The 105,743-nt window shown below is 34.9% G+C and overlaps 3 protein-coding genes and 2 non-coding genes across 8 annotated transcripts; 3 read left to right on the top strand and 2 right to left on the bottom strand.

The window, feature by feature from the left end:
* Window positions 1-1,427: 1,427 nt before the first annotated feature.
* On the bottom strand, window positions 1,428-30,612 carry NDUFS1 (NADH:ubiquinone oxidoreductase core subunit S1). 2 transcript variants are annotated; one of them, XM_051983706.1, is made up of 20 exons: window positions 30,433-30,612; window positions 27,972-28,103; window positions 26,725-26,789; window positions 25,978-26,069; window positions 24,828-24,935; window positions 20,342-20,418; window positions 19,290-19,371; window positions 19,064-19,194; window positions 13,902-14,087; window positions 13,080-13,214; window positions 12,163-12,277; window positions 11,726-11,871; window positions 11,221-11,349; window positions 10,495-10,624; window positions 9,999-10,159; window positions 6,208-6,362; window positions 3,920-4,095; window positions 2,752-2,886; window positions 2,584-2,656; window positions 1,428-1,855 (listed from the first exon to the last, which is right to left on the bottom strand). In XM_051983706.1, exons 3-20 carry the CDS (start codon window positions 26,783-26,785, stop codon window positions 1,764-1,766), a joined length of 2,184 nt encoding a protein of 727 aa, XP_051839666.1. In that variant the 5' UTR covers window positions 26,786-26,789; window positions 27,972-28,103; window positions 30,433-30,612; the 3' UTR covers window positions 1,428-1,763. The 2 variants fall into 2 exon arrangements, with proteins under 2 accessions (XP_051839666.1, XP_051839665.1); XM_051983705.1 differs by lacking the exon at window positions 27,972-28,103.
* A 378-nt stretch (window positions 30,613-30,990) lies between these two features.
* EEF1B2 (eukaryotic translation elongation factor 1 beta 2) lies at window positions 30,991-34,756 on the top strand. 3 transcript variants are annotated; one of them, XM_051983708.1, is made up of 6 exons: window positions 30,991-31,209; window positions 31,669-31,791; window positions 32,685-32,814; window positions 33,197-33,263; window positions 34,339-34,464; window positions 34,550-34,756. In XM_051983708.1, the coding sequence occupies exons 1-6, from the start codon at window positions 31,130-31,132 to the stop codon at window positions 34,702-34,704; spliced, it is 681 nt and encodes a 226-aa protein (XP_051839668.1). In that variant the 5' UTR covers window positions 30,991-31,129; the 3' UTR covers window positions 34,705-34,756. The 3 variants fall into 3 exon arrangements, with proteins under 3 accessions (XP_051839668.1, XP_051839669.1, XP_051839670.1); XM_051983709.1 differs by lacking the exon at window positions 30,991-31,209 and adding an exon at window positions 31,968-32,054 and having other exon boundaries at window positions 31,693-31,791; XM_051983710.1 differs by lacking the exon at window positions 30,991-31,209 and adding an exon at window positions 31,963-32,054 and having other exon boundaries at window positions 31,694-31,791.
* LOC127558501 (small nucleolar RNA SNORD51) lies at window positions 33,041-33,119 on the top strand. Its single transcript, XR_007952880.1, has one exon. It is a non-coding gene; the product is annotated as a small nucleolar RNA SNORD51 (small nucleolar RNA).
* On the top strand, window positions 33,457-33,590 carry LOC127558509 (small nucleolar RNA SNORA41). The gene has a single exon (XR_007952888.1). It is a non-coding gene; the product is annotated as a small nucleolar RNA SNORA41 (small nucleolar RNA).
* A 15,623-nt stretch (window positions 34,757-50,379) lies between the features above and the next one.
* On the bottom strand, window positions 50,380-96,859 carry CMKLR2 (chemerin chemokine-like receptor 2). Its single transcript, XM_051983704.1, is given in 4 exon segments — window positions 50,380-52,408; window positions 52,411-52,931; window positions 79,740-79,851; window positions 96,195-96,859. Coding segments are annotated over 2 exon segments (1,062 nt in total). The 5' UTR covers window positions 52,919-52,931; window positions 79,740-79,851; window positions 96,195-96,859; the 3' UTR covers window positions 50,380-51,854.
* Between the last annotated feature and the right edge of the window lie 8,884 nt (window positions 96,860-105,743).

Here is a 105,743-nt window from a genome sequence, read left to right as displayed (position 1 = left end):
TCACCCAGGGCTATGAAGTTTCTTTATTTAAAGGCCCACAAAACAAAATTTTGTTTTTACTATAGTCCAGCCCTCCAACAGTTTGAGAGAGTGAACTGGCCTCCTATTTAAAAAGTTTGAGAACCCCTGCACTAGATGTTCCAATCCTGGGGTCAAGAACTTGTTTTACAAAAACAATATAGTAATTTTAAAATATAAAAACCATTCTTAATGGTGTGTCTATGTATGTTAGTGGAGTGGGAATGGGGCACTCAAAAGCAGCCTAAAGGCCTTGCTGTTGGTTTGCTCTAGCCCAGTCCTCTTACTTTTACATATGAACATAAGCCTCAGAGGTAAGATGATTTTCCCAGGGTTTCAGTGAATTAAGGAAAAAGCTAGGACTCAAGCCTCTTCATTCCTCCAGATTTCCATTCTACCAGACCAACGTTCATTTGGGGACAGCCCTTTCCTTTCTTATATTCTTTTATAAAATTGACTTCCTTCTTCATCTCACTCCATTTTCTGGTGAAGTTTAGAAAAGATTTTTGAATAAAATTTAAATTTCATGTACATAATTTATAGCAATTTTGAGTTTATATTGGGTCAATTTGAAGTGATATTTAATATCAAGAAATTCCAGAATTGCTAATATAGAGAGCAAGCAGAGCTTCCTCTGCCCAAAGATGTTTTTCGTTTTCTATAATAGGGCTGATAATTCACAATTCAAAGGGTATGTTAGGAAATCAATGGCCTCTCAAATCTAGGTGTCATGGCCTATATCACTATAGGCAATAAGGAACAAACTTTTAAAATACAAGTGTTTTTTCCCTCTCAAATATACACTAACTATTCATGGCATTTCTGAAGTTGGAGTATGATTAGTTCTCAAATCAACTGTTTTGTTGTGACAATGAAAGGTTATGAAAACTTATGGCTTTGTTTTCCAATGGCACACTTGACTTAGGACTTTAAAAAAGTGTTAAAAAAAATGAGACATGATCACAACTGGAGTTTAATTTGTATTTCCTAAACTATGCCTTATTCCAAGCCTATTTTTCTATTTGTACCAACTTATCTCTTGTAACTTCCTTTACTTCTCTCACACTAGCAAAAATTTATTATAGAAAAATAAAATGCCGCACAAGAAGAAGACAAATAAGATCAAACCAATGTAGAAAGAACAATGTGGGTGTCAAGAAAGCTTGTAAATGTAAATTCTTAGAAATAACCAATTAAAACTGCCTAAAATAAACACATCTGGTATACTAACACTTCTAATACATGAAAAGGCTTGATATATATATATAAATATATATTGCTTAAATGTTATGATGTAAAGTTCTTGGCCCTAGAAAGAGAAAATTTTAAACCTTTGCCCCCACATTTTATCTCTGTATTAAATTTAACTGAGATGATGATATGACATGAAGATATAACAAAAACTTCAGTTCTCATTTTCAGGATTTTCTTTGTATTTGTTTTTACAAACACTTCTTATTGAATCTTTGCTCTCACACAAAAGAATATCCATATTTGTATTTAATAAACTATGCAATTAACAACATTTGTACACAACCAAACATTTCAAATGCATAAATGTTTCTCGATACAGTAAATTCTTTGTTGAATATAATTTCCAAGTACTGGTGTATACAACCTTAAATATTACATTATTCAGACTGTTTTTATAGAGTGATGAACCTCTATGGGATCATCACAACATAATTTTGTCTTTGTTAGCTATTTGCAGCAAAACTGGGTTTCCATTCATTGTGTGTGATGTTTCAGCATATGGATGGCTCCTCTACTGCATGAGCACCCTCAGTTACAGCTTTCACACACTTGGCCATTGTCTGTGATGCTCTGCTGATAGAATCTGTGAAAAAATACAGAAAAGACTTTATTTATTTATTTTTAAATAAAACACATAAGGTACAGTCAGTCTTAGATAAAGTCAAAGAAGGGTCAATGTCATATGATGACACTCAGAGGTTATAATATTAGCCAATATATTTTAAAGATATGGAGTTTATTTTATTTAAAATAAATTATAAAATAAAATATATTATTTTACTTTAAAAAAAATGTCTATAAATAGCTTGCACTACACCGTGAGTTCTTATAAATACTTTCATATGTTGCCAGGTAGATGATCAATCACAATGACCCAATACTACTATCTTTATTCTAGTTATCTAATCTACCACTCTAATGTTTTGACCTTTAATATATTTAGGACATCTTACTCAATACAGAGCATGACAAATTTAGTTTTCAGTTTACAAATATGGGAAGACAGAAAGAAAAAAGGATATGTTACCACAGGGCATTTATACCAACTTTAAAGACCTAAATAAGGGTCATCATCATGGGGACAGAGCAGGATCTTGAAATATCCTCTGGAAATGCTTAAAGTAAAAACTACATAGATTTGGCCAGGATATTTACTTCTGTAATGTAGTAAATATATATGAATCATTTATGAAATAGGCAGAAATTCTGGTGGGTTTTTCTAGAACCACTTTAAAAGTAACAACTACCAACAGCTCTACTGATCAATCAAAAGGTAGAAAAAGGAAAGTGAAAGTCTCTGCAAGGACATACCTGTCATATAGAAGTCTTTTATTGTAAGCTGAGGTGGAACAAGAGGATGAGCAAGTAGCTTTTCATTCACTAGCTGCAAAAAGAAATAAGAATAGTAGAAAAATATAGTATCAATACTATACAATCTGATGTGCCTTAAAACAAAAAAACAAACCAAGCATTTCTCACCTTTGCTAGTTCACTTGCTTCTTGGAAATAATTAGCCCCCTCTACATTATCATAACGAACCAGGTTGGGGGACACTTCCTCCAATCTATTCCTCACTTGATCCAGTGTATCATAAGGAAGGGTCATACCTGCTATCTAGAAACCATCCAAACAGAAATAAAAATGCAATTATAATGTTGGAAAAAGTGAAATGATTTTTAATTACAGTTATCATGAAATAGTAATACTATGACAAGTTAGTATTTATTCCCAATAGTGGATACTTTTTAACCATTAGTTTGGAACACAAGAATTATCAGAACCATAACCTCCACTGATACTGCTTAAATTTTTATAGAATTTGTGATAACTTTCCCAAAAATAACACTGGAAGACAGGTATTAAAGTTATCAGACTCATTTTCTGATGAGGAAACTTAAGTTCAGAAAAGTTGAATGACTTGCCCACTAAAACATGGTTATTCAATGGCAGAGAAGAGCTCTGAAGCCAAATGTTTTGACTCCAGGATCAGGCTCTCTTCACTTTATTTCTGCTGTTTTTTTCAGCTGATTGTTTTGCCTTAAGATGTAATGAACACGGATCACATACCCTTAAGGGTGAACTCATTTAGAAAGGAAGTGATAATTGGAGAGGCAGGAAAGGCAATAGGTATGGAATGTTGTGCATGCTTTCTGATACAGTTGACATATAAGTTGATTTTGTTCAACATTTTTGGGAGAAAGGGGGAATTCTTTCTAGAAAGCTCACAGATTGGATAGGAAGGGTTCATATTAAAAAATGACTGATACCGAAAACAAATGGCACAAAACTTTTAAAAAGGAAATTAAAGTTAAATTTGAACAAACATCTGCTCACCTGGTAATTAATCAAAACCTATAATAATCATGTAGAAATTAAAATTTTCTGTTTCCGCTATAGGTATATTTTCATAATAAAAGTGCAGACACACTAACATTTTGCTGTCTTTGGAAAATCTCAATAGTGTTATGTATATCTTTTAACAAAAGGTAAAGAAAAACGAATAACAATAACACCAATTCATGTGGGGGTGGAGGTGCTTCATGGTGAATCTGGACTTTCATGTTTGACTTCTTTAAAAACCCTTTCACAGTGATGCACAATAATGACCAGAGCTCTGCGCAGCAGGCTCCTTTGAAATGTCTCCTACCTCAGAGAGTGCTCGGATGATCTTCCAGTCTTCTCTGGCCATGCCGGGGGGTGTTACTGCTACTTTAGTCTGCTGAGCTCGGCCCTCCGTGTTGACATAAGTAGCAGATTTCTCTGTATAAGCTGCTCCTGGGAGGATAACATCAGCTATGGGAGCTCCCACATCACCATGATGTCCTGACAAAAAAGATTAAAACAGAAAACAAGTTTAAATACAAAATTACTTTGATACAATGGATTAGGGTTTTTCAAGTAGGAAAAAAAAAATTGAGTACTGCCTACTAAATTTCATTCTAAATAATTTTCATTCTAAAAAGATCACTCCTTGTCAGAACTTAAAAAATCTACTCACTTATAGAGGTTTCAATTGCACAAGGGTAACTCTTCTGAGATAGAGGGAATTCAGATTTCAATGAGAACTAAGAGAGCCTCTAATCCAATCCTCTTCTTTTTCAGATGAGGAAAGTAAAGCCCAAAGAAGTGATGTTACAAAGGTAAAATGACAGTGGGATGGGATTCAAACCTAGAAGTCCAGAAAAGTTAAATGACATAACAGTCACCCAAGAGCAGAGAATGGATTTGATCCCTGGTTTCCCTCTAGTACATAAAACAGACAGAGACCACACCAGTCTCCAGTCTGAAGAAGGACTTCAGGGCACTCCAGACCCCTCATGCCCCCTGGTCCCCTCTATACCAGGGGCCAGCTCCTGGTTATCTGCCTCCCTGTGGGTCTATGGGCTCAGGCAACTAGCCAAGTGGTTTTTAACACCACAAAAACTACACAAATGGCAGGCCCCTAAGACACTGGCCTCTTTTCCTTGCTAACACAAGTTTAAATAACACCATCTTATTTAAACCTTGTATTTCCCTCAGCAGTGTTCTGCACACAGTAGGTAGTTTATATTTTTTGAATGAACAAATGGAAATGGGATATAGCTTAAAGCGTGCTGTAGAAAAAAAGCCAGATTCATCTGCAATCCAAGTATGGTGATTCTCTGGTTCAGAATCTTCTGGATGAGAGAATCTTGGGATTGAAGGGGCTTTAGAAAGGATCAAGCCTCACCCCTAGCCAACGTATGAATTCTTTTCATAAGAGTCTGTCTTGAACACAATTTTGTATAAACTTACTAAACTACAGTTTAACAGAAACATGCTAAACAGATTGAGTATAATTAAAGTTTAAGGAATAGGTGGAATGAAATGAAAAAGTCCCCCTTTTCTCTTCTTGCTTAGAACATAAAATGGGATAGAAAATATCTAAAAAATGATCAAGTTGGATAAAAGTAGCTGGTGGACTACAAAGGGACAAACTTGTAAATGTCCCTCCAAGAATCCAGGCAACCTAAAAATTATCCCAACTCTCCCTCTCCTTCAACTCACAGGCAACAGGATTCTATTAGTTTACTGAGACAGAGAATGATGTGGTAAAAACTGTTTTTCAGGAAAATCACTTTAGCATCTGTGGTACTGAGAGAAGTTTAGGCAACAAGATGGTCACGGGAGGAGAAAAGTGAGTGGACAGAAAAGAGGTATAAGATCTGACAGTTGATTGGATTGGAAGGGTTGAGGGAGAGTTGCATGGGAATGAAATTAAAAACAGATTAACTAAAGCCATTTTTAGTAAAAAAAAAAAAAAAAAAAAAAAAAAAAAAAAAAAAAAAAAAAAAAAAAGAAGAAGAAGAAGAAGAAGAAGAAGAAGAAGAAGAAGAAAAAAGAAAGTAAGTATGGGGATGGGAGACAGAGAAGGCTTCAAAAAAAAAAGAAGAAGAAGAAAAAGAAGAAGAAAGCCTTAAAAAATTCATTAATACTCTGGAGCATCACAGTGAAGTTATGAATATTTCAAGACTCATAACATTAAGATATCATATAGAAGAGTCCCCAAATAGCTCTTGATACTAAAACTGACAGTTTAAGGAGAAAGGCCAGATTAACATAATTTTCTTTTAGCATTTTTTGCCAAGATGATATTGTCTATACTTTATTCTTACACTATGTATTTCTCTGGTATTTGCACACAGTAACTTTATATATAAATATCACAATTTTCCTTGGTGATTTGAAGTGATTACTCTTATTTTAACTACTAATAGTAAATTTCATAAAATTAAAATTTATATAAGGTCTAACTTCCCAATATTCAAGTAGACTATATTTAATTCACTATCACAGAACAAGCAATTTTAAGCTCAATAGAATAAAAGGTGATAAATTTTAAGAGGAACTTAAACTGATTGAATTGTTCCCTCCCATTCCTATTCAGTTTCAATATATATGACTAATGCTACTTACCCTGGTAGACAATGAAGCAATCCTTTGGCAAATCTTGACGGGTAATGCAACCTCCATCTGCTCCCAGAAGAAACAACATTTTGGGAGGGTTCTTCCGAATTGCCTCCACTCCAGGTTTAAAACCAAGGTCCAAAGCAGCTACCTGGCTTGCCACCCTGTGGTGTATCAATAAACCTTGATATTAAAATGATGTTTTGCAGAAAATGCCTAATTCCATTTCCATTGACTCCTCTTTTGCAATCCTGTCAAGAATCTGGTGGTGATCTGATGCCCTCAGGTCACAATTTTTTCCACAGCACAATATTTGTCAAAGGAAAACATTAGCTAAAGATCTTAAACTACAATATTCTCTTTGGGTGTTCTCATTTACCACAGCAAGAAGTTGTGCATTCCAAATATGCTTTCATGCTATTGAAATTAGACAACATTTTAGAGAAGAGGCATAATTTCATTGCAGTTTACAATGGAGGAAACTGAACCTCTAAGAAATGAAGGGAATTTTCCTAGGAGATAACACTATCAGTGTCAGAGCCACAACTCGAGCCTGGACCTCCAGAAATCGAGAGATCAGTTTCTTTCTACTAATACACAATTCTGTCAACTTTTTACTAAGGGTACAACATAGCAGCTCCACTGCTCCTACCAAGATGATCATATGTATCTATTGGTGGGGTGTGGGAGGTAAAAAGAGAAGAGCGGAAAACCAGACCTGTGATTTCATTGCTATTTTATGACGTGCCCAAGGTTGCACAGCCAGTAAAGGTCAAAGGCAGGACTTGAACCCAGGTTTTTCTGACTCCAAGATAGGCTCTCTAACTACTATGTCACAATATCTCTACTTTATACTCTCTTTAAAGAAGTTATCCTTTTGTGCTAAAATTAAAGGCTAGACTTTAGAAAAACTCACAAATGTAAGTCAGTGACAAGATGTTGAAGAGAGAATTCACACTGCTAACAATAATGTGGAAAATTTTTTTTAAATAGAAAATACTGCTATCCTATCTTGTTGCTTCTCTGATACCTATAAGTCTCTGCTAAAATGCCCTCCCCAAACATTACAATGCTTCAATTTCTACTCCTTTAAATTCTTTGCAACCCAGTTTCCAACTCCATCATTCAATTGAGACTACTCTCTCCAAAGAGCTCTCCTCTGTCTAGGTCCACAGGCCTGTTCTCTCCATTCATGTCACACTCCACCCTGAGTGTACCTGGTGATCTCCCCTGTTCCTCGGGGCTCAGTGATCTCTGGGTGGTCCAGTATCACTGATTCTGGACTTCCTGGATGCATTTCAAACTCATCATGCTCAAACTCTCTCCAGAATCTAGACCACATCACTGTTCACTTCCTTCCCTCCTCACCAAGCTAACCCATTGACAAATCTTAGATCTCCCTCGACAATACCCCTGCTCTCTCTCCTTTCCTTCATTTCCAGTCATGACCCTACTTCAGGCCCTTATCTGCTCTTACTTGATCTGTTCTTAACTGTGTTCTCTGCCACATGTTTCTCTCAGGTCTAATCCACCCTTCATTCAAATGCTGGGGATTTTCCTAGGGCAAGTATGACCAGGTCATTCACTTTCTACCACTCCTGGCTCCCTGTTACCTCTGGGATTATATATGAATTCCTTTGGAACGAAAAACTCTCTACAATCAGCCTCTTTCTACCGTTTTTCTCAGCTTATTGACTTGCCGTTCCTTATCCATAATACTACATCTCTCACCTCCATTTCTTTGCTCTGGCTTTCCCCACTGGAATGCTCTTTTCCCCCCAAAACTCTGACTCTCAGAATCTTTGGCTTCTTTCAAAACTCAGTTCAAGCAGACCACTCTCTGGGAATCCTTTCTTGGTCGCCTAATACTAGTGCAGCCTCCTCTGAAGATAAAGTACTCTTAATCTGTGTGTTCTAATTACTATTTGCTGTCTCTACTATTAAAACACATCTCCTAAAGGGCAGGGAAATGTTTTAATTTTTTTGTTTCTCCAGTGTTTAGTACAGTGTTTGCTGACTAATAAAAAGCTTGATAAATGCCTTACTAATTGCTTCCACATTTCAGAAACGATTAAGTTTTTGATATAGCAAATGTAGCACTAATTCTACAAAACAGCAGTACTTTCTAAGTTTGAAGTAATCTATAGTTCCTTGTGTATTTCTGAAGTCCTCTATAAGACTAAGTTCCTAGAAGGCATAGAATATATTTACCTTTATTCCCTCACAGCACCTAGTACAGTATACTTTATATAGGTATCTAGGAAATGTTTGCTGCTTAAGTTAAAATCAATCTTCTAATCTAGTGAATAGAAAAGTGAGTAGCCTTAGTTGCCTGCAAACTTTAATGTAGTAGTAAGAATTAGTTTGTAGGGGCAACTAGGTGACAAAGTGGATAGAGCACTAGCTTTCAAGTCAGGAGGACCCAAGTTCAAATCAGATCTCAGACACTTAACACTTCCTAGCTGTGTGACCCTGGGCAAGTCACTTAACCCCAAATGCCTCAGCACAACAACAAAAAGAATTAGTAAGTAGCAATTATTTTTTCTCATCTTTGATTGATATACAGTCCTATATGGGGTTTCATAACTGAATGTGGGAGTCATGAAATTATGACTCACCATCAGCAAACATTTGATTTGTATACCTAATTTATATACCTATCCCTAGGATCATGCAAAAATTTCTTGGATGAAAAGATCATGAGTGGAACAAAATTTAAGAAGTCCTCAAAGAATGGTGTTAATGAAAAGAAACAGATTTTAAATGATCATGATAAATTTCTGTTAACCTAAGGTACATTATTATTTTTTTTTTTTTGAAATAAATGATACTTGATTACAAAACAAATCCAAAAGGGAAATAAAAGCACTTATATAATCTGTTTTGTTAACCCTGATCTGTATATAATTAAGTCTTCTTACATCCAGGACCACCTACACTATGTAATGTGTTATGGATTGAATTACTGTGTTCTAATGCCTAATAAAGGGAAACTAAGGACAGAAATTTTAGTTCTGAATTCCCACTGTCGATGAAGCTAGCTGTTTTTCTGAACTCTGACTCTTCTTGTCTTCAATAAATGTTTTGCTCCATAACGACCTCTCCTCCTTTTTTCTTGAGCAAAAATAAGGAATACTGACATCAAATCAAACAAATAATCAAAGCTTTGTGCCCTTTTTCTGGATCCACTTCTTTCAAAACTTATACAGATCAACACATATTTCTTTTGCCTTTCACTGCTCCAAGATTTAGTTAATAGCTTATGATCTCAGGACTGAAGTATAAGGAAGAGAGAAGACAGACAAAAACAATAAAAAAAAGTACAATATTGGCAGAGTTCTAAAAATGTGAAGACAGGGAAATCAGCAAAGATAAAAAATTTTCTTCACTTTACATAGAATACTCCACACTGAAAGGAGGATCAGTGCAAATGCCAAGGCATTTTTTCATGACTATTTTAAGGAATGCAAGAATTGGCCCACAACATTTCACAATTTAATTCAAACCACTATCTTACAAAGAAACAAATGTATTCTGATTCTTTTCATCAATTCAGGAAATGCCCATTATACAAATGCACAGAGTTAAGCTGACTTAATTATTTAAAAAAACTTTCCTCCTAAATACTGCCAATTAAAATACTTTTTTTTTTTTCCCAACATCCACTAGAATAACTATTATTTCATTAAAATGCTGAGCTAATATGCAAACTCTACCCAAACGTAAGAACTGGATACTACACACAGTGCATAAAACCAAAGGTATTAAAATCAGAACATGGGTAAAAGTTTTCAACAAACCTATGAAGGATATTCATAATTTTCCAATCATCACCAACATTTCTCTCTATCCTGATGTTCTGTGCAAGGGTAGAAACAGCTGCCAAAATTGCAGCTCCATCACTTCGTTGGAGTGCTGAGCTGCCTAATACTATAATTGGTTTTTTGGCCTCTTTCAAGACCTGTGCAAAAGAAACATAATGAAAATATTGATTTCAAAGGTAAGAAACACCTTTAACATGTGCAGGTACACATATTCATACATGCACGTGTGCAAAGATACCTTCTGTCCCCCAAAGATAAGAAATGTTAAGAAATCACCTATTTAAAAAAACTAAACAAAATTTGTATTTGCAACAAGATGCTCTAATAGTTTAGATGTAAATAAAAAACATACTACTTACTAGCTAATGCAGTGCTATAGAGATGTCTTGCTTTATGGTCTTAACCAATATAGTATGACAGCTTGCTAAGGCTATTGTGTAAAGTCTGAATAAATGTATTACTGTAAGAGAACCTGGCTGAATGGATGGCTTCTTGAAGCAATTTCTTGAAGGACATTTGGAGAATCTCCCAGATGATCATAGCTGTATGTCAGATCAACCTTTGTGCCTATAAGGGCCACCTTTAAGTCATTATGAAGCCAGCTAGAATAACAAAAGACAATAAATCACAATAAAGTTTCAATTCTGAGTTAAGTACTTAAAACTTTTTGTTATTGCTAGTCCAATACAAAAAAAAAAAATCACATTTATTTAGAAAAACAAAATACCTGAATTTGTAATTAAACCCAAACTATTTAATATATTAACCAAATGGAAGCATAAATACTGTTCAAGAGAGAACCAGGAATAAGTTAAAAAAAAAAAAACCCAACACTCATGTTTTACTCTAATTTTCCCTGTCTACACCCTCTTATCCCTTTTCCACTATTCATAGAGATGATCTAGTTTAAGCTTGTAAACTTCTACCAAATAAGCTGCTGCTCTTTCCAAATGCAGGAAGGAGAAGACTGAAGAAGCATTCAAAATATATAAGAAATGGTAGAAAAACCTTCTAATATATGATTATCTTTACAAATCTAAATATGTAATTTGTTTTACCTTTTATATTTCTATTTCATATTACATTCTTTTAAACACGAGGAATAAGATATAGATGATTTAAGCAAATCATAAAAACAGGTCCATGTAGAAATATGAATAATTATCTTATAGAAACTTACATCTCTGGAAATACCAACCTCTTCCGAAGTCTGGCATTAAACAACGGTGCCTCAAAACGTGGATTTGTACCAACCAAAAGGACAACATCTGCCTCCTCTACACCAGCAATTGTTGTATTAAGTAGGTAGTTAGAGCGTAAATCTGTGCTAGAAACACAATATACATATAATGTTACAGAAACTAAAGTGGTAAAACGACAGGAAGGGAATTTGTGACTGATTAAAACCATCAATTAAAAAAAAATCATCTAATCAATTGCACTGCTTGTGAAGAAGCTATGAAGTATTCACCCAATTACATTAGTCTTGAACAAGTATTGCATCCACACTTCTATACTTTGGTCTTTGTCAACGATGGCATGGCATAGGATAACATATGAGCATATATTTTTGAGTATTTTTCTTGGACTTTCAAATTTAAATGTTTTGGGAGTTATGTTATATACTATTCACACCTAAAATAGAGAAAAGATTCTACATGAGACCTTTAAAAAAAAAAAATCTAGTTTATAAGTTGACTCACCCAGCTCCTGCAGTGGGGAAGACTTCTTCTGTACACAAGGAGTCAGAGTCTACTCTATTAAGTAAGTCTTTAATAGATATGAGAGCTTCTGCATCCACCAAACCTCCTGCAATTGCTGCCACATCCTTGCCCTGAACTGTCTGTAACTAAAAATAGAAGTGAATAATATCAATGAATCAGCACTGTGTCTATAACACATTACAAAAAACAGAGAAACCAACTATCACCCAAAATAGAAAAAAAGTTGAGTAAAGTTCTGCTTTTTAGGGCTAATAAATTACAAATTCAACACATGGCATGGCAGAAAGTCTTTAGTGCTACTCTGTAAAATTGCATAGTCTTGTCTATCAGAAACTAATATAGGGAGAAGCAGAGAAACAGTTCTAGTGTGGATCCTTTTTGAAAATTTAGTTACCAGAGTTTTTTAAGCTCCTTACCCTTCCAGCTACACGAGAGAGTGCATCCTCCCATGAAGTGTACGTTAAAAGCCCATCTGAATTTCTGACCATTGGCTCAGTAAGTCGTTGCCGTTTTAATCCATCATAGGAAAACCTGGACAACAGACATGATACTATTTGTAGGATCTTCCTAAAAGATCAACTAAACTTTCAAATTTAACAACTTCATAGAAGAAAAGCAACAAAAATACTATATTGGTTAAAGTGTCCAAAGCAACTGCAATGTAGTCCATTTTGGGAAATGATGGACTAACAAAGAGCAGAAGATCTGTTACTGAAACATTACCTTAAAATTCAAAAAAAATTTAGTATTTTCTAAAAAGTTCAATCAGTTCTGAAAATACACACTTAAGAAATCAGTTGCTAAATTGCAGACAAATTTTGTGAGTGTGAACATAGATCATTTTTGCTTTAGAAGAATTTTCCTCTTTTATCATTAATTTGACAAATGTCTGCATGCATGAACATTTTCATTTACAAAGAAGATAAAAAGGAGATTATACATAAAATCAACAATTGTTACTATGTTAACATGGCAGTTTCAACACTGTCCTATTTTTCTGTAATTATTTTTACTTACAAATACTTAAGTTTGGTACCTCTGTTTAATCAACATTACATAGTATGAAATATAATCACATATATTCCCAATATAGAAAAACTTCAGATTAATTCTCCCTAACTACTTAAAAAAAAAAAAAACCCCAACACCTAGAAATAGTATTTTTTGGTCTGCTAACCATCTAGTTCCTATTCAGTAGCTTACATAGGAAATGATATAGCAAACAGAGAACAGCAATCAAAAGCCCACCCTTTAGCTGTTTTGCTTAAAGGCATATGTTTAAAGCATGCCTCAATAGCAGAGTTAAGGAAAATTGGTGCATTTGTATATCTACCTGGTTTTATCAGAGATCCATTCTTCATTGATGTCTTCATGCATCTTTGGCAAAATCCTCATCACCTCTCCTGTCCTTGTGCTGACTACAATGTTACTTCCAACAGCATCCATAACATCAATAGATTCTGTCTTTCTGAGAAAGGAGAAAAACGGTCATATAAATTTGTGCTGACTCCAATTAAGAAAAGTGAGTTTGAAATTCAAAAATTAGCTTCAAACCTTAAGAAAACTGATGTTTCTATTCAATTTCTGACTTTCTAATAATTGAATAAAGATTTAAAAGGGGTAATTTTTCAAAATTTACCTAAAAATTGAGACTTCAATGAAAATCAGCTTTGTAAATGACTACTTGCCACTGGAAAACAATGAATATCAAAAAAAGAGAAACTAAAATCCTTTCATTTAAATTCATTATCTGTGCTTAAGCTTTCTGGTCTTCATTTCCAAGCTCCTTATATGAATATAATATTCATAGGCTAAATATTATCACAGAATGAAATGTAGTCATTGTCTTGGATTTTTTAAAGATACTACTAAAATCACCAAACCAACATAATTGATTTTAAATAGCTTTTAAAAGTACTTATAAATTGTTATATTGGGACAGGAAATGGACTCTAACTTCACAGGTATAGAGAACTTGGGCACCTCTCTGATATTTAGCTTCAGAGAGTCCCATGACCTGCCCAGAGTGACAGAGACAGTAGAGATAGGATTTGAATGCAAGTCTTTCTGCTTTTGAAGCCAGCTCTGTAAACACAATTCCATTTTCATTTTTTTTTAAGTAATAGATAAATGACAAAAACAAATACATACAAACCTTGTTTCCCAAGGGCGTGCAGTAAAAGCATAGGGCTTAGATGTAAGAGCCCCTACTGGGCAGATATCAATGATATTTCCAGACAATTCAGACATGAACATTTTTTCAATATATGTTCCAACTTGCATTTCATTTCCTCTTCCTGTTGTACCCAAATCATCCACTCCTGCAATCTCACTAGCAAACCTAGTGGATAAAACCACACTGTCAAATCCTTAAACACAATATTATATCTTTCCCCATTCATTAACTTAAAAGGAAAAACCCAACATTTTATTTTCAAGAAGAACCTTCTAAGTTTAAAAAAAGAAAAAAAGAAAAGAAAAAGAAACACTGCAAAGTGGTTATTAACTCTCTATCCTACAAAGAACCCATATAGAGAAAACAAAATTAGAAATCAAAAATATAAAAAAGCAAACAAACATTTGGCTCTAAAACTTTTTTTTAATAATAAAAAATTATCTCCACACAATTCTTTCTTTTTTTGTGGAGTTTTTATCCAAGCAACTCATTTGGCAATCGATACCTTCTCAAAACCCTGAAACAATAACAGCAACAACTCTGATCTACAGGTAATTACTTTAGAATTTATGAAGCACTTTTCTTACAACCCTATGAAATAAGTATGGCCAGTATTTACAGAGGAGTCAACCAGGTTTCAGAGAGCTTCTTTCTAGTCACCAAGTGTCAAAGCAGAAAATCAAACCTTTTCCCACTATAGGGCTTGTCCTTAGATTGTCCATATATTTAAGTCTCACATCTCCAGCTAAATTGTGAGGTCCTTTGCACACACCACTACGTAGATGTAGGTACATGCTGTCTAACCAAGTGAATGCCTTCTTAAAGGCAGAGACTATTTTCACTTTTTCTTTGTAGTTCAGAGCAATGCCTGACACACAGTAAACACTTAACAAATGTGTGAATGACTCCACTACTGAGCAGTCTTTGCATATAAAAGGCACTGAAAAAATGCTTATTAATATCTGAATTTGATTGAAAATCCAATGTAAGTCGAGCAAGTCATTTAGTAACACCTGACATTTTTATACCACTTCAAGAGTTGTAAAGCACTTTAAAAATTTTTTAGGGTAATTTAATCTTAACAAAAATTCCACAGAGAATGTATTACAAGTATTATTTTTTAAAAAAGAAAAATTTAGGCCTGAGGTACCCACAAAAACACAAATAAGTTCTAAGTAGACAGGGGATGCAGAGGTGATTGAACACTTGTTTCCCCTGGTCTGGTGCTTTTTCTAGCATGTTTTTTTTTTTTTTTTTTGGATTTCATCTTCTCCATCTATATAATGGGAATATTTGTAACTACTCTGCCTAGCTCACAAAAAAATGCTATATGAATATTTAATTAGATCAAGAGACACTTAAGTACTTCAAAGATTTATAATTTCAGAGATGAGGTTTACTCATAAATCCTTAAACTTAGAATATGGTTTTCAACAGTTGCCATGACCAAAGAAAGTTAGTCCACAGACAACCTGGTGATATATGTGAAAAGTTTAAAAAAAAAAAAACACTCTGTGTGTGTGGGAGTGTAGAAATAAATTATCGTTGTTTTATTTATGTGGCTTTGGACTATTTTGGAGTCAACAGATAAAAGCCAAAGAAAGCAAATACATAACCAAGTTGTTCTAATAGCCACATTATATGCACTATTGCTTCTCTTTATCATCTTAAACCATTTTCTCTCCCTGAAATGCCACTTTGTATCACTTACCTAAATCACTCAGCTTAAAAATCTTACTTCCACTTAAGCTTTCACTTGGCCAATTCTGACTTTATGACCTAGAACTTTTAATATTTGAATGATTTATGCATTACACAGAAAAGTGTCTAGATGTTTACAAAGTGAGCCTATTTTCCCCCTTGGATCTTGAGATATATATATATAATTTTTTTTTTTTAATGCACAAGATATTTCCAAATGAGTCATGTTGTGAAAGAAAAATTAGAAGAAAAAAGTGAAAATATATGTTTTGATCTACATTTAGTCTCCATAGTTCTCTCTGGATGCAGATAGCATTTTCTATCCCAAGTTGATTGGAATAACCTTGGATCACTCTTACTGCTGAGAAGAGTTCTGTCTGTCATAGCTGATTACCACACAACATTAATCTTATTATGTAAAATGTTTTCCTGGTTCTGCTCACTTCACTTGGCATCAGTTCATGGATGTCTTTCCAGGCTTTTATGAAATAAGCCTGCTCATCATTTCACTAATTTTGATATTTTTAAGGAATTATTTTCTTCACTATTTTTTGCATCTCTTTGGCCAATTCTCTTTTCACAATTTTTTTGCACACTTTTCACTCTCCTCCCAGTTTTTTCCTATGCCACTCTTATTTCATTTTAAAAACATCTTTAAAAGTCTCTTTTTAATGACAGGAAGATAATGAAAAATGTTGGAAGGGATGTGGTAAAACTGGAACGCTAACACATTACTGGTACAACTGTGAACAGATCCAACATTTCTGGAGAACCATTTGGAACTATGCCCTTTGGTTATAAAACTGGGCATACCCTTTAATCCAGCTGTCTCACTAGATATCATAAAAAAGGGAAAAGGACCCACATGTGCAAAAATGTTTGTAGAAAGTGAGTGGATGTCCATCAGTTGGGAAATGGCTGAATAAATTATGGTATTTGAATATTGTAAAATATTACTGTTCTATAAGAAATGATTTCAGAAAATATTTACATGAAGTATGCAGAACTAAGAGAACACTTTACACAGTAACAAGATGATCATGTGATGATGAACTGTGATGGACTTGGCTCTTTTCAACAATGCGTAATTCAAGTTAATTCCAATAGACTTGGGGGATGCCACTGGCATCTAGAGAGAGAACTATGGAGACTGAATGTGGATCAAAGCATATATTTTCACCTTTTTTGTTTTGCCTTTTTTCCCCCCATGACTTTTTCCCTTTGTTCTGATTTTTTCTTATACAACATGACAAATACGGAAATGTTAAAAGGATTGCACAAATTTATATCAGAGTGCATGCTGTCTTGGGGGACTAGGAGAAGGGAAAGAGGGAGAAAAAGATGCAACTCAAGATTTTGCAAAGGTGAATGTGGAAAAATATCTTTATATGGATTTGGAAAAATAAAATATTACTGAAAATTAAAAAAAAAAACCAAGAAAAAGCAAAAACAAAAAACCTTTTTTGCTCTTTTGCTAGGAATAGACATGTCCAATCTGCATTTTTTCTTAGAGCTTTGCTCATGGTCACTGTCTTCTTTTGAGTCTGTTCCTTAATATTCCATCACCAGAGTCGCATTCTATGATCAGATTCTTTGGTTGTTTGCCCATTCTTCTAGCCTATTATTTGATTTTGGACTTTATATTATTTGTAGGGATTTTCTCACTTGGGGAGGGGAAAGAGGAAGGAAGAAGGAAGAAGTCTGGCTTGAGCTTCTGTCTTCTATGTCCTTCTGATACTTCAACAGCTTAGTCTGAGAGCTTTCACTCTCAGTGCTTTTAAAGTGAGAGGATCTGAAGTCTATTCATTGTTCTCTTGGTCTGAATTCTAAAAGTTCCTGACGCGATCTACTCCAGCTAGGTTATATCATCACTGTTAGCCTGCTGGAAGGTTCTGCAGGTTCAATGACTAACCTATTGATTTCACCATGCTTTTGGTTCCTACCCTGCTTTATTCCCCCACAGGTTTATGTGAAGGACTAAAAGTTACCAGAGTTCTCCCCCTCTGTCCAGCTCTCAGAATCAGAGCCATATGGCTTTCTTTTGGGAACTTGGTCCATGTTCCACATACAGGTAGGTTCTCTGCCACAAGTAACCTCTACATCCTGAAGCTGTGAAGCTGACTAGGACAGTGAGCGACACAGCTGCCAGATGGCACATTTCTTGCTCCTCATGCTAGCACAGGGATCCCTTGGCATCTCTTTCCACTCGGCTGTTTCATCCCCTTGCCATTCCTGGATGCTACACTTCTTCTCTCCGCTAATACTGTAAAATATATTGCTGGTCAGCTTCCTCTCTAGTGCCTAAAGACCTTTCTATCTTACTAAGCTGCTTCTGGAGGAAAAATGACTCACTATGATGCCTCATTGGTTTTCTGAATTAGAATTTAATTTGATGCATTTTCTAGGTCATTGCAAAGGAAGTTGTGGTAAAGCTAAGGCAGAATTGCTACTTCTCATTCAGTTATCTTGACTCTGCTCCTTCCCATTCCCTACTTTCACTCTAAAGCCTTCCTTAATGACCCTAACCCAGGGGTCCTAGGAATTCTTGAAGACCAGTCTGTACTACTCATTTGGCCTTGGGTACATATATGCCTTTCATTTTTCATATGTCCTATACCTTATACCTTGAAAGGACCCTAAAGCCTATTTCTATTCTAAATAAAATATCATAATAACTAGTAGCATTAGAAAGAAATACAAGTATATATCAAAGTTATCTTCACATCCTGGTGTGCATAATAATAGTGCTTTGTCAATATGGTTATCAACACATTTTCTAAATTGAATGTATACTCTGGCTCTCATATGTCATGGCTAATTCTCTTAGGCAAAATTCTTGATTTATGCTGACTATATTATAGGTAGACAACAGTGAAATGTTATTAAGTTTTTTATGATTATTTTTTCCTATTTTCTTCTCATTTTTAAATAACTCCCAACAATGGAATTTCATCCAAAAAAAAAAAAAGAAAAAAGAAAAAAATCCACCTAAACTCTCATGCCATCCACTAAAATAAACTAGTATCACTCACTCAAGAAGACAGAGGAGATGAAAGTGGTTTTAATTAAAGCACAACATCTCTCTTCCTTTCCTGGGTCTAAAGCAATTCTTTTCATATATGCTAATTCATTCATTTCAGAGAACTTTGTTGTAGCAACACTATTTCATATTCAGGTCCTCCAAGTTGTAGAATGACTTCTTGAAATAATTAATACTTTTTTTTTTAAAAACCAACACAGCCAAAATTAGGAGAGAAATACAATCACTATTTTAAAAATTATTCTACTGCTAAACAATCCAGAAACCTTATAGAATTTATCAGGGGACTTTTACCTATAGAAAATTTTATTTTCCACTATTATTATTCCAAACACATTTTATAAACACTAAATGAACAAGGAAATTAATGGATGAGCCATAAAAAATGGAAAAAAATTACCTGATACACCGAGTGCACTGTATACATCTAGTCATAATGGTCTTTACGAGTGGACCAATATTCTTGTCTTCTACAGCACGTTTTCCCTCTAAAAATCTGCTTCTATCACTTCCAAACATCATTGACTGGTCCTAGATTAAGTCACAGGAGACAGCTAAACAAATGCACCTAATAAAAATCCAATCTGAGAAAAGCTCAATAATTTTTATAGCATTAGATTACATACCTGCAGATCACATTCACCTCCCTGATCACATATAGGACAGTCTAGTGGGTGATTTGCTAATAAAAACTCCATTACACCTTCTCTGTAAAAGAAAAATAACATGTACAATTAAGCAAATAATTATCATCATCCTGCACTTACATGTTACTTTTCTCCCAAGGACATTAAAACATTTCACGTATACTTATTCCTCAACATTTAAGGGACAGACACTGAACCTGTGATTTCAACAGCACATAGAATTCCCAATTGAAGGAACTCCCTCTACTGAAGTAGATTTATACTTTCCTTGGAACTTACAGTCTAAGAGAATTGCCCAGAGCAAAGTTTCTTAAACTGTGGATTATGATCCCATTCACGGTCATATACCGAACGTGGGGGCTGCAAAATTGTCAATGTTTGATTTGTATATTTATTTTATAGATCTATCTATGTATCTGAGGTCACGTAAAAATTTCTAGGGTGAAAAGAAGTTGCAAATGGAAAAAGTTTAAGAAGACCTGGCCTTGAGCACCAAGATGTTAAGTAACTTGCCCAATGTCACAAACCAGGATGTATCAAAGTTGGGCCTTCATATTCCTGGCTTTGGCTCTGCCTCTCCAGCCATTACGCCATGCTGCCTTTTCTTGACCCAGAAAATAGGAAATTCTTTTTAAAATTTTATGTCTGTTATTAAACATGAGTCAATACAACTATTTATTTTAAAAAATTATACAATGTAAAAATAGTGAAGGCACAGAACCTAAAACTTCATTGAAAAACACAGAAAACTATGACCTGTAACAACAAAAATGAGCATTCATGTCTCACTTTCCCCTCACAATTACCAGTCGAGCAAACTACTTCTATTGCCAGCTCTAGCTTACTACATCAATAACTTCCCATGGTTCAATATCAACACAATTTGTTTCCCAGCACTTGCCTTTTTTCTCAATGCCCCATTCTTTCATTAACCATAAAGGTCAATTTCTAACAAATTTGAAGCTGAATTCTGGACTCATGGATCAAAAAAAAAAGAGATTAACATTCAAAATAAAGTAATAGTAAAGTACCTTGCTTTTCTGGATTTCTCTGAGTTTGTAAGGATGTTCCAACCCTTCATTACAGGCATAGCACAAGCAGCTACAGGCTGGAATTTCAATGGGAAAACCCATTAACACTTGGACCTCTCTGACAGTAAAAATGATAAATTCTCTTTAGATACATCAATGAAATATTTTACAGGGGAAAAACTGAGGCATTTGCAATCAGAAAACAAAGTAATTACACAAATTAAGTTAAATTTTCCCATCTTATTTTTTTCATTTTCTTTGGGTAATGGTAGGAAACCATTGTTTTAGTTTATTCTGCTTGATAAACAATTCAGTTCTTTGTAAAAGATATCAAAAGAGTTTCTCGGTTAGATAGCTTGAAACAAAATGCCACTGAATAAAAAGCAATACTCCCTCCCCTGCAACTCAAAAGTTTCCATATAAAATTAACCCATTAAACTCCTCTCCCTTCAACTTGTAATAGATTTCTATGAAATGCTTCACATATTAAGGCTTTTCTTGATCCTATTTCATAGGATTTGGATTTATATACAAGATCCTCTTTTAATGATGATAACTCAAATAGGTCTCTCATTTAATAATTGGTGTTTTTATAGTCATTATATGACCTGTTTCCTAAATTGAGGATGCTAGACTAAAACAGCAGACCAGCCAAAGTTCCTCCTAGGTCTAAATCTTATGTTCACTTTTATAAAAGAGTATTGAAGGAGCTGAGGGGATTAGAACATCAAGTGTCTAATTATGGAAACTGAATGAACCACACTTACTATCTTGTCTCTCAAGTCTGTAGCTAGCTCAGTTCCCTTTCTACTCAATTATAGGTCTAGTCCAAATTGTATTATTCAACTATGAGAAAACCTTATTGTACCATTTGAATCTACCCCCGTGGCTGGCAAGATGGACCATCTCTGACCTGAGGCTAAGAGATGCTAAGAATTTAGGTCTTGCTGACCAGAAACCCAGTGAGATCCAAAGATTGATGCAAGGAATTTTCTCACAATTATACATTTTAAATAACCCATGTGTCTTATTTGAAAACTGGCCTTGTACCAATTAATTATTATTTCCATGTTCTTTTGATTTTCACAAATACTTGGGGGAAAGTGTGACACCACTTTTTCTGATTTCAAGGACTTGCACCTATTTGTTCTCTCTACCCCAAATTGTAAAGTCCCTCATCTTTCCTCTAATTAGAAATCACATTACTTAATATCATATTTTAGTTGTTAAGTGTTTAATTAATTGGCATTATTTGATCATTTTTAAGGTATAAAAGTCTATCTCCCCCTATAGCGTTCAATGACAAAGCTGAGGAAGACTACTAGTCCCAATTTGTTGAGCAATTGGTATATACTGCTTAATAAGCTGATATGTAATGGAAGCTCAAACTCTTATTTCCTCAGTCATTTTATCTCTTACCCTTCACAGTATGACGCCTTTTGCAGCTACTTTTTATATGTGAAATCTGAAAAGTATTGCTAGATCACTAAAAAAAAAATTTTTTTTGAAAGGAAAAAAATCCTAACAAATAAGCTGTCAAGCAAAATAAGTCCACTCAGTAAATATGCACAAAATAATATATATGACTTCATCCATCTTGTATGTATCACTTCTGTCTGGAAGGGAGTAACATTCTTAAGAACAGATTCTCTGGAAATACAATTAAGAGTCAAGTCTTTCAGAGATATTTTAACAATGTTCTTGCACAAACTGTTCTATTCACTGTTTCACTGTTACTTAGTACAACCCAGCATTCTCTGAAATTATCACTTTCATCACAGTAATATTCCATTACATCACATAGTACAATTTGTCCACTAATCAGTTGTCTAAAAGGCATTCTAAGGCACCCTATTGTACTCTGGTTCTATTTTTCTCCCTCCCCAGGCCACCTACTAATTTCTCTTTTAGAATAAGGAAGTTTGTTTATTTTAACTATTCTACCTTTTCAACTCTTCTCTTCCATCCCCACTGTATTTCCTGTTGAGTTGATATATCTCTAGACTAAACTCTTATATGGTTGTTCAACCTTCCTTTGTCCATTTCAGGCAAAGGATTCATCAGGTTCCAGCTCCTACTTTCTCCAGATTTGCATACTTTTCATTTCATCTTCCACAATTATAAGAAATTTCAAGTTTCAAACTCTTCTTATTGTCCCTCCTTTAATCCCACTTCAAACTCTCTGAACAGAACCAGTGTACCAAGTTCTGCTTCTCTTCTGTTAGTGGTCCTTGAAAATATTAAAGTTAAAGGAACACATATGTTTTCTCTTGTTAGGAAGTTATTAAGATATCTTCACAGAGTAGCTCTAATTCCTTAAATAAATCAAGCTTATGTTTATGTTTATAACTCTTCCCCCCTCCCCATAATCAATGCTGTAGATTAAGTCATTTTTGAGTCGTAAGCCTTTTCCCTTTGCCTTCTGGCTTTTAACAGATGATGTCAGGTCTTGAGTAATCCCGCCTCTAGTTTGTTAGTTCTTGAACTGCTTCATTCTGGATGCTTATACTTTTTTTGATGGGTGAGTTCTCAACTTTTTTCAAGAAGTCCAAATATCCATTTTTTTTTTTTTTTGGTAGAAAGAGGGGAGGAAAAGAGGAGGGGTTAAGGCTACCTATCTCACCCAGGCTTAAAGTGCAGCCCTCTGATAGGCTCAGGCCCAACTCTTTTCCTTTTCCAAGCTCTGACCGCTTACCTCTTCTTAAGTAAAAGGGCCTCTCTCTTCCCTCATACTCCAGGCCTCACTACCTCGATGCCAGACTTGGTGCAGACAACTGATTATCTTGGTTCATTCAAATTCAGAACTACCCAGATCAAGCAATTCAGACTACATCCTGCTTCCTGAGTAGTAGGGATGGGGTTTGTACCATCACACCCAGCCCAATGATTCTTAAATTATATCTCTAAAAAACATATATGCATTTTTAACAGATCTCAGACTTTATTTTGTGCTGTCTCATGAAATTACTGATCATGGAGCTTGATCTATTCTAGTGTTCAGGAAGTACATTTCTTGAGTAAGGTTTAAAACTTTCTCTTCTAAACTATTTATTTTCCTTTCAATTCTTTCCTTAAGAACTTTTATTTCTTGATGTTTTGTTTCATTTTTTTTAGGTATTTATGTATGTAATATTTGTGTAAAGTCCATTTTTTTCCCCCATTAAGTCTCTATTTATAGCTATTATGGGTATCTCTAGGGTGATGATAATTTTGAATACTGGTTTTGTTTTTTTTAATTTACTTTTCTCTCCAGCTTATGTCCCTGAAGTGGGTCCACGTTCAGCTCTCTATATGCATTTGTGTGGGCTGCTCCTTCTTGCTTGGTCTCTCTTTAAATTTCTGTCCTGACTATCTGTCTATCTCGGGGGGGAGGAGGGGAGGGGGGGAGAAAAGGGGTGGAGGGAGGAGCCTCTTCTTAACCCCCCAGATCTTTGAGGTTTAGTGACCCCTGGGCTGGAAGTTCTCTAAAGTACTTAAAACTCCCGCATGCCAAGGAATATTTAAGTGTCTATAAAGATCAAGTAAACTGAACTTCTGATAAAGGTCCACAAATCATTAATTTCAGGGACAGAGATAAAAACATGGTGCTAGGTATTTTGATTAAGATTTGAAAGCAACACAGGATCATAATTTAGAGCTGAGAGGAAATCTAAGAGGTTCTCTAATCCAATCCCTTCATTTTATAGATGCAGCATTTGAGGATCAGAAAAATGAATTGTCTTAAGAATACATAGGTAGCAGAACTGACATTTAAACTGGGTCCTGACTCTCAACAAGTGGCCTTCCATTACAATCCACTGTTTCTTGCTATAGCTACTATTTAAAGACTAGTGGTAGCTGGCCTTGAAATCTGTTAATCCTAGACAAGTTACAAACCAGGACTTTTTTTTTTTTTTTTTTGCTGAGGCAATTGAAGTTATGTGACTTGCCCAGGGTCATACCGCTAGGAAGTGTTAAGTGTCTAAGGTCAGATTTGAACTCAAGTCTTCCTGACTTCAGGGCTGGGGCTCTATCCACTGAACCATCTAGCTGCCCCCAAACTAGGACTTTTTAAGTGGAAATTTTTTTGTTTTCTAACCTTAGGGGTTGAATTGTAGATTTGTAAAGACCAAAGGAAATGACTCTCATTGGAGTTGTGCTGTTCACTTTTGGAATGCATGGTCTATATGGAAACAATGCTCCTGTCGCTCTTTTCCTCCTAGTAGCAAATGAAATAAAGAACCCAAACATGCTTATAACATGGAGAACTCAACTAGGAGTAAGAAGAAATCATTTCAACCAGGTCCCACCACTTAATAGCTAGATGACTTTGGACAAGTCATTTCAGAAAATTAAAGCTATTTTCTCAATCTGTAAATTATAATGATGCCTCCTGCCCACCCAACAAAGATCACTTTCACTCAAAAACATACTATAAAGCATGATTATTTTAGGTTTTTTTTTTTTCTTCATAAAATGGAGTGCAATATTTTAAAATAACAAGTACCTTAGGGGCTTTTTCTATCTCCACAAGACACATCCTACAATTTCCAGCAACAGATAACCTTTCATGATAACAGAATCGAGGAATCTGCATGCCAACTTTCTCACAGGCCTAGGAAATAAAGAAGTTAGGTTATATAAGAAAAAGGAGTATTTACCTTCTAAGTTGACTACTACATAGAAAGTAATTTCTTCCCCCCATGGCTGTCAATATATTTGTTAGACCTTGGAACTAATGAATTCAGGTGATTAAATATTGAATATAGAAATCAATCTAAAGGAAAAAATATATACCCTTCACATCAAATAAAACTCACAAATGTAAAACCAAAAATATACAGGTAACAAAGGGAAAATATTCAAGAGGTACATGATATGGAAAACTTTTATAGAAAGCTTGCCTGGGGCACATGATTTTATGCTAGCTAAGAAAGAAAAAATACATTTACTGTCCTTTTAAGTGAAAGTCAAGTTGGTATATTTTAAACTACAAATATTTTTGTACTTTTGTTAGAATAAGTTAGAGAAATGGATATGATAGGACTATGAAAAAACAGTAATAGAATAATTAAATTTAATAAATATTAGGTATGTGGGTATGGCACTAGGGATACAGAGATAAAAAATGATCTTATAATCTGGCAGGGGAAAAGCATTTGTACTAGATAAAGTTTAGCATATGATTGAGTACAAAGAGGGGGAAGGGAGGGAGTGTAAAAGAGCAACACAAGATATTTCAGGCCAGAAATATTCCATTCCACTTCCAGATGGGAAATGAGAGAATCAGAAAAGGAATGAAGAGAAAGGCTGCCTTTGAGCTGGCACCTATTGGAAATGAAGGACTTCAAAAGATAGAGAAATGGAGGAAAAGAGAAATAATATGCTGGATACATGGAATGGAAGACAAAATGAGTTTGAATGGAGCATAGAGCACACAAAGAGGATAAAGGATAATAAATCAAGTTAGAATAAGCAGGGATAGTTTACAGTTATATTAAATTTCAATTATGTTTTTCTATTAGCTCCATAAATACTTAGACATTACACAATATCTATCAAGAAATCTTAACATCTTGAAAGAAAAACATTAAAAAATAAGCTTTATTAAATTAAAACAACAAAGAAAATGCTTAGAACTTTGAGTTCATGTTTACCTGGAGCACTGTAGTTCCAGGTTCCACCATGACAGGTTGACCATCAACAAACACTTCAATCAAGTTGCTGGCTGCTGTGGCAGTTGTTCGCACTGACCATCAAAAACATTGAGTTGGGAATTCAAGTTAACTAGAGTTGAATCTGCTATGGCATAGGATAATGGATTTGTTTACTCTAACCACTAAGCTAAGAAAAACTGATTTTAAAATACTGAATTAATACAAGAGATTACATATAACCAAAAGATACATTTTCACACTTGCCAATTTTTACATTGAGAAGTGGCAATTCTATCTATCTATTAATTCATTCTATCAGTAAATGATATTGGCACTAAGCTAGTAGGTTATCAAAACAGAATTAAACAGATACAGATATATATATATATATATATATATGTATGTATGTTGGTAGAAAATCTGATAGCTAGTTCTAGTGCCAATCTTGAAAAACTTTCTTGATTACTTTTTAGTTCATCTTAAAATTTCAAAAACATATCAATTGAGAAATATCCTATTTAATTTAGCCAATATATTTCTATTTTTGCAGAAACAAAATCAATTTTGTACTCATAATGCAATTCACTAAACATTTAAGAACCTAAAAGAAGACATTTTTAGAACTATTTACACATATAGGAAATTCTAAGTTATTTTTATGATTTAACAGAGTTGAACAGTTTAACTCCACATATTTATTAAAAAGCATTTTTCTTCCATAAGAACAAACTTAAAAAGAATACTCACCACATCCTTTAGGACACTGAATAAGGCCAGTTAAGGCCTTCCGTACAGGTAGTCGTAACATGTTGCTAAAAAAGAAGCAGAAATTTTAAGGTTCTTTGTAGGAAAATATTCTAATAGCTAACTTTTTTTTTTTTTTTAAGATTTTTACACCTTTACTTTGTAAAAGTTCATACTGCTGAATAACAATTCCATTAAAATGTTATAAATAAATTTTATATAACAGTACATACTATTAAATAGCTATGATTACTTTAACCTTCAGCTAAGTGAAATGAAATTACATGGCAAATTAAAAGAGATGATTAAAAAACCTGAAGTACTATTTATTTTAAGTAGCAATATTATTAAATACTGAATGCTGTTTCTTTGAAACGAAGGAACTATCATTCACAAAGCTTTAAAGCATATAGCTTCCTTCACATACAATATTCTTTTAGCCAAGAATAGGATTGTTCAATATCATGAAGGACTCTCTTAAACTATGTACTGAAAAACTTTCCATACAATAACTTCAAGGCACTTAAAATTTAGCAACTATGTAGGACTTTGAAAGGTCAATAAATTAAAACCTTAAAAAATCAACTCTCAATATACCACATGTAGATTATCAACTGAATTTTTTTTTAATGCCAAAAACTAGTTTTCTTCCTCTTCCCTACTTCTGAAGTACTTCTCCTAAATTAGTAGGTATTTGCATATATGGAATGCTTAAAATAGTTATAGGATCTACTTAAAGAAAATATAAATTAAGAAGCTAAGGTTTTTTGTACAAAGATACTGTTACAAAAAAAAAAATTTACTTTCCAAATCAAATATAACAATTTAAAAAATGAGTAGTAGTATAAATAATCAAGAGTCAGCTAGATACAAAGTTCAGTGATTCATGATTTAACTGTAGTGGACGATCTACAGACTTCAACCTTCTATGATTCGCCAAAAGCCTAAATTGCTGTGGCTGAATTAAAAACAAAACAAAAACCACAACTTGATAAATTTCTCTGGCACTTAGCAAGTATGGTCCTTTTGACCATCACAATTAAAGCCTGTCTGTTCTTCTAGCATGCTTACTGGCATTTGCCAGAATTTGTGATTCAAAGTCATTGTCACAGGAAACTTGATATTATCTCTTTGCCACCAAAAAACCTTCAATGTCTGTATAAAACAGCATGGAAAAATAAAGACTTCCATTTACAACTCACGGCTCTTTTGTTACACAGTCCCTATTAAGGTCAGAGAAGCATTTTTACCTCACTACCTTTGAAGGGAACTGGTGATGCAGTGTACTAGGCCTGGAATCGGGAAGATGTATTCAAATCGAGCTTCAGATACTTTCTGTGTGGCTCTGGGTAAGTCAATTCACCTCTGCCTTAATTCTTCAACTGTGAAATGGAGATAACAACAACAGTACCTACTTTCCTAGGCTGTTGTTAGAAACAAATGAGATATTTGCTTTAAAAAGAAAAAAAAAAGTGCTTAGCATAGTGCCAGACACATACATACTAAGAGCTAAATAAATGTTTATTCCCTCTTCCCAACTTTTAGGGATAGTTTAATTTTTCTGTAAAATTCACTCACAGCCTATTCTTGGCATTAATAACATTTGTGCAGTATTTTGCTGTTTACAAAGACTTACACATTATCATCTCATTTTAACCTCCCAACAATCTTGAGTAGTATTATGGCTATTATTTTTTTCCATTTAATATATATATAAGGAAACTAGTATGGCCAATTAGTTTCAGAGGTAGGATTCCAAACCAGATCTCTAAAATTCAAACAATTTTTATTAAGAAAAATTTGTCTTTTAAAAAACATTGTCTTATATGAATCAAACAGAAGATTCAAATTATGGGCTAAATAGGATTTTCCAAATCAATGTTGTTCCCACTTAAAAATTTTGATTTCATCAGTAAAGCGATATCAAAATAATTATAAATTTTTGAGTACATATTTAAACATAAAGTGAAAATCTCATTAAGCCCAAATCTCTACTCAGAATTTATAATCTATTATCTACTCACTTTCCTCAGGGCTGACTTCTGTAAAATAAACTTTTTTTTTGTCCTATTTAGTTAATCCTACCCAGTTCCCATAAGAAGTTGCTGTTATTTTAAGCATACCCATATTTCCAAGTAAAAGTTATCTGCCTTTGGGTCAACTCTCCAATAGGTGGGAAAAGTAAAAACTGAATTACAATTCTTCAGCATTTACTGAGTTCTTTCCATATTTTTCCTACTGTATTTCTAATTTTGTTTTCACACTATTCATCAATTTGTAGAAATTATTTGTTATTACATAAAATGCCACCAGAAATGTGAAGATTTTTATAAAGTGTCAAGTACAATGTCATACCCAGTTTCCCTCAAAAGTCTTCCCTGACCAATTCAATAAGTATTTACTAAATGACAATCTATGCAAAGCAACTGGAGAGACAAAGATCACTCTCTCCATCTCCCCAAAAGTTTATGTTGTCAATAGACAAAGCCTGCAATTTGTTAAACACAGGAATTATTTTGTATTCTCTCTCCCTTTCATAGTTCCTAATGCAATGCCAAATGATCCTACTCCTTCAAAGAATAGGAGATGCTGATGGGACATTTGTGACATTTTCAGAAAGGATACACAACAAAGTCGAAGGAAGTTGTCTGTTTCCTCATGTATCAAGTAAAGACCTGATAAATCATTTAGGGTTCCTACCAGAGCAAACTGTCACAATCTCTAAAAAATGATTTGTGTAATAAATTCAATCACTGAAAACCAAATCGTTCCTAGCCCAAATCCTCCTTAATTTGCAATAAGTTTTGCTCTCAAAAGGTACTGATAATGACCCGATAAATTCATCTTTCCAGAATGGTGAGGCGTCCTCCCAATCAAAGAATTCTGCTCAATTCAATATTTTGGTTACTCAAGAGTATTTATAAAGATTACCGACGGGGGCAAAAACCCAAAATGCAAAGAAATATATGGTGGGTCACGAAGCTCCTAAGTGAGAGAGAAATCTGGACTCCGGGCTTCTAGATTCCCGGCCCAACACCTGGGAGCTGGAACAACAGGTTCATCCTCTCTTTACTCTGTATGATTCTGGACCAGTCTCATCACCTTTCTGGATCTCAGTCATCTCATCTGTTGAGCTTCTACAGTAGATACTGATTGATAATTAAATTTTTTACCCCACGTAATTCAAAGTCAATCCCGGTGCTCTAGAGCAGTCACTGGGCCTCGCTCGGTATAAAAGGGGGCGATCGGGCTGAATGACTTCAAGCTCTCAGCAAGGTAGTCAAGTGACGCCAAATTCTCGGCCCCTCTCCGGAGGAGTGATCCCCTGGAGAGGTTCCTTGGCCCTAAAGGTTCCCCTCCGGGAGATAGGGGCTGGCCCCGGCAAGAGGCTGTGACGTCCCGGCAGGGCCTCAGGACCACAGGCCGCGCCGCCCTCCCCGCTGTCGGAGGTCACCCAGGTCCGGGGCCTGACCCGAGGCTAGTACGTGACCCCGGATCTAGGCCAGGCTGCGGCCCCGCTGCTCGGCCTCGGAAGAGGCGCACGAGGACCAAGGGCATCTGCGCCGCCCGGCCGTAAGGCTCCGCGGCTCGGAGGCGGGGACTCTGGCTGACCTGGACTCAAGGACAAGAGGAGGCTGAGGCTCTGCGGGCCGAGGAGCCGGCCAACACGGCGCCCCTCCAGCCACCCTCCCTTCCTACGCTCGGCCTTACCTTCTGGGGGGGCAAGGGGAGGCGTCGGCACCGTTGGGCCTGCAGGACCGGAGCAGCCCCTCAGTTACCCCGTCCTTTATTCTCTATGGCGGCTTCGGCAATTTCCGTCCACCGGTACGAACTAAACCAGGTTAAGGGGAGAAAGCCTTCGGCAATTTCCGGCCTGTGGGGAGGGGCCGGACTCGGACATGTCAGTCAGGCGACTCTGGAGGAGGCGGGGCCAGCCTGGTTCGGCAATCTTCGGAGCCGCGGGCTGACGTCTCGGTAATCCTCTATCCCAGGCTCCCAGAACTTCGAATGTCTCCGGTGCCTGTGAGAGATACTGGAGGAAGGCGAAAATTTTCGAAATGACTATTTTTATTCTTTCCTATCTGCCCACTGGGGAAACAAGTGCCGGGAGAGTCACTTGAGGTTTTAACACTAAATTAATGAATTGTAAAGGCCAAATGGGGGCGGGTACTACAGAGGACTTTGCCCTTTGAACTCCGCCCTCCCCTTCCTTGCGTGGCGCAGCGGAAGGATACTCACACTGACCTATATAAGGAAGGTGCTGCGTGCGCGCGGTCCTTTTTTTTACTCGGCGGCCGGCGCTAGTGTATTCGCACGCGGCGCTCTTTTCCTCTCCCGGGCTGAGCTCCTCAGTCGCCGCCGCCGCCGCCGCCTCTGCCTCTACCCAGTCCCTTCCGCCACCATCACCATGGGCTTCGGAGATCTCAAGACACCTGCTGGTTTGCAGCATCTCAACGACTTCTTAGCGGACAAGAGCTACATCGAAGGGTGAGCGAGGACCGCGAGGCCTGGTGGGTGCAGCGCGGGTGGTCGATGACGGGCTGGCCCGGCCTGATGAAAAGCGGGCTGGAGGGCACCGTTGGGGAGGAGGAGGAAGAGAAACGGGCATGTCCGGAAGGTCACTCAGGAGTGGTGGGTAGGTAAAGGAAGCCGCTGCGGTCTGGGCAGAAAGGCCTTGGAAAGGACACGTGGCCGAAGCGCCGCGGGAAGGGGGCGGGTCCTGGCTGGGCCGCGCGGCCCTCGGAAAGTCACTGCGCCTCAGCAGATAGAGGGGTGAAGTTGCACACTCCAGTGACCCCGGACCCTGATTCTGCCCCACGTGGGCGCCGTCTTGAATCTTCTGCCTTCCCGGAGACAAATTTAAACAACCTTTTAGCTGTCTCCGCCCCTAGGGCGACCCCGTACTCGGCATGCCGACTGCTCCTGACCCCCCTCTTGGTTCCGCAGGTACGTGCCGTCCCAGGCCGACATTGTGGTGTTTGAAGCCGTCTCGGGTCCGCCCCCCGCCGAGCTGTACCACGCTCTGCGCTGGTACAACCACATCAAGTACTACGAGAAGCAGAAGGCCAGGTGAGGCTGGGCCGACGAGTGAGCCGCGCCCAAAGGAAAGCCACTTAGAGAGGATTTTCACATTCCACATCTGACCTAGGCCATTCTAGTTGTGCTGAGATGTTGTAAGCTAATTAATTGCTTGTGCCACCTTGCTAGGCCAAGAGACTGAAGTCCTCCATTTTTTCACAGAACAGGTAGAACATGGACAACAGCAATTCAAGTTTTCCCCACACTGTCCTGCCAATATGCCTCGACCCTGACCTGGGGGGGCCACCTCTGGGGTGAGAGGGGTAGTTCATCTATGGCTCATTCATTCAATCCTTGGCCATGCTTCTGAAACTGCCAACAAGGGTGTAAGTTTGGGGAAATGGACAACCAGTTCACTAAGAGCGCAACTGAACATACTGTTATGAAATCTCAAACAAAAATGTTCATACTGAAAGATTAAATCATAGTGAGTATCCCATATAATGTCTCCCAGGGTAGCAGAGTGGTTTGGGTGTGAGGATATTTCAAAAGTGAAAATATTTACATGGGGTAAAGTAGAAATGTTAGTTTGAGTACTAAAATTTTATTGACATAAAGTAATGCTAAAGTTATCCTGTTTATAGAGAGTAAGAGAGAGATTCATGCACTTCCCCCATGTGGTATAATTACAATTCCTAAAAACTAGGTCAAAAGTAATCCATTTCAGCTTCTGAATTAGGTTTTAACAGAAAATGCATCTTGATTGTTAGTATTGGAGAAAATGCTACTTTTTAGGTCTTATATTTATTACTTTTCAAATTGTTGAAAAGGCTTATGTGAGACCTTGGCAAAAGTCCTTAGTGCTTTGATACAAATTTGATTTCATGACCTCAATTTTAGCATTTGAAGTTAAATTGAAAGTGATAGTATATTTTTCTTTTAAGCTTGCCAGGAAAGAAGAAGGCTTTGAGCAAGTATGGACCTGCTGATGTAGAAGATACCACTGGAAGTGGTGGAGCTACAGATAGCAAAGATGATGATGACATTGATCTCTTTGGGTCTGATGATGAGGAGGTATGTATGGTATTAAGTAGAATGTGTTGATAACAGAAGAAAAACTTGGGGGAAATCCTCAGATACAGGATCCTTTTTAAATGGATTCAGTAGTTGGCAGCTAGTTACTAACTGTAGGATTATGTTTTCACAAATAAGTGATAGTGGGAACACTGATGTTAATTTTGGGTGTGTTTTAGAGGGGTTCAAAAAAAATTGGATGATACAGTTATATAATAATTTAATACTGGCTACATGATGAATAAAATCAAATCACCATCTTTCGGCTGAATTCGTGATGGAATTGCTTTTTTTCTGATTGGCTGGTCTATTTTCTATGTGAATTGTTAACTAATTTTAATAACAAATTAATGCCCTGAAACGTATTTAATTCTCTTCGCAGGAAAGTGAAGAAGCAAAGAAGCTAAGAGAAGAACGCCTTGCTCAGTATGAATCAAAGAAATCTAAAAGTAGGTTGTCTTAATGCCCCACCTTACAAATTATAGTTCTTGAGAGGGAAGCCGGAACATGTTATAAACTTTGTCAGTAAAGTTTTAGTACTCAGAACTAACATGATTACTTTACTCCATGTAAACTTGAAGCTTCTGGTTGCACCAGCCCCTGCATTTCCTATTGGAATTCTAAGAGATAGAAACAAAAAGATTCCACAGCTACTGGTCTGCAGCTGCTTTCATCTGTAGCAGTTGTTGTATTCCACTGTGGAAGAGAAACTGTTACACTGTTAAATCTCCTCTTTCTAATACAAAGGAAGTGGGTTCCTTGTGTGACAGACATTTTATTAGGGAAAGTTAATACTGAATTTTTTGGCAATCTCGTGTTATAAAATAAAAAATTTATTCTGTGTTCTGTTAGAATTTAGCTCTAAAATACAGTAACAATTCATGGTTATAATTATGGCACTGTGGCACATCAAGACATTAATCAAACAAATTTTTTATTTGGTGGCCATAGAACTAAGAATATGGTAAGAATAAGAATATTCTTAGTTCTTATAACTTGAAAGGGCACACGTATATTGTATCTAGGATATACTGCAACCCATTCAACATGTAAAGGACTGCTTGTCATCTGGGGGAAGGGGTGGAGGGAGGGAGGGAAAAAATCGGAACAGAAGTGAATGCAAGGGATAATGCTGTAAAAAATTACCCTGGCATGCATTCTATCAATAAAAAAGTTATTTAAAAATAATAATAATAACTTGAAAGGTTCGGGATAACTTTCTGCTAGTTGATCTTAATCTTTCCAATTTGAATAGTTTGAGCAGTGTTTTAATCAATTAGATGTCATTAGTTTATTTCTTCCACAGCTGAGTTCCTTATTAGAACAAGAAGCTGTGTGAAAAAATGACAAATCCTTCTCAGTATATAGTTCTGTGGGGGGAAATTAGGTACATAAAATAGAAAATGCAGATTACTGTTTAGTAGAAGGGAAGTTTCACTGGGGAGAAGATTGCATTTAATTTAGAAGATTTTGAAGAATTAAAAAAATTTACTAATATAAAGCTTTTAAATTTTTTGTCTTTAGAACCTGCAATTGTTGCCAAGTCTTCACTCTTACTGGATGTAAAACCTTGGGATGATGAGACTGATATGGCAAAATTAGAGGAATGTGTCAGAAGCATTCAGGCAGATGGCTTGGTCTGGGGCTCTTGTAAGTTGAAACATCTTAATTATTGACACCTGACATGAATTTGTGCTAGGACTGGCATCTTATCTTGTATATTTTTCCCTCCCAGCTAAACTTGTTCCAGTGGGATATGGCATCAAGAAGCTTCAGATACAGTGCGTAGTTGAAGATGATAAAGTTGGGACAGATATGCTAGAGGAACAGATAACTGCCTTTGAAGACTACGTGCAATCCATGGATGTTGCTGCCTTCAATAAGATCTAAAAACCTACCATCCTCATAAATTGCATTTAAATAAAAATATTTGCAAGCAAGACTTTTTGAGTCTCTGGTCTTAAAAGTAGTTAAGTAGGCCTAGATTTATTTTCACATTAACTTATTTTCCCCAAGCTACTTTGCTAACTTTCACTTTGCTAACTTTCATTGATTTACCATTATCTACAGGAATGCTTTAACAGATTTTCCTATTCTCTTGCAAGATTGGGGGAAAAGTATTTCCATATATTTTTGAAATAAAGGTTAAGTAATATTCCAGGAATAGGATCTTAGGGTTTGAGAACTGAAAAGCTTCAAGCCTTAGCATGCTGAATCTGATTTTGTGAGGGAAGAAAAGGAGGCTGTTAGGGGAGATGACTTGTTAAGTAGCTAAATGCTTTTTCTCTCTGGATCAGTTTTAAGCTAAGAGCAATGATCTGGGTTTAACAATTTTCTTGGCAAACTTAATGAAGTATTTTGCCATTTCTCTCCGATTTATCTTTACAGGTGAAACAGGCTTGCTCAGGGTCATGGCTAGTAAGTGAAGCCAAATTTGAAGTCAAAATGATAATTAACAATATGATGCAATTTTTATTTTTTTGGCCACTCCTCCAGCACATTGATTGATTGCTTGAGTTTTGTTCAGGGCAATAGCACCACTTAGTAAGTTGCATTGAAATAATCAACATCTAAAAAATTATCTTATTTACCACAATCCCTTTTTTCTCTCCTACACTGAGCAAAAGTCTGCAGGCTGGAAAAAATTTCCACTGGTTTTATCCAAAGCACAAGTGATGTATACTCATAAGTTGATTATCTCTGCCGGGACATGAGTTGGTATGTTTTTTTATCTTAATTATTTTGGACTCACACTGCTCATACTGCATTTTTCTCTCTGATGTTATACTTTGCATCTCTGCAATTCACAGATCTCCAAAACTTTATTTTGTCACAGCACAATCTCTTAGATTCCCACACTGAAATTTGTTTCTTGAAGGAAACCCTGCCTTAGTCTCTTTTTTTTTTTTTTTTTTTTTTTTTTTTGGCCACCACAAAGAACTCTTCTAAATATTTTATATTTATACATTTACCTCTTTAATCCCTTTGGGGGATATAGGCCTGGTAATGGGTGTGTGTGGTTTTTTTTTTTTAACCAACTTTGGGATCAGTTTCAAATTGCTTTCCAGAATGGTGACCAATTGAGATCAATAGCACAGATAAAATGACTAGGTTGTTAGTGATGGTTGGCATGGGATGCTATGGTGTTCAAATGAATTGGATTTTTTTGAGGGAGGACTAGGCAATTTCACCTGCCTTAGTTTATTTGGAACCAACTGGTTTCAGCTACCTGGCTGGACATGACCTTGCATGAAATGTGGCCTTCTTCGGCTACAGTCTTTAATAGCTCTCATTTTGACTACATTGAGTAGTACCTAGATGCTGAAGTTTTAGTTTCTTCCAAGGATGTGATGTGAAAGTGCTTTTTATGAAAGCAAAGAATAAAATGGTGGATTTCATTTACTGGAGAAGGAGAAGTCTGTCATGTGAATGTAAAGGAATATTGTATACAAGATGCAACAGAAACATACAATTCAGAGAAAGGAAGATTTTTAAGAAATAATGAAAAATGGTAACCAAATCAAGCTTAGGGAAAAGAGCTTAGCACAAAGCACTGGAAAGGGGACAGTAAGAGGTGGACCTGAACCACCACAGCATGGCTTGTTTCTACATCCACAAAATTTCTTGTATCTGCTACCTCCACTCCTAAAGCCATGAACCACATTTATGTCAACTTTGATTTGCTTGAACTACGGCAATCATTTTTAAGTTCACACTTTGGCACTTGCTTAACAAGAACAACTAACATACTGCTTACTATGTCTCTGGCTTGCTAATAGCTTTTACTGTCCTTTGATTCACACAACTCTTTAAGAGGTATGTCCCCTTATTCTCATTTTAGAGGAGAAAATTGAGGCAAATAGGTTAAGGACTTGCCCAGGATCATACAGCTATTGTCTGAAGCCAAATTTGAACTCGGGTATTAACTCCAAGCCCAGTGCTCTGAGCATTGTGTCCTCTACTGCTCAACAAACTGCTGGTTCCTTATGGCCTCTAGGGTCAAATACATACCCCTCTGTTCAACCCATCTTTCCAAAACCTCTACTTTTCAGAATCCCTCTTCCTTTACAGCTCAGAACAAATCTCCCACCCCACAAAGCACTAAGTATTTATTTTCCGTATATTTTGCCTGTCCCTCTACATGTACATGATTACATGTAAGCAACTTGAAAATAAGGGCTATTTCATATTTGTCTTTGTAAAGTACTGGTCACATAATGTTTTTTTTAATAAATGCTGGTTAACTGTCACTTGAGTAGGAACAAACAGTAGCTAATACCCCAATAGAAACTGAAGAATCAAGGAATAGAGTAAGAATGGTTAGCTTTCTTTGTTGCTAGCTTGCACCAGGAAATAAAGGCAGAAACTTAGATGCCTACCATTTAAAAATTTTTTTTTGGTTTAAAGGAATTGCTGCTATTTTTTGGTCACCCTTAAATATCCATATTGTATTAATAAGAAATTTATATTTGGAAGGGAGATTAGTTTTTTTAGCTTAGTTTTCATTTTAGAGCTAAAGAAATAGGCTCAGGGAATTTTTGACTTCCCCGTGGTCAAAAAGCAAACAATGCAGGAACAATTATATCATTCTCAATAAACTCCAGTGGCTCCCTATTGTCTCCAGGATCAAATACAAAAATACTGTTTGGCATTCAAAGTGATTCATAGCTGAGTCCCATCCTACCTTTCTGTCTTTTTGCACCCTACTCCTTGACAGGTACTTTTGAGTACAATTACACTGGGCTCCTGGGTGTTCCAGCAAGAAATCTCTTCTCTAGGTTGGGCATTCTCTCTGGCTAACTCTTAATTTTGGTGCCTTTTTTATGAATTATTTATCTTATGAATAACTTGCTTTGTTTATATTTGTTTGCACATTGGCTCTCCTATTAGATTGTAAGCTCCTTCAGAGTGGGAACTGTCTTTTTCCTCTTTTTGTATCCTCATTCCTTACTTGGCACATAGTTGATGCTTAATAAATATTTATTGATGTTTTGCATAACTACCCATGTACAAACTACATCAAATTGCCTTCTCAATGACAGTGGGGTAGGAAGAAAAGGAAAATTTGGACCTCACAATTTTTTAAATGAATATTAAAAATTGTTTCTATATATGATTGTAGAAAAATCGAATACTAATAACTCATTTAAAAATATTTGTTAATTATTGTTTGACTGATTGAAAGGGAAAACGATTTTAAAATCCAGCTTTTAGGAGTCCTGATCCTATCTTATCTGCTGAAAGGAAAATAGATTTCATTACCATCCTTGAAGACCATTTCTAGTTTTTCAATTACTCAAGAATTCAATTTCCTTTTAAAGGTCTTCTTATTTACATTGTTATAGTAATGTATATATTGTCCTTGCCTGTTCTTCATATGTCATTGTATCAATTCATAGGAATTTCTGAATTCTTTATACTTAAATTTTTTGTTTTACGATAATATTTTATCACTTTCTTAATCATGCTACACTTTTTTTCTATTTTTTTATTTTTGTTTTGATTGATTGTCAGTAAACATTTATTAAACTTACTATATCTTAGGCACTGTGCTAAATACAGAAGATTCAAATAGGGACAAGAGAGTTTTTATTTCAAAGAAACTACCTGTCTAAGGCAGAAGGCAAAACGCAAAAAATTATGCACAAACTAACTATAAAGCTAGTTAGAAGGCATCAAAGTAATGGGAATTGGGAAAAATGTGTTAAATAGGCTTTTAGCTGGTACTTGAAGAAAAGTAAGGAAATTAAGAAATGCTGTGAGCATTTTGGTATATGTTGGATCTTTATTTCTGTCTTTGACCTTCTCGTTGGGTATATCTCCTATAGTGAAATTCTTAGACTGAAGAATATGAAAGATCTATATTTCCTTTGTTTTTAATTTTTTTAAGAAACAAATTTATTTTTTTCTTCCTATGTCATTAAAAAAAAAAAATAAATTCCTTATAATAAATATGCATGGTCCAGTAAAACAAATTCCCTTTATTGACTGTATCTAAAAAAAATCTCTGCATCCCGAGTCTATTGCCTCCCTGCAGGTGGTGGATATAGAAGATTTCATCATTGATCTTCTAGAATCATTCATTAGCCATTATTTGGAGGATGAAGTCATGAGCTCCAAAGCATCTATTGAAAGAGATTTAACATTTTTTCTCCCCATTTGCTGCCAGTTACACTACTTTTATTTGTATCTCCAGCACTTAGCACAATTTAAAACATGCTGAACTTGCAGTCCAATTAAACCTTCCAAGCTTTTTCAAGTTGTTACTTATGTCTTCCCATGAAATTGATTTCTTCTCCCCAATTTTTTGTGCCCAGATTGACTACCAAAAGATTGTTTTTTTAGAATCAGATAAAAAATTGAAATGGAGAGGGCAGGTAGGTAGTACAGTGGTTAGAGCACCAATGCTAGAGTCAGGAAAACCTGAGTTTAAATCCAACCTGGGACACTTATTAACTGGATGATTCTTAACAAGTCACTTAACCCATCCCCAACCTCCTCATCCCTACCCCACCCCCAAAAAAAATCATGGAGGAAGGGTCAGAAATGTCAAGGGAAATAATGAGAATGAATGGAATCTTAGCTATATTAGAACTCTGTTACAAAATGGAAACTTTCAAAATAATTTGGGAGTAGTTAAAAATACATCAGTTTAGGAGATTAGATATACAATATATGGAAATAACGAAACCTAGTATCCTACTGTTCAATAAACACAAAGAACTCCAGTATTGAAATAAAGACTATTTATAAAAACTGTTGGGGAAATTGGTCTGCAAGTTCAGCATGAATTAGCAATATTATGTGATAAGAACAAAAAAATGATTGAATTCTCTTGGGTGCATTAAGAGAAGCAAAGCTTTGAGAAATGAAGAGATTATTTTTCTGTTTCCAGGCATTGTCAGAGTTCATCTAGATAGTTAGATTTAGTTTAGGGTACTGCATTCTAGGAAGGATATCCATAACTGGATAAACTAGAGAGCATCTAGTACATGCTACAGTTGAAGCTGCAGCTGACAATTGGGTGTCGGGGACACTGGAGGTGTATGAGCAGCCCTGAAAAGAGCTCGGCAAGTTTTCATATCAGAGGTGCTAGTCCGGCTCCGAACACCCTGTACATCTCAAAAGAAATGGGGATGTTGAGCTGGAAGAACAGAAGACTTAGGGGCAACTTGGTAACTATTTGGAGGGCTTGAAAAGAAGATTAGAGTTCTGTTTGGTCCTAGAACGCAGAATCAGGAGGAATGGGTAGAAGCTACAAAGAGACAAATTTCAGATTGGTGTCAGAAAAATTCTTAACAATTAGGACTATTCCATAATGGAATGGGTGGTAGGCTCACTTCTTGGGGGTCTTCAAGCAAAGGCATTTCATCCAGGACCTTCTCCAAGTATCCTGATCTATATCTGGCCATTGGACTCTGATGGTTCTGGCAGGGAAAGTGAGGCAGGTGACCTTGCCCAGCCCTCCCTCAGTTAAATCCAACTCATTTGCATGTCATGGCTTCACCTCCCTGATATCACGGTCCTCTTCGAGAATGAAGTATAACAAGAGCAATAACAACAAAAATCCCAATTGATAGGCACCTACATTATTTTCAGTTCTTTGTTGCCACAAAAAATGTTGCTACGAATATTTTGAAAAAATATTGGGCTTTTGTTTCTGTTTTTAACTTCTTTTAAGTATTCCTATTTTCTTTTTTAAAAATTTTCTCAAGATTCTAGTTATTTGATTTCTTCAAATGGATTTTGTTATTTTTTCTAGTTCTATAAAGTACCTTCTTAGAAGTTTAATATGGAATGAAATTTGTAAATCAGTTTAAGTAATATCATTATTTTATTTTATTTTTAATAGCTTTTTATTTACAAGTTATATGCATGGGTAATTTTACAGCATTGACAACTGCCAAACCTTTTGTTCCAATCTTCCCCTTCTTTCCCCCCACCCTCTCCTCTAGATGGCAGGATGACCAGTAGATGTTAAATAATATCATTATTTTAAATATTACATCAACATCTCCCTTCTAGGAAGACTCTTCAATTATTTGTCTTCCTTTATTTTCATAATGCAATGTAAATGTATTGATATAAATCCTGTCCATGTCTTTGTTGGTTAGCTCCCAGATATTTTGTGCACTTTGTAGTGGCTTTTTGAATGGAATTTCTCTTATTGTTATTATTCCTGGTTTTTATTCATATTATACGGAAATACTGATAATTTCTACATGTTTATTTTGTATCCTGATGCTTTACTAAAATTATTAGTCTTCTAAATGAGTTTCTTCATTGAGATTCTGGAGGTTTTTTGCTGACTTAAATTTGTGAAAGAAGTAAAATCATCGTATTTATTATGTCACCATTATTCAAGACCAGCGTAGATTCAGTTTGATATTATTAAGTTTAGTTTCTTAGTACTAGGGGAGAATCTACCATACATCTATCACCAGAGGGCAGCATTTATGTAGCTAGACAATAGGGTAAGAATTTGACTTGGAACTGAATATAACAAAACTGAAGAAGAAGAAAAAAAGGAAAAATATAGTACATCAAGGCACGATCTCTGAATGATTAAATCTAACATTCCTTTCAATTTTATGTATCTTAATTCACTTAGATATTTGGGCATCAAACTTAAAGGCATTTAAAAGATCATTGTAAAGGGCTGAATCTCTGAGCAGATGTACTTGGATAACCGAGCACTTGAGGCTAATTACTTTTTGGACAATACTCTATTAGCATTTGCTTGGAAATGGCCCGCCCCACCATTCTGTGTGGGCTTGATCTGTTGGTATATAGAGAGATTGGGAGGAGAAAGCCAGAGTGACTCCTGGCCGGATTGGTGTGGCCATTCTTCTCATGTCCACAAAGAATAAAGATCAAGGACTTTGCTTATCCTGACTCCAGCTGATTCTAAAGTATCCAGGGTGCTAATGTGGTCATCACAGATTACTGTGATTTTGAACCATAATTTTTGAATTTTCAATAAAATTTGTTTATAATTGCAAAATACAAAGAGTTTCAATGGAAAGTTACAATTAAAACAACACAAAAGATATGGCTCTATTGTGCACTTCAGTGACAAAGCAATGGGAGGAAAACAAAAGTTATCTATAGTGATTGAAATTAACGGCATTAAGGGCAGCTAGATGGCTCAGTGGGTAGAGAACTAGCCCTGGAGTTAGAAGGAAAACACTTAACTGTGTGACCCTGGGTAAGCCACTTGACCTCAATTAAAAGGAAGGAAGGAAGGAAGGAAGGAAAAAAAAAGAAAGGAAGGAAGGAAGGAAGGAGAGAGGGAGGGAAGGAAGGAGAGAGGGAGGGAAGGAAGGAGAGAGGAAGGGAAGGAAGGAAGGAAAGAGGGAGGGAAGGAAGGAAGGAAAAAAAAAAAAACCTTAATTGATCCTATGAGATAAGGACTGCTATCAAACTGATTTTACAGAAGAGGAAATTGAGGTTCAGAGTATTTTAAGTGACTTGTCCATGATCACCTTAAATTGTCCATGATCAACTTAAATTGATTTTATTATAAACAGCTGTTATGACCCAAGTCTGAACCTGATGAAGCTTAATTACTTGAATGAAAATCAAGTACAACAGACAATCTTTTCACTGTTGTTTTCATTATATCTTTTACAATAATTAATTAAACATTTTGTTTTAAACTCTTTTCCAGGATTATAGTTTACCTAGTTTAGCTATAACATACTTTTCCTGTTGTTTAACTCCTACTGTTTGTCCTTTTCGCTATTCAGATTTATGGATGAAGAGTGGAATCCTAAAATTTCATCTGTTTTCTATTGTTAAAAATGGGGCCAAGGACTTTCATTTTCTTTCCAAAGCATGAGTATGTTATCCTCCAATTTGTTCAGTACTGTCCAACTCTTCAGGACCCTATTTGGGATTTTCTTGGCAAAGATAATGGAGTAGTTTGTTATTTCCTTCTCCAATTCTTTTAACAGCTGAGAAAAACTCAACAGGGTTGAGTGACCTGCCAAGAATCACACAGGTCAGATTTGAACTCAAATTTTCCTTACTCTAGACCTGGGGCTCTATCTACTGCACCAGCTACCTGACCATTCTCAAACTAGCCCATCTTTTTAGGCAGATCACTAGTACAATAGAGGGTGGAGCCTGGAGATTAAAGTTCTACTTTAAACTTTTATTACCTAGGTGAGGTTGGGCAGATCACTTTACTTCTGTTTGCCTCAGTTTCCTCATCTGTAAAATGGGGGTAATATTATTACCACCTCTAGAATTGTTGTGAGGATCAAATGGGATGATATTTTTACAGTGGCTAGCACAGTGCCTAGTACATTGTGAGTTATATAAATGCTACCTGCCACTACTATTATTACTGCTAATAATAACAATAATAACATTTTTTTTACTTTGATTCAGATACAGATGTGTAATCCTTCACTGGGACCACATTTTATTGCTAAGATGAGGTCTGGCTATATACATCATTAAGAATGTGATTGCCTTTTTACTGGCTGTCCCCATAATGGGAATTCTGCCTTTCTCTCTTTATATCCACTTCCATGCTTCTCTGGTCTCCTTTAAAACTCAGCTAAAATCCCCTTCCATCTCCTAATGTCTTTCCTCTGAGATTACCTCTGACTGCATGTTTGTATTTGGATACACAAAGTTGTTTGTCTTTTATCTTTCCATTTAGAATGTGAGCTCCTTGAAGACATGGATCATGTTTTTACTTTTCTTAGCATAGTGCCTGATACGTAGTAAGTGTTTGTCAACCAACAAACAACATTTTCTCTGTAGATCATACTTCTTATGATCTCATTATGATGAATTTGGTAAAATGTTTGAATTTGGTACAGAATAAATGGGTATGTCATTTCTCTGACAATTTGATCCTTTTCTTCGAGTTGTTGTTGATATTATTGACAGTTTTCACATGAATCCACTAAAGGATAAGATAATTTTGCAATCCTGTATACAAAATAATTGTAAGCTTTGGTTTTTTATCATTCATGAAATAAAATATATCCAGGTTACTATTTAGGTAATAATAAAGATAGCATATGATTAAATATCCAAATGAAAGTTCTTGGAGTTCAGAAAAGGATGAAGCAGTGAAGAACAGTTTTGTAGAGGAAGTGTGCTTTGAACTGGACTTCAGGATGAAAAGATTTTTAGAAATTTAGAAAAGTAATTTGGCACCATGCCCCCAAATGTCCTGAAACTATATATACTCATTGTCTCGGTTATACCACTGTTATGATGATGCCCCAAAGACATCATTGAAAACTTTTTTTTGAGGTAACCAAGCACTGGAAACTAAGGATGTACCCATCATTTGGGGAAAGGCTGAACAAAGAATAGACACAGGGCTTTGGTTGTCCTCCCTGAACAATCTCCACCTTAACAATCTCCTCCTTATATCACAGAACTAAATTTTGAGGAGGACACAACAATGGCAGTGCTAATTCGGTATTCTGGGAAGTGATGCTCCTCTTAATGTAGGGCAAGATTATGTTTGCTTTTTTGGCTGCTATATAACACTAGCCTACTGATGAGTTTACAGTCCCTTAAGTCCAACAGATCTTTTTCAGAGCAATTATTATCGAATGAAATTTACCCCATCTTATATTTGTGAAATAGATTTTTTTGTAAGATGAGTATAATTAAACCTATGAGAACTACTTGTGCCAAAGTATAGAATTTTACGTTTATTCTTATTGAATTTCAACTTAAAAAAAAACACATGCATTTAATACTAACACATTGAATGGAAGCAAATGAGCATCAGAAGTCTCTTCAGCAATATTTTTTTTATATTTGTACTTTATCAGGTAGCTCATACTTCTTAGGATTTGGTGTGGTGACTTGGTAAAATATTTGGATTTGGTACAGAATAAATGGGTATGCTATGTCTTTGACAGTTTGGTGTTTCTCCATTGTTTCTTTGAATTGTGATTAATATTTTTGACAGTTTTTATGTGAATCCACTAAAAGTTGAAACAATTTTACTTCTATATCTTTGCAAGAAACTTCTTTTTCCTAAAAGTCTTGTGGGAATATTTTCTGAGGAAGTTGCTTCTACACTTGTACTACAGTGGTAAAATAAGTGAAAGAGGCTTGAATTTCACTTAATTAGATTTAGCCCAATGATAAATCTAAGGCACAGTGTTATGCAAAGCATTTTGGATCCTGACTACCATCCAGTGTTTTATCTACCCCTTCTAGCTAAACGTCATCTACAAATTTGATGAGCAAGCCATCCATACCTTTATCCAAGTTAGTGATAAAAATGTAAATAGCACAGACTTGATCAGAAAAAATTATCAAAAAAAGGAAAGTTACATTTATTGGAGGGCTTGTGAGATAGGTGGGAAGGATATGGGAACTAGGATAGAGTAGCCTCCTCCTTCCGAGAAAGAAATGAAAAGAAAGAAAAGATGATAATTGAAACATTTTTGAAAATGCTCAGAGGAGGCAGCCAGTGAGTCAACAAGCATTTATTAAGCAATTTTAGTCTATTCCACGTATTATGCTAAGCTCTGGGGTTATAAACGATAGATAAGAATCAGACCAGAAAGTCAGCTTTGAAAGTTACATATGGAATTGATATTTTAAAAAGAAAATTGTACATAACAGATTCATAATTCCATGTAAATTCCTTTTTATTTAATTTTATTCTGATATGGAATTGCCTGTTTTATTGATGTTTGTTAAGTTTAGAATAAAAATACATTTATATATATTTTTTTAAAATACACTTTAAAAACAGTAGAGGATCAAATAAGGGTACCTTATTAGAGATCTCCTGCCAGACAAATATTAAAAATTACTTTTTGATTCTTGGCATATAATCAGTTCTAAAACTGATTATATCATCCAATCTAGAACTCAAACTGGTTTGCAATTCCATAAAGAGTTGCATAACTGAATTTGGGGGTTATAGAAATCAAATATTGTTCCAAGATTTATTTCTTTATGTAAAAATAAAAAAGCACATCTATCTCATTAGCATGCAAATGTGCTTTCATCTTTAATAAATGGTAAAATTGTATGTATATCAAAGAATTTTTTAAAATAAATTTCTTTATGATTTATTATAAGTAAATGTTTGATATATACCTAGTTTATATTACTATGTATCTGGGTCACATAAAAATTTCCCGGGGTAAAAAGGGGTTGTAAGTGGAAAAAAGAAACTCTGCTCTATTACACATCACTCCATCTTCTTCATAAGAATTGCATGAGATAACTTATCAAAAGTTTAGCTGAATCCAAGGTAAGTTATATCCACAGCATTCCCTTCTGTTACTAGTTTAATATTCTTGTCAAAAACAGAAAACAAGTTACAACCTCTTTTTTTGATGGTCACACTTGTCTCTTTCTTTATAATCATTGATTCTCTTTTCTAGTATTCATTTACCATCCCTTTAGTGACCCAATTTCCCAGGAAGTGAAATCAAGTTATTTGTTCTGTAATTTAAGCCCATTATTTTCTAAAAATCAGGACAATTTTCCCTTCTCCAATCTTATGTCCCTTCTCTTTTATATGATCTTTCAAATAGTACAGATAATGACTGAGAGATCATATCTGAAAGCTGTCTAGTACCTGAGGATGTAGTTCATCTTTCATTTATTAAGGACAACTAGGTCTTTTCTCCTTAGTTATTTCTTTATGTCTCTTAGTGATAATTTTCCTGTCACTCACCCTGTAGGGTGTTTGTGAGGAGGTGTATTCTCATTTGTAAGATAAGTATAATTATACCTATGAGAGCTATTTAGGTCTTTAGGTTGGTGTGAAGAATCAACTTTATGAATTACAAATTGCTGAAGAAATGTGAACTTGCAGTATTAATGCCTTTGCTACCATAAAAGATTGAGAAACCGGCTTCTCATCTTTATAAACAAAACTAGTCTTTCTTATTAAGGATGATTCCAATAGAGCCTACCTGGCTATAAATGGAGAATTAGACAACAGACTAGTAAAGATTTTCAATTTCATCATCTATGAAATAAGGATTTAAGTGCAGAGAATGTCTAAGGCTCCTTTCAGATCTAGCAATCTATAATTGTTCATTTTCATAGTTTTTTGAATCTACTATTAGAAGGGATTTTGGCAGCTATTTTGTCCAACCCCCTTACAAATGAGAAAACTGAGGTTCAGCAAAGTTAAGTCATTCTGTCTGAAATCACACAAGATTTAAACCCAGGGCTCTTTATAATAGGATCCCAATTATGGACCTAGGGGTTCTTATTAGAGACCCTGCATTTAGTGCTTTCATTTAATTTGCTTAATGGAGAACATTTTTCTTCCTGCCTTCCTTTTTTTTTTTCCTTGCCCTTAGACCCCGGGCATATTTTAAAAAATGAAAATTAGATTTAAACCCAGGAATTTCAAGAATCAAAGAGTTGCTGTCTATTAACTTGAAGGTTAATGTGCTCTAATATACTGCAAGCATTCTTCATTTGGGGTTTCAAAATCATTAAGTAAATGGTTTAATGCATATTGGCATTTGGATTACTTATTATAGTCTTTGGGTGAAACTGCTCAGAAACAAAACTGGTACTGTTAGTTCGGACTTCTTAGCTCTGTTAGAGGAATAAAAAGTTCAAATTAACAGTGGCACTAAGAAAAGAGGGATTTGTTACTTAGTTTCATTTTAAAATAGCTTGAAACAGGAATTGCTGAGGGAAAACAGTTTTATAATAGGAAAGACAACTTTATAATATGAATTCAAGTCTTCTACCTGAAAGTTCTTTCCTCTATTTCAGGCTGCCCCCTGCAACAACTTTTACTTTTCTTAACTTTTTCTCAACTTAACAAACACTCCCTCTCAAAATGAATTCTTTCAATTATCACATGATAGCACATGAAATTATGAATTTTTGCTATGTGTTTCTTTTTTAATATGTGGCTTTCACAGATGCCCTGACATTAATTTTTGTAAGATTTTGAATTCCAAATGTTTTCCCTCCCTTCTTTTCCTCCCAGTTGCCAAGATAGCAAGCAATTTGACATAAGCTATACATATATAATCATTTTAAACATATTTCCGTATTTGTCATATTGTGCATGAAAAATCAGACTAAAAGGGGGGGAAATCCCACAAGAACAAACAATAACAATAATAAAAAGGTGAAAATATTATGCTTTGATCCACATTCATTCAGTCTCCATAATTCTCTCTCTGGATGTGAATGGCATTTTCCATCCCAAATTTATTGGAATTGTCTTGGATCACTGTATTACTGAGAAGAGCTGTCTATCATAGTTGATTATTGTATAATCTTGCTGTTATTGTGTATAATCTGGTAAATGTGTATACCTGTGTATAAACTGGTAACAAAATTTTAATTTATCTCATGTCTATATAACAATAATCTTCGAATTGGTCTTTTAGCCTTGAATCTCTCTCCATTCCAATCCATCCTTCCCTCAGCTGCAAGAATAATGGTTTCTAAATCATTTGATCATGTTACCCTCTCTCATTCTCAGCTTAACACAGTAGCTCCCTATCACCTCCAGGATCAAACATAATCTTCCACATTTGACCTTGAAAGCCCTTCACAAACTGGCTTCTTCCTACTTTTCCATGCTTTCTTACATGACTCCCCTCTACAAACCCTACAATCAACTATATTAACATACTTGCTGTTCTATTTTTGTGTCTTTATATTCCTGCTTTCCTCCTATGCTTGGACTAAACCCCTTTCTTTCCTGGTCACATCTCATCTTCCTTCCTCGCCTAATACTGCTATTGCTTCGCTCTGAGATTTCCTTTTATTTATTTAGTATTTATTTTATATGAAAGTAGTTATTTGCATGTTTCACTTACATTAGAATTATAATTGACCAGTTGAAGAACAGAACCTAGCTTCCTTTAGAACATATCTCAAATTACCAGGACTTACACAGACTTTGCCTATTATTTACCAAACCATTTCTCCTTTTCTCATCATTCAGTTATTTGTGCTTCTTGCTTCTAAAATTGATATTATTTAGCAGACAAGACAGAAGGGAAAGAATAAATTGGGAAATCATTTTTACATTTGAAGGTTCTGATAAAGGCCTCATCTCTAAAATATATAAAGAATTAACTCAAATTTATAAGAATCCAAGCCATTCTCCAATTGATAAATGGTCAAAGAATATTCACAATTTTCAGATGAAGAAATTAAAACCATTTCTAGTCATATGAAAAAAATGCTCTAAATTACTATTGATCAGAGAAATGCAAATTAAGACAATTCTGAGATACCACTACACACTGCCAGAATGGCTAAGATGACAGGAAAAGATAATGATGAATGTTGGAGGGGATGTGGGAAAACAGGGACATTGATGCATTGTTGATGGAACTGTGAACGAATCCAACCATTCTGGAAAGCAATCTGTAACTATGCTCAAAAAGTTATCAAACTGTGCATATTCAACAGTGTTTTTACTTATCCCAAAGAGATCTTAAGGGAGGGAAAGGGACCCACATATGCAAAAATGTTTGTGGCAGCACTCTTTGTAGTGGCAAGAAACTGGAAACTGAGTGGATGCCCATCAGTTGGAGAATGGCTGGGTAAATTGTGGTATATGAATATTATGGAATATTATTGTTCTGTAAGAAATGACCAGAAGGATGAATACAGAGAGGACTGGAGAGACTTACATGAACTGATGCCGAGTGAAGTGAGCAGAAGCAGGAGATCATTGTACAGGGCAACAAGAAGATTATACGATGATCAATTCTAATGGTCGTGGCTCTTCTCAACAATGAGATGGTTCAGGCTAGTTCCCAAGATCTTGTGATGGAGAGAGTCATCCACACGCAGAGAGAGAACTGTGGGAACTGAGTGTGGATCACAACATAACATTCTCACTCTTTTTCTTCTTGTTCGCTTGCATTTTGTTTTCTTACTTTCTTTTTTTGATCTGATTTCTCTTGTGCAGCATGAGAATTGAATAAATATGCTTATACATAATGGATTTAACATATATTTTAACATGTTTAACATATACTGAATTGCTTGCCATCTAGGAGAAGGGGTAGGGGGAAGGAGGGAAAAATCTGAAACACAAAGGTCAATGTTGAAAAATTATTCGTGCATGTGTTTGAAAATAAAAAGCTTTAAAAAAAAAAAGAATTTAAAAAATTGATACTATTTAGTACATACTGCTGTACTTTTTTCCATGTAGGTTATATATGCCCATGTGTCTAGATCACTTGCAGGGAGTTCAGAAAAGATAATTCTAGATTTTCTTCTTCCCATTAAACCTCAATCCTTCTCCAAGGGAGGCTTTGTTTCCTGCTGGGAGGGGAAGCAGATCACTGTGGGGTTTTTTGGAGAGACAAACAGACAAAAATGACAAAGACACAGAAACAGAGACACACAGGGACACAGAGAACTAGGCTACAATTATATCTATCTGAAATATTTAAATATTGTTTTTTAAATATTGTCAATATAGGGGAAATAATGTTTAGTTCAAGCCGAACTCCTGATCTTTGTTTCTTAAAGGAAAAGGAGTGCTATAAGCTATATATCCAAAGCTCCGTTCTTCTTGGCAGATGTCAGTTAACAAAGACATGTAGCAAATAGTAGATAAATCCATTTATTCAAAAGAGAGTAATCAGAAATCAAAAAAGGCATACACATGAGATTATATCAGAAAAACACAGAAGTTATGGGTTCTCTCTTTGAGAGTGAGGTAATTCATCTCAACCAAGAGAGTCTCAGATCTCATCCAAGGGGAAATTTCCAGTCTCTAGTGTTGTAAACCAGGAATAGGGACCTGACTGAAATGACGGCTTCTATATATGTCAACTTCTTCTCAGAAGAAGGTCTTCCTGGATCTTTCTCTCTTCAGCAACCTGAAGAGATTCTGAAATGATATAACTTCTCTCTTAAAATTGGAAACCAGAAGACCAGGATCTCATTTTTTCTAGCTCTTACCAACTCTACTTCTTGGCAGGTGGAGATCAATTTCCACAGAATAGGAGAGCCTCAGTGGACCATAAGCTCCCTTTAAGCAAGAATTATTTATTTCCCTTTTGTCTATATGTGCTTGGTACGTAGCATGATGCTGTGCATACAGTAGGCACTTAGTTTGTTAAAATGAGTTATTTTTTATTTGAGATGACTTGTGCATTGGACTTTTTTTTTTTTAAATCACAATATGGAGAAGTAGTGGAATGAAGTTATGTCATCAAATCCTTCATTTTACGAACTTATTATAGGATTGTAGGAGAAGAAATCCTACAGTTCATCTTCTATTCCAACTTTTTAATTGTAAAAATAAATAACTGAGGCCCAAAGTAATTTGTTTAATATCATGGAACTGGTAGAATCAAATTCAATATTGAGTCCCAGGCTTTTTGACTTCGAATTCTGTATTTTTCCCATTTTCTTTTGGCCAAGTTTACTGTTTACTTAGATGGCAATCTGTGGCTTTTTGATGTTCTTAACATTCACTTAATCTCTCTCTCTCACTCACACACAAACAGTTTTAAGGATCTAGTTATATTTATAATAATACATTTGTCATGAATATAACATCTATACTGTGGGGAGAATGCATGAATGACATATAATTAAGAATAAACCTATTAGTGATTTTGTGGCTATATCTGTGAGGTTATTGGCAAAAATGAAAATTAATGTTAGAAGCCACATATAACTTAATATTCTTGGAAAGATCTATCTTATCTTTAATAATAAACCCCAAGATCTTTTAAGTTATTCTAAGAAAATAATAAAATACTTCAACATCAGCATAATAAGTAAGAATCAAATTAAACAAGCTTCTTCCCATATCTGTGACAACCCTAAATGGGGTTACCTCAGTCAACAGATAGAAAAATGACTCTCAGGATATCTTATAATTAGATTTGATTCAAAGATATCCCTGTCAACAGACACACGGAGATTCACTGAAAAAGTTGTTAATCAGCCAATATTTGCCTGCCTTGATTATTTTATCAGTAAAACCAGTTGCTCCTTACTCAAGTGTCATAGTTAATTTGGTTTTCTTTTGTTTTATATTGTTTAAGCTTTAATTTTGTGATTCTTCCTCACTGAGTCATTTCTAGGAGGCACAGATTCTTAGTCTCTGAGTGTTTAAACTGTTCGCTCATTGTTCCTGACCAGCTAACCTCCCGTAATGTATGTTTTAAGAGCTCAGCAACTGAAGTCCGGAAGCGAACCTGGAACTTCTTACTAATTAAGACATAAAGAAGAGGGTTCAGGCAACTGTTGAAGAAAGCTAAACCGGTAGAGAGGGGAAGTCCTGCCTGAAGCACATGGTGGAAGTGGTCGCTGTGGTGAATTGAGAGCTCCCAAATGCTGAAGAGGTGAAAGGGGGTCCAACAAATGACAAAGGCCAGCACCACGGCCAGTATTGTCCAGAAGTACTTGCTGGACGTTAGAGTTGCTCTCTTCTTCACCTGGAGGACAAGCAGTGAATAACAAATGATCATGGTGAGCCCGGGAAGGAGATAACCAAAAACAAATTTTATCCAGGTCAGAACATGGTGCCTCATTAAAATGATGCTGGTATCATTCTGGTGGAAATTGTTGTAGCAGATGGTGCGGCTGTTGAAGTTCAGAGTCTCTCTGAAGTACAAGCAGGACCAGCGATCATAACTGCCATCAGCCAGACTAGAGCAATGACAAAAAGGGCATTTTTTGGCGTTCGGTAACGTTGAGAGAAGATGGGGTGAATCAGATGAATGTACCGGTCCAGGCTGATCACCGTGAGGAAGAACACACTGGCAAACATGTTCAACAGGGCAATGAAGGAGTTGGCTTTACACAGCCAGGTGCCAAAGGGCCAGTGGAAATTCATGGCCACGTAGGAGATGTAAAGAGGCAGGAAGAGAACAAAAATGAAATCCGCAATGGCCAGATTGAGGAACCAGAGAGTGGCCACTGTCTTTTTCCACTTAAACCCTGTGAACCAGATGACAATGGCATTTCCTGGCACCCCAAGGACAAATGCTAAGCTATATAACACAAGAGAAATCCATTGTACAGTTCCCAGGTGAGCCTTCTCTTCCAATTCCTGCTCTTCTTGAGAAAATTCAAAGGAATAGGTGTAATTCTCAGAATCATCAAAGAGATATTCAAACTCTTCCATGATGTCTTGCTGCCTGGAAAATTAGGAAATTATAAAAGAAATTTAAAATAAAAAAAAAAGGGAAACTTCACTTAATAACGAGCACAGATGAAGGAAAATTTTTTCATCATGTTAGACCTGAAATAGTATAATTAGTTTCTGGTCAGACGTTCAAACTCTACTACAAATACAAGTTAACACATTTTCTGAGTAGGCATTGTGCCAAGCAACACAATACTGTATTTAGAAAAGTTATTTCCTTGGCCTCCCTTTTTTCATTTTTAAATAGGAAAAAATAATTATCATTCACTTAATTTGTTGAGAAATTACAAGACTTTTTATTTATAAAGTGTTTAAAGTTTTCTAAAATGACATTTTGTTACATGTCTTCTAGACAGTTCTATTAGTCTGATTCAGATTAAATTTACTGGGTTCATTAGAATTTTTAACATATAATAAATAGCCTTTGGGTACTTAATGTTTACATGTGGAGAGATACCAAATCTCTATAAGTTATGATCTACTTAAGACACAAGTGTAAATTCCTTGATATCAAGAATTATGTTTTATAAATCTTTGTATTTTCTGTAATAGTGTTCAACACAAACCTTGAACATAGAGGATACTAAATAAACACTTGTTGAATGAATGAATGATTCCTAGAATTTCAGAGCAAGAAGGGATCAACCCTTTCAATTTTAGGGATGAAGAAACTGACTGAAAAAGGTTATGCTATTTTGACAATATCAGGCCAGTCATCAGAAGGTTATAAAATCAAATCAGTTAATTGAGTGTAGTAAGATGAAAAATAATGTAATATGTAATAACATCATCTTACAAACGCCTCAGAAACAAAAGAGAAATAAGATGTGAGGCTAAATTTAATTTCTGCCAAACCACAGTCAATTTTCCCAGCAACTTTGATCAAATAATGAGCCCTTAAGAATCCTTGGGTTTACTGAACACTAGCTTCCTAGATTCATTTTCTTCTGTATATTGTGTATCTTACTTATATCTTCCTCTGAATGACACTTCTGTCTCCCTTTCTTTTTTTTTTTCTCTTTCTGCTTCCTCCCTTTCTCTCTTGCTTAACTTCCAAATTGTTTAAGGTAACAGTGGGTGTCAGTACAGAATAGTTCTGTTTGTACATGATAATGGGAGTACAAGATAATTCCACAGGGTCAGCTTGTTCCTCACTGGGGCCCACTTAAATATTGGATTGCTAGTTACCAAACTGATTTGATCTTTTTTGCTTTGTAGTACACCTTGAAGTCTAGTACTGCTAGGCCATTTCCTTCTCATTTTTCTCCCACAGTTATTCCCTTGTGATTTTTGACCTTTTGTACCTCCAGATGAATTTGGTTATTATTTATTCTAGTCCTATAGAACAATGGTTCTCAAAGTGTGGTCCAGAGAAACCCTTTCAGAAGGTCCACAAATTAGAAATTTATTTTATTTTATTATATTATATATTATATATATATATATATATATGGAGAGAGAGATTATATATATTTTATTGTATTATAATCTATATATTAGAAAGTAATTTTTATTTCTAATATGGTAAATATCTATAAATATAACTCATGTAAACAAAAACTTTTTGGACAGATCCTCAATAATTTTAATAGTCTAAAGATACAAGAACAAAGGTTTGAGAACCCCCACTATAGAGTGCAGTCCTTTGGAAGGTCAGTAATTTCCTGGTCGTCTTCCAGGCCAGTGGAAATAGGAATGAATTCCTAAATTGGGATGAACTTCCATGCTGAAGACACTAGAGGGAGGGCTACTTCATCTTGTTGCTGTAGTGTCCCTAAGGGCAGCTTCCTCAGCTGTCACCTGCAGAATTTGGATGTTCAATCTGGGGGAAATTGACTGCAGCTGGTCCCCTCCAAAGCCCCACCTCCACAGCTGTCCGATGCAAAAACCCTTACCCTTCAATTGTCCATTGTTACAGCTCTGCCTCTCTATGGCATCTCTAACTGCCATTTCCACAGCTGTCAATCTCACAAGCTCTGTTTCTCTAGCTGTCCTTGACCCCATATCTCTTTTCTGCCGCTCCGCCCCGCACTTCCTAGCTGCTTTTGCCAACTGCTCAGCAGAGCCGCTTAAGATTTTTAGTGCTTTTTCTCCCCCAGCTTTCTATGCTCCCAGCTACATACATTATTAGCCTGTTAGATTCAGCCTTCTTTTTGTCTTTTGTTTCACCCGAAACGTATGGGAAAAATGGCTGCTTAGGCTGTGGTTATATTTTTTCCCTGTCTTCCCTCAACTAAAGGTCGTCAGCTCTGATTCCCATCTAGGATAGAAGGAATTATTTTAAATGCCTTCCTCCCTTCAGGGGATGGGCAATGGAACAAATACCTCTAAAGGCACTTTCCTCTTGCTTTGCTCTCTGTGACTTGGAACATACTCATTCATCTCTCTGCAAGTCTCTTTCCTTTCTCATCATGGCAGCTAGCACCTGGACATGCAAATTTCCCAGAAACTTTACAGAGTCTAAGGCTGGGAGGTAACCCAGAAAGGTACAATTTAGTTGTTTCTGTCATTTCTGATGGCAGAACAAAAATCTCATGCCTCTCATTCTATTTTGGCACAGATTAGGTATTTCATGTTAAGATAATACTTCCTTCTTTCCTTCTTCTATGTTTTCCCCATCAAGATCTCTCAAATATGAAATATTTCTGTGCATCCCATTTGTTTTCATCGAAATGAATATTTCATAATCTATATCTTTCTTTTCCTCTCTCTCTCTCTCTTTCACAGACATATCACATGCATACAGTTGCCCAAATCTATTAGAACATTATCTGGTATGATTGAAATTCTTAGAACCATCCTTCCAAGTTGGTAGCGTGACCTGAAGGATTTGAAGATGTCCATTTCCCAAAGAGACCCATGTGCTATGGAAGTTGTGAAAATATTCTATATTCCATTTATTTACCTACCCCCATGGTACTATTTCACTTTGGGAATAAAATGCCATTTAGTGATTTGAATCCAGTTATGCAAGGGAGCATGTGAGTTGTAAAATCTTGACATCAGAAAGGGTAGAGGGATTACTAATCTATTAAGTCAAGATTATTATAATAATAAGATCATCAGTAAGTATATTTGGTCAAGAATGAATTTTTTTTTTGAAATTTTAAAATTTGACTGCTAATCTTAGATCTAATTTGAAGTTTGGCATATAGGGAGAAATTTGTTATTCAGACCTAGTTTAATCCCATGAAATTATGCTATTTATGTGCAATTTAAATTACATCTCATGCTTGCACCAATAAAACCTACATCAGAGCTTTATGATATTTTTGTACTTTACAAAGTCCAGACAACAGAAAATGTAAATCAAATATCATACTTTCTCTATATAATCACAATTTCTCTCTTTCCTTCTTTCCTTCGTTCCTTCCTTCCTTCCTTCCTTTGTAATGCCGGAGAAACTGAGCAAGACAGAGATTAGAGATCAATTCAATAGTTTATTAAATGGAGAGATATACTGGGACCAGTGGATCCATGTTTGGTCCCAGGGCTGGACGAGACTAACATCGCAAAGAGTCTACAGAATCACTGAGCAAGCTTTTTTATAGGATAACAAGAACAATGACATAATGGGGCAGGTACCTGGGATGACACAATGGAGGGATGTACTGGAGAGGCTACTGATATTCTAATGACATTTAAAATAGATAAACCTTTATCCTGTCAAATATTAAGAAAGAATGATATTCTAATAACATCTAAAATGGATAAACCTTTATCCTGTCAAACATGAAGAAGGAATGTCTATAACCTTTATCTCATCAACCATTTAAGAGGGAATGATTATAGCCTGGGGTTTTGGGGCCGAGCAACTGAGGTAGACCTTTATCTCATCAAACATTAAGAGGGAAAAGTTATAACCTGAGGCAGAATAACTAAATAGGACAATTGGAGAAACTGGGTTGTGGTACAACACCTTCCTTCCTTCCTTCCTTCTCTCTTTCCTTCCTTCCTTCCTTCCTTCCTTCCTTCTCTCTTTCCTTCCTTCCTTCCTTCCTCCTCTTTCCTTCCTTCCTTCCTTCTCTCTTTCTTCCTTCCTTTCTTTTTCCTTCCTTCCTTCCTTCCTTCTTTCCTTCCTTCCTTCTTTCCTTCCTTCCTTTTTTCCTTCCTTCCTTCCTTTCTTCCTTCTCTTTCCTTCCTTCCTTCTCTCTTTCTTCCTTCCTTTTCTCTTTCCTTCCTTTCTTTTTTCTTTCATTTTTGTTGCAGAAACTTTACAAGTTTAGATTTGGTTCCCCCTTATTTGGGGGATCAAATCAGTTTGAGATACTTTCTTTTACCCTCAGTTTTCCCTCTCTACCAATGGATACCAAAGTGTCTCTTCTGTGATTATTCTTGGCTGAAGCTATTTACTTTGGATGAATAAAGAGACGAAGGAAAAAGCTTTTCTTTGAATTCTCAGTTAAATCTGAAAATGACTCCTCTAGTGTGAGAGACATTAAATATAATGATAGCAATGAGACAACACCCCAAAATTTGGGAGATGTAGCCAAAGCAGTCCTTGCGGAAAATTTGAAAACTTATATGAATTTACAGAGATTTAAGTGAGCCAGAAGAATCAGGAGAACAATTTCATAATATCAATAAACAATTTTGAAAATTTATATAAACTGATGAATAATGAAATGAACAGAACAAGAAACTATACAATAACAGAAACATTGTAAATACAAACAACTTTGAAAGATGCAAGAACTGTGAACAAAGCAAGGATCATTCAACAATTCCAGGGAACTGGTGATAAAACACTATCCAGTAAAAGACATGGCAGAATTAAGGTGGAGAATGAGATGTGCATTTTTGTATTTATACTCTTTGTGGGAAATTCTTTTTCTTGGCTGCATATTTGTTCAAGGAAAAAAAAGTTTTTCTTTTTAAATGGGGGAGCAAAAATGGATTTTAGGTGCTTTTTTTAAATTGAGAATGTGGAGGGTTACAGATGTGAAATATTGCATGCATTTTTCAGATAAGATCACTATATTATTGATTTTATTTAATTATTTTATTTTGTTACAAAAAGCTTATCATGAAGTAGAAGATTGTAAATGTATGTAATAAAAAAAGAAGACAATTCAATAAAACTTTTTTAAAAATCACAATACTCAGATTATAATATATTTTTAATTGTGACTAGACTTTTGTAAAGAGGCAGCTGAGTTTTACTATAGATAAAATTCCAGGCCTGGAGTCAGAAGACTCATCTTTGTAAGTTCAAATCTGGCTCAGACACTAATTGTATGATTTTGGGCAAGTGCCTTAACTCTAATTGCCTCAGTTTCCTCTGCTGCAAAATAAAATGGAGAAGAAAATGGAAAACTGCTCTAATATCTTTGCCAAAAAAAATCCCCAAATGGTCATAGAGTTGGAAACAACTGAACAACAATAAAAAATGCTGAAGACTCCTAGCAGAGGATTTTTGAGTTCTGAGTATGATCTATGAAAGAAGCCCATTTTGCTCACTAAGAATCAGTTCTGGTCCATTTATAAAGAACCTCATTCTTGAGGACACAAAATACTTGATTAGTGAATTTTATGGATGACTTACTTTGTGAGATCTGTCTGTCTTCCCGGGGGAAGTGAGCTTGACCTAATTTTAAAAAGAGGGGTGGGTGGGGCTTGAATGGAGCTATATCCGAATGTTTTTTACTTGGGCAGAACATAAAATGCTGCCCCACCCAGGACATACTCAAAATGTTTGGCTTGGTGATATCCCTAACTTCTCTTTGGAAGAATGTCCCCAGGGAAAGATTACTGGAGGGAGAAGAGGCAAAGAAATATTTTATCAAACCACCCAGCCTCGCCACCACCCAAGGGAGCAATGAAAGAAGGCTCCTTCTGGAGTTAGAGAATTCTACCTTTGACACTACCCAGGTGACATGGGGCAAGTCGCTTCTCTTCAGGTCTCAGGCTTCTGAGTTGCTTCTAGCTCTAGATTAGATCGATGATCCTGTGAAATGGGTTGACTATGGTTGATGCTGACAATTCACTTCTGATTGGTGTTCAATATCAACTGTCAGGGGTCCTCAAACTTTTTAAATAGGGGGACAGTTCACTGTCCCTCAGACTGTTGGAGGGCCCGACTATAGTAAAAACAAAAACTTTGGTTTGTGGGCCTTTAAATAAAGAAACTTCATAGCCCTGGGTGAGGGGATAACGTCCTCAGCTGCTGCATCTGGCCCATGGGCGTAGTTTGAGAACCCCTAATTCTAAGTCAGTTGAGGCAAAAAGGTTATTTTCCTCAATTCAGTGACAATATGGTCTTGCATCAGAGTTAACTCAATCTCAGCATCTTTGCTCTCCATACCAATGAATACCATATCGTGGAAGTTCAGAGTCTATCAGTGAGGTACATGCCATACTTGGTCAACTTCAGGACATGGTGGACTAAGGTTGCCAGACTGCCGTGGTGCCATTGGTGGGTGGCGAAATATGGTCTTTATCCACAGCTGGTCAACAGGGTGGGATTCAACCAATGGCTGGGAACATGTCACCTCCTGATTCCCTCCCTCCTGGAGTTTGCCCTTCTACATCAATGAGTTTCAATTTCCAAAGGAAGACAAAGGCAACGAGTGAAGGAGGAATTCACATTTACATGTAATTCAGTTCAGCCGATAGTAAATGCCAGTCATATTCAAGGTTCTGTGCAGATCATGTGGGAATTTTACAAAATAAACATTGCCTGCCCTTGCCCTCCAGGAGCCTATATTCTATTGAAATGTTAACCTTTGACAATTTACAAAGCATGTTCCTCCCAACAGCTCTTTAAGATAGGTACTTCCTATCTTATTTATTGTTCCCATTCTACTGATAAAATAATTGACGCTCACTGTGCTAAAGTTTGAAGATAGTAGGGATTTATAAGATCTTTATCTTATAGATGAAGAAAATGAGACCCAGAGAGGTTAATAATTCTCCCAAAGTTACATAGCCAGAAAATGGCAAAGCTAGATTTGAACATTTCTCTACTACAAGCTGTTCCTTTCCTTCTTATTAATGAGTTGGAGTGATTGATTACTCCACCCAACTCAGAACAGGGGTAAGCATCTTAAGGCTAATAATGAACAATCACATGAAAAGTGAGCATACTCTGAAAAGTCTTCCTGAGTCTAAATTCTCCTTCAATACACAATTCTCTCTCCAATTGTTCCATTCAAAATGAATGGAAACTATCCACATGCAATATTGCACATCAGCCTCTGGGATGCTCCCAGTTAAAATTATTTTATTAAACAGGGAGAAGCCTAAGTCCCCGTATAAAGACTGATTCAAATTTAGAAATTCCTACACATTTTGAATTGCACTTGAAATTTAAGGGGGAAAAAAGCAAAATTGCTTTTTACACCATATCTATGACTTAAACTTGCTTTAGTTATTTAACCTGGCTATGGAATCTACAGGACAATTAAGTAATTGGCTGTGCTTCTCTGGTCACCATACCACAGAAATGAATGACACAAGAATATTTCAGAAGATCTATTATAGATGATCTAGTCTAATTCTTTCATTTTACAGATGGGAAAACTGAGGTCTGGGAAAGGTCAGTGAACTATTTAAAAAAGAGTTGATGTATTCCTCATCCAGTGTTCTTTCCACCACACCATACGACCTCATTTTAGTTATCCTGAATTTATGATCTTGCCTGGATGCCATTAGAGAGCTTTCATAATTATATGATTAAGATTCCTGAAGCTCCACTTTTCATTCTGAAATTAAAATTATAGCTTGTTCTTATGCAGTGCTGAGTTCCAGGATAATTTGTCAGAAAAATAAAATTAAAAAGCCAAATCATATGATTTTCAAAGAATAATGATGACCTTGTTGACTGTTTATGATTCTTGAAGTGTGCCAAATGATGACTGAATGCTTAGAGGCAGTGCTCACAGAACAGGTTCTATGTGGGGTTTTTTAGTTTTTTTAAAAGAGGTGTCTTTAGCAGTTACAAGGGATAAGGGACATCCTTGCCCCCTGATCTACCGTCAGTTCTAAAAAGATCATGACAAAAAGGTATTTTCCATTCCCACAGGACCAGAAGGGTTTGGCTCTCCTTCTATAGAGTGGGAGTAAGGCTGGGAGGAAGCATCCGTTGCTAAAAATAAGCTACTTTGATCTTGACTATATTATTAGAATTTTAAATGTCCAAGATGAAGGGAGTATGTAATAGTGGCTTTGTACTCGGACAACTTTTGGATCTTTGTGCTTAATTTTAGCTGCCACATGTTAAAGGGGACATTGACAAAGGAGAGTATGTCCAGAGGAGGATGGTCATATAATGATATTTTGGAAAAGTGTATCATTTGAAGAATAATAAAGGGACCTGGGGCATAGTTTAGAGAAAAAGGCATTCGGGGTGGGGAAAATGAACATGTCGGTTGTCTTCAAATGCTTGAAAGGCTAACTCTATGGAAATGGAGTAGGTTTTTTCTGCATTGTTTTAAAAAGACCATCACCAATGGTTGGAAACTATAGGAAAATAGATTTCAATTCAAGATTTAGTTTAATTTAAAATCTTTCTAATAGTAGAGCTGCCCAAAACCAGAAAGGGCTGCCTCATCAAGTAACTTACTCTCTGTCCCTGAAAGAGATCAGGCATCTGTTGGCAATGTTTATAAAAGGAATTCATCCATGAAGTGAGAAGATTCTCTCATTGACGAGAGTTTTTTCCACTCTTACCTCCAAAGAAGGGAGCAAACTGAGGTTTAGGTACTAGGAATTTTTTCAAGTCTTCTTCAACATTAGATTAGAGTTAGGAGCAAAGATATCTGTATTTCCATAATAGATAAGGTTCTGGAATAATAACCAATATGGAAATAAATGGACCAGGCCTGTCTTGGGGTTATTGAGGATCATAACAACAGCAACAATAGTAGTGTTCAGTTGCTTCAGTTGTGATTCTTTGCGACCCTATTTGAGGTTTCTTGATAGAGATGTTGGAATAGTTTGCCATTTCTGTTCTAACTCATTTTACAAATGGGGAAACTGAGGTAAACACGGTTAAGTGACTTGTCCAGGATTACACAGCTAGTAAGTGTCTGAAGTAGGATTTGAGCTCATAAAGATAAGCTGATTTTAGACCTGGTGTTTTATCCACTGTGTCACCTAGCTGCCCCGATAATAATAGCTAAGCATTTATACAATAGCTATTGCAGATCAAACACTGTGTAGAGTACTTTAGAAATATCATCTCATTTGATATTCACAATAAACATGGAATATAGGAGCGTTATTATACCCATTTTACAGTTGAGGAAAGTGAAACAAATCAAAGTTAAGGGACTTGCCCAATCACACAAATAGCAAGTATCTGAAATTAGAAGTGAATTTGGGTCTTCCAGATGCAACTCTCTATCAACTGCATCACTTACTGATATCGAATTTAAAATTTTTATTTTAATTTAACTTTTGTTGTTGTTAAGGCAATTGGGATTAAGCAACTTGCCCAGGGTCACACAGCTAGGAAGTGTTAAGTATCTGAGGCTGAATTTGAATTCAGGTCCTTCTGACTTTAGGGCCAATGCTCTATCCACTGTGCTATCTAGCTGCCCCTTGAAGGACTCTTTTAGAAGACATAGTCAATGTTTTTGGTGGTACCATTACCATATACTTCAATTAACTTGGCATTAAAATTTCATCTTACAGAGAGTGCAGGCTAATATTGGAGCACCCAAATATTTTATTTAATTTTTAAGTAACTGTGATTCCTTTGCTGGGGAAGAAAGAAGCAGAAGAGATTTTACTTGAAACAAGGCACTTGCTCCTTGCTTACTAGATTAATTGCTAGTGATATAATTTTGGAATAAGACTCTTCAAGAAAGAGACACACATTGTTGTGCATGTCTAATGACCATGAGCTTGAAAATTTGAAGAAAGGGGACACGGTTGAGAGAAAATTTAGAACGTCCGCTCCCATGCTCCAGTGATTTGGATCAGTATATGCAGCTGTTAAAAGTTGTACAGACTGGAGTAAACAATGAAAATGAATAATTGCTAGAAAAGGGAGTGGGAAAGCAAGGAGGAATGTCTAAAAGGATTTAGATTTTAAATTGTTTTTTTTAAATCTTTCAGGTTAATTAAAATAAATGCTATCATAAAATAAGCACCTATTGGGTACATTTTTTTTTTTTTTTTTTGATGCTCTGTGGATAAAGGAAATCTGAGGAAGGAATCATCTTTGTGCCTTCCATTTGGGGTTTTCTTGGCAGAGATATTGGAATGGCTTGCCATTTCCTTCCTCAGGTGAGGAAACAGGTAAAGAGGGTTAAATGATTTGCTCAGGATTATACTGATAACTGGCAGTTGTGGCAGTCCATAAGAATAAAGTTTAATCAGTTCCTTTCTTTTTTGAAAAAAGATTCCTGCTTTTCTCAGAGCATAGTGAAGGGAAAAATTCAATCAGTTTAAATCTCAGACCTTTCTTCAGCAATGTCCCCTCAAGATTTTCTGGGAGAAAGGTTGATGGAATTCTTGTAGGTTATTACAAGTCTTCTTTGATTACTTATCAGTGTTTTTTATGTTCACTTATTTCTAAAATAGAACATAGTCATTAATGATTCTCCCACCTATATATTCACAATTTGAGATTGATGAGATGAGGAAACTATTTTATGGGAGAAGAGACTTTCCCAGTTTTATTCTGGAATGGGAACCAAGACAACTTTCAGCAGTTTTGATAATTTAATTTATTTAGCTATTCCTAAAGCACAGCCACTAGACAGAATTTGAACCTAAGAATTAAGAAGGAGATGAGCCAGTAGCAGAGAGGGATTAAGTTGGTATGGTTGTTCTGTACTACATATGAAAGACCAAGCAACAAACTGCCAAATCTCCTTAAGGGCTAGCCTACTAATTATTTTTATACAACAAATATCGGATTATAATAATTAGCACTAATTTTAGCAAAACTGATTATTCCTTATATTTGTAGTGTGACTGTATCAGTGTGGCTGACAAAAAGGCAAGAATGAATCTCCTCATATTTTTCTAAGGGAGATTTTGATTCCTGCCAAGAGGGAAAGCAGGTGAATGGGCCCAGGGATGGGCCATTTTATTTTCCTCAAGAAGAAGGGGTAGCAGCCTAGAACTAAATCTACTTGCTCTATTAAATATTATTAGTGTAGGGAAAGTAATATTTAAGTCCAGGCTAAATTTCTGATCAGTCTTCATTAATAGGAAAGCTTGAGCTCTAATCTTTCTTGCTTGAACCCTTTCTACCATACAAAGCCAAGAATTACATATTTATTTAGCATTTTATAATTCACAAATACAGATTATCTCCTTTGATCTTCACAACAATTCTATGAAGTAGATAGAGTTATTTTTTGTTTAAGATGAGTTTAAACTATTTGTACATGGTCACACAGCTAGTAAGTGTATCTTGCAGAAACAATTACTTTTTGATAATATTGACAAGAGAATGAATTATAAAATTTTCCCCACAAGAAATGATAATAATCAAGGTAACAAATCCTGTCTATTTTAAATCTGTTAAAATTAAGCTTTCATAGTTTAAAAATATACTTACACTTTTGGGATACCACCTTATACTACCTGTCTTACCAAAAGATTGTATTCCCTTCCAATTCTGAAATAGGATACAAAATGGTAGGGCAGTTGACAGAGTGACAAGTCTGGAGTCAGAAAGACCTGAATTCAAATGTGGCCTCAGACACTTATTAACAATGAAATGAAATAATAATTTAAAAATGCTTAGCACAGTACCTGGGACTTGGTAAGTACTATCTAAATGTTAGCTCTTATTATTAGTGCTATTGTTATAATTAAACTTCAGATCAATTGTTTTATAGTGTAATGGTACAATCACAACTGTGAGATATGAGCAAATTTCTTCGTAATTCTGAGCCTCAGTTACCTCATCTCTAAAGTGGGGATAAACCTGTATATTCTACCTCAAAAAGATGAGGACCAAATGAGATAATGTATTTAATACTGTCTAAATGTGAGTGATCATCATACATTTCTGCCTGGATTGCTTACTGAAAAGAGTCATGGGAATTTGCAGGGTCATATAGCATTATATTTCTATTCCCTCAGTTTTAGTTACATTCATTATCTTTGGCTCTTAATGTTAATTTTTCTATATTGAAGTTTGGATAAGATGATAGAAAAAAATCTTTATTGCTCTGCCCAGTGATTTTTTTTAAAAAATTATTTTATTTTTTGTTATATTTGAGTTCCAAATGGTTTTCTCCCCTATCTTCCAACCCAACACTAAAAAAGGCCAATAATTGATATAGATAGATAGTGGAACTATTCAATCCATAGATCCATATGTCAATTCTTTCTCTGGAAGTGAATAGCATCTTCCTTCATCGATCCTTTGTAACTGAATTGAATATTCATATAACTCAGCATAGCTTAGTCATTCACTTCTACTCCTTGAAAAATATGGCTATTATTGTATACAATGTTTCTTGGTTCTATTTGTTTCATTCTGTTATTTCATGCAAAACTTTCCATATCTTCCTAAAATAAAACTACTTATCATTTCTTACAGTACAGTAATATTCCATCACAATCATGTACCATAACTTATTCAGCCACTCCCCAAATGATGGGCATCTCCTCAATTTCCAGTTCTCTGCTACCCCAGAGAACTGCTATAAATATTTTAGAATATATAAATTCTTTTTTTCCCCGATCACATTGGGAACAAACCTAATAGTGGTATTGCTTAGTTACAGGATAAACACGGTTTTATAACTCTTTGGCTATAATTCCAGATTGCTCTCCAAAATTGTTGTTATCAGTGTACAATTCCACCAATAGTGTATTACTGTCCCAAATTTCCACATCCCCTCCAATATTTGTCATTTTCCCCTTTTAGCCAATCTGATAGGCATGAGAGAATATTTCCACATTACTTTGTCTAATCAATAATGATTTAGAACATTTTTTCATAGTTCTATATGTAATTTTGATTTCTTCATTGAAAAACTAACTGATCACATCCTCTGACTATTTATCAATTGGGGAATGACTTATATTCTTTAAAATTTGACCAAGTTTTATATATATTTGAAATATGAGGCCTTTATCCAAGGAACTGTCTATAACTTACCCACCTTTGCTAATTTTCTGTTTTCCTTCTAATCTTAGTAACATTGGTTTTATTTGTACAAAACTTTTTGTAACTTAATGCAATTGTAACATAAATGTAATTTGATGTGTTCAAAATTAATTATTTTATATTTCACAGTATTTTCTCTCTTGTTTATTCATAAATTTTCTTATTCATAAATGTGATAGGTAATATGTTCTTTGTCCTTCTAATTTATTTATGATATCCCCCTTTATGATTATGGTCATTTTGACCATATATAGTAAATGGTATAAGGTATTGATGTAGGCCTAATTTCCACCAGAATGTTTTCCAGTTTTTCCAACAATTGTTATGAAACAGTGAATTATTATTCTGAAAGCTTAAATCTTTACATTTATCAAATACAAAGATACTATAATCATTTACTACCATGTTTTGTATATCTGCTCTATTCCACTAATTCAACATTCTATTTCTTAGCCAGTACCACATAGTTTTGATAATTACCCCCTTACAATAAAGATTTGGCTTTGTTAGACCTCTTTATATTTTTTCATTAGTTTTTTGATAGTCTTGAACTTTTCATCTTCCAATCAAATTTTATTACTTTTTTCTAACTCAATAAAGTATTTTTTTGTAATTTAATTGGGATGGCACTGAATAAGTAGATTAATTTAGGTAGAATTGTCATTTTTCTTATATTAGCTTAGCTTACTCATGAACAACAAATATTTCTCCAATTATTTAAATCTGACTTATTTGTATAAAAAAAGTTTTCTAACTTTGCTCATATAATTCCTAGGTTTGTCTTGGCAGGTATACTCCCAGATATTTTATATTGTCAATGGTTATTTTAAGTGAACTGTCTCTTACCAGCTCTTCTTACAGGGCTTTCTTGGGGATATATGAAAGATTTATGTAGGTTTAATCGATTTCCTGCTACTTTGCTAAAGTTATTAATATTTTCAACGAGCTTTTGGTTGAATTACTAGGATTTTTCAAGTATACCATCATGTTATCTGTGAAAAGTGATAGTTTTATTACCTCATTGCTTATTCTGATTCCTTTAATTTCCTTTTTCTTCTTTTATTGATGTTGCTAGCATTTCTAGTACAATACTGAATAATTCTGGTGATATTGGTCTTTGTTTCATACCTGATCTTATTGGGAAGACTTTTAGATTCTTTCTGTTACAGATAAAGCTTACTAATGATTTTGGATTAATTTTATCATTTATGCCTATGCTTTCAAGTATTTTTTAGTAGGAATGAATGTATTTTGTTAAAAGTTTTTTCTGTACATATTGCTATAACCATGTGATTTTTGTTTTATTATTGCTATAATTCAATATGTTAACAGTTTTCCTTATATTAAACCAGCCCTGTATTCCTAATATAATTCTCATTTGGCTATAATGTACATTCTTTGTGCTATATTATTGTAGTCTTTATTTAGGATTTTTGCATCAATATTCATTAGTGAAATTGGACTATAATTTCCTCTCTCTGTTTTTGCTCTTTCTACTTGAGATATCAGTATCATATTTGTTTTATTAAAGGAGTATGATAGGACTCCTTTGTCTATTATTCCAAATAATTTTTTTTACATTGAAATTAGTTTATCTTTATATATTTGGTGGAATTCATTGATAAATCCATGTGTTCCTGATACTTTTTTCCTTTGGAAACTCATTTAAGTCCTGTTCAATTTCTTTTTCTAAAATAGATTTAGATATCTTATTTCTTCTTCTGTTAATCTGGGCAATTGATGTTTTTATAATTATTCTTACATTTCATTTAAATTGTTAAAAATTATTGGCATATAATTAGATAAAATAATTCCCAATAATTGCTTTAATTTTATCTTCATTTTGCTGTATTCAACCTTTTTGTTTTTAATACAAATGATTTGGTTTTCTTTTTCTAAAAATTATATTAAACAATGATTTATCTATTTTGTTTTTTCATAAAAGCAACTCCTGGTTTTATTTATTAATAAAATGATTTTCTTACCTTCAACTCTATTAATCTCACCTTTAATTTTCAGGATTTCCAGTTTGGTGTTCAATTGGTGATTTTAAATTTGTTCTTTTTCTAGTTTTTTTTTTTAATTGCATACCTAATTTGTTGAGATTTCCTTCTGTTTAATGCTTTTGCTGCATCCCTTAAGTTTTGATATGTTGTTTTATTGTTATCATTCTCTTTATTAAAAATTATTTGTTGTTTTTATGCCCTGCTCTTTAACCCCCTTATTCTTAAATATTAGGTTAGTCTCCAATTAACATTTAATCTGTGTTTCTATGATCCTTTGTTAAATGTAATTTTATTGCATTATGATCTGAGAAGGATACATTTAAATAGTTCTGCTTTTACTATAAAGATTTTATGACTTAATATATGGTCAGTTTTTGTAAAGGTATCATGTACTGCAGAGAAAAAGGCATACTTCTTTATTTTTTTTTGTTGAATCATTTGTTAGTTATGTTTGACTCTTTGTGACCCCATTTGGAGTTTTCTTGGCAAAGATATTAGAGCAGTTTGCCTTTTCTTTCTTCAGTTCATTTTACAGATGAGGAAATTCAGACAAACAGGCTTAAGTGATTTTACAAGGGTTACATAGTTAGTAGTTGTCTGAGGCCAGATTTGAGCTAATAAAGATGAGTCTTCCTGACTTTAGGCCCAGTATTCTATCTATTGCACCACCTAGCTTCCCCATATTTCTTTCTTTTTCCTTTTTTTTTTTTCCTTTTCTTTCTTTTTTTGGGAGATTTAGTGACTTGTCCAGGGTTATACAGCTAGAAAGTGATAAGTCTCTGAAATAGAATTTGAACTCAGCTCTCCTTCTGCCTTCAGGGCCAGTGTTCTGTCCACTGTAATATCTAGCTGCCCCCCACAATATTCCTTTCTAATTTCATTCATGTCTCTCCAGATGTCTACCATATCTAGTTTATTTAAGATTCTATTCTTTTCCTTGACTCCTTTCTTTTTTAAAAAAAATTTTGGTTAAATTTATCCACTTCTGAGAGAGGAAGATTGAAATTCTACATTATTATGGTTTTGCTGTGTAAATCCACCTGTAATTCATTTATCTTTTCCTTAAAAATTTTATTTGTTTATTATTTGTTTAACAGTGATATGATTTTATTATCTTTGATATCTTTAAACAAAATAGTTTTCCTTCTTTATCTCTTTTAATTGATTTATTTTAGCTTTAACTTTGAGATCATTATTATTAATCCTGCTTTTTCTTACATTAGCTAAAAAAATTCTTCAGCTCTTGATTTTTATTTTATGTATATTTCTCATTTTAAAATATGTCTTTTGTAAACAACCTTTTTGCCAATTTCTGGGTTTTGATCCATTTTGCTGTTTCTGTTTTGTAGTTGAGTTCATCACATTCACACTCAAAGTTAATAATTTTGAGCATTTCTCTGCATCTTATTTTTTCCTCTGTTCATCCTTCTTTCTCTCTTTTACCTTATCCCTCCTTTTCTTTTTTTAATCCTTTCTGTTTCTTTTGAACACTGCCTCCCTAATCTGCACAGTTCTAAAATTCTCTCCATTGTTCTATCCCCTTGCCATTCTATTTTTTAATCTGTATACTCTTCTAAAATTCCTTCCTTTATCCTAAGCCCTTGTCCACCTATTTATCTGTAAATTGGGAAAACCTTTATACTATATATATATACACACATATATATATATGTATGTATGTATATATGTATGTATATGTATGTATATATGTATATATTTATATATATAATATTCCCTTTTAACCTCAGTTTTGATGAGAATAAGGTTTCTGTCTTACCTGCCCTCTCCTATTCTATCCTCCCCTTCACTATAACAGATCTATTCATGCCTTTTTTGTATGAATAATTGGTTCCATTTTACCTCTCCCTATCATTTTATTTTTTAGAATCACTCCATCATACTCAACTGACCCCAAGCCAATCTATATATACTCTTTCAAACGACTCTAATAATAATAACATTCATAAGAATTACAAAATATAATTTTCCCATATAAGAAATAACAATTTAAAATTATGAAATCCCTTGTAATTAGTTTTTCATGTTTACCTTCCCATGTTTCTCCTGATTCTTGTAAGTCAAATGTTCTATTCATTTCTGATCTTTCAGTCAAGAATACCAAGATTAATTAGTCTTTTTTTTTCCTCGCAGGATTATACTCAGCTTTGCTGGGTAGGCTGTACTCAGCTAAAACTCAACTCCTTTGCTCTTCAGAACATTATATTTCATATTCTTCAGTCTTTTAATGTGGAAGCTGCTTAATCTTATGTTAACTGCAGCTCCACAATATTTAAATTGTTTCTTCCTATTACTTATAATATTTTCTCCTTGACATGGGAACTTTGAAACTTAGCTGTAATATTCCTATGAGTTTTCATTTTGGGTTCTCTTTCAGTGGTGATTGATGAATTTTTTCAATTTCTACTCTATCTTCTGGTTTTAGATCTTCAAAACAATTTTTCTTAATGATTTCTTGAAATAAAGTGCCTTTTTGTTTTTGATTATAACTTTCAGGTAGTCCTATAATTCTCATATTATCTTTTCTCAATCTTTTTTCCAGCTCAGTTGTTTTCCTAATGTAAAGCTTCATATTCTCTTCTATTTTAAAAATTCTTTTGATTATTAGATTATTTCTTACTGTCCTATGAAGTCTTTAGGTTACTTTTGCCCAATTCTAATTTTTAAGGAGCTTTTTTTTTTTTTTAAGTTCTTGGATCTCTTTTTCCAAATGATTGATTTTCTTTTCATAATTTTCTTTCTTTCCTTGCCTTACTCTTATTTCTTTTCCAAATTTTAGGTCAGCCTCTTTTATTTGACTTTAAAAGTGCTTTTAAAGCTTTTCCAAGAACTTTTTTAGCTTGTTACTCTTTTACATATTTCTTTGAAGCTTTACAAGAAGGCTGTATTGTCTTCTTCTGAGTCTGAACCCTGATGTTCTCTATGGCCATAGTAACTAGCTACATTTGGGTTCTATCTCTGCTTTTTTCTCATTTGTTAATGGCCTATTTCTTGATTTAGTCTTTTTGTTAGAATTGGTCTCTACTCCAAGGGGATAGGGAAAAATCCAGTTTTCAATCTTGCTCATAGCAAGCAGCATCTTATGCTCATCAAGCACTTCCCCTTCCCCTCCTCCCCATGGCACTTTCATAGCTAGAAATTTCTGTCAGGGAACACAAGAATTTTTTATCAGAAAGAACGTAAACACTGATTTGGAAACCATTGAGATCTCATAAGACAAAGTACCTTATTCTGTGAGAAAAAAACTGAATTATTGCTATTGTTGATGATGATGATGATTATGCTACTTCCAGGATCAACTTTCTTTTTTTATTGAAGTTTTTATTTTCAAAACTTATGCAAGGATACTTTTTCATCATTGATCCTTGAAAAAACTTGTGTTCCCATTTTCCTCCCTTTCCTCCACCCTCTTCCCTAGATGGCATGTAATCCAATGTATTTTAAACATGGTAAAAATATATGTTAAATCCAATATAGGTATACATATTTATACAATTATCTTGCTACACAAGAAAAATCAGATCAAAAACTTTAAAAAATGAAAAATAAAATAAAATTCAAGCAAATCACAGCAAAAAGAGTGAAAATGCTATTTTGTGATCCATCTTCAGTTCCCACAGTCCTCTCTCTGGGTATAGATGGCTCTCTCCATCACAGGTTCATTGGAACTGATTTGAATCACATGATCAACTTTCTAAATTATTCTTAATTTGCACTATCCCTAGAGAATACTTCTATTCTTGGCTATTCAGCCATAATGAAGAAGTTAATGGGAAATCTTAGTAACCTATAGTATAAAATTGGCTCTGATACAAAGTTCTCACTTTTCTCTTTTATTCTAAATTAACCTATTTTCCCCCCCTGAACAAAGGGAAGACAATTTTCCTGAAAAGCAAGAAATAGCTAGAAACACCCTGGAATGTAATTCAAGCCAAATTATAGACGTCATCCCACCCAGGCAAATTGGTAACTTTGTGATGGGTAGATGAGAGGAAAATTATTATTTATAGTAAGAGCAAAAAGAAAGACATTTGGATGGTTTTGTCAGCTCCATGAAGATTCAAGGGATGAAAAGGAGAGTGTAGTAATTTTTGAACTTTGGACTGAAATTTTCCAGCAAAGTTTTTTGGAGGAACAAATATAGGATAAAATGAAATGATAGCAAAATAGCAAATGAAACACTATGTGGAAGATTAACCTGTTGAACAAAGTATGAATTCTGTGGACTGGCTCATTTGCTTTGAAGATTAAGGCATGCAAAAATAATGTCATTAGTTTTTTGGTATTAGAATTTCACAACAATGATCTCAGGAAGACTTTTTTACAATTTTAAGGTCAAAGTGTTTCTTAGTACAAACATAAGTTGAGAAAATAATACATTTCCTTAGAATTCTCCTTCCCCTGCTATCCTTAGGGGAAAGAACCTCCTAACAGGGTTAGATAGATAGTGAGGTAGCTACATAACTGATTTTTATTCAATATTTTTCTCTATGACCTAATCATTCTTTCACCCCTGTGGTTCTGAGCATCTTTTTTCCTCCCTGTCATATAATAATAACTGACATTCATATAACACTTTAAGGTTTACATTTTCTCATCTACCACCCTTGTGAGCTGTTATCATTATCCCCTTACAAAGTTAAATAAATTGCCTTTAATAACAAGTCATCAAATAACCACTGGAGATGGGCTTCAAACACAATTCTCTCTTGACTTTAAATTCATTATACTTTCTACTGCACTGTGCTGCCTATACATTCTTATAACCACAGATAACTTATAATCACAGTGGTCCCACAAGCCCAAAGATAAGATCAGAATCTATTCTTCTCCCCAGGTTATTACTGATATTTTAAAGGGCATATCTTGTATTTCCCAGTATTGCAGCCAATGCCAGCAGCACTTGCCTGATTCTCCTTATAACCCACTTGTAAACACTTTATTAAAATATCTGCCTATTTACTTTTCTGTCTTGTATCTTTGTTTTGTCTTGATTTTGAAATCTAAAGATAGCCCGTTTTTTTCATAGAAATATTACTATACTACCTTTTATTATTTTGAGATTGACCCACCTGTCATAAATCAATACTATTATCCCCAAATAGGACTATCCACTTTGGGTTTATTCAGGGCACTCCAATGCATCAGGGAAATAAAGCATTGGTTTTAATTTAATTAGCCTGATGAAAAAATATGATCTGATGATACCATTACAATGTGGTAACACTATAGTGGATATGATACTATTACTCTCTATATGTCCCATACCTTCTTTTCCCTGTTGCTTCCTGAGGTCAACAGTTTGGTAGATTGAAAGATCATTGTATTATGCTGCTAGGTAGTTATTCATTTGTACTGGTTTTGCTTTTTATAGAGCATGTCAATTCTAACTAGAAATACAAACATACTTTGGATCTAATCCACTGATTAAGTGCAGGTAAATGCTGGAATATTTATCAAGTGTTGGGGCACTTTTTTATAAATGGATGCACAGAGGGATGTCCGGAGGGGGAAAGAGTTGGACCTATTTGTTGCCTATTTCTAACATCCTATATGTAGTATTTGATGTTGTCTTCCCCCTATTAGATTGTGATCTCCCTGAGGGCAACAACTAGCTATTACCTTTCTTTGAATCTCCAGTGCTTAGCACATAGTGGGATTCATTAACTGTTCATTGACTGACTATTCCATTCTTTCGATTGTTGTTCAGTCATTTCAGTCATATCCCACTTTGTGTGACCCTATTTGGGGCTTCTTTGGCAAAAAATACTGGAGTGGTTTGCCATTTCCTTCTCTTGCTCATTTTACAGATGAGGAAACTGAGGCAAACAAGATTGTGACTTGCCCAGGATCACACAGCTAGTAAGTGTCTGAGGATGGATTTGAAAGATTTTCTTGGCCCAGCATTTTATACACTGCACCATCTAGCTATTCCATGCTCCCAGTAACCCCAATTTTTAGAATACGAGGAGCATTCTCATCACACAATGGTAATGAAGATCTATGAGTTACTTTTAAAAAATCAATATAATATTTTTTATTTAATATTTTTCCCTAGTTACATTTAAAATTTGAGTTACTTTCAAAAGTTTTCAGTATCCCCATACATTTAACTGATTTGACATCCATGAAAGGTTCAATCGGTAAAGGTGGAAACCAGAAACCGACTTGATGCTGTTTGCATCTCATCAATGCAGATACTTTCCATCTCTTTCTATCTGAAAAATACATTTGATCTGGGTCTTTGTGAGACTGGTTTCAGTTTCATCCTGATGTATATCAGGTAGAGTAGTACAGCAGAAAGAACAGTGTCCTGGATGTCAGTAGAACTGGACTCCAGTTCCAGTTTCGCCATTGTCTAACTTTGGGATGTTGGATAAATGTCTTTCACATTTTGGTACTTAAGTTTTTTCCAAACATGAGGTTTGCATGGAACATTTGTGGAACTTCTCTGTCTGATTGTGGTTAGCAACCCATACTCTTGATTATTTGGGTAGCACAATGCTTTTGGCCAATCATGTGACTAGGTTTTAAGGGGTACTTTGGAGATGACATGATAATTTCCTTTTTGCCTACAGAGCACCAAGAATCAATGATGCATTAGAACTTTAAAGGGAAGTAATCCTCCATCAGTTGTCTCTTGCCCTTTCCTTTTTTTTTTTTTTTGAGCATAACAAAAGACCTCTTCCTGTGACAGGTCTTGAGGAAGGATAGATTGTTTTTGTTTTCTTTCTTGGCTAACATGTGGCCATGAGCAGGTGGCAGCTAAAGCATATGTCCTGTCTACATGAGCCTAAAAATAGAACTCAGAGCCATAGTTCTTTTGTTTTGTTTTGTTTTGTTTTGAGTTTCTTTCCTAAGTACAGGTGACTGAATATCAACCCTGACATGGAAGTGTATAGACTTGGTGGTGACCTCATGGGGTCAATAAGTTTAGAGATTTTGGGCCAATCAGAGGAACTTCCTACTAGTGTTTTTTAATCAAGAGAAGATGATCACCAGTAATGGTAGAACTCAAACCCTGGCTTAAATGACCAATAAACATGGATTTTGAGAGGACACTGAAGAGACCTGAGGTAAAGGATAAAAATATCTATTTTGCCATTCTGCAAATTGTTTTGTATTTTGATGAGGTTACTTGGAGAGTAAAACTTAGTGATAATTTATTGAATCCTTTTAAAAGTTTTCTGACAATGTCCACTTGTGTTTCATGTTCAGCATTTCTTTTGTGTGTAGAAAACAAATTGTTGTCCCATACCTGATTCATATGTTCTTTCTATTCTTTTTAGGAAAATCCTAGACATGAATTCAAATTTAAGTTTTAAGTAATTTTCCCTAGGCTTTTGAAAAGGGGTATGTAATGAGTTAGAATATAAGAAAAGTTTAATATTCATTAACAGTCAGGCTCCTCCAGGTTGGCATATGTGGGTTCAGAGAATCGATCTTTATCTTAGTGGATAGGATAAGGGTACAGTGCCCTAGACCCTCCAGTGCTTCTTAATGTTGGGTATAAAATGAAAAAGTTATAAAAGATGAACTCTATGTTCCTTTTAGCTAAAAGTCTTCATGTCTATCTTTGATCTTACTCAACCATAAATCGAGCAAGTTTCATAAATGAGAACAATGTCTTCTAGGTCTTTTGTTATTTGACCTAGGATAGACCCTTAGCTTAAAAAGGACAAGTCCTCCCACTTTATGGGGCCATCTGCAGACATCCTGATCTATATCTTGCTACTGGATCCATATTGCCTGTTACACATTTACTTTTTTTTTTCCCCCAGGAATATTTCCTGCAGATATTTCAGGTTTTGAGAGAACCAGACTTGTGCAATCAAAAAGCCCTTAGGGGATTTCATTCTGTACAGAAGATACTAGTACCACCCTAGTGAGTCATTTTCATAAAATACAACATCTGCAAAAAAAAAGTTATAAACATGCAGCAGTGCTCAAAACAATTAGAAAGAGAACAAAATTACCCTAAAAAGAATTTATATTTATCATTTAAAATTTGTTAGTGTTAAAGTTTATTGGCTGGATATCAAGAAAACATAATATTCGGACACAAAATTCTTGCTCTTTCCCCTCTCTCTTTCCTTTCCCAAATGAAAAAAAGATTCTTGTCTATTTTTTAAAAGTTGAATTTGAACTCTGAATTTAAAAACTCTATGGTTCCCTATGGTTAAATCCATTTTTCATAGTACCATGTTTTATTCTCATCCCTTCTTGCTTCTTCTGATCAGGAGTTGGAATGAAAAGGAAGAAAGTAATTCTGAATTCTCTTGGCCACACCATTAATGCAAATAGTTGGTAAAGGTTATGTGGCAATAATAGTCTAGGTTCCCAGAGTAAATCATTTTAAATTTCACTTTCCTTCTTTTTTCACTTTAAATATAATTATCCATATCCCAGAAAAGTCTATAAATTTGAGACAATTGGACATAAACCTTCAAATGTGCATGGTTTATGATGGTGCAAACTCATGAGAGGGATGAACAGTGGTCCCATTATTGAACTGTTCCCAGTGGCCTCAGGGTTTGAGGCAACCTTATGTTCTTTTGGTTACTCTGATCTCAAGAAATCACCTGGAGATCTTGACACCTACATAAACTAAACAATACATTTTGGTAGAAGTGAAATACAAATATTGCATATCCTGGCTAAAGAGACTTTTAGAAGGAATTCAGTTAAAAAGTCATCTTGTTCAAAGCTTTTTAAAATTAATCAATTCAAATAGTAGAAGCATTTCTAGCAGTTCTAGTCTTCTTCCAACAAGGTGAAGCAAAAGACTCAGGACTGAGAAGAGTATTAGCCTTGAAATATAAACCTGTTTCCCAGGCACCTAAGTTCAACAAGTCATCTGACAATTTGTTACAAGGAAATAGTTCATTTTCTCAACTTTTGACTCTGAAACCACACCTCAAAACCAGTGTACTTGTTACAGGATCTATTTTAAGTTAATTTTTTTTTCATTCCCCAAGTATCCAAAAATCATCCAAAGATGAACATTTTCGAAGAAGTTTTATAACTGTCATTTTCTTAGTCCCTAAATATGTATTGCCACCATACTGACTTGGGAAGTATGATTCACACAGCACAAAGGTACCCCAAAAAGTTCTTTAGACAAAACCTTCATCCTCAAAATCTAGGTCTAGCATTTTCAAAGAGACTCTTGATAACACACACACACACACACACACACACACACACACACACACACACACACTCTATAGCTAATTCTCTACTGCATGTTTCCTTGAATTCTGTGTAGGTATGTCTAGACCTGCCTCAACTATACCTCTTTTGCATTTTAACTAGTATAGATTACTCATTAAGAGCCAGAGGATTAGTGATCTGTAAAACTACACACTAAATTATACAGGTGAAACACCTGTGCAGGTATAATCTATCTAAATACATGATCTCACTTTAATACCATGTGCTTGATGCTGCCTGCTTCTTGTAACTGTTTTATTAGATGAACATGCAGCATTCTAATTCTAATTCAATCATTTTATTACTGATCTATTTCTACTGAGTACTCCTCTTCCCTGCTTCTTAACAACAACAAGAAAAACAACTAAACCAGCATTGTACAATTTTCTTTAAAATAGGAACTATTTGGTTCTTCTTTTAAATCTGCTATACCTGGCAAACAATAGGTGGTTAATAAATGCTTATTTACTTGACTTCTATTGCTGGAAGGAATGAAAGGAACAAGAATGTTTTGTTTTGTTTTGCTTTCTAACAGGTTTCCAAAAAATAGATTTTTTTATCAGTATAGATAAAATTCATTCAGACTATGAAATTTTGATTCAATTGATTGAAGTAGACTATAGTTCAGATGTGCACTAAGATGAATAGATGTCATCAATTAGTGGAGTACGAAGGCAAAGGGAAGAGTATAACTATTTATTAATTACCTACTAAGTGTCAAGCACTATGCTAAACACAACAAATATCTTGTTTGATTGTTGTTATGTCACATCTTTGTGACCTCTTTTGGGGATTTTCCTGGCAAAGATACTGGAGTAGTTCATCCCTTCCTTCTCCAACTCATTTTACAGATGAGGAAACTGAGGCAAACAGAGTCAAGGGACAGTACATTTCTAGAGTAGGACTTGATCTGAGGTACCCTTTACTGTGTGCTTGTGCTCATATTTGCAGATGTCAAGTATACCACTGTTGATTTTGTAAGAGACTGAAATATTTTCTGGCCCTGGGGAAAAATGCAAACATTCCTTAGAGAGGAAAGACTTGAGGAAAAAACAGGTCTTTGGATGGATTCATCTTGACTCATGAGATTGCCTTCCCTTTCTTTGAAAATGGGAATTATGGGAAGGAGAATTCAGAGCCAGACAGAAAGAAGGGACTGGTACATTGAGCATAATAGGGAACAGCTGCTGAGAGATAAACCGTGAGAGAATATTTGGATTCAAATAGTGTGGTGGGAGCATCAGTGCTAAGGAGTCATAACTCTGAGAGTGAAAGTTGGTTTAGAGGATGAGAGGATGAATTCAACCATTCTAGTAAATACTTCCTAGCCAAGCTGTTTTCTTCCTTTCTGGTTAGACAAGTTTGCAAGCTAGAGAATTCTTTTATCTGTTGCTCTCAATGTAGATCTCTTTTATCTAATGGGAGACTCCGTGGACCAGAAAAAAATGCTAACTTAGGCTTGTATGTTATTTAAATTCAAGTAGGTGATAAGATAGAGAACATTCCTTATTCTAGAGGAACAAAATGGAGTTGTAACGGTAGTTTTGATCCATTAGGGAGGGGGGTGGAAAGGAGAGCTGATGGAACAAACCTGGTAAATTTGGGATTCAGCTGAAATAAATCCTGAGCCAGTTAGAGAAGCAGGCTAAGAGGGATCTAAACATGGGTAAGGCTACTTTCATTTTCAAACCACTGGTTAACATTTTTGGTGAGCTGAATTGGAGGAAGTAGGTAAAAAAAAAAAAAGTGAAAGCTGGAAACTGATCCTTTCAGAGGCAGGGAGGGAAAGGGGGCGGGGGGGGGGGGGAGAAGGAAGAGGAAGGGAGAGAGAGAGAGAGAGAGAGAGAGAGAGAGAGAGAGAGAGAGAGAGAGAGAGAGAGAGAGAAGGAAAAGAGAGAGGGAGGAAAGGAGGAAAGAAAAGAGGGAGGAATATGCATAGCGTTAAGATACTGAGTTCCTCTAATGTAGAGGAAAGGACATAGAAATCTTTTGCTCTTGAATTTTCAATTATAATCTCTTTTCCTCTCATTTTCTTCAAAAACCATCGATTGAACCAGAATATTCAAAAATATTCTCATTTTACTGATGAGGAAATTAAAGATTGGGAGGGCTCTTAGTAAAGTTAGAATAATACTAGAGGAAAAAATTTTGGTCTTAATTTAGGTTTTTAAAAATGAATGTTCCCTGCTTCATCAACAATCAAGATTTGGATTTGATTTGTATTTTTTTGATGTTGTATAATAAGTCTTCGGTATTATAGACAATAGAGTCCTTGACTCCAGCTGATTTAGTTGAGAAATAATAGCTTTGAGTCAGACACAACCTCAGGAACAGCATGGAATTGGGATGGTTGAGCAAGACAATAAGAAAGAACATTGGAGAGGGAGACATTGTGAGACCGTGGGTGTCTGTGGGTGTTTTAACACATATAAACAAGAATAGTAACAAGTCATTACACCTGCCTTTTGGCAGAACTCACCTTTCCAAGGAAACTGCTGAGACAATGAGCAGGGATTCAATCCAGGGGAATTTTCAGATGAATGGAGAATGAAGCCGTTGGAAGTAAGATAAGTGGAGTGGGAAACTTCCTCCTATAATGACATTTGAGACAAATTTGGAAGAAGGAAACAATGGAATTCTTATTGGGGCAGAGAGGCTAAAACTCGTCATGGCTTTGCCTTTGTGTGTGACCTCATCCTCAGGACTAGTTTGACAGGTTATACATAGGGCCACACATCAAATGGAAAAATGAGCTCGTTTGTTTGAAAAGGTAATGACGGACTAAAGAACTGCATGGATATTGCTGTTGAACTGCTTGCCCACAGGACTATCCGAGAGTCCTGAGATGTTTATTCCTTCCCTCCTTTGGACCATACTTTGTGATCCTCTACAAAGGCAATAGCATCACTCAGGATGTAGTGTGAAAGTGGTACAGCCTCATGTAGAAAGGCAGGGCTAGAATTTTATTATATTTATACCCAAATATATTGTCAAAGGGTCTAAAATTTGCTATTCTAAAATTCAAGTCTTGTCAAAAGTACATTTTTTAAAAATTCAGTAATCTTCATTTTTCCTAAAACCCAGTTCCTCTAGATTACTTTCATGCCTTCTTTTTTCTCTCACTTTTTTCCTTGGCTTACTTTTGCCTCACAAGATTTTTGACCTTTTGGTTCTCCAAATGAATAAAAACTGTCAAGTTCTATGAACAACCTCTTGGTAATTTAGTATGACATTAAGTTTGTAAATTAATTTAGATAATATTACAATTTTTAATTGTGTTGACATGATCTAGCAATGAATAATGACTTTCTCTTCCCAGTAGATAAAGGGTCAAAGGAGAGGAACAGGCAATTTTTCACAAAAAATGTAAACTATCAACAACTATATAAAAGAAGACTCTAAATGATCAACAATAAGAGAAATACAAATTAAACCAACTTTGAAGTTTCACCCCATACTCCTAAGATTCACAAAGGTGAAAAAAGATAAAAATGGTCAATGTTGGGGGTTATGGGAAGATTGGCACATTAATAAATGGTAGATGGAGCCATTGAAAAATTCAACCATTCTAGTAAATACTGTTTGAAACTAGACTATACAAGATTCTTTCTGGTACATATCCTTGACCCAACAATATTACTATTAGGCCTATACCCTAAGGAGGGCAAACACAAAGTTTCCAATATATTTATAAAATATAATTTATTATATTATATATTATGTATTGTATTATATATTATTATAAAATATAATAAAATAATTTATAACAGCATGTGTGTGTGTGTGTGAGAGAGAGAGAGATAGATTCTCATTGATTGGGAAATAGTAGAATCAATTGTGGTATATGAATATATCACATGTTATCATACTCAAAATGACAAATATGAAGACTTTAGAAAAAAATTAGGAAGATTTATATGAATTGATGAAGAAATAAATTAAGAGGAGCCAAGAGAACAATTAACATGATGGCCATACTAATGTAAAAGGAAAACAGCATTGAGACATTTCAGAACTCTAATCAATCTTGACTTCAGATGAATAGTAAACCCTCCTTTCATCAGAGAGAAGCTGCTACAGATGAAGAATTAGGCATAAATTATCAGATGTGACTGTGTTCCATTGTTTTGCCTAACTAGATTTGTTATAAAATGTTCAATGATGGAGGAAGTGGCGGTGATTTTTTTTTTTTTAAAGAATCTAAACTCAAGGCAATCCCAACAGATTTGTGATGAAAAGAGCCATCCACATTCAGAGAGGGAATTATAGAGACTGAATGTCAATCAAAGCATAGCATTTTCACTTTTTTGTTATTGTCGTTGTGGTTTGTTTGTTTCTTGTGGTTTTTTTTTTTCATTTTTTCTTTTATCTTTTGATCTGATTTTTCTGTAACATAAAGAATATGGAAATATTTTTAGAAGAATTGCACGTTTAACCTATATTGGATTGCTTGCTGTCTGTGGGGGGTAGTAGGAATAGGGAGGGAGAAAAATTTGGAACACAAAGTTTTACAAAGGTGGATATTGAAAACTATCTTTGCATGTATTTGGAAAAATAAAAAGCTATTAAAAAACAGAAAAAACTCCCACAATGCTCTCAACTTATAATATAGCTTGTCTAAATACTCCTGAATGTACTTCTTTTATATCTTTTTTCCCCCTGGTCTCTTTGAAGTTCCTGACCTTTTATGCTTCAAAATCAATTTTCTTATTATTTTTTCTAAATCAATAATTTTTATTAATTTAACTGGGATTATTTAAACTTTTTAGATCTAAGTTTATTTGTATAAAAAGAGTCTTATGTTTATGTTCATATAGTTCCTGTGTCTGTTTTTGGCAGGTATATACTCAGATATTTTATATTGTCTAGGTATTTTAAATGGTCGAAAGAAATATTGAATAAAATTGCTGACAAATAGTATGGTTTCTCTATTTTTCACTTTTGACTAAATCTATTTTAACTTAAAAAAAGAGTCTAAATAAAGCACTTATTTAATAAAATAAAGAAAACAAGGGTGTTGAGCTTTGGTAATCTCTAAGATTTTTCCTAGTTTTTTTGATTTTATGTTCCTGTGATTAATAAGAGTCAATTATTTATTGTCTGCTTAGTAGTAAGGATACCAAAAAAGTGTTTTTCTGCTTAATTCTAATATATTTCCTCTGAGATTCTCTCCAATTTATCATATATATACATTGTTCACACATAGACTTCTTAATTAGATTGTATTCCTTGTGAGCAAGAATTGTTTTTACCTCTTTTTGTATCTCTAGTGATTAGCACAGTGACTTGCACATAGGAAGCACTTAAAAAATGCTTGTTGACTTAAAGAAGCTCACATTCTAATTGGTGAGACTATATGCAAATAATTATATTCAAACAAAATATATACAAGGTAAATGGCAGGTAAAGATGGAAGACACTAGCAGTAGGAGGGTGGGAGACCTCTTCAAAGATAGGATTTAAACCGAAACATATAGGAAATCAGAGAAGCTAGGAAAAGGAAGGGAGGAGAAAATAATTCAGGCATAGGGGACAGTCAGTAATAAAGCATCAAGTTCAGGAGATGGAGTATTATGTAAGAGACAATAGTTTATTAGGCATGCTAATTTGATGATAAACTGGAAAGAAACCTGTCTTTCTTTTGGCTGTTATCATAATAAATGACTTAACATTTTTAAAGTTGCTAAAACTTCCTGGAATAAAGATGATACATTTTGTAGAATAAAAATCTTACTAAGAATTACAAAATGATTCCATGTGACATTAGTACCATCTACCAAGGATTAGTAAGAACTTATTTTTATTGTTAGGTTTTAAATATTTAAAGAAGTTGAATTTTTTTTTTTTATGTGTATGAGTGGATATTACCAGATTTGTGGTGTAGTGGAGTAAAAATTAGCCAAATTCTACAGGATCCCATATCTCTACTTCTACAAAAAAGAGATTTTCTAAAAATAGAGATTTTCAATAGATTAAGTCTTGGGATCTGTTAAGGACGTTGAAAGCAGAAAAACTAAATTTATTATTTATCTTCAGGGATATCACTTTTATAGGTGCTCCCTCCACTAATACAGAAAGTAAAGCTTCTATACTCATCTTCAAGTCTTCCTGAATTGCTGTGGCTAAAAATAATTCTTACCTGGTGGTCAACTTTCTGATAAGGGGCCCCTCAGAACTTAGTCCTGGTGAGGATACCTTGTCCTCCTGACTAGGGCTTGCATGTCTGGAAGATGATTTATGGCTCAGTGACTTTCCAGTTTGTTAAGACCTGCTGGGACTTGTGATCCGCTCCCATCACTTTTCCAAATGCAGTACAAATTACACAACGAGGCCTTAGAGTGGTAATTTAGTGGAATTCCCAATTTAGTAGGTTAAAATAATTTACACAGTGCTTTTAAGGTCTGCAAAGCTCTTTTCCTATGTTACCTTATTTAATCAGGTTATATGTTTGGTGAAATGCATTTATTTAGTCTTACAAGTATGGAGTTATTATTATTGCTAGTAATGACATTCAGTATCTTCTGGGTATTTCTGAATTATATCTATGAGATCAATGATTCATCACAACCGGCATTTACATATATAGCACTTTAATGTTTTCAGAGAACTTTACATAAAGTCTCTCTGGAGCTTTACAACCAGCCACTTAAAGAGGCAGGCTATACAGTTATTATTCCCATTTTACAAATGACAAAAGTGAGGTCCTAAGAGGTTAAATTAAACAGCCAACAGCTGTTAAGAGGTGGAATCTGAAGCTATGTTTTGCTGACTTGTAGTTCAGTAATTTAACCACTAAACCACAAACCTTTTCGAGTACTAAGCTTTAACATTTTTTTAATAGTATTTTATTTTTCCAAGTACATGTAAAGATAGTCTTCAATAAATTTTTTTGTAAAACTTTGTGTTCTCGGACTGGTCATCCTACCATTTAGGGGAGGGGATGGGGGATGGAGGGGAAAAATTAGAACAAAAGATTTGGCAAGTGTCAATGCTGTAAAATTACCCATACATATAACTTGTAAATAAAAAGCTATAAAAAAACAAAAACAAAAACAAAAAAAACTTTGTGTTGTAAAATTTTCTCCCTCCCTCGTTTACTTTCTCCCTCCCCAAGACAGCAAGCAATCTGATAAAGGTTAAATACATGCAATCCTTTTAAATATATTTCCATATTTGTCATGTTGTACAAGAAAAATAAGACCAAAAGAAAAAAAAAACATGAAAAAAAATGTGAAAATACTATTATTTGATTCACATTCATCTCTCTCTGAATATGATTGGCATTTTCCATCTCAAGTCTATTGGAATTTAGGCTTTTTTTAAACATCGAAATATTTCCTGGCTCCCCACATAATAATCATTGTTCTATTAGCATTTCCAGGTTTTGTAAATACCTAAGGACAAAATTAAAACCATTGAATTAGTAAATAAAGTTAGGAGTTGGTTTTATGGAAAAATCCAAAACAATAGATAAATTATTGGTCGATATATTTTTAAAAGAACCAAATCATTAGTATTAAAAATGAAAAGAGTGAATACATCATTAATGAAGATGAAACTAAAGCAATTATTAGAAGTTACTTTCCCCAATTATATGTCAATAAATTTGGCAATTTAAGTGAAATATAAAAATTCTTACAATATCCCTACAAAAACATAAACTGTTCAGAATAGGATAGCTAAATAAACTTCTTTTAGAAAAAGAAATTGAACAGGCTATAAATGAGATTTCTAAGAAAAAAGCAACTGAATTCTACCAAACATGTAAAGATCAACTAATTCCAATATTAAGCAAATTATGTGGAATAATAGGCAAAATATGGGTCCTATCAAATTCTTTTAGGAGATAAATATGGTGCTGATACCTAAACTAGAAAGAACAAAAGCAAAAAAAGAAAATTATTAATTAATTTCAGTAACAAATATTGAGAAAAAAACTAAATAAAATGCTGGCTACAACAGTATATCACCAGTTACTATCCATCTAGTTACTAGCACATCTGAAAAATAGCTTCAAAAATGGGCAATGGGGGCAGCTAGGTGGCTCAGTGGAGAGAGCACCAGCCCTGAATTCAGGAGGACCTGAGTTCAAATCTAACCCTAGCTGTGTGACCCTGGGCAAGTCACTTAACCCCAATTGGCTCTGCCAAAAAAAAAAAAAAAGAGTTGCTTTGAGTTTCTTTCTCTGAACATAAGTAACCAATCCATTATCCTGAAATAACTTTTCCTAACATTGGTGACAATATCATGAGTTTAAGAAAAACGGAGCTCCTGGGTCCAAGTTCGGGTTCCTCAGAAGGAGGCAATGTCTGCCACAAGTTGTTGAAGATGATACCACTAGGATAATACTACAAAGAATTTTAAAAAAACCCAGTCCATAAAATCTGGATCTTGAGAGGGTGGCTAGGACAGTACAGATCTGAATCAAGATGGAAACATCTGTTCAGCAGTCCTGCCAAGTGTTTCATGCTTTAATGTTTTAAGTATCAATCTCTTGGAAAGAGTTTAATGTAAGATGGATTCATGTATCATATTTTAAGGATTTTTTTCAATGAACATATAATCCTTTTGAGTTTTAAACATTCCCTTTGAGGTAATTGGAATAAATATACATCGGAATTACTTTGAATCTTACTGAGAGTACTCTATTTATGCCTTTTGGATATGATGTAGACATGAGTCATTCTTAAGCTTTGTTTTTATATTAGCTCCCAAGAATATTCATACTAATCCATTTTTAAAATGGGTCTCTTTCCCCTCCCCCTCAAATTGCCCTCATCTTTAGATCCACTATGGAGTAAGGGCCATAATAAGCCAGAAAATGTAAAAATATGCCTAATTCTTTTCTTGGGAGTCAACTACTCCTAGGAATGAATCTGAATTTTATAAGCGGCATGATGGAGACGCTTGTTGAAAAGAGAATCCCCTGCCCGCTTATGGGTTTTGCATATTCATTAAAATTGTCTTCCTGAGGAAGCTAGATGGAATTTTAGATAAGAGTGTCAGCACTGAAGTCAGGAGGACCTGAGTTCAAATCTGACCTCAGACACTTAATATATCCTACCGTGTTTCCCCGATAATAAGACCTATCCCGAAAATAAGCCCTCCCCTTACTATGTAAAATTCCTCTAAAATAAGCCCTTCCCCGAAAATAAGCCCTATTGAGATTGCTACTGGAGTGAAGGTGATCCCCTGCGCTACACGCTACATTACGGTACCCTTTGTATGCACCATCCCCCCCCCTCCCCTGGTGAAACGCACACCACGCTCCGAGCTGCATCCAATCAGAGCTGCAGCAGTGAGCGCGTCATCCTGTTCTTCCCAGTGATTTGCTTGCTGGCGCTATTGAGAGCATTAAAATAAGCCCTCCCCTGAAAATAAGTCCTCTGGTGTTTTTTCTGTCCAAAAAAATAATAAGACAGTGTCTTATTATCAGGGAAACACAGTAGTTGTGCGATCCTGGGCAAGTTATTTAACCCCAATTGCCTCAACAACAACAACAAATTGCCTTCGTTTATGTCATTCTCTTTTCTTTCTTTTTTTTCCTTCCTCAGTTTTACCAGCTCACCATCCTCTTGATTTCTCTTCTTATTTTATTTTCTTTCATTTTTCTCCTAGTTGCACTATCATCCTGTCCCTCCCCTGCCCTTTTTTTTCTTATTTCATGCAAACCTGTCAAATCAAGGGCAGGTCTTGAAGCACAGACAAAAAAAAAAAAAAAAAAAAAAAAAAAAAACCATGAAACATAAACACAGATTTTACTTTGCTGATTTGTTTTTTACTGAATCTATAATTAGAGAAGCCTTGCAGGAAGGAGGGAACCATTGACAGATGTCTATGTTGAAAAGTAGCAAGTCCTTTGGGCATCCAGCTTATTTAATGTTCAACAGCTGGAATCCAAGAGCTCATTTTACAACATTATTTGTGGTTAGTTTAGATAACATTTTTGGATCTGTGTTTATTACGAAAAGGAATGTCAACAGATTGATACCATTCTGAATGTGTTAGGATCATTATTTCCTGCTGCTAACTTGAAGTGCGTTGATTTCTTTATAAAGTAGGATGTAACGATGCTCGGATTATCTTTTTTAAAGCAGAGTTTATTTATATTGCGCCAAATGATTTGTGTAGATTTTTTTTTTCCCCTGTGGCTGTTAGTGTTATAAAACTGGGTTTCTTACTGTCGTGACCTTCTGTGAGAGAGAACAGACCAACAGTGAGCTCCAATAAGAGAAAAATATTTTTTCAGAAAATTTTAGAAGTGTTTTTATTTTCTTTTAAATTTGGTGAATGAAGTATTTGTTGACCTATAGTAGACTGTTTAAGGCAGAAGTCATCATTTTAAGAAACTGGCAAGTCAGTCATCTAAAGAATTAGTTCATCTGGCCCAGAAATATTTTTTTAATGGATTATATTCTGAATATTTTGGGGAACTACTATAAAATTGAGAATAGCTAAGATTAAGTTTAGAGACATAACTAGTAAGTCAGCCATTAATTAATTAATTAATTAAGTGCCCATTATCTATCTATATATTATTAAGTGCCCACTATATATGGGAACACAAAAGTAAAAGATAGTTCCTATCCAGTTTAATGGAGTCTCTCTTAATTGCTCTGTATCTCTGCATTTTCATCTGCAGAACAAAGGGACTGTTCTAGGTCACTTCAAAAGTGTCTTTCCGTTCTAAAAGTCCTTTGTACTCTGCTTTAGACTTGAATTTTGAAGAGAATTAAATTTGATTTTAAGTGAAAATGAAGAAAATCTTACCCATTTTAACTTCCTCCTATTTTATGGAGGAAACTGAAACTCACAGTATAATCATAAGTTCTTTCCTCTTGGGAGTTTTATCTCCCACAGATAGTTTAATTAGCCTGGATCTGTGTATAAGTCTCTGGGGAAGGTAGAGAAAAGTCCCACTAGAGGGGGGGGGGGGAGGCGGTGTTACTCTTGATTGTTTATAGGCTCAGGTACAAGCCCTTTATGGATAATGGCTTAAATACAACCTATCCTAAGATTTATTATTTTTTTTTTTAGCCAATTTCTTGCAGGAAGCTCAAGAGCTCTTTTAGTGAAAAACATGAGCTCAAATTCAGATATTCCTATCCTAGAGGTAGCATGAACCACATTCTGATATTTACAGGGCAAAGTCTGGCTGGGAGCAAAATAACTCATTATATAATTCTTCTGAAACCCCCAAGAGTAAGATTAATTAATGTAAACCTGAAGGTACTTTGGGCCATTGCTTACATTTTAAGAATTTGTATACCATTATATATAATTAAAAATTTATATATAATTTCCAGGCTTATTGAAGCCATTCCAGATAGATTGGCAGTTATGGAATTTTTGTGATAGGCATTGAAACTCTTCCAGATGATTTGGTAGTTACAGAGATTTTGTGTTAGGAAAAAACCTCTGAAAGAAAGCATGCAACATAGTAGTAACATGGTGGAACTTTTCTTATCAAACGCAAAGGCTTTCACCTCAAATAACTTGTTATCTGTTTCCTAACTTCATGGTTAATCATGTTGTTGTGCCACAGATAAGGAGAAAGACTTTCTATCTTAGGCATCATCAGAATGTTGGGTGCCTCTCCCCACTCTGTAATCCCAATTATCAGATATCCCCCCTGCCGTCAGAACCGGATTGTTAGTCCCGTGTTCCCACTCTCAGCACCCTGATTCCTCCCCTGCCTCGGTCTACCCCCTGTGTCTGAGTCACGTGTATATATGTCATTGAGAATTATATATATACTTATAATTATATATATATACTTTGTTGAAATGGAAATTTATTGTTGCATGTTTAAAATCTTTTTTTGTATGTCCTGCTGAACACATAATCATTTTTTCTTTTTTCCTATTTTTCTATTTGTCTTAATTTTTTTTAAAAGGAGGAAAAAAAAACAGTTCCTGAAATCAGTGGACTACAGCTGGAGTCCTAACTATATCACTTGCCAGCTGTATATATGTCATTGAGAATTCATTGTTTGCTGGATTCGTGGAGATGATAGTCTCATTCAGCCCTGGGACCAAACCATGGATCCATTTGGTCCCAGTAAATCTCTCTCTTTTAAATAAATTATTAATTTATTTCTCTAATCGCTATCTTGCCTCAGTTTCTCAGCATTATAATGTTAAAGAAAAGCTGCAATTAAAAAGTGAGACTGACATTTGTAGGTAGGGAAATCAGGGCAGAAATGAGTGGGGTTTTTGTGAAGAGCAATTAACTACAATTCCTTCCAGCTCTGTGAGAGTGAAGAATGATAAATAAACCCAGAGACTGAGACTTTCCCTATGAAACAATGGGATGTGATATATAACAGTCCCTAGAAGAAGATTCTGGGAAGATAGTGGATTAGGTCAGAACATTTCAATCTTTCCAAAAAATATTATATCCAGCAAAATTAAATATAATATTGAATGAAAAATGGACATTTAATCACTGTCAGAGTTTCAGGATTTTGTTGTAAACAAGCCTGAATTCAATAGAAAATTTAACATATAAGAGCCAACATCAAAGATTAATTTCAAGGGACTCCATAAGGACAAACTGTTTATGTTTTATAAGTAAAAATGTAATCATATTTCTAAGATTGTAATTAGTAATTCAAAATAAATATTGGGGTAGAGCTGAGTATGATGTGATTATAAAAAGAAAAACAATGTAGGAAATAGTAAAAACAGTAAATATGCTCTACAAATGAGGTATGAAAGCAAGAACAGACATAAAGGAATTAGATGGGGGAGGAAAGCTGAAAACCTACTCATATCAAGAATGGGATAATCGATACATATATCAAAATCTATAAAGTTATGAGGGGGAGGGAATAGGATAAGGTAGGGTACAGAAGAGTGTGTAGATTCATGGGAGTGGGATAAGGTGTGTGGATTAATGGGAAAGGAGTAAAGAGAAAGGGAAATGGTGGTGGAGGGACGTTGTGGGGGGAGGTTAAATGATAGCAAGATAAGTTAGCAGGTAGAAGTAAAGTCGAAGAGTTAGCAGAAAGAGAAAACACGAGAAAAATGCATATATATGCATGTGTATGTATGGTATGTGTTTAAATATATATGTATTTGTGTATGTATGTGTGTAAACATAAATATTTTTGTTCTTAACTATATCCTGCTTAAAAGAGAAGGGGATGAAGAAAGGTGGAAAAAGAATTAAGTAAAAAGTTCACAGCAGAGAACAAAAGAAAATCTACAAGGAAGCAAAAATGGCCATCTCTGAATACAAGATGTTTTATTATTATATATACTTTCTTGAAACGGAAATTCATTGTTGCATATCTTTAATCTTTTTTGTATGTTCTGCTGAACACATAATAATTTTTTTCTTTTTTTCTTTTTTCCTATTTTTCTATTTGTCTTAAATTTTTAAAAAAGGGGGAAAAAACAGTTCCTAAAATCAGTACACTAAAGCTGGAGTCCTAACTATATCACTTGCCAGTTGTATTTGCACAAGTAATTTAACCTCAGCTTTAATTTTTATCATTATAAAATACTGAACATTTTCATCTTTACAAGGTTGATATGAAGACTAAATGAGCCACTGAATCTGAAAACATTTTGTAACCTCGTGGGGCTTAAATCCTACCTCAAAATATTTCTAACAGTGTAACTAGGCTCTGGTCTGCCTTAGGTTTCTCAACTCTAAAATGGGGATAGTAATAGAATCTACCTTCCAAGGTTGTTGTGAGGATCAAATGAGAAAATTTTTGTAAAGTACTTATGATAGTATCTGAAACATTTTGTCCTTCAGTCCTTTTCAGTTGTGTCTAAGTCCATATGGGATTTTTGAGGAAACTGAGGCAATCAAAATTAAATTGAACTTGGGTCTTTCTGAATACAGATCCAGTTATCTATCCACTGCACCAACTTGCTGCCAACTTGGAACACAGTAGATGCTTAACAAATGCTTATAAAAAAAAAAAAAAAAAAAAAAAAAACACCAGAAAGTTGGAAAGGGAAAACTTTAGTCCACTTATTGTTTTGGGTATGTGACACCAAATGGCCAGGTTATTGGATTGTTTGTTGCTTGTGAGATAGTCCCATAACAATGGCCTTTGGGGCAAGGGTTACATTTGCTTGTTTTGGGGTTTGTTTGGTTTTTTTTTTTTTTTTTGTCATTAAATTGGATAGTTATTTTTGAAATGTGGGGACTCAGGGAAAGAGGTTCAGAAAAAAAAAAAAAAAAGCCTGTACTTTTGGTCTGTGGACAGCAGCTATTTGTTTTCCTTTTTCTCTGGTCATACCTTCCAAATATTTGACAGAGATTTTGAGGAGAAAAAGTAAGCAAATACTAATAATCAAGTCCATTTCTTCTTGTTTTCAGTCTCCTTTTTAAAAGTGATAAAAGAATTTTGAGAACTGAGAAAGTTATCTCTAATTCTTTTTTTTTTTTAAATTAGAGCTTTTTATTTTCAAAATATATGCATGGATAATTTTCAACATTCACCCTCACAAAACCTTGTGTTCTAATTTTTTCCCTTCCTTCCCCTCCATCCCTTCCCCTAGATAGCAAGTAATCTAATATATGTTAAACATGTGCAATTCTTCTATATATATTTCCACAAATATCATGCTTATGTTCATTCTTTTCATGTCTTCAGTTAGATCAAGAACTGTTAAGCAATCATTATTAGTGGAGAAGCAAGGACATCATCTCATTAAGCTGACATTATTAATATCAAGCAGGCATAGCATGAACTTTTATATTTGCCAAATAATCTTTTGTTCTTAGTTAAATGGAAATCCTTTCATGTGATTTCATATCCTAAGAATAAATGATGGGAGGAGCAGCTAGATGGTGCACCAAACAGAGCACTGACCCTAGAGTTGGAAAGACCTGAGTTCAAATATGATCTCAGATCTTTAGAACTTACTAGCTGTGTGACCCTGGGCAAGTCACTTAACCCAACCCCAAATGCTTCACAAAAACAAAAAACCCTACAAAGCCCAAGAACAAATAATGGAGATAGCCTAGCCATTTATGCAGGAAAAAAACAAATGATGAAAGCCTATCCATTGGCTGTCCCATTCCTGCCATGCTCTTCCTCTTCACTCCTGCCTCCTGGCTTTTTGGCTTCCTTCAAAACCCAGAAAATCCCATCTTCATAAGGAGACTTTCCTGGTCATTTCCCTCTTAACTCCTTCTCTGCTACAACTGCCTACCTTCTGAGATGACCTTCTATTATATTTCTCTCTATATATTTCTATATAATATACTATTATATAGTATATATATTATATATATGTACACTTTTCCTTTTCTCTCTCTTTCTCTTTCTTTCTTTCTTTCTTTCTCTCTCTCTGTCTCTTTCTTTCTCTCTCTCTCTCTCTCTCTCTCTCTCTCTCTCTCTCTCTTTTTCTTGCTTTCTCTTGCTTTCTCTCTCTCTCTCTCTCTCTCTCTCTTTCTCATGTTGTTTCCCTCATCAGAATATGATCTCCTTGATGGCAGGGATCATATTTTTGTCTTTCTATTTGATGTGGTTAGCACAGTGCTTGCCTCATAGAAAGGGGTTGATAAATGTTTATTGACTGAGTGATATATTGTGCAGAATACTATATTTTGTTGAATGGGTAACTCACTGAGCTGGTTTGTCTATCAACATGAATTTTTTTGGATAAGACCTTTAAATAGATAATGAGTTGAATCTAGAACTGAATAAGACCAAGATAACAGATGCACCCTTCTTGATTTCACTGTAGCCTTCGACACTGTAGATAACTGTTCTCCCTGAGACTTTCTCTCTCTACATTTTTCTAGCAACTTGCTCTCCTGGTTCTTACCTATTTGACACTTCTGTCTCTGCCCCTTTGCTGGATCTTCATCCGGGTTACATCTGCTAAATTGCATTGTATTTTCAATAGTCCTAATCTGCTGATTGCTTCAAAACACCACTGTTCATATAAATTTTCTCTTGGAGATGTTATATAGGTACAAAACATGAAGCTTCATATCTCCAAAAGAATCATAGAGGCTGCTTTATATTAACTCTAATGACAATTACAAATAAATACAATAATAATAGCAAAGACATGCATAGATAGCGTAAGAAAAAAAGTCAGTCTTTATTCAGTTTTTTGCTGAGGCAATTGAGATTAAGTGACTTGCCCAGGGTCACACAGCTAGGAAGTTTTAATTGTCTGAAACCAGAATTGAACTCAGATCTTCCTGACTTCAGGGCTTGTGCTCTCCACTGCACCATCTAGCTGCCCTGATATTTTATTTTTTTCAAATACATGCAAAGATAGTTTTCAACATCTACCTTTGCAAAACCTTGTGTTTCACTTTTTTCTCCCCTCTTCCCTTTCGGACAGCAAGCAATCTCATATAGATTAAACATATGCAATTCTTCTAAACATATTTTCATATTTGTCATGTTGAGCAAAAAATAAATTGGATCAAAAGGAAAAAAATAGGAAAAAAATAAACAAACAAGTAAACAGCCACAACTTAAGGGGAAAATACTACGTTATGATCCAGTCTTTATGGTTCTCTCTCTGGATGTAGATGGCATTTTTGAATTTATCTTTTAAAAAACATTTTGATAATATTTTTATATAATTGGTTTCATTTGTAATGAGATTTATCTTATTTTTATATATTTAAAATATTATTCTGAGAAAAGGTTGATAGATTTTGTCAGACTATCAATAATAACAGCAATAATAACTAGCGTTTATTATAACACATAAGTTTGCAAAATACTTTATAACTATTATCTCATTTTTATCCTTTTAACAATTCGGGGAGGTAAATGTTGTTATTATCTCTATTTTACACATAAAGAAACTGAGACAGATGGAAGTTAAGATCTAGATCTTTGGCAACTGCCCAGGGTCATACAACTAGGTTGGATTTGAATTTAGGGCTTCTCCAGGCAGTAACCACCAAGCTAGTAAAGGAGTCCATCATGAAAATAGATTAATGACAATTGCTTAGATAATTCAGTTCATGAAGCAATTTTTTTGATATGAATTTTCCATATTTGTCAAGTTGATTTTAAAGATAAGGAAAGTAGGACTCAGCTAGGATTGTACCTCAGAGTACTCTCTAAATCCTGACTCTAAATCCAGAGTTTTTTCTATCGTATTGTTGTAACATCGCATATTTCCTTGCATTTTTGTTCTATGACGTTGGCAATCTATTTGTGTTGTCTGTGGTTACTCTTGGGCAATCAGAGTATTTTGTTGACCAGAATTCTTTAGTCTTTAACCATTCTAGAAAGATGAAAGTTTACTACGTCATCATTATGTGCAAAATATATTAAAATGAAGATTGATGGAGCTACAAACATCTGGTTTCATTTACAGTGACCTAATTTATTACAGAGAATAGTCAGGTGGTATAGTGGATAGATTGCCAAGCCTAAAGTCAAGAAGACTTTCTGAGTTCAAATCTGACCTCAGACTCTTACTAGGGCAAGCCCTTTTTGCTCCAGTTCCTCACCTGAAAAATGAAATGGAAAGAAACCATTCCAGTATCTTTGCAAGAAAATCCAAAATGGGGTCATGAAGAGTTAGACACAACTGAAATGACTTTTTCCTATAAAAATTATTTTTCATAGAAACGGGGAAAATTCCAGAATCCTAGTTTTCTAGAGTTAGAAGGGACCTAAGAAATGAGTATATTTATAGATAAGTAAATTGAAGTCCAAAAGTAATTATGACAAATGGTCATCATAGAGCCTTTGTTTGAAAAATTCCTATGAGGTGACACTATGACCCCATGGAAGTCTATCCATTTATAAAAGGTTTATAAAAAGATAAAAGATCCCATATATAAAAATGTATATAGTCTATAATTGTTTTTTTAAAAAGTTTTCCTTTTCTTTCTTCCCAACTCCCACCCTCCCCACATCATTGGAGTGGATAAAGGTAGGAAGAAGAAAAATTCCATTTTTTTTGTTATTTTTTTTTAAAAGTTAATATAATAAGGAAATAATTTTAGGTCAGGAATTCCTAACTAACTTTTCTCCAGTTCTTAGGGCTTTAATTTTCTAGACTACAATTTTAGCCCTTCCAGATGTCAGGCTCTTCACCTTTATACCAGAATGGTCCCTTCCCATCTTCTGCCCAAGAGTGGTAGAAAGAAAACATGGGAAAACATTGAAAGCAAAGAACTAGTTAAGAGATTATTTTGATAGTCTAAGCACAAGATGAAGTGGGGTAAACTAGACTAACACAACAAAAGGGAAGGAGGAAGTTATGGATATGAGTAATACTAGGAAAAAATAATTGACATGATGCTTTATTGAATATGGGAAACTAGAAAATGTAAAAACAAAGAATAGATAGATCTCTATGGATTTGAATTGAATAGTAGCATTGAAATATAGGGAAATATGGAGAACTAATTGGTAAATGCTTTATAAATATTATCTCTTGAGATTACAATCTCAATATGAGCAAACAGGGTGATCAAAAGAGCTAATGTGATTTTGGGGGGTTATCCCAGGTTGATGATTTTTGTTCGTACGGTATCTATATGGAAATTACCTTTACTGCTTCAGATCCATAACTCATCAGTAATTTATCTTTTTTTCTTCCTATAAGTTTTTCTATGATACTATGACTATTCCTCTAGTTCAAAGAGCTCAAAGAAAGAGGAAAAGGACTCAAATAAACCGACACTTATAACAGCTCTTTTTGTGGTGGCAAAGGGAAAAAATAAAAGTAAGAGGATGCCCATCAATTGGGAAATGACTGAACAGATTATACTATATAAAGTTAAAGGAACACTATTGTGCTATAGGAAATGATGAAAAGGATGATTTCAGAGAAACTGGGGAAAATCTGCATGAATGGATACAGAGTAAAATAAGCAGAACCAGGAGAACAATTTATATAGTAACAATATTATAAAGACAAATCACTGAAACACTTAAGAATTCTGAACACTGCAATTACCAATCATCACATACCTTCTATTAGGGAGGATATAGACTCAATGTGCAGAGGGAGACAATGCAGAAATTTGTTTTGCTTGATTATTCATATAGATTATAAGAGTTTTCTTATTCTTTTCTCTTTTTTTTTCCTCCAATAGATGAGGTGAGATGAGAGGGAGAGAAAACAGGATTTTTGTTCATTGAAATACCTTTTTGATCATTTTTTTTAAAGCATTGCTAGTACTGAGGAGTCAAACTATTTGCCCATGATCACATTAGCTACAAGTACCCATGGATTTCTTAAAGTACTAACAATGTAGAAATTCCCCCCGCCACCTGGTGACCTAATATTAGAAAGTCCCCAATCACTATGCAAGGACACTGTAAAATGAATCGTCTCTCTTATCAACTGTTTTAAGTATTACTTGCTGTCCTTGGATAAAGGGAATGCTGTCACAATTATGAAAGTATTTGATCTTTTCCCTTCATCTGCTGCCCTTGAACAATGAATATTTTCTTTCTTACTCCGATCATAAATCTTGTCACTTTTATTTCAAATACTCCCCTTTTCTTCCTTGTCTGGTACCTCTCTTTTGCCACCCATTCCTCTCCTATGAAATGCTTTAGTTTTCCATTCAAACTAAATGCTGCTGACTGGATATGTACTCCAAACTTGCCTGAAAGGTTGTAAAAACCTAATCTAGAAATCTGAATTTGTTCTCAAGAGCAGATTCCTTAAGATGTTAATAAATATTAAACTCTTAGATGACCAAGAAGCCAGGTAAATTCTTGAGCTTTATTTCCCTGAGCCAATCTGAAGATAGATTTAATACAATTTAAGTATCTTTGCCATGAAAACCCTAAATGAAGTCACCAAGAGCTGGACACAACTGAAATGATTAAAACAACAACAAGAAGGAGAAATTAGTCTAATATACATAGGGGAGATCTTAGGAAAAGCTAAGGGGGGGGAGGAGGGAAGCAGATAATATTGCTCCTACTATAACAAGATTTCACTCCAATGGCAGACCCTTATCTTTGCCCTTTATTTTGCTTTTCACGTGATTTAAGGGTTTTTATGTGAACTTTGGATTGAATTCATAATCTCTGAATTCTTTTCCAAATTTGAGATTCTGTGATTCCCTGGCCGTAGGCATTTGTCAAAAATTCAGTATCATAGGTTGTTGTCAATGAAGTTAATAGCTCAAAGGGGGAGGCAGAGGATCCCACCAGCATTCAAAGCAGAGGACTACTAACTTAGGTAGGTACATCAGAGACCCATTAGAGAAAGAGAGAAGCAAGATAGTGATCTGGATGGCAGTCTTTGAGGGCTGCTGCAGAAATTTCCATCTGGACCTAAGCAGAGATGTTTTCATTAAAGATGAAAAATGTGAGGGACCTGGAACAATAATATCTGGAATAATAATATACAATAATATAATATCTGGAACAATAATAATAATAAGGGTTAATTTGGCTTTGCTCAGTAGCAGAAGCTTGCTGTAGCCTCCAAGACTAAGGGAGACCCTGCCTGCCCATTCTGATTGCCTGAAAGAGCTTAAGATGAGTTTTTAATCCACAATACGATATCATTTTCCTCCTTATACCCAGCTACCAAATTAACCTTAAAATACCATTTTGCTGAGTAGAATGGGACTACAGGGGCCCTCCTAGATAGCTACCAAGGTTTCCCCTTGGAAACTTTTGAGTACTCTGAGGATAAAATGACTCATCAATTAAGCACATCAGAGATGCTGAATTTCTGCCTGCTTCCCTGTGCTAGCTGAGTGCTGTAGGGCGTAAGTATTTTGGAATCATGATACAATCATTGGCTTCTGATCTAGAGAAGTTGATGACTCAATGGACCTTTTAAAGGGCAGAATTCTTCCATTTCAATTTCTATTGCTTCTGCTCTCCCATATAGCAAGTAAAGTTCTTTCTAGTCTCCCCATCAGGGGAGATGGGCTTATAGGCTGTGCCCTTTCCCTACTCCGTTCCCATTACTGCTTCCACAAGCAGTTAATGAGCTTGCCCGTAGGCCCCTGGCTGCTTTTATAAGTGAGTTTGAGAATTCTGAAGTCCTGGGTCCAATGCACGCCTTAATCTATCATAAAATATGGCCACTTACACTGGGATTGACCTAATTCTGGTCTTTGTATTTTTTGTTTTTTAACCAGCAAACCTGTACTCAGAATTGTTAAACTCAGGGACTGACAAACAAATTCAACTTATTGTTGTTTTTGTACAGGTAGCGGGAGTTAATATTTTTAAAAACAATTTAAAATAAAGTTTTATTGTCTTCTTAGCTATCAGGCCATACATAGATAGATCACATGGTCCTAGTTTGCTGCTCTCTGATTTAGAACAGGGTAGAGCAGATATAAAATGTCTAATCAGTATTCACAAATGTATTTATGTATTGATGAGGCTTAAGTATCTTTCCAGGGAATTGAAATAATAGTCATAAGTTAATGAAGCCTATTTTAAATTGGTTTTCATCTTGGGAGCATACTGTGTTGATTATTCCTTTTGTGTGAAGAAATAAATACCCATCCCTGACATCTGCTGTACACAGAGTACCTTTTTAATTCCCTCTCTTAGAAAAACAAAAGTACACGATCATTTCAAAATGATAAAATTTGGAAACTTAAATTGTGTTCCTCACATCAAATTTCTTTACAAAAATAAAAGACCAATATCTAAAAAGCATAGGAAGCATGACAAGAATAATGTGAAACTGAATGAGGGGCAGGAAAATGTTATATATATATATATATGTATGTATATATGGAATTTTAATCATCATAAATGTAGAATTTTAGAGCTGAAATGTACCATAGAAATTATCTAGTCCTATTCCTTTCTTTTACAGAGATAGGGACCAGATCAATGATTTTTATTGATATAAAGGGACTCTCAGTGAGGAAATTCCTTCCAACAAAGAAGGTCAGCACTTTCTCTATATTTTATAATTTTAGAGAGAAATCTAAAGCGGAGACATCAAATATTTGTTGTTTGTCCTTCTTCATGCAAGTGAATTGGATTTAAACATTTAAGGAAGGGCCATGCAAGGTCACCTGTATTACTTTTTCCAGAGCCACCTGGGGCCAGTGGCCAGACATAGATTAGGACAATGGGAGATGGCCTTGGATATAGTGGAAGAGCTTGGCCTTTTTAATTTAAGATCTTCAACAGGTCTCAGTCTGACTGAGGCTGCACTCATTCAGTGATTAAAACTGGGTAGCAATTGAGATAAACAATCTCTTTATTCACCTAATAAAAAAAAAATCCAAATAAGTAAATAAACAAAATTGGAAAGGGAAGACTTTCAGGATTTCTGGCCAAGGCAGAAATGACAGCTATTTACATTCAATCTGCGTTGATCAGGATCCAAGCAATGACCAAATGGGACTTGGCCTGGGATCTATTGGTGGCCAATCAATGAGAATTTTGTAGTCCATAATACTCCCAAATTCAGTCTGAATCAGATTAAAATGTAATTGGAAATAGTTAATTAAATAAATGAAAATACAACAAAACACAGATAATGTTTAATATATGATTTTCTAAATCAATATGTAGCCTCAGAGATCCTTTCATATAGTTTAGGAAATCTTTATTTACTGTTAGGTGACCCCCCATTTCTATCTAAAGGCAGGTAGGCTGCACAGTGAGTGGATCAAATCTGAAGTCAGGAAGAACTGAGTTCAAATCCCGCCTCAGACACTTACTAACTCTGTAACTTTTGGAAAGTCACTTAACCCTGTTTTGCTTCTGTTTTCTCATTTGTAAAATGAGCTGGAGAAGAAAACGGCAAACCACTTTAGTATCTATGCCCCAAAAAACCTAAATGGGGACTCAATAGCATTGAAATAACAACAACAAGAATTTTTGAGTTTGATACGACTGGCCTGGCTTCTCCATTTAATGTAACCCTTCTCTTATTTTAGAGTTGGGAAGCACCTTGCCCAAGTGGCAAACTGCAGATTAGAACTTAGGTCACCTAACACTAGCTCAATGCTTTCTCCTCCATGCTGCAATGTATTGGATTTTTAGTTTGGCAATAAGAATAATGACAAATAATGAGACAAGATGTAAAAAGTGAGAAGTAAAATTTTTCATTAAGCTTTTACTATCAAATAAGATAATATATGTAAAGTGCTTTGTAAACCTTAAAATGCTTTACATAAATGTCAGATATTATCAATTATAGACATGATGATGACCTGCTGCTCCATCTACTGCCTTCAAGGAGTTACTATATATTGGGAATGGGGCAGGACCGCTACACAGAAAAATAAATATAAAGTAAATTCAAAGAGGGCAGCTGGGTGGAGCAGTGGATAGAGCACCAACCCTGAAGTCAGGAGGACCTGAGTTCAAATCAGATCTCAGACACTTCCTAGCTGTGTGACCCTGGGCAAGTCACTGAACCCCAATTGCCTCAGGAAAAAAAAAAAAAAGTAAATTCAAAGAGGTGGACAGCACTTACAAGAAAGAGGGTCAGGAAAAGAGAACTAAGCTAAGACTTGAAGGAAGCTAGGGAGTCAGAGGGGACGAAGGAGGTCCTCCTATGCAAGGGGCTGGGGGAGGAAGCAAAGGCACATGGGTAGGAGATGGAGTATTGCACGCAAGGAAAAGCAAAATAAGCTAGTTTGGCTGAAAGATTGAACATCGAGGGAAAGTCAAGTGAAATCTATCTTGACAGATAAGTTGGAGTAAGGCAGAGAAGAGCTTTTAAAGCTAAAGCTAAAATTATATTTTATCCTAAGAACCACAGAAGCTTCATGAGTAGGGAAGCAACATGATCAGACTTGTGCTTCAAGAATAGCAATGTAATAAACAGCTTTGTGGAGAATGGATTGGAGAGCAGAGATTGTAGCTGGAGACTAATTAGGAAGCAATTGTGGTAGTCCTGGAGAAAGGGCAAGTGGGCCACCATGGCTGTATGAGCTGAGAGAAGGAAACAGATGGAATTATTGATGTAATTTTTTTATTACATTTGTTTATATTATATATCCTATATCAATATAATTTATTGATTATCGAGGCAAATATGATTATTGATATAACAGATTATATATTATTAATTATATGTCAATATAATTTATTGATTAATGTAAATAGAATTATTGATGTAACTTATTGATTTTACATTCATTTATATATTGTATGTATTATAGCAATATAATTTATTTTTATGTAAATGTGATTAATATAATTTGTTTATTGTATACAATTTACATATATATGTACTATATCAATATAATTTGTTGATTATTGATTACATATAACACATATGATATTAATATAATTCATTGATTTTTTATATAAAACTGACAAGACTTCATGACTAAGGTCAGTGAAGGATAGTAAACAGCACTAGAAGGACATTTGGAAATGATTCTACTTATTTGTGCTGGTATATTATACATATATGTATATATACACATGTGTGTATAATTCTATTTGTGTACATACATGTTCTTTATGTGTGATTAGATATATTATATATCATATGTATATATCATCATATATATCATATTAAAGACAGGAAAGACTAGGCTGGGGAAAGTTGATGTCTTGGCATCCTGAGCTTTGTTTTGTTTTTCAGTCTTTTCCCCTACTCACTGATCTGTATGGAAGAATGAAAGGAGTTTTGAAAATGATAAAAGGAAGAATTCTAGAACCATTGGCAGTTTGTTGAGAGTAAAGTCCCCACATGCATGGAAGATGGATAGATGTCTCATCATTAGAGGTTAAAATGGGAAGCTATGATTGAAAGGTATATGCACTGTGTGCCCATGTAAGATATGTATGACCACATGGGATTTGAATTATATCTATTTTTCTATCTGTATAGTTCTAGCCTAGAGGAATGATTCAAAACAAAAGTTACTTCCTGGATGCATTTTAAAATCTCAGAGAAAAACTTATCCCAAGCTTATACTTATAGGTTTATTTCTTTCCTACGCAAATCCTGCTTACAAAGAAAACCACCACAAATAATGGATTTCAAGTAAATCTATTTATTCAAACAAATAGCTGGTAGAAATCAGAGCACTTAAAGATTAGAGTGTATTAAAAAAAATACACCGAGTAAGGTAATGCAACTCGAAGGAAATTTCCCAAAATCTTTTGTTTGGGGGGACTAGCTGGACTCTCAATTAAGCTAGAGTAGTGCCTAAGTAGTTGGGACACAAAACACCAGATGTGGTTATGAGTATGGTTACCCAAGGAAGATCCAACCTAAGCCAGAGTGAGATCCACAATAGAAAGACCATAGCTCTAGAAATTTAAGCCTGATGGCACCAGCTAGCAGGTGAATCCTGTCCTAGGGAGTCTGACACCTGCTGCAAATAATCTTCTGCTGGGAATAGAAGGCTTTTTTGCCAAGATTCTGAAAGGAACAAGATAAGTCACTTTTTAAAAAACAGTTGGACTAAGTGACCTTGAAAGCCATTTCAACTCTAAAATCATGTGAATTATTTTTTAGCCATGATTTTTCCATTTTGTGCATGTAGTTTTTTTAACCTAGATAGAAGAATAAATTTTGTCTTATTAGTTTCAGCTTAGTCTATGAATATTCTTTTGAATATCTCTTCTGATATATAATATATTAGCAAGTATCTCTAACTTCATTTCACCTACAAACTTGATAAATATGCCATCTATTGAATGAAATTGTGTTGAATAAAATAAAGAGCAAAGTAATATGGCAATACACCAGAGACCTAGCTCAGGTTGATATACAACCAACCAACATTTTAAAAGCTAATACATAAAGTCCACATCTCTCCAACTGGTCCATAAGGATAGTTTGAGCTCATAGATTTGGAGATTACTATAGGCCATTCCTTAAGTAAAAACAGCTGGAAAGGTTCCCCTTTTCCCCCATTAGGAACTTCTGTTGGGTCCATGATTAAGAATATTTGTCTCCCTACTCCCCAATTTAACTCACATTGCAGGTTATTGTTTTTATGAGCTATTTTTAAAATCTTGGTTTTAAACTAGAAGATCACTGCAGGATTGGTTCTGAGGAATAGAAACAGCTATAATCAAGGGCTTTAGCTGATGCTGGAACATATCATGTGTCCAACAGAAAAAAATGAGTAGTAGGCCGTTTTGAATTACATATATACATATTATATATTGTGTATGCATATATTTTATATATTGTGTGTATACACGACTATATTGATATTGATAACTATTTTAATATAATTCACAATAATCAACAAATAATATAATATATAATTTAATATATTTAATACAAGTAATATAAATATAATATTTAATATAATGTATTATCCTATATATATATTTATCCATGTTTTTTATTCATCTCTTAAGCATTTACAAATATGATTTTAGGATAAAAGGATCTTAAATTATACCATCCTACCAAGCAGGTACATGATTGAATAAGATTGAATAAAGGTCAAGAAGCTCTGATTTAAATAGTTACCCAGGAAAAAGAAGTGGATTAGTAGACTTTTCAGTCTATACTATCCTAAAGGTTTAGCTTTTTTCCCCCCCCTGAGGCATTTGGGGTTAAGTGACTTGCCCAGGGTCACACAGCTAGGAAGGGTTAAGTGTCTGAGATCAGATTGGAACGCCTGACTTCAGGGTTGGTGCTCCATCCATTGAGCTACCTAGCTGCCCCTAAAGGTTTAACTTCTGAGTTGTTCAATGAACATTAAATCCAGATTGATTAATAGAAAAAAATCCCTGTTATGTTTTTCCTCATCAGAAGGACCTGAGGGCTGGACCTTCAAGATAGAGAGAAAAGCAGTTAGAGAGACAGTGGGGCAGAATCTGAAGGGAGGATATTGAAATATTTTGTTGCAAAAGCCTTGGAAGAGAGACAGGATAGCCAAGAAAGGCAGGTAAGAAAAATGCTTGAAGCTTTCTTAGAAACTAAATAGATTTGTGGGCTTTCATCTGACTCAGAAATTTTAAGCCCTTTAATGCCTTAGAAAGCACACACTGTGAACTATTCACTAAGAAATTATTGCTGAGAGCTAAGAAAGGGAAATTGCAGTTTCACCGGATTTTGGAAGAAATAAAAACAGATGAATCTGTTCATAAAAACATCCTGAAAGAAATTTGATAAGAAGCCTGTGGATTCCCCATTAATTAAGCAAATCTTAACCTGGAAAAAATATATTGGATATTCAAGAAAAAAAATTACTTGTTAAACCTTGCTTTTTAGCCAGCAAGAGGCAATTAATTGCAAATGCCTTGAACTCTGTGGGGTCATAGAGGTTTGTAGCATTTAACTAAATTGAATTTAGTTAAGAAGCAAAAAAGAATTTAATCTTTAACCCTTCATTAAGAAGAACTCAGACATGAACACTTGTGGCACTTATATGCATGATTATTTTAGCATGTTACTAAGTGTGGGATCTATTAAATTCAAGTACAACAAAAGAAGTATAGTAAAACCTTTTTGTAAAACCTCTTCATAACATAACTACCTGCTAATTGGATTTAGATTTTTGACTTTGTTATCACCTAAGGAAGATGAACAGTCGTGCTAAATATCACAACAATGAACTTTCCAAAAGTTATTTGACTACTTCTGCGTTCTTAAGCATTCTGTATCTAAACTTATAAACTATTCTTACTTCTGTAAAAGCTGAGTAAATGACTTGGAGTGTCTATTTTTTTCTTCTCCATGTTCTATTTTTTCTTTTCTGAAATTTCAGATTTAATTTGCAGCTGCAGCTAACCCTGTATCATCTCCCAACATTTTTGACATAAGACCAAGAATATGAGTTTGCAGTGAGTATGCAAACGGAGAATTCTTTTTTTCTCTTTTTTGTTTCTTTTTAAGTATCTAGAGTCATCTTCTGCCAGTTGTTACTCATCCTAATCCTAATAAGCAAATAGCCTCCAAAAATCATTATCAAGTCAATTGCATACATATTAACTTATGGAGAAAGCAAACAGGAAAGAACAAGAATGAACCCACTTACCCGTTAATTTTCTGTCAGCAAGAGAGGTTATTGTGATCCTGGGTGTAACCTCTGGAGTCCAGAGTGAAAAACAGTGTGGATTTCAGAACAACTGCAGTGTGCAGCTTTCCCAGCCTCCTCACTTGGCTTCTGAAATGACACTGTGGATGAGGATGGATGCTAGTTCTGCAGCTTTTTTATACAACTCTCTGGAACTAGTCGTGAATGTGGTTCTTCCCACCCCCCTTCTCCCTATCCTCCCCCCCTTCCCCCATCAGTCTCCATAATCATCTATTTCAGGAGACAAGTAAGCAGTATGCATATTGCACAATGGAATAATTTTGCTCAGGGTGCCTGTGTATATGAGTAACTTTGTTTTACTTTCTGAAAGGAAATTGATTCTGTGGACTGCACACTGCAGTTTTTTTTAAAGGAGAGTTTTTTTAAACTTTTTTTTGGGGGAAAAATATATATACATATGTATATTATATGCAAATATACACTTATACATACATATATATTATACATATACATAAATGTTTATGGAACTATTGGGGGGGAAATCCTATTACATAAGGAGTAATCAGGTAGCAAGGTGATATAGAAATGCCATACAGGGCTT

This window comes from Antechinus flavipes, chromosome 3 (genome assembly GCF_016432865.1).
Source record: "Antechinus flavipes isolate AdamAnt ecotype Samford, QLD, Australia chromosome 3, AdamAnt_v2, whole genome shotgun sequence".
NCBI lineage: Eukaryota > Metazoa > Chordata > Mammalia > Dasyuromorphia > Dasyuridae > Antechinus > Antechinus flavipes.
This window is presented reverse-complemented; position numbering and strand designations above follow the sequence as displayed.

Bases quoted from the DNA above. Each gene is read 5' to 3' on its own strand.
- EEF1B2 (XM_051983708.1), top strand. From the start codon at position 31,130: ATGGGCTTCGGAGATCTCAAGACACCTGCTGGTTTGCAGCATCTCAAC. The intron at 31,210-31,668 runs GTGAGCGAGGAC...TTGGTTCCGCAG, and splicing joins GACAAGAGCTACATCGAAGG to GTACGTGCCGTCCCAGGCCG. The intron at 32,815-33,196 runs GTATGTATGGTA...TTCTCTTCGCAG, and splicing joins TTGGGTCTGATGATGAGGAG to GAAAGTGAAGAAGCAAAGAA.
- NDUFS1 (XM_051983706.1), bottom strand. From the start codon at position 26,785: ATGTTACGACTACCTGTACGGAAGGCCTTAACTGGCCTTATTCAGTGT. The intron at 19,195-19,289 runs GTATGTAATCTA...GACTTAATCTAG, and splicing joins GAGGTGAATGTGATCTGCAG to GACCAGTCAATGATGTTTGG. The intron at 12,278-13,079 runs GTAGATATACAA...TCTGTTGTCCAG, and splicing joins TGGATCTCTGATAAAACCAG to GTTTTCCTATGATGGATTAA.